The sequence below is a fragment of the Triturus cristatus genome, chromosome 4_2, assembly GCF_964204655.1.
Source record: "Triturus cristatus chromosome 4_2, aTriCri1.1, whole genome shotgun sequence".
NCBI classification, from domain to species: domain Eukaryota; kingdom Metazoa; phylum Chordata; class Amphibia; order Caudata; family Salamandridae; genus Triturus; species Triturus cristatus.
The window spans coordinates 918,553,581-918,697,759 of NC_140586.1; the positions used below are offsets into that span (position 1 = coordinate 918,553,581).

Below are 144,179 nucleotides of genomic sequence, written 5' to 3' on the forward strand. Positions count from 1 at the left end.
TTCCGACCCGCCGCGAGCAGCGTCGCAACACCCCACAAGCCTCCCAGAGACATAGGAAGCGACAGAATGCAGCAGCTCGCCCCCGATCCAACAGGATATTTTGGCAGCAGTGTTATCAGATTTTTTAAAGCCCAAAGCCAACTAAAAAGTAGCCCAAACTAGCTACTTTAGGCAAGGAGGGACAGCGTCAAACAGGCGGTGAATGCATTGGAATTGATGTTGCAGCAGTATGCCAAGTAAATATTTGTCTAATAAAGCGCTTTAACATACTACTTTACTGGAGCGTTGTATATATTTATAATCTGGCAACTAGCACAAACCAAAATTTTACCGCACAACCGGAAAATATAGCCCAATTGTGCATGATCTAGCCCAATCTGACAACACTGTTGGGCAGCCGGTGCAGAGCTTTTCGCTCACGCGTCAGCCATTGGCCCCAGGCAAGCCACGCCTCCACTCTCTGGAGGTTACGTACCTCTTTTGTGTTTGCTACAATGATAATGTAGAGTTTACCATTCTGTGATATTTGCTTAGACTCCAGCCTAGACGGATTAAGGTCTAGGTTCATCCTCTAATCCTTTGTATTGCATTGTAGCATTTATATAGTTCTTACTACCCCTATGTGTGGTGCTGAAGTGCTTGCCTACTTGAGTAGCATGTTACACCATGTAGAATGTGGCTGGAAGGATGTTTGCTTTAATCCTACGTGTAAAGGATTGCCATGTGTGATGTTCAAGGTGCGGTTATTTTGTAATTGAATACAGCACATAGCAGTGTGTTAGATGATTTGCAGTTTTATGGTTTTCAGTTTGCGGTTTGCTTTGAACAGCTCCCTTTATGGTATTTCATAGGACAGTCTTAGCTGGTTACTGCACAAGGTTGTTGTTAGACCTGGCACCTTGGCGTGGGTCTCCCTTCCACTTTTCTTCGTTGTGCCTCATGTTTTTGCTGGTGTTAGCTGCTCAGAGCACTGTGCCACTGCCATCCAGTGCCACAGTGCAAGTGCTCCCTATTGTAAATTGCTATATTGATTGGATTCCATGTTTGGCTTCTTTGGTTTACTGTCAGTCCTTAGTACAGTGCACCATGAGTGCCCAGGGCTTGCAAATACAAATGCTGCTGGTGGGCTTGCAGCACTGGTTGTACCACCCACACAAGCGGCCTGTTAAAAGGTGTCCAAGGTCTGCCATTGCAGAACCTGCGTGCAGTCTGGTACTGTCATGCTGACTGGGCAAGTGCACCCACTTGCCAGTCCCTAAACCTTCCCTTAACTTCATATTAGTCACCTCTACGGTAGGCCCAAGGGCAGGGTGCATTGTAAGCATAAGGTAGGACAAGCCCTGAAGTGTGTGGCATGTCCTAATGAACAAGTTACTTACCTTCGGTAACGCTTTTTCTGGTGGATACAGTATCTGCCTGTGGATTCCTCACCTTGTGAATATCCCCTGCGCCAGCATTCCACGGAACTTTTCTTTCCCAGCACTCCACGTCGACGTGGGCGACGTCACAATGCATCGGGTCGGCATGCGACTCCGTACGACGTCATCGGAGCCATAAGAAGCCCACGTCGGCGTGAGGACGTCCGTTCCACCCATTTTTTCCGTGCCTTCGAGGCGAACAGGTGAACCAACGACAACTCCAAGTATACACAGTATATAGAATACCAACACATATACATAGCATACAAAACAAAAGAAAGCTAACCAAACAAGCATTTCCTACAAATGTACCAGAAAGTATACAAACATTTCAAACAAGACCTATTCCATGGTATACAAAGGTGGACAACGGGGAGGCGGTGGGTCAGTGAGGAATCCACAGGCAGATACTGTATCCACTAGAAAAAGCGTTACCGAAGGTAAGTAACTTGTTCTTCTGATGTATACATCTGCCAGTGGATTCCTCACCTTGTGAATAGATTCCCACAGCAGTCCCTACTCCCGGAGGGGGGGTGTCCACCTTCCTATACCAGAAAGTCTTGCAAGACAGAGCGCGCAAAGTGGCCCTCCCTCCTCCTCTGAGTCCAAGCAATAATGCTTTGCGAAAGTATGGAGGGAGGCCCAAGTCGCGGCTTTACAAATGTCTGCCACAGGAATACCCCGGGGCAAAGCAGATGTAGATGACTTAGCTCTAGTTGAATGAGCTCTAATGCCCTCAGGAGGGGTCTTACCAGCCAGGGCGTAGCAGATCTTGATGGCAAGGATAATCCACCTCGATAAAGTGCGCTTGTGCACCGCTCTCCCCTTGAAATGTCCAACATAACCCACGAAGAGCTGATCATCCAGACGAAAGTCCTTTGTTCTGTCCAAGTAAAAGCTTACAGCTCTTTGGGTCCAGGCGATTAAGCCTTTCCTCCTCTTTGGAAGGATGAGGAGAAGGATAGAAAACAGGGAGAGTAATGGACTGCCCCAAATGAAACGGAGTGACAACTTTTGGCAAGAAAGCAGCCCTGGTCCTGAGAACCATCCCTTCAGCATGCAAGGTTAGAAAAGGGGGCTTAGAACTAAGAGCTTGAAGCTCACTCACCCTCCTTGCCGAGGTTATGGCTACAAGAAAAACCACCTTAAAGGACAACAGCCTCAAAGGAAAACTATGTAGAGGCTCAAATGGGGACCTCATCAGAAAGGTTAAAACAAGATTATGGTCCCACTGAGGCATTACAAATGGAGTGGGAGGAAACATGTTTGTAAGGCCCTTGATAATCCTCAGAACAACCGGAGATTTAAAAAGAGAAGGTTGATCTGGAAGGCATAGAAAAGCCGATAAGGCCGAAAGATAGCCCTTGACCGTGGACACAGCACAGCCCTGCTGAGCCAGGGGGGAAAGAGCAAACTGAAGCACATCAGAAAGATGGGCCTTTAAAGGGTCAATGGATCTCTCTCCACACCATTTTACAAACTTAGACCACCGGTATGAGTAAATGGACTTGGTGGAGTGTCGCCTGGCCGATAAAATAACATCCACCACATCTGTCGGGAGAGAGAATGAACTCAGGTTGCCCCGTTCAATCTCCAGGCATGAAGGTGTAAGCTCTGGAGGTGGGGGTGTAGAACCTGCCCCTCCGACTGCGAGAGGAGGTCTGCCCTCAGAGGGAGATGGAGCGGAGGGCACGAGGAGAGGTGGAGAAGATCTGTATACCACACCCTTCTTGGCCAATCCGGGGCGACCAATATAACTTGGGCCCGGTCTTGGCGAATCTTCCTCAGAACCCGAGGAATCAAGGGTATGGGAGGAAACGCGTAAAGGAGTTGAGATCCCCAATTCAACTGAAACGCGTCCCCCAACGCCCCCTGCATCGGATACTGGAGACTGCAGAATGATGGAGCCTCCACTCGTGGTCGGCGGAGAACTGCCGACAGACTGTCCGCACGCACGTTGGTTCAACACCCCGGCCAGATGATTTGCCATCAGACAAATCCGATGGACCTGAACCCAGGACCATAGTCGTAAGGCCTCTCTGCATAGACAAAGACCCCACACCTCCCTGCTTGTTGACATACCACATCGCGGTCGTGTTGTCTGTCAGGACTTGAATCGACTGACCGCGAAGGGAAGGGAGGAAGGCCTTGAGCGCCAAACGAATCACCCGCAATTCTAAAAGGTTGATGTGAAACAACCTCTCCTCTGGAGACCAAAGACCTTTGATCTCCAGATCCCCCAGATGCACACCCCACCCTAAAGTGGATGCATCCGTTATCACCGTGGCCACCGATGGAGGCAGATGGAAGGGCTTTCTTTGTGACAGATTGCCCTCCACCAAGACAGATCCGCTGCAGCTTCTCCGGAGATCTTGATCGACTCCCCGAGATCCCCTTTGTGCTGATACCACTGCTTGCGGAGACACCACTGGAGAGCCCTCATGTGCCAGCGTGCGTGGTTGACCAACAGAATGCAGGAGGCAAACAGACCGAGCAGGCAAAGGACCTTCAGAACTGGAACAACCGCTCCATTGTGGAATAAAGGGACCATCTCCTGAATGTCGAGAATCCTTTGAGGAGGAGGGAATGCTCGACACACAGTAGTGTCCAGTATTGCCCCTATGAACAGGTTGTGTTGAGAGGGCAGTAACAACAAGATAACATCGGGGGAGGTCCAAGGGAAAAAAATTTTAAAGACCTGCAGGTTGCGTATCCCTTAATTGTAAACACTATAAACACTAAATCAACCCGGGTCTAGTGCTGTATCAACAAAAAGAAGGAGAAAGTATACTTGACTATTCCGACATCTCTTGTTAATAGAGAACCCTTCTAGGAACAGAACCCATCAATCACAGAGGAGTAGTGTGTTTTTTTCATCATTTGGGTCTGTATATCTCGATACAACGTACCAAGCCCTGGTGGAACGACCTGGTAGCGTGTAAAGAGATGGCATACAAGGGTTGCTGTCAGATCTCCAATGATAACAAGAATGTGATAAGTCCTCAAATTTGTGAATGGGGTCCTAAAAGTGCAGCAATAAATCAAAAAAGTGACAATAAAAATGGCTAGTGGAACTCAAAAGTGCTTTAATTAGTAGAGTGCCTCTGCCACTGTTAAAAAGCAATATGGCAATTTAGCATAAATAATTTGTCATTATGCTCATTATCCATAGTATTCCGGTCGACATGTTTCTGCCCATGTAGATCTACACAGTATCAAGGGCATTCATCAGGACCTCAAAATGCTGCTACTATGTGAAAAAAGTGAATCAACTGAAAATGAAAAGTTCAGACAATCCTACCGCACCGGTCAACTCTATACAGATGTCGAACCCGGATACCTAGGAAAGCAAAGAGATGGACAAGAAATACGATCATCCCACATTTTGTATATAACAGCAAAAGAACAGTCTCATCGTCAGACATCAAAAAAAGCACCAATAGTGCTTGACAACATCTAATAGTGTATTAAATTGCACTTACCCAAACATTTTGGGTGACACCCTCACCTCAACCTGGTCTGTGCTCAGGGAAGGGGGCCCCGCTCTGATAAAAAGACAAAATACAAAGTTGCTGGTTTGCATGCCTAAGATTTGTCTCCCCATCAAATGGCTAAAAGAATTAGAATAGGTAACGTCCAAGTATTATAAACAGTGGAGGATGGCATCCTGGTCATAATCAGCAAAATAATAGCTTGACCTGAGACCTGCAACATTGGTCAGAGAGATCGAAGATGTAAAATGATTCTGCAACGATAATTACTCTTACTACAAAATCATTCACATGTGACACCCATATTCGAGAAAAGAAAACACTTTCTATCTAGAATAATTGGTCACTAGCCTATAGGGCCTATCTAAAACTAAAAATAAATAGGACTCCATCGAGTAAGTAAACGCTCTGTTCGTGAAATTAGAGCCTCAATACACGGACAAGAAAACTGGCGCCACACTTACCTATCAGTCGGTACCCCGAGGCGGTCTTTGAGTCAAAACCAGAGGTACCGACCGGAGAGGTTCGACATGTTTTATGGTGATAGAACCAGATTGGTTACAGCTGCGTCTACGCTTCATGGTGGCCCAAAGAGTGCCTGTTAAGTTATGTGCTAGTGCGCATGCCGGTACGAAGGACCCAAAACGAGGAAAAGGTCTCAAATCGTCTGCGCCTGTGTGAAAAAACGCTAATCTGTTCGAACCTAATGCGCATGTGTCAACTGTCTACACTGATCTTGTACAGCTCCTAAGACCCAGACGGATTCGTAATACAACCATTATCAAGGAGATATATGAAAATGGAAGTGTCAGATGTTGCGCTCATGCTGAAAAAAGGTGACCAGTGGACATGGGTCGCAAATCATAACAAAAGCCAAGGGATATCATCATTAAGCCCCACCACATCGGAATGTAATCGATAGACCCATTTCTGTTCTCTGCATAAGAGAAAGCGTTGAATATCTAATGTGTGGGGGAATGTAGGGTTGTTCAATGATAACCCAATGTAAATCAGTATCCTTATGGCCTGCTGTGATGAAATGACTGGTGAGTTTGGTGGCACTTTTCTTGCATCGTATGGTGCTCTTATGCTCTGAGATCCTCAGCTTAATTTTACGAGAGGTCATCCCCACATAATTTTTTCCGCAAGGACATTTTATCAAATAGATAACCCTGTCACTGTTGCAGTTGGTATGCTTATTCAAAATCCAAGGTCTGCTCGTACCGATGTTGACTTCCGTTGTGTGTGAAGTCTGTGGGCACACTGAGCAGTTCCCACAGGGAAAATGGCCTTTGACAGGGGGTAAACCCCAAAGGGGAATATCCGCAGAGGTTCTCAAGAGTTCTAGGACGTGTATGTATCAACTGATCTTTTATGTTGCAACTCCTCTTAAATGCAAACAAAGGGGGAGGTAACACCTTGCCTTCAATTTTAAGCATTCTCCAGTTTTTGAGAATGCTTTTCTTTAATGCATTAGAATAGCTGGAAAAAGTGTTGACACATGTGATTCTCTTGTCCTCAGTGGTGGGATTGCAGATTTTTTTCTCTAGAAGGGCTTCCCTATGATTGTTTACAGCTCTCTTCATTGATGTTTTAATAGTTCTTTTGGGATATTGTCTGTCGGTATATAGATGACATCTTAGTCATATGGAGGGGCTCTATGGATACAATTGAAAGATTTCACTCATGGTTGAACAACCTAAATGGTTTTTTGAAGTTTACGTGTGAAGTTTCCAAAGAGCGTCTCCCCTTTTTGGATTTGTTGATCGGCTCTCAGGATGGAACAATCACCACGGAACTGTATAGAAAACCGATGGCCCGAAATTCTTTGTTACACTTTCAGAGCTTTCATCCTAGAGCTCTACGGGAAAATTTGCCATTTGGGCAATTTCTTCGCATCCGTCGGAATTGTTCCAACATCGCCAAGTACCATGAACATGACTCCCAACTCTCCTCTCAACTTTTGGACAGACAATATCCCAAAAGAACGATTAAAACATCAATGAAGAGAGCTGTAAACAATCATAGGGAAGCCCTTCTAGAGAAAAAAAATCTGCAATCCCACCACTGAGGACAAGAGAATCACATGTGTCAACACTTTTTCCAGCTATTCTAATGCATTAAAGAAAAGCACTCAAAAACTGGAGAATGCTTAAAATTGAAGGCAAGGTGTTACCTCCCCCTTTGTTTGCATTTAAGAGGAGTTGCAACATAAAAGATCAGTTGATACATACACGTCCTAGAACTCTGAGAACCTCCGCGGATATTCCCCTTTGGGGTTTACCCCCTGTCAAAGGCCATTCTCCCTGTGGGAACTGCTCAGTGTGCCCACAGACTTCACACACAACGGAAGTCAACATCGGTACGAGCAGACCTTGGATTTTGAATAAGCATACCAACTGCAACAGTGACAGGGTTATCTATTTGATAAAATGTCCTTGCGGAAAAAATTATGTGGGGATGACCTCTCGTAAAATTAAGCTGAGGATCTCAGAGCATAAGAGCACCATACGATGCAAGAAAAGTGCCACCAAACTCACCAGTCATTTCATCACAGCAGGCCATAAGGATACTGATTTACATTGGGTTATCATTGAACAACCCTACATTCCCCCACACATTACAGATATTCAACGCTTTCTCTTATGCAGAGAACAGAAATGGGTCTATCGATTACATTCCGATGTGGTGGGGCTTAATGATGATATCCCTTGGCTTTTGTTATGATTTGCGACCCATGTCCACTGGTCACCTTTTTTCAGCATGAGCGCAACATCTGACACTTCCATTTTCATATATCTCCTTGATAATGGTTGTATTACGAATCCGTCTGGGTCTTAGGAGCTGTACAAGATCAGTGTAGACAGTTGACACATGCGCATTAGGTTCGAACAGATTAGCGTTTTTTCACACAGGCGCAGACGATTTGAGACCTTTTCCTTGTTTAGGGTCCTTCGTACCGTCAGGCGCACTAGCACATAACGTAACAGGCACTCTTTGGGCCACCATGAAGCGTAGACGCAGCTGTAACCAATCTGGTTCTATCACCATAAAATATGTCGAACCTCTCCGTTCGGTACCTCTGGTCTTGACTCAAAGACCGCCTCGGGGTACCGACGGATAGGTAAGTGTGGCGCCAGTTTTCTTGTCCGTGTATTGAGGCTCTAATTTCACGAACAGAGCGTTTACTTACTCGATGGAGTCCTATTTATTTTTAGTTTTAGATAGGCCCTATAGGCTAGTGACCACTTATTCTAGATAGAAACAGTGTTTTCTTTTCTCGAATATGGGTGTCACATGTGACTGATTTTGTAGTAAGAGTAATTATCGTTGCAGAATCATTTTACATCTTCGATCTCTGACCAATGTTGCAGGTCTCAGGTCAAGCTATTATTTTGCTGATTATGACCAGGATGCCATCCTCCACTGTTTATAATACTTGGACGTTACCTATTCTAATTCTTTTAGCCATTTGATGGGGAGACAAATCTTAGGCATGCAAACCAGCAACTTTGTATTTTGTCTTTTTATCAGAGCGGGGCCCCCTTCCCTGAGCACAGACCAGGTTGAGGTGAGGGTGTCACCCAAAATGTTTGGGTAAGTGCAATTTAATACACTATTAGATGTTGTCAAGCACTATTGGTGCTTTTTTTGAGGTCTGACGATGAGACTGTTCTTTTGCGGTTATATACAAAATGTGGGATGATCGTATTTCTTGTCCATCTCTTTGCTTTCCTAGGTATCCGGGTTCGACATCTGTATAGAGTTGACCGGTGCGGTAGGATTGTCTGTGAACTTTTCATTTTCAGTTGATTCACTTTTTTCACATAGTAGCAGCATTTTGAGGTCCTGATGAATGCCCTGGATACTGTGTAGATCTACATGGGCAGAAACATGTCGACCGGAATACTATGGATAATGAGCATAATGACAAATTATTTATGCTAAATTGCCATATTGCTTTTTAACAGTGGCAGAGGCACTCTACTAATTAAAGCACTTTTGAGTTCCACTAGCCATTTTTATTGTCACTTTTTTGATTTATTGCTGCACTTTTAGGACCCCATTCACAAATTTGAGGACTTATCACATTCTTGTTATCATTGGAGATCTGACAGCAACCCTTGTATGCCATCTCTCTTTACACGCTACCAGGTCGTTCCACCAGGGCTTGGTACGTTGTATCGAGATATACAGACCCAAATGATGAAAAAAAACACACTACTCCTCTGTGATTGATGGGTTCTGTTCCTAGAAGGGTTCTCTATTAACAAGAGATGTCGGAATAGTCAAGTATACTTTCTCCTTTTTGTTGATACAGCACTAGACCCGGGTTGATTTAGTGTTTATTGTGGAGAGGGCACCAGGTGAGATTTGGGCACATTGATCGAAAAACCCAAGTCGAATAACAGCTGAGATGTCACCTGCAGATGACGCTGCAATATCTTTGGAGACTCTGCCTTCAGAAGCCAGTCGTCCAGGTAAGGGAAAACCGGGATCCCTGACCTGAGATGAGCAGCCACCACTGCCATCACCTTTGTGAAGACTCGAGGTGCAGTAGTAAGACCAAACGTAAGAACTGCAAATTGCTAGTGTTGCGACCCAACCGTAAAACGGAGATACTTCCTGTGCGACTTCAGGATTGGGACATGGAAGTACGTGTCCTGTAAGTCGAGCGACACCATCCAGTCTCCTTGCTGCAACGCTTGAAGAACCTGCGCAAGGGTCAGTATCTTGAATTTCTCCTCTCTCAGGTAAAAATTCAAGATTCTGAGGTCCAGGATTGGACGCAATCTGCCGTCCTTTTTGGGGATCAGGAAATACCGGGAGTAGCATCCCTGACCCCTTTCCTGCTCCGGAACCACCTCTATCGCACCCTTCTGAAGCAAGGCCAGAACTTTTCTGCAGGAGAAGCAGATGGTCTTCCGAGCAATAACCTTGGCAAGGAGGGTAAGGGGGAGGAAACTCCCGAAAGGGAAGGGCGTACCCAGTCTCTACGAGGTTCAAAGCCCAAAGGTCTGTTGTAACAGATTTCCAACCCTGTAGAAAGTAGGACACCAGACCCCCCACAGGTCTTACATGATCCGGGATGGGGGATCTAAGGCTGCTTCCCTGAAGCTTCATTTGGAGCAGAGGAGGAGGAAGAAGAGGGGTTTTGACCAGAACCTCTCCGACCCCTTTGCTTCCCGCTATAGGACCTATAGAGGGGATTCTGCTGCGGTCGCTGCTGCTGCTGGGGTTGTTGGAAGGAGCAAAAAGGATGATCTTCCGAATCCCCTAGACTTTCGAAAAGTTGAACCCCTAGCAAGAGCCTGCAGACCCAAGGACTTCGCCGTCAATCTACTGTCCTTAAATCGCTGAAGGGCAGAATCTGCTTTCTCCCCAAACAGCTTCTGTCCGTCAAAAGGCAGATCAACCAACGTGGCCTGAACATCTGCCGAGAAACCAGAGGAACGGAGCCAAGCCTGCCTCCTTGCAGCTATGGACGACCCCATAATTCTCGCCACAGAGTCAGCCGTATCCAGCCCAGACTGGATCACCTGCCTGGCAGCCACCTGAGTGTCCGCAACAACTTCCAAGAAGGACGACTTATCCCCTCAGGCAACTTGGGGCCAAAGATTTTACAGAGTTCTTAGGGGCCAAAGATTTTACAGAGTTCTTAGGGGCCAAAGATTTTACAGAGTTCTTAGGGGCCAAAGATTTTACAGAGTCCATCAAGGCATGAACATATCGCCCCAGCAAGCAAGTGGCATTAGATGACTTCAACGCCATACTTCCTGAGGAGAAGGTCTTCTTGGCCGCCTGATCAACTTTCTTTGACTCCCTATCAGGAGGAGACTGAGGGAAAGCACCCGAAGCATGCTTAGAACATGAAGCCTGCACCACTAGGCTCTCTGGAGAAGGAAGTGTGGACAAAAAATCTGGGTCTCCTGGTGCAACTCTGTACCCCCTCGCCACCTGTCTGCAAACCGCCGGAGCTGATAGAAGCTTCCTCCACACCTCCAACACTGGTTCCAAGATGGCCTCATTTAAAGGCAACAAAGGCTCCGAAGCCGACGTCGGAGAGTGTAACACCTCCGTAAGCAGGTTTGACTTGTACTCCACAGAGGGCAGCTGCAGATCCAACAACTCTGCGGCCTTCTTAATCACCACATGGTAGGGTGCCAATTCCTGTGGAGGAGAAGACCTTGCAGAAGCATGCTCCCACTCTGAGGTGGTATCCAAACCACTTGCTTCCTCTATTCCTGCAAACCCATCCGAAGAAGAGTCGACCTCACCTTCTTCCATCTCTGCCCGATATCTTCCTTCAACACCCTTTGGGCCTCCCGCCTCGACCGGATCCGGGGAGCCGGCGTAGTCGTCGTACGCGGCGTCGGTGGAGCCAAAGGCACCGGAGTCGGAGACGCCATAGGTGGAGTCGGCGGCGCCGGAGTCGGCCTCGAAGAAGGCTCCGAAGACTGACGGTCCATCCGAGGTCGAGTCGGATCCCCAGCCAGCGCCGGAAACTGCCAAGAAGGCGCCATCGGCATAAAGGGGGCCTGAGCGTAATGCTGCGGCACCCCTAGCGTAAAAGCCATCAGACCCACGGGACCAGTTGGTGCTCCGGATGGGAAGGACGCCCTATCAAAAATACCATACATGGCATTCAGAAATCCTGAGGGATCCGTACCTGGAGCCAGGAATTGTGGATAAGGGACCGTCCCTGTATCCCCTTGTGGAGTCACCGGCGTCAGCTCCGCAGAATCATCCACCGGAGCCGCAGAGTCATCCGGCACCGGAACAGCCTCCTCCTGATCTTGCTCATCCAAAGGAACATCAGACTCCACTTGACCCGGAGTCGAAGTCTTGGACGGAGCCGGTGATGGCGTCTGGGAACGAGCTGGAGCCCGCTTCGGCGAGGGAGACTTCGGAGACTTAGCAGGAGAAGGAGACAAGTCCTTGCTCCGACGTCGACGGGGCGAAGCTGACCTCGACCTCCTGGACTTCGAGGAGCGACGCCGAGAAGAAGGTTTCCTCTTCTTGTGGTGTTTCTTCGACGACCTCTAAGTCGACGACTCCCGCCTGGACTTCTCCTTTTTTCTCCCTCTTCTCACCGATTTTCTTCATGAAGAGCTTGGTCTTCCTCTCCTTCAGCGCTTTAGGATTCATGCTCCTACAGCACCCGCATTCTTCCATGTCATGATCGGAAAAGACACCATAAGCAGTCCTGATGCGGATCCGTCATGGACATCAGGCCTCCGCATTCCCTACAGGGCTTAAAGCCCGACTTCCTCGTCGAAGACATACTGAATTTAACACAGTAACACCGCTAAACTACAAAGTAGCTAGAGAGCACTGGAAAAAAAAACGTTGCTAGTCGACGGCGCGGAAAAAAGGGAACTGACGTCATCACGCCGACGTGGGCTTCTTATGGCTCCGATGACGTCGTACGGAGTCGCGTGCGGAGCCGATGCATTGTGACGTCGCCCACGTCGACGTGGAGTGCTGGGAAAGAGAAGTTCCGTGGAATTCTGGCGCTGGGGATATTCACAAGGTGAGGAATCCACTGGCAGATGTATCCATCAGAAAGTGGATTACAGACATTTTCGTTTTTCACTATTGTAAGGCTACCTGTTCTCCATAGGCCAGAATGGGCTGCTGGAATTATTACATTAGATAATCCTAACAGACTCAAAATATGGTAGAAACTCAAGTTTAGTATGCCTGAACTCAGAATAATAAAATACATCTTTTAGTAAAGTTTATTTTGATATCCTGTGTTTGCAAATACCACTTTTAGGAAGTTAGTATTTGCTTGCCTAACCATTTCAGCCCGCCTCTGCTAGGATGTGTATCTGCTGTCTGGTTTCTGTGAGTGACAGGGCTGGGGAATTCCAGGAGACAGGCTAAGCAGCCAGGTGGGGAATAGTAAGATTACATCCAGATGGGTGGGAGAAGTACACCTGCGCTCTGAATAGGGCTGTGCCTTTCCACCACAATGCTGGCTCCACTCCCTGGGGAGCGTCTAATGTCTCTGCCCTGCACACTGAAAGGAGAAGCCAGAGTCCGGTAAACAAAGTACTTCAGAACTGGGCTGAACTGGGCAAAGGCCCCCTGGCCTGCAAGAACAAAAGAATTGCACTATAAATATTGGGGCCCTGCTCCCAAGAAATCAGATCCTGCTTGAACGAACAAGAACTTCTGCCCGATGAGAAGGAACTGGAGAAGCTGCAAGGAGGAGTACTGTCCCTGACCTGGGGGACTGGCCTGCAGTGGTTGCCTTGCTGCGAGAGGAGAGGAAAAGACTAAAGGAACTTTTATCAACTTGTGCTTTCAACAATCTCCAAGGGCTTGTGGGTGAGCTTGCCCCCCTGAACGGAGTCCCAGGAATATTTGACTCCTACTGCCTCAGACAGCCGCTGGACATTGCCAAGATTTGCACTGCCGTTGGAGCCGCGATCAGAGCGCAACTTGTATCCCCCTGTCCGCTTTAAAGTCTGTGCCCGGCTGCTCCGCACCATGTGACTCTGCTCCAAATTCGACCCGTAGCTCGCACCGTCCAAGAGGGGCCGCCTGCACCCCGCTTCACCCCCCCCCCCTTCGAGCCGCACTGACACGTCGCACTCCTGCCGCTGGACTCCGAGCGCCCTGCAAGGCTGAGTACATCCTGTACGCTCGCAGCGTACCGGCTACCTTGTGCCGTGCTGCTTCGCATCGATCAGGCATCCCCGCTCTGAGGCACGACCCGCATCCCGCCTCGCACAGTGAACGCCGGAAAACCAGCATCGTCCGCCTCGTTCCTCGGGGCCCCCACTCTACGCCTCACAAAGACGCCTACAGCCAGCCGGGGTCCGCACCACAGAGCCGCCAACGTCCCTGGTTTGCCTTCACTCCTGCCAGCGCCTCGTCTGCGTCGGACGCATTAAAAGGTACTGTACGATTCGCACCGAGACTGTGTGCGCACCGGACCGGAGAGTCCGCAACGTTTAGTTGACTCCTTGTATATGATCTTCCCCAAAAGAGCCGCAGTGTCAGCGCGAAGCGCATGGAACATAAAGACACGCATTTTAAAGAACTCTTAAGCCCTAAACAGTATTGTGGCCTATCTGTACGTTATTGGGTCTTGTGCTAAGCCTTTATATAAAGAAATACTTATTTTTATACAAACCCTGGTGTGGTGTCCATGTGTGGTGTTGTCACCGAGTTGCTGTATGTATTTACCAATGCTTAACCTATAACGCCTCTGAAAAGAAGTCTTGTCTGCTCGCGCCAAGCTACCTAGAGGGTGAGCAGGGGTTATTTTAAGAGGGTAATCCCCTTATCCTGACTAGAAGAGAGGGTCCCTGCTTGTCACAAGTACTTACCTGTGCCAACCAGAGACCACCAATTCTAACAGTTGTTCAATCTGAGATGATGTATAGTCGCCATGATCTGGCATGAATGATAGAACAAAGTGGACCGATCTGTAGTGATGCGCATGCTTATCCCATATCTGAGGGCCTACGTGACTTGTAAAGAAACAGTCGGATTGTATAGATATTTGGGACAGGCAGTGAATGGACGATTAAAGCCCTCCAAATTGTCAAGTATTGTAAGCCCTCATAGTAGATATGCATTATATGAATATAACAGGTGAAAGTTAATTTGTTGCAGACTGCTGCGCATTATGCGGTTAGCATTGTGGGCCATAACAGTGATGTATGGAAGTATATAAATATGTAATGCCACAAAACCATGGGTCAGCCCTTTTTTGCTTATCCCCAATGCTTGATGGGAGTTAGACTTTGGCAGCTTGTACTGAGAAAGCAGTGCCTCCTATGTATTTGTGGTAATGTCGTGTAAATGGCGCAAGCTTGGAATGCAGTGTTCGGTTTGGATTGTTAGAATTTAACTTGTAGCTATAGCCAACGTTTTCCTCTGAAGGTTCTGTAGAGGATGCAGAGTGCCTTGAACACGGTCCGTCTAGCTATAGGTAGCCAGTGCAGCGACTGAAGGGCTGTGTCATGTGTTCTTGCTTTGGTCACACTTCTGACTTACTGCAAACAGATGCATCTTCACCCAGCACCTCTTGGAGTAGGAGCAGGAGGCAAGTATGCAGAAAGTTCAGGCTCCTCTAGGGAGATGCCTGCATCCATGGTGCTCTGGTATTCTTCCTGGTGTCAAGGAAAGGCCATTGCTTAGCGAAAGGGAGAACATAGTAGAATGCTGGAGGTGTAAGATGGTCTTAATCTACCAGGACCTTGTGCTCACAACTTGGGTAACAGACTAGGCCTTACATCTATAGATTGGAAAGAACACTCTGCAAATGCCTGAAAGGTTAGACCTGAATGAAATGCCATTTTCCCTCCCCTCAGCTTAGCCTCAAGGTAAACCTACTTCATCGCTCAAGTCTCCTATGCAAGCACTGGACATTACACTTTAGTGGAAAAAGTCAGCAAAAGGAGAAACTTAAAGCTCATCCTATAAGCAACTAGCTACCAATGATGCACCATGACAAAATATTATAATTCAATATGCAAACATCTTTATTAAAGTTAACTACAAATAAAATAACTGTACAATTCTTTGTTAGGCCTTCACAGTTAAGCATGTCCTTCTCATGATTGTTGCCAAGAGTGCCTCATGGGAAATTCTCCTGCTCCTGATTGTAGCGCGACAAAAGCAGATGGGAGTTCACCGAATGCTTTGATGGATAATGCTGTTTTTGTTGCTGCCAACTTTCTCTTTTTCCTTCTTCTTGACTGGATCCATTTCAAAACATCTCCAGAGCCTCAGGGTTTCATCAGCAGCAGCAGAGGCGACCGTGCATCCATCTGGACTCATGGCCAAGTTCAGAATTCGAGCAGTGTGACCTACAATGATAAAATGAGTGGTGTACAACAGGCCTTGCAACAAACATTAGACATAAACTAAATTTTCTTTTGCTAGAACATACATATACACAAAACTTTTAGTGAACACATTTTTCTGTTGCTGTAGTGTGGTGGTACACCAATGTTTACAAGTCATTCAGCCCTTAAAGTTAATTCAGTAGAGAGCGAATAATGTTGGCTAAATAGAGCAGAACTCCTGTCTACTAAGCCTGGACGGAGTTCTGTGATACTCCGCGAAGTGACGCTAAAACTCCGCCACGCTCTGCGAGCAGCAGAGTATGGCATGTAGCAGTGCTCGCACTGGTTTTTAGCACAGAGCTTGTCCAACACAAAAATCAGCACAAACAGCACTACATGCAGCACAAGAGGGTGCTGCTTCATTCTGCCGCTCGAGTAGATGTTCTACTCTAGTAGCAGCATCCTAAGTGGGAGCAGTAGATTTCTCAACGTGAGCGGTCACAACCTAGCGCGAGCGGTTAAGACCTGCTGCGACCACCAGCACTGAGAATTCTCACCAGGAGGAGGTCCAGCGCATGATTTTTCCTCACGAGCACTTGCCAACGCCTGCCAACTGGACGTTGGTGAGCCGCTTGAGGAGAAGAAAAAAATTATCAAATGAGGGGGGGCGCGAAATTCAGAGCTCAGCACCACAGGTGGACACAAAATTATACCGTATGTCTAACTGAAGTGTGGTTAAACTAATAGGGGCCTAATTATCAAGGCATATTTACAGGAGTAGAATTACTTGTGTAAATCCACTCTCCCCCCCCCCCCACTTAACGTCTCCCTTGCCCCCTCCTCCGACTTATGGGGTTGAGACATTTGTGCAAATATACTACTAGTAGCTATTTAAAAAGTATGAGGAGGTATCCGACAATGGAGTAGTTTACATCTATGGTAAACTATAGGGAAAATGTTTATTATACTTAGAATATATTTTAAAATATAATTTGAATATATTAAATTTATAAGTATTGAAAACAATTACAAAATTCAACCTAAGCAATTTTGTATTTGCCGTACATTAGTGTAAATAGTTTTGTTTAATTAATGCTCCCTATGGGATCATTTTAGGTCTCGCTCCAATAATTTGTAATGGGAGTGTTGCAATGCCCGAGTAGCAGTGTATGGTGCTGAACTTACTGCAAGGCTGAGGTGGAGTGCATTTACTAGTTTTGGGATCTTTATGGTTATAGGAACATTAGAAGTATAGTTTGTGAGTAGCAACTGACTAAGACTGCACACATTAGACAGTGTACACAAGTGTTGCAGAGTTTCAATCCCTTCGGATCACAAAACATCAGAAGTTGAGCTATTCGTGATCTGAAATCAAACCATGCGTGTCAAGAGAAACATTTAAGTTTGCTGTGTTCCTGTGTGGCATTAGACAATTAAACACTTCCTGTGGGGGTTGAACGTTCAAGAAGCTCCTACTGTAGATGGTTGCTACAGAAACACTAAAACATTCCAACCCCTGCATATACCCATCATGCAAACAACCTCCCCCCCAGTCAGACACGGCCGTACCTTTAAGTTCTGATACTTTCACCAGAGAGGGGTATTTCCAAATCACAAGCTGGTTCTGTGCAAAGCCATGGCCAGAAATGAGTTCTTTGTAGTTGGTGGACCACAAGATGGAACAGACCTGAGGGAGAAAGAGCGCCGGTCAGAAACCTCAAACGAGAGAACAGATGCCAGCAACATGTACCAGACCACTGAAACCAGACATTCAAGTAAAACATACATACACTGCATTCGCCACCATCTGGCACAGTATCATGCACACCACTGAACAGCCCATACTGAACCTTTGACCCTCCAATGACCTGTACATAAGCCTTCTGCTTTTACTAGGTCAGCTCAAAAAGCAGTTTCTAGCACAAGAACCAGACTAAAATGTAATGTGGTGCAATAGGACCCTACTCCCAACACATTACACTGGTTTGGAGAGCTCATTCAAGTAGAACCGTATAAGGCTACCTTAATTTAGCAGCAGTATGGCCCTTTCTGAATGTTACAGCACCACAGAAACAGTGACTATGCAGGCCCAAACAACTAGTTCATTTGAGACATCAGGCACTGCAGACCCCCCTCCCTTATCTGCCAAAAAGTGCTTCGACCAAAAAAGTCACTCTTGCTACCTGTCCCCTCTCCAATGGGTTCCTTAGGAAAAGGAGACTCCACTGACTGCGCAGAATGAGGCCCTGCGACATCCTTGTAAAGAACACAGGATTAAGAACATTCAGGGATATCATTGGAAGCCTGCTTGGAGGTGCGAAGCAAATAGCTGCAACTGTTGCCAGAGTAGTTTCCATAAACTCCACTTCCTGTCAGCTGATAACCACTCCTGCGAGGTGTTTCAGAGCAATCTGGTGCGGATGCATGGACAGAAGTCTTGAACAAGGTGAAGGCGTTGGGCTCTGCAATATGGAGCTTTCCATAGTAATGAAGGGCTGTTGAAGAGGCAAGTGCTGATTATAAATGCAAGGGTGCAGATAGTTTGCCCATTCATTGGGCTATGGAGAACTGAAGTGCCTTAACTGGCTTGGCTCTCTTGACCGCAGCTTGATAGCAGCTCATGTTGATCAACCCCCAATGACCGAAGCTACCACAACTTAATCATTGATTAGAACTGTAGTACTTGAGCCATCAGCAACAGATTTTCAATGTAGCCTTAACATGAGTGGAATTTCAGGTCTCACTAGACAGCAAAGGCTGGTGGGCGCTGGCAAGAACTTCGTGGTTTAGAGTCTGTCCCCGGTTTCCGTTGGTCTGTCACTTGATTGCTTCCTATTTGATGGCAGTCTTTCCTCTTGTGTCTGTCCATCCTCCGAGCTGCTACCATCCTTCTGACTTGCTGACTTCTTTACTTCCACGGCTCACATTTCATGAAGCCCTCCATGGAGTGCATGGGTTTTCCACCATTCCATTGTGTGCTCCACACACCCACCTCCATGTTGCTTTGTACCTAGTGTTCGTATTGTGTGCTTCCTCTTACATTATATTTAAGACCTTGTGCACTTCTGCCTACCACCACCCCTGTTGCTCTCTCAGCCGCTCCTATGCTGGTTTATTTTCATTTTGTCCCCCAAACCACCTCCATCCGATGCGCTCCTGAACCAGGCCTTTGAGGGACACTCAGATTGCTGCCAGCTCCGTGCTTTTGCACCAGATTGGGGAAATCTTAATTTCCCCAATACATTTTAGAATGATAAAAAATCTGGCCCCCATGTCTTCTCGTGCATGCATGGTGATGAATCACTATGTGTGCGCCTACATGCACAGCTAGGTCATGCCTTCTCCTTTGGCGGATGCTGCACAGAATCAGACCACACTGGAAAAGCAAATATGCCCAAAAGGTGAGATCCATGCTAGTTTACATCATGTGGTCGATTGAGACAGGATGGGCACCTTTCACATTCCTCTCGTTAACCAAGGTCACGCCGCCATTTAAGTGCTCTGTCTAGGAAGAAGAGGCTGAAAGCAGACCTGCCCAATGGAGATACTGCAAAGTAAGATCCTGCTTTATGTTTGGAATCCACTCAAACACGGAGATACGAGACATTCTTCATAGTAAGCAAACATTGACCTCAAGCCTTACAGCTCTTGAAAAGCATTGCCTTCTAGGCCAGGTATTTGTTTTACACATCACTGCCTTTAGCAGTGCAGAGCAGTCTATGCTTATTCGGGGAATCTTGATTATTTAGAAATAAACTGTGCTGGCTGCAAGTCAACTTGTCTCAGGGAAAAAACTTATTATATGAGGTTATCTTCCATAAAACTCCTTCAAGATGAATTTATAAACTGGTTATCTTTGTTGGAGGTAGAGTGGAGAGGGTGTTTAAGGCTCCTACACCTCATCGGCTGAGGGACTGTCAGACAGGTCATGCGAAGGATAGTGCAACAAGGGATTCATAGGGACACATGTACAAAAAAGTAGGAACGGAGTTCCTAACTGAGATTCTTATTGAATCGCAATTAGGAAATTGCAATTCCTAATGTAATGTGAGCAAACTCATGAATATATTAGAATAGTGATTCCTAGTGGGTTGCAAATCGCTTTATAATGGAGGTAGGTCGCAGTTTGAGACCCATTAGGAATGCTGGCCATCACAGGCATGGTGGCTTCCTTTTGTAACTTAGAAAACTGAAATGTACCTTGAGAAGGAAGTAGTACGTACAAATATTGGTTTACTTTTTCAAAGATGAAGGGGACACCTTCCCAATTGTGAATGGATACCACTACCTATCAGTGGTCAGTAAAAATAATGTTTGATTGTCGCAAATCATCAATACTGAAGTGCTAACCCAAATTGTGATTCGTAACAAGTAACTGAAGTGCTACAAGTAACTGAAGTGCTATGTAGCATTTGTAAAGTAATAAAGCTTTGAGGTCGCACCAGGGCAGATTCTGTGAATCGCTCCGATTGAGACCACAAAACAGTTTTGTACATATGGCCCCTAGGGAGGATTTATTAGAAGGAAGGAGTAGTTTCTTTTCTGTAACTCCAGTTCTGTAGTAGGGGTATCTCTGTTATAGTCATAATATAGTGAATAGTCCCGCCCATGTGCGTGGACCCCGGAGCAATAAAAAATAATCTCTAAAGGTGACAAATCATGCAGACCTGCAGACACCTTTAAGAGAGAATTTAAAGACAGATAATGCAGCCTATACCCACAGGCTACACTGTCCAGTACTTCAACTAGAATTCCACTAACATCCACAAACAGCACTGCCTGTCCAGCTTTTCTCCATAGGAAAAACCCTGCCTCTACCAGCAAAAGCCTCTGGAATGATAGAGAGGAAGGAGTGGACAGACAAGCCCCATAGGCTGCCATTATGTGGCTTAGAACAGGATACTGTGCCTTTAAGAAAACTTTCCAGATTTCCAGAACTTTCCCCAGTATCCCACAATGCCCAGCAGGTCCCATTTACTTTCAGTTCTTTTTGAAGGCGTAGCACGCCAGACCTGTAGCATTCTACATATGAATAATTATCTCTCCACCGGGGAGGAGGGCGGGCGCTTATGACTATAACAGAGATACCCCTACTACAGAACTGGAGTTACAGAAAAGAAACTACTCCTTCTGTAGTAGGGGATCTCTGTGTATAGTCATAATCTAGTGAATAGAATGGCAAGCCCATCCCAACACAACAACCGCGGTGGAGAACAACAAGACAAACCCACTACTGTGCGAACAAATTTCGCAGTGAAGCCTGCCCAACCTGAGCATCTGCCCTGGCATCCGAGTCCAGACAGTAATGCGCAGCAAAGGTATGGACCGACTTCCAAGTGGCCGCCTTGCAGATTTCCGCAATAGGAACATTACGCAGCAAAGCCGTCGTGGCAGCTTTGCCCCTGGTGGAATGAGCCTTAGGTTTACCCCCTAAGGTCTTATTAGCCTTTTGATAACACAATTGTATGCAGGACACAATCCACCGAGAAATGGACTGCTTAGAGGTCGCAAGACCAGTCCTGACTGATCCATAATTAACAAACAATTGGTCAGACCTACGAATATCCTTGGTCTTATCCAGATAAAATTTCAACACCCTCCGAACATCCAGGGAATGGAGAGACCTTTCCGCTGGCGAAGAGGGATTCTGAAAGAACGTAGATAAAGTTATGGTCTGGTTGACATGAAAGTCAGAGATAACCTTAGGAAGAAATTTAGGGTGAGTACGCATCACAACCTTAGCAGCATGAAATACAGTATAAGGTTCTTGACAACATAATGCCTGAAGTTCACTCACCCTGCGGGCCGATGTAATGGCCACTAGGAACGGTGCTGCAATGAAGCCTTGTGAATGGGTTCAAAAGGCTCCTTCATCAGTCTGGACAGCACCACATTCAAGTCCCAGGAAGGCGAGGGAAGTCTGACGGGAGGAAACACTTTCTTCAAGCCTTCCAAAAAAATCCTTGACCACAGGGATCTGAAAGAAGGAAGTCTGAAGGGCATTTCCTGTAAGCAGTCAAAGCAGCCAGATGAACCTTAATGGAATGGAAATTAAGGCCAGACTGCGCCAGATGTAAAAGATACGGAAGGATGACATCTTCCTTACATGTCGTCGGATCAAAGTTCTTGGACTTACACCAGATACAGAACCTCTTCCACTTGTAAGCATAGGATGTCCTAGTGGAAGGTCGTTTAGACTCCTTCAGTATGTCCATACAATCGTCTGGTAGATTCAGATGGCCATATTGCACTATTTCAGGAGCCATGCCGCCAAACTCAAAGACGAGAGGTTGGGGTGCACCATCCGCCCCCGAACTTCGTGAGAAGGTCCGGCCTGCACGGCAACCGCACGTGAGGAAGGAGAGACCGGTGAAGTAGGTCCGTGAACCACCACTGCCTGGGCCACTCCGGGGCAATCAGGATCATCCGCGCCCTGGACTGGGACAGCTTGATGAGCACTGCCGGAATCAGGGGAATGGGTGGAAAAGTGTACAGAAAGCTGTTCGACTAATCGATCCATAGCGCATTCCCCAGCGTCCCCCGCTGGTAGTACCTGGATGCGAAGTCTCGGCATTTGCTGTTTTTGGCGGTGGCGAACAGATCTAAGTCTGGAGTCCCCCACCTTGCGAAGACTTCTAGTACTTAGTCGTTTATGACCCATTCGTGGTTTTCCTGAATCAGCCTGCTCAAGGCGTCCGCCTGAGCATTCTGCACCCCTGGCAGATGCGTGGCCGTAATCGTCAGTCCTCGGGCCAGCAGCCAGTGCCAGATCGCCTGCGCCTCCTGCGACAGTGCGCAATCTCGACCCCCCCCTGCTTGTTGAGGTAATACATCATGGTTGTATTGTCCGTCTGTATCAGCAGCGAGTTGGTCTGGAAGGACGGAAGGAAGGCCTTCAGTGCCAGGAAGACAGATCTGAGTTCCAGGAAATTGATGTGGTACGTTGATTCCAAAGGAGACCACTTTCCTTGAATCTGCAAGTCCCCGGAATGCGCTCCTCAGCCCTGGAGAGAAGCATCTGTCACGACACTCGTCGTGGGAAATGTCCTTGTGGAAGGGAACCCCCTTAAGGAGGTTTTCCGCCGAACACCACCACTTCAGAGAAGAGCATGCAGCGACAGTCGTATCTTGTCGTCCCAAGAGCCTGTCCTCTGATCCCACTGATCCTCCAAGCACTCCTGCAGTGGTCTCATGTGTAGCCGTGCGTGAGGCGTGAGGCAGATACAGGAGGCCATCGATCCCAGTAGAGAAGACACCTTCCTCACGGTCGTCGATGGAGCAGTACTGAGGTCCTGAGCCTTCCGAAGGAGTGATAACCGTCTCTCCTCCAAAGGAGACACGCTTGCTGACTGCGTATCGATTGAGGCTCCCAGGTACTGTATGCACTGGACCGGAGTCTGGACCGACTTGGACATGTTGATGTGTAACCCCAGCTTGTGAAAGAGAGCGCACGTCCATCGGAAGTGATCTTGCGCTTCCGAGAAGGATGAAGCCTTGATCAGCCAATCGTCCAGATACGGGTAGACAAACACCTTGTTCCTTCGCAGATGTGCCGCCACCACCGCCATGCACTTTGAGAAGGTCCTGGGCGCAGACTTTAGCCCGAATGGCAGTACTGTGTATTGATAGTGATTGGCGCCGACTTGGAATCGCAGGAACTTCCTGTGCTTCCGTGCTATGGGCACATGGAAGCACGCATCCTGTAGATCTATGGCACAGAGCCAGTCTCCCCGTAGCAGCTGAGGGTAAATCTGGTGCAACGATAGCATGCGAAACTTCTCTCTGCGAATCCATTTGTTTGCCTGTCGCAAATCCAGAATGGGCCTGAACTCGTTCTTGTCCTTCTTGCGAACGAGGAAGAACCGAGAGTACAGACCTCTTCCCCTTTGAGACAGAGGTACCTCTTCTACCGCCTTTTTTCTCAACAAGAAGTCTGCCTCCGCCTGGAGCTCTCTCAGCTGGAACTGAGAGCTGACCGGCGGAATCGCTGGAGGCGGGCTGATAACCGAAGACTGTATCCATTGCAAACAATATTCAGCACCCACTTGTCCTGAGTAATTTTTCTCCACTCTGCCGGAAAAAGTTAAATGCTTCCCCCCACTGGAGTGGGTAACGGTTGAGGGGGAAGTAAACGCTCAGGGCCGAGACCCGGCCGGGCCCTTGGTAGTGGTAGTCGCCTGCTGGCCTCCTCTACCCCTCTGGCGTTTCTGGAAAGGCTTCCGGAACTGCTGCTGTTGGTGCTGCTTCTGTCCCGAACCCTGCCCACGCCCTCTGCCCGAAGACCCGAACAGGCGCTTCTTCTCGGCCTTCTCCAACCCGACGGCCGTCAGGGTTTCCGCCTCCGCTTTCATGCGGGCCATCTCATCATCCGCATGTTTTCCGAACAGGGTTTCCCCCGAGAAGGGCAGGTTGGCCACTCTGTGCTGCGCCTCTGGTTTGAGGGACGTCAGGCGCAGCCACGAATGCCGCCTCTGGTGGACGCCATGACAGTAGGCGTGGGCGGCCAACAAGGAGACATCCGCCGCCGCGCCGATCACCTGATTAGAAACCAGCATGCCTTCGCGCACTGTTTCCAAGAAGTCCTCCTTCCTGTCCCGCAGCAGCAGGTCCGCATACTGCTGCAGGGACTCCCACAGGGCCCGGTCGTAACGGCCCAACAAAGCCCCTGCACTCGCCGCCTTCATGGCGGTGGCGGTCCCACACACCTTCCTGCCCGCAGAATACAGCCAGCGGCTTTCTTTATCAGGCGGGACCGTCGATGAAGGGGCGGTCGCATGTTTTCTCGCCGCCGTCACGATGACCGAATCCGGCTTCGGGCTCACCCTCAAAAAGGTAGGGTCCGACTCTGGGGCCCTATACTTTTTCATGAGCCTGGAGGGGGCGGCCTTCATTGCTGCGGGAGTGAGGAACAGCTCCAACGCGGGTTCCACCAGTCCTGGCACAAGACAGATGTTTCTTATGAAGTGTCTCGAATATCACTGACGTCGTGGGTGTTGGAACAGTCACCGTGATACCCAACTTCACTGCCCCTCTCAACAGCACCTCTTGGAAAGAGACCAAATCGTCCACCGGAGACACCCTAGTCCCCGGCGAGTTCGACAGCTTCGGGGAAAAGTCTCTGGTCGAGGATCGCGTGTGCGACCTGTGCCTCCTACGGCGTCGTCCTGAGTCCGACGATGACCGTCCATGGCTCCGTGATCTTCTCCTCCTGAGAGAGCGGGAGCGCAACCTCTTCGGCTTCGGTCTGCCCGCCGGTCTAGCCGGTCCCGGCGACCGCGGGCGTCGCGGCTTCGGAGTCCCCTGTGGCGGAGTCGGGTACCTCGGAAGGGAGTCGGAGGTGGTGACGTAGGCATCCGAGGAGGCGTATACACCACAGAGTACACCGATCCCGATGACTCTTCCTTGACGGCGACCTGCGCCTCGACGGCGACCTGCGCCTAGACTGCGACCTGCGCCTAGACTGCGACCTGCGCCTAGACTGCGACCTGCGCCTAGACTGCGAGCGGCGATCTCCCCTCGACGGCGAGCGCCGACGCCGAATGCTGGACGGCGCCGTCGCCGAAGATGCCGATGTAGACGGCGGCCTGTTCAGGTCCCTCGACGTCGACGCCGCTTCTCCTCAGAGCCCTGGGGAGACGGTGAACAGATGGTAGTCATCCTCCTCGATGCCGCCGACGGGGAGTGGGGACGCTTACTGGTCTTCCTGCCCCTGGGGAGCCCCCCAGAGGCCTCAGTATGGGCCAAATCAGCCCCTCCAGACCCACCTGGTGCCTTCAGCCTTCTCTCCTCCAGGACTTGAAGCCTGATCTTCATTCTGTCCCTCAGGGTCCTGGCTGAGAACGAGTGGCAGATATCACAGTCTTCAGGCACGTGGGACTGGGGAAGGCAACCTATACACACACCTCGTGTGGATCTGTTTTAGCCTTTTTTCTACCACATTCCGGGCACTTGTCGAACAAGCCAGGCATGTTGACAGTACCAGCCACTAAACACTTGAAAGTGACAAAAATTGACAAAAACTACAATGAACCCTTGAAAAGGGGAGAGCTCAATGCTCCAGGGTCCTGCTAGCAGGAGCCGGAAAAAAGAACTGAAAGTAAATGGGACCTGCTGGGCATTCTGGGATACTGGGGAAAGTTCTGGAAATCTGGAAAGTTTTCTTAAAGGCACAGTATCCTGTTCTAAGCCACATAATGGCAGCCTATGGGGCTTGTCTGTCCACTCCTTCCTCTCTATCATTCCAGAGGCTTTTGCTGGTAGAGGCAGGGTTTTTTCCTATGTGGAGAAAAGCTGGACAGGCAGTGCTGTTTGTGGATGTTGGTGGAATTCTAGTTGAAGTACTGGACAGTGTAGCCTGTGGGTATAGGCTGCATTATCTGTCTTTAAATTAAATTCTCTTAAAGGTGTATGCAGGCCTGCATGATTTGTCACCTTTAGAGATTATTTTTTATTGCATCGGGGTCAACGCAAATGGGCGGGACTATTCACTAGATTATGACTATACACAGAGATCCCCTACTACAGAACACTTTTGCAGATACTCAGAAACCAAGCACTCTTCATACATACAAACACAACACCTTAGAATAAAGCTCGACTGCATGCTAACAGGTCAGTCACACGTCTAGACGCCGGACATGTCCATAGCATTAAGTGTGTGAAATGCTCAAGGTGAGGAGGATAAGCCATATTATCCTCCCTGTTTCATAAGTCTCACCTGGGACTGGGTATCCACGGAGGACAAACATGTGCCTGAGCTCACATTCCAGACACGGATATGCCGGTCACTGGTGCCCCCTCCAGACGCCAACACATTGGACTGCCAAGGACACCAAGACACTGCCTAGAATAGGAATGGACAGTCAGTGGGACATTCAATGGCAAACAAGAAATAACTATCAGGTATTCATCCAAAAGGAATATTAACCCCACTCTAACACCAACAAATGTAGCAGCAAAAACTCCTACTAAGGAAGCTCAAGATGCAAGGAGCACAACAATGAAAGAAAAGTATAAGAACTCACTTTAACAGCTCCTTGGTGCTGCGTGAAGGAATGCAGCGGAGCGAACTCTCCTCCATCCCCCTGGACACAAGGCCAAACATTCACCACATTGTCGTTCGCCCCGCTGGCTAGGTAGCGCCCATCAGGAGACCATTTCAGCCCGCACACCTCCTGGGAGTGACCAGCGAGGGTGGCCACATGATGCTGAGGGACTCTTACGTCGTGGTGATGTATATGTCCAGTCCGTGAGCCACTGAAAAGGGAGCAAGTGTCAGAAGAGCAAGTGTGAGAAGAGATTCACTACAATGAGGAGCAAAACACTTCACATGCACCAACGTCTAAGAAAGGGCTCTCTGACCTTTTCAGTAGTAAAAGCTACTGGTGTTCAATAAAAAGCATGAGATATTATAGTGCCATAATCACCAGAAATTATATTAGTGGCCACCTATGCAAGATTACCAGCCGGCATTACCTCGAGCAGGTTTACCAGCAGTAATGTAAAAAAGGCTTTGTCAATTTTAACTGCCTTTACAAAGGTAATACATAACCGTCACATCTGCAATGCCCCCTGCACCAAGGTAATACTACGGTAATCAATCGCCCAATGCTGCCGATTATTTCAGTTTTATATATTTATTGGATATTTATGGGCTCTTGGAAATACACACATCTTGAACAGTACCTTTTCAGTTTGTTTATGTATTTATTCAACCAAGCAAAAGTTTCTAATAATGGCTACACACAGGAGAGCTACTCGCAGGTAACTGGAGAGCTACCTGTAGCTCACGAGCTACTCCGAGAAGCCTGGTCTAGGATTTTGGCATGAATTAGCACTTTGATTTCAAGAAGCAGTTAAGTAGGGTACCGCGTCACTACCACCCTCTCAACAAAACCTTGCTCATAAAAGAACCTTTATTTTCACAGCAGAAATCACTTCAGGTAGCCCCCATGGTGAAGATAGGGCCGTTTTGGCATTCCTACTAAAGCCTGGATATCCCTCTAGTAACACTGCAACGTTAAACTATGGCCCCTTGGCACTACTACCTTGTGCCACAGCTGGGGAGAAATAATCGAGGAAGAAAGCCTAAAGTGAACCCTCTTCAGCAGATGCAGTTTGATACTCACCTGGATAAGATGTGATTGTTCCAGCTCAGCGCCGCCACCCGTGCAGAGTGGCTGGTCATGTTGCGCAAGCGCTTCTGTTGCTGCACATCCCAGAGCTAGAAGAAAGTACAGGCATGAAACAAGCAGCAAGTGTAAGACTTAGGCAACGTCGCTTCGAGTGCATGCACCTTTTAGAAAGGGGTCTACTTATCAACTCCTGTACAGACAGTATTGGAAAGACCATCTCACTGCAGCAAACAGCTCTACAAGACTTCAGCATAAGGTACAAAAAGTAAGAAGTGTTGCTTAGTTGTAACCCTGGTTCAGAGTGCACATACACATTAGAAAGACCATTTACAGCCAACTCATTACCTAAACTTTGGCCAATCAGAAGAAAGTAAACCTAAGAGCCATGTTCTTTGTTGAGCTTGTGCACCTAGAGTCTGTTAGCCTGTCAATGTTGCCAGTGGTAATTTTGCATGAAATCTTTTTGCTGCATTTAACACGGTCAAAGAGAACATCTTCAAGCCAGAGAATAATTTTCAGCAAAAAAACACCAGAGGAACTTGCAGTGTCTGCATCCATTTAGATGGTTTGAGTCACATCATCCATATCCTTGTCAAAGACACTGGCCATCAAATGTCACGTCTGGCAAATTTCTGCACTGGCCTGAATGAAGCACTTTTCAATCACCCCTTCTCACCACCTTCCCAACAATTGCCTTGCCCACCTGTTTAAATCCACTTTTATATGAATCCATTGCAGCATCAAGGAGGTGTGAAATGGCATTCTTTTAGTATACGTTCACGGGAAAACCGTCTCCTTGTGACAATTGTCAATTAGCAGTAACATGGCATGCCATCGTTTGTAATCCTAGCAGGACAACTGCTGACACATCAGCACTTTTGATGACCTGTCAGTCAGCACATAATCTCCTGCTCAAGAAAGCCCATTTTCTGCTGTCTTTGGTGCAGTTTGACTCCTGAATGTCCTTTGTCCAGCTGGTTCAAGCACCATGCTGGTGAATGGAGGAGCTATTTATATTTATCAGTTTTTGAATGGCTTGCTGAAACTCACTTTAAAAACTGCTGAGATGCACTTCTCTCATTCAGAACATTCTTCTAGTAGAACTTTTACGAAATGGCGGATGCTTACACAAAAAAAAAAAAAAAAAAAAAAGAATTTGCAAAACTTCATTTTGAGGAGTATTGAACTTGCGGATATCATTGGGAAGAGAATCTTGGCTCAGATACAGGATGTCCTATACCAAAAAATCATCTCTCTTTGGATCCTTTGAACACCCAGGGTGGAACGTCATCCTAGCCCCCTCCTCGATAACTACAGCCATCCATATATGAATTGGCATCCTCATCAAATCTCAGTTCTACTGAACTGATGCTAAGTATCTGCCTTCATCATTTTCATCCCCACCCTTGACCTGAGGCAGTGTTGCATCATCAGGCTCCCCAAGGTATAGATCCCAGTGGAGTGAGAGAATACAACACAGGTACAGAAGGCGGCAGAAGAGGAATACAATCAATATGTGGAACAGTCAAGGGAAGGACTGGAAACAGAAGATAGTAACAAGTTGAACCTGCGGGGGGCACAGAGTTGGAAGAGTCTGAATCTGAGGGACTGGGATGTATGCAGCCCATCGCCTCTTGAGGCAACAACGGTGGCTTAGGTCTGCAACAGCTGTAAGCCTCCATCATAATCAGGACTCCAAAACGACATTAAATAATTAAGTCTCTGGATTTGAAGTTTGGCTCCATAGAGCTGGTTTTGTCCTTTAAAGAAAACCTGTGTGTCCGAAGGAGGCTGCACTTTTCAGACTTTTGTCCTTCATCCCAAGAGGATGAATATTGTGAAATCCTCTGAAAGATGCGATAATAGACATACTAGTAGTAAATGGCGAGGACAGTCACTGCTGCGGGAGAAGTGGAGTGCCGACATGACAAACAACTGACGAAGATGGACTGTGCTAAGGTAGATGAGGCTGTTGAAGCAACTGATGGCAAACGACAAACTTGCCAGTGACTAAAACAGCCAGACTAGTCAATGAGGCAACTGACCAGTTGGTTGGTCTAGATGCTGCATCTTCAAAACCACATCTGTTTTAACTTGAACAGATTTAATATCTCACTTTGATGTGGTAGGATATAACCAGTGTTAAACCCCCTGGCCTCTGAACTGATAAAGAGGATGTATTCGGTGCATGCTCTTGCTAGAATGACAGTAAAGGAGTGGGATTTAGTAAAAAAAAACACACAAAAAAAAAAACAAACATCCGTTTTGAATTCATTTCAGATTGCATCAATCAATGTGTATTTGATAGAGGAAAATGAAAAAAAAAATGGGAAGAATTTCTGAAAGTCTGTAAGTGGAGTAGAGCTCCTGAGAGTTCAAGACTAGCCAGAGTACAGGTCTTATGAGGTAGGCAAGTTGCCGGATTTCCTGTCCAGTTTTACATGAAGCATCATATACCCTAGGTTCCAGTGAAGCAGGTTTATCGACCGCCTGAAAAAAGATGAAATCCAGGGAGGAATACATCAAATGAACAGGCCAACTAGGGGAGAAAAAAAAAAAGCAGGAGTTGATATAGGGCTGAACATTCTAGGACACCTTTGCCTCCACCAAGTATTCTGTCTGGCTAAGAAGAATCCAAGACAGGGGTCTACCAATGGGTCAACTGCATCTGAGTAGCCAACACCAAAAAACCCGAGCAGACTCCAAGAAGTGGATGGTCTTGACAGCTGTGCCTGCTGGAAGATTGTTACATTGCAGAACGTACATGTGCCACCTAGCATAGTTGGAGAATGCATTAGGCCAAAAAGCCGCAGCTGCTTTCATCACAATCCAGGATAGAGCCTGAAGAACAAGTTACTTACCTTCGGAAACGCTTTTTCTGGTGGATACAGTATCTGCCTGTGGATTCCTCACCTTGTGAATATCCCCTGTGCCAGCATTCCACGGACCTTTTTTCCCAGCACTCCACGGCGACGTGGGCGACGTCACAATGCATCGGCTCGCGACTCCGTACGACGTCACCGGAGCCATACGAAGCCCACGTCGGCGTGATGACGTCAGTTCCACCCATTTTTGTCCGAGCCTTCGAGGCGAACAGGTGAACCAACGACAACTCCAAGTATACACAGTATACCAACACATATACATAGCATACAAAGAAAAGGAATGCTAAACAAACAAGCATTTCCTACAAATGTACAAGAAAGTATCAAAACATTCCAACAAGACCTCTTTCATGGTATACAAAGGTGGACAACGGGGAGGCGGGTGGGTCAGTGAGGAATCCACAGGCAGATACTGTATCCACCAGAAAAAGCGTTACCGAAGGTAAGTAACTTGTTCTTCTGATGGATACATCTGCCAGTGGATTCCTCACCTTGTGAATAGATTCCCACAGCAGTCCCCACTCCCGGAGGAGGGTGTCCACCTTCCTATACCAGAAAGTCTTGCAACACAGAGGGCGCGAATTGGCCCTCCCTCCTCCTCTGAGTCCAAGCAATAATGCTTTGCGAAAGTATGGAGAGGCCCATGTCGCGGCTTTACAAATATCTGCCACAGGAACACCCCGGGCCAAAGCAGATGTAGACGACTTCGCTCTAGTTGAATGAACTCTAATGCCCTCAGGAGGAGTCTTACCAGCCAGGGCGTAGCAGATCTTGATAACAAGGATGATCCATCTCGATAGCGTGCGCTTATGCACCGCTTTACCCTTCGAATGACCAACGTAGCAAATGAAGAGTTGATCATAAAGACAAAAGTCTTTAGTCCAGTCCAGATAAAAACTCACAGCCCTATTCGGGTCCAGGCGATGGAGTCTTTCCTCCTCTTTGGAAGGATGTGGAGGAGGATAAAAAAAAAAAAACCAGAGAGAGTAACAAACTGCCCCAAATGGAACGGAGTAACAACTTTTGGCAGGAAACCAGCCCTGGTCCTAAGAACCATCCTTTCAGCATGTAATGTGAGAAGGGGGTTTAGAACTAAGCTTGGAGCTCACTCACTCCTTGCCGAGGTTATGGCTACAAGAAAAACCACCTTAAAGAACAGCCTCAACGGACAGCTATGTAGAGGCTCAAATGGGGACCCCATCAGAAAGGTTAAAACAAGATTAAGGTCCCACTGAGGCATTACAAAAGGAGTGGGAGGAAACCTGTTTGTAAGGCCCTTAATAAGCCTCAGAACAACCGGAGATTTAAATAGCGACGGTTGATCAGGAAGGCATAGAAAAGCCGATAAGGCCGAAAGATAGCCCTTGACCGTAGCCACAGCACAGCCCTGCTGAGCCAAGGAAAGGGCAAACTGGAGCACCTCCGAAAGATGTGCTTTTAAAAAGGGTCAATGGATCTCTCGACACCATTTTACAAACTTGGACCACCGGTAGGAGTAAATGGACTTGGTGGAGAGTCGCCTGGGCGATAAAATAACATTCACCACATCTGGCGGGAGAGAGAAGGAACTCCAGTTGCCCCGTTCAATCTCCAGGCATGAAGGTGTAAGCTCTGGAGGTGGGGGTGTAGAACCTGCCCCTCCGACTGCGAGAGGAGATCTGCCCTTAGAGGGAGACGAAGCGGAGGGCACGAGGAGAGGTGGAGAAGATCTGTATACCACACCCTTCTTGGCCAATCCGGGGCGACCAATACAACTTGGGCCCGGTCTTGGCGAACCTTCCTCAGAAACCGAGAAATCAAGGGTATGGGAGGAAACGCGTAAAGGAGTTGTGAGCCCCAACTCAACTGAAACGCATCCCCTAACACCCCCTGCATCGGATACTGGAGACTGCAAAACGACAGGCAGTGCTCGTTCTCGCAAGTGGCGAACAGGTCCACCCAAGGGGTTCCCCACGCCCGAAAAACGTGACGAACCACCTCCGGATGGCGCCTCCACTCGTGGTCGGCGGAGAACTGTCGACTGAGACTGTCCGGACGCACATTCAGCACCCCGGCCAGATGATTTGCCACCAGACAAATCTGATGGTCCTGAGCCCAGGACCAGAGACGCAGAGCCTCTCTGCAGAGACAACGCGACCCCACTCCTCCCTGCTTGTTGACATACCACATCGCGGTAGTGTTGTCCGTCAGGACTTGAACAGACGGACCGCGAAGGGAAGGGAGGAAGGCCTTGAGTGCCAAACGAATCGCCCGCAATTCCAGAAGGTTGATGTGAAGCAACCTCTCCTCTGGAGACCAAAGACCCTTGATCTCCAGATCCCCCAGATGAGCACCCCACCCTAGGGTGGATGTATCCGTAATCACTGTGGCCACCGATGGAGGAAGATGGAAGGGCTTTCCTTGGGACAGATTGCCCTCCACGCTCCACCAAGATAGATCCGCTGCAGCTTCTCCAGAGATCCTGATCGACTCGAGATCTCCATTGTGCTGATACCACTGCCTGCGGAGGCACCACTGGAGCGCCCTCATGTGCCAGCGTGCATGGTTGACCAACAGTATGCAGGAGGTGAACAGACCGAGCAGGTGAAGGACCTTCAGAACCGGAACAACCGCTCCATTGTGGAATAAAGGGACCATTTCCTGAATGTCGAGAATCCTTTGAGGAGGAGGGAATGCCCGACACACAGTAGTGTCCAGTACCGCCCCTATGAACAGGCTGCGTTGAGGGCACCAGGTGAGATTTGGGCACCTTGATCGAGAAGCCCAAGTCGTATAACAGCTGAGATGTTACCCGCAGATGACGCTGCACCATCTCTGGGGACTCTGCCTTCAGAAGCCAGTCGTCCAGGTAGGGGAAAACCAGAATCAGACCTCCTGAGATGAGCAGCTACCACTGCCATCACCTTTGTGAAGACTCGAGGTGCGGTAGTAAGACCAAACGGGAGGACCGCAAACTGGTAGTGTTGCGACCCAACCGGAAAACTGAGATACTTCCATGTCCCAATCCTGAAGTCGCACAGGAAGTACGCGTCCTGTAAGTCGAGCGACACCATCCAGTCTCCTTGCTGCAACGCTTGAAGAACCTGCGCAAGGGTCAGCATCTTGACTTTCTCCCGTTTCAGGTAAAAGTTAAAGATTCTGAGGTCCAGAATCGGACGCAATCTTCCGGCCTTTTTGGGAATCAAGAAATACCGGGAGTAGCATCCCTGACCACTTTCCTGCTCCGGAACCACCTCTATTGCACCCTTCTGATGCAAGGCTAGAACCTCTTTCCGTAGGAGAAGCAGATGGTCTTCCGAGCAAGAACCTTGGCAAGGAGGGTAAGGGGGAGGAAACTCCCGAAAGGGAAGGGCGTACCCAGTCTCTACGAGGTTCAAAACCCAAAGGTCTATTGTGTAATAGATTTCCAAACCCGTAGAAAGTAGGACACCCGACCCCCCCACAGGACTTACATGATCCGGGATGGGGGATCTAGGGCTGCTTCCCTGAAGCCTCATTGGGAGCAGAAGAGGAGGAGGAAGAAGAGGGGTTGCGACCAGAACCTCTCCGACCCCTTTGCTTCCCTCTATAGGACCTATAGAAGGGATTCGGTTGTTGCTGCTGCTGCTGTTGGGGCTGTCGGAAGGAGCGAAAGGATGTTCTTCCGAAACCCCTAAACTTCCGAAAAACTGTACCCCTAGCAGGAGCCTGCAGACCCAAGGACTTTGCCGTCAATCTGCTGTCCTTAAATCGTTGAAGGGCAGAGTCTGCTGTCTCCCCAAACAGTTTGTCCGTCGAATGGCAGATCAACCAACGTGGCCTGAACATCCGCCGAGAATCCAGAGAAACTGAGCCAAACCTGCCTTCTTGCGGCTATAGACGACCCCATAATCCTCGCCACCGAGTCCGCCGTATCCAGCCCTGACTGGATCACCTGTCTGGCAGCTGCCAGAGTGTCCGCAACAACCTCCAAGAAGGACGACTTATCCCCCTCAGGCAACTTAGGGGCCAAAGATTTAATAGTCCATCAAGGCATGAACAACGCCCCAGCATGCATGTGGCATTAGATTATTTCAGCGCCATACTTCCAGAGAAGGACTTTTTGGCCGCCTGATCAGTTTTCTTGGACTCCCTATCAGCTGGAGACTGAGGGAAAGCACCCAAAGCATGTTTTGAACAAGCCTGCACAACTAGGCTCTCCGGAGATGGATGTGTAGACCAAAAAAAAAACCAAAAAAAAAAAAAATCAGGATCCCTTGGTGCAACCCTGTACCTTCTTGCCACCTGTCTGGAAACCGCCGGAGATGAAAGAGGTTTCTTCCACACCTCCAAGACCGGCTCCAAGATGGCCTCATTGAAAGGCAACAAAGGCTCCGAAGCTGATAACGGAGAATGCAACACCTCCGTAAGTAAGTTTGATTTGTACTCCACAGAGGGCAGCTGCAAATCTAAGATCTGCGGCCTTCTTAATCACCACATGATAGGGCGCCAATTCCTGAGGTGGAGAAGATCTAGCAGAAGTATGCTCCCACTCTGGGGTTGTATCCAAACCACTTGCTTCTTCAATTCCCTCAAACTCATCCGAAGAAGAGTCGACTTCACCTTCTTCCACCTCTGCTCTATATCTTCCTTCCTCCAAAACCCTCTGGGCCTCCCTTCTCGATCGAATCCGGTGGGCCGGCGTCTTACGCGGCGTCGGTGGAGCCATAGGTACCGGAGTCGGCGGCGCCATAGGTGGAGTCGCGGCGCCGGATGCGGTGCCGATGGAGTCAGTCGCGGCGAAGAAGGTACCGAAGTCTGATGGTCCATCCGAAGTCGTGTCGGATCCCCAGACGGCGCCAGAAACTGCCACGAAGGCGCCATCGGCATAAAGGGCAAAAAGGGAGCCTGAGCATAATGCTGCGGCACCCCTAGCGTATATGCCATCGGACCCACGGGACCAGTTGGTGCTCTGGATGGGAAGGCCGCCCTATTAAATATACCATACATGGCATTCAGAAAATGTGTTGAATCTGTACCTGGAGCCAGGAATTGAGGATAAGGAACAGACCCTGTATCCCTTTGTGGAGTCTCCGGCATCGGCTCCGCAGTGTCTTCCACCGGAGCCGCAGATTCATCAGGCACCGGAGCAGGCTCTTCCTGTTCTTGTTCATCCATAGAGACCTCCGACTCCACTCGAACCAGAGTCGACGCCTTATACGGAGCCGGTGACTGACCTGGAGCCCGCTTCGGGGGAAGGAGAACCTCGGAGACTTCGAAGGAGAAGGTGACAAGTCCTTGCTTCGACGCCGACGGGGCGAAGTCGACCTCGAGGACGGACGTCGAGAAGAATGCTTTCTCTTTTTGTGATGCTTCTTAGACTACCTCAAAGTCAACGACTCCCGCCTCGACTTCTCTTTTTTTCTCCCTCTTCTCCTCACCGATCTTCATAAAGAGCTTAGTCTTCCTCTCCTTCAGCGCCTTAGGATTCATCCTCCTACAGCACGCACAATCTTCTACATCGTGGTCCGAAGAAAGGCACCACAAGCAGTCTTGATGCGGATCAGTCATGGACATCAGACCTCCACATTCCCTACAGGGCTTAAAGCCCGACTTCCTCGAAGACATACCGAATTTTAAACAGTAACACAGCTAAACTACAAAGTAGCTAGAGAGCACTGGGAAAAAAACGCTGCGCGTAGACGGCGCGGAAAAAAGGGAACCGACGTCATCACGCCGATGTGGGCTTCTTATGGCTCGGATGACGTCGTACGGAGTCGCGAGCGGAGCCGATGCATTGTAACGTCGCCCATGTCGGCGTGGAGTGCTGGGAAAGAAAAGTTCCGTGGAATGCTGGCGCAGGGGATATTCACAATGTGAGGAATCCAGTGGCAGATGTATCCATCAGAAACATACTGATCATGGCCTGAACGTCTTGGACTCACTGCTGCAGAGGAAAAGCCATGCATTAGCCGGTCTGATTACCCCAATGAACTGAAGACTCTGCAAAGGTATCATGTGTGACTTCAGCTACTTTATAGTGACGTCTGAGGTCAAGCATTCCACCGTGGTCTGGAGATGATCCACAACACCGCTGCGAGCCTACTTTCAGCAACCAGCCTGGCTCCATTCTCTAGCTTCTTGAAAAGTCTGGCTTTAATGTAGCTGTAGTTAATTATACAAGGGGTTCTACTGAGATTAGGAATTACCATGAGTAAAAGTGTATGAAGACCATCAGGATAACAGTTTGCTCCTAAAGTGACTACATGAAAAAAATGACATGATTTAGCTGGACATTTAGGATTAGTTCTAGATTGTGGTTTTTTGATGCATTGTATTTTATCTTGGGATGCTGTTAATCTTATGGTTCTCGCAACCACAATAATTCTTTTGACTTGACTGAACTCAGACCAATGTGTTTGTATAAAATTAGCATTTAGTTGCATTTTATTTCTAGAACCAAGCCAGGCCTGGTGCAGTTAAGTGAAATACTTTGCAAGAATAATGCAGTTGAATACAGTTGAAATGCAGTCGAATTCAATTGGTTTGTTTACGGGTAAGTCAGTGAAAATTACTTTGTTACTATTGTAATTTTTTTACAATTACTATTGTAATTGTTTGTTACTTTTCCGATTACTTTTCTTTACTCAGTGCGGTATACCTAAATACCACACTGGGACATTCCCTGGATAAAAGTAATTAATGCAATTTGTTATCAAGACACTTGTATGCTTTTTCATAGAATTCCCAAGTCCACACTTCAAACTTTTTTTTTTCAGAAAAGCAGTTAATGCAATCCAATGGGTAGAAATTAAGTTATCGGTTTGAAGGGAAGTACTTTGAGAGTGCATCCTTGACCCTGGGGCAACCCTTGTTCTAAACCCAGAAACCCAACTCCCAAAGCAAAACACCCTCAACTGCACTAGGCCGGCCGCATGCAGAGTGCTGAGGTGCAATGTTAACCGATGGAGGATAGGGGCCTCCGGTTGGTGGCTGCTCACAAGCAAGCCACAAGGATGTGGGAGTAGAGCTCCTAAATTTAAGCTCAGGGCAAAGGGGGGGGGGGGGGGGGGGGGAGAAAGTCAAAGTAGCATACAAGTTGCACCCACAGCAGCACAGGGGCAGCCGGGTGCTGCTTTGGCATTGGGTGCCCGGTTTTCAATGAGGATTCACCGGTTGCAACAAATACTGCAGGCTCAGGAACTAAGATCTTCTGGTGGAGAGGTGAGTTGCGATATCATGGGATGCCGGGACAGTCTGTTGGGCCTCCCAAGGCTGTGGGGCATTGGGTGCAGGGGTGTCATGATGTCTGGTTTTTCTTACCGGCTCCGGTTGTGGCGATCCTCAAGAAAGGGGCTGGAGGCAGGTCAGGGATCACCAGATCCCAGGTCAGGACAGCCAAGGAGGCCGCCTCGTGGTGTTGAGCCATTAACTCGGGCAGTGGGCGTCCGGTGCAGACTTTGATTTGGACACAGCTAGAGTGTTGGTGAGCAAATACGGTGCTCACAGGAGACAGTCTGGCTGGGGAGGGCAGGTCTTCCGGGTTCAGTGGGGGCTGCTGGCTGCAGGACACCAGGATTTCGCTGGAGCAGGTAGAGGTCGCGACAGGCATATCGGGCTGGGGCGAAGTCAGTTGATGTGATCTTCCTTCAGCATGGCTCTTCGGTCCTTCTTGTATCTTACCTGAGACAAGGTTCAGGGTAGCCCTGAAATACTAAATTTAGAGGCGTTACCGGTAGGTACAGGTTGGTGCCAATGGGTCCCTTTCTTGGGGAGGGTACACCCTCTTATGCCACCTTCCAATGGGAGGGGGGCATAAGCCTCACTGTGGTTGGCTGCCCCCCCCCCCCCCCCCCATATCTTCAAGACGGCAGAGACAGAGTTGCGCTTCACCTTGCCTCCCCCACCTGTTCAGTGGGGGAGTCAGTCAAAAGTGGGCACACCTCTCCTCCTAACTTGGTTTTCCTGCCGATTCTCCCGCACAAAGTGGGTGTCAGAACCGGTGGCAAACTCCCATACCATATACTCTTTATGGCTTTACTGCACTTACAATGTCTAAGAATAGACAGACACTGTAGGGGTACAGGGATCATGCACCTATACCCTCACCACCGGTATAGTGCACCCTGCTAGAGGGGTGGCTCACCAATGCCATGGCAGTGGATTGTAGGCATGGCACAAAGGGATGTGCCATGTCGACTTCACTTTGCTCTGGACAAAAGCACGCAGCCTACAATGGCAGTTTGTGTGCGGAGATAAAAGGCCTAAGAGTGGCACAATAAGTGCTGCAGCCCTTAGAGGTCTTCCCTGCTCAGTGCTCTTGGTACCTTTTACAAGGGACCTAAAGGTGGCCAGAGTGGCCAATTGAGTTTTACAGTTTAGGGAAAGAACATAGGCACTGGTTGCCTGGTTGGCAGGAACCCAGGGCCCACTCAGTCAAAGCGCATCCACATTAGGCAAAATGTGGAGGGCAACCATGCACAAAGAGGCACTTTCCTACAGGAACCCAATGATCTTGAGTATCACTTTATATGGTTCTGTGGAGCCAGGGAGCTGAAGTGCAGTGAATATTTGCATCATGGCCACTTTGAAGGCTTTGGTTTGCTGCAGGTTTGGGAACGGCCCAGAAACTTTGGGGCACGTAGGGGCCAAAAGCAAAATTGGTTCTGTAGCCAGAGTTCTTGGAGCGAGACTTGAATTGCGACGCCCTCATGCATTCTCTTTTGAGTCGAAAAGGAGATGGGTTAGAGTCCTGCTTCGCTTTTATGCTTGAGTTTACACTTCCGCTTGCCAAGGGCTCAGTGAGAAGTTAGTCACAGGAGCAGCCGCAGGACAAAGTCTGGGCCCATGAATGAGCAGGACCAAGGTGGCAAAAAATGCTTGCTTCCTAATCTCAGAATGCCTTCAGGTGAATTTAGGACTTCGAACAGTGTCCAAGCTCATACACCAAAGTCACCTCACGCAAGTCTGTGACCAACATCTGCTTATTGCAGTAGCAGAATAGCATGAAACCAGTTTTTTGGGGGCATACCTTTCGTCCCACAGTGCAGAGCCATTTTGAAAGTCAACAGAAACAAAATCTAAAGTGGAGCTCCAGATCCACGTTACAAGGAATTGAAAGACAGGAATTTCAGTATGTGTGGCACTTCTACACAGCTTCCAGGGCGGTATGGAGCCAATGAGAAGCCACCTTTAAGCAAACAGGAGCACTACTGTGTATAGATCTTATGCCAGACTGGCTACTGGAGAATATCCCAATGGGAGCAGTCTGTAGCATCTACCAGAATAAAGAAATTGGACGGCGTTTTGAATACAAAATGTACATGTAGTCAGAAAAGTGTGTGTTCTTTAGAGGCAAAGGGAACTAGCCTTCAAAGCCTATTCCTAAAAGGTACTACTTGTAGTTGCGCTTAAATGATCTGTAAGCTCATGTCAATAATGTACAACTTGAAGAGTCCTTACTTACACTGCACGACATCAGTATGTTGAAACAAAGGATAGCAATACATTACCAAGACACCGGACACCGGCCACCTCACCTGAACCTCAGCGTTGCTTGTGCCGACAGCGAGGTAGTTGCCCTCCTTGATCCAGGACACGGAGGAGATGTACTCCTCTGGCCTTTCCATTTGCATGAGCAGGATGATATCTCCAGATGTGTAATTCCAGAGGTACACAGAGTCGTCTAGTGCCACAGCCAGACAGTTCAGTGCACTCCAGTCAATCAGGTTCAGATCTAGATGACAGAAGGACACCAGCACACCAAGTCAGATACACGTCCTGCACAAGGATGTACGACCACACACTGGACTGTAGACCAGACTGCCAGCAGTCAGAGTTCATGGGCTCCCAGTACGCAGAATCATACTGGTTTACAGCAGAGGGTGAAACTAGAATGATCTAGCAGAATAGATTGCAATGTGTGTACAGAATGGCAGATTCATTAAAATAGGTTTACAACAGAACCAGGTTAGGCAAGAAACTGCTTACAGTAGGGTACAAGGCAACACATTAAGGGACTAGCATTAGTGTGAGTTTATGGCAGAGCATACAACACAAGCAGAAGTAGACTTATATTAGAGGAGAAAGAAACATTAGGATGGTCTGAGAGGATTAGATTGCACTTCCAGTAAAGCAAAGGACAGACACAAAAGGCTTACAATAGTCATTCCGGATTTCTGGAGCATCAAGTATACGATCCGGCATGGAAGGGATGTACCGGCCAGGCTTCCTGCTAGATCCAGGAGTAGTGTTTTGAGAGTAAAGTACTTTCAAGTTGTTCTGATAGCCTGCAAATGTAGAAAGATGTATTGTTAATTTGCACCAATCCATAGATTCTCAAAGTACTGGCCGTGTTTTTAATTCAGTCTTCCCACTCTGGCCTAGAAGTCAGTCAAAAGCCATCCAAACCAGTCACTAGCTTACCTCTCCAACACTAATAGTAGTACACTTGAGGTACTTCCACTGCCAGCTTAATCGGTGTTCTGTTGCTTTAACCAAGAGCAAAACTAGACGTAGGGAGGGGAACTTGTCTTTCATGGTGATGACCAATGTTGGTCTGAGGACAGTTGAAAATCTCCATGTCAGCAGAGACTGATGCTGAAGCCATTGCCCTTTGAGGTACCTTTGAAGGAACCTCTTGTGCCACCTGTGATTGTAACATGTCCAATAGGAGAATTACCACGACCAGATTTAGGCCAGCATTAGAACCTTTATCTTAAATATCAGCTCTCGTGAAGACAGACGAAAAGCTGATGTGCAGGTAGTGTCTGAGATTGCACCAATTAAGTTTAACTGCTGAGCAGGGACAAGATGGGTCTCCTGCTGGTTTGTGAAGAAGCTCATGTGATAAAGCAGGGCCAGAGTGACTTCACTCACTAGTTCAAGTAATTATTAACATGCAGTTTTGCTATCTGCCAGGAGATTAAATGCACCAGAGGAGGCACATGTTCATGCTGCCTACAGCCAAAGAGTTTGAGTTGAAGATTTGACTTCGGACCATCTAGCGGTTTAACACCGAACAACAAACATTAAGTCTTGAAGTCAGTTTAAAGTGCAATTCTTCCTAAAGCATCTATTTTACTCATTGCTCCAGAGGTCAAATCTAACATTTCAAACCGGGTTGGTGACAAAAGCGTGGGGGTTTTCTAAGCTCCTGACTCAACACCAGCACAATAATTGACTGTCCAGCACAGAGCTCTTTCAATTAGTACTGTAATGCACACTAGAACTAAATACACCTCTGCCTTCCATGGTCCACGAACTCTGAATTGGAAAAAGCGGGTTCCACTTTTATACATGTAGAGGACAGGAAATGATTCACTGTCAGAAGAACCCAAATAGGTTCCAAATGTAATTTGCAGGCCGTTTAAACAACTTGTGTAGTGATGCCCCTCACAGCAGGGTAGGCTTCAGCTTGGACCACACAAAGTCAAACTTGTGAGCTTTCTGCACTTGGCTGTCAGCCACACTGAAGTGTGCTCAGGAGAAAGACATGACTGGCCTCACCAGAGGGGTTCCTTTCACCTTCAACAGAATGCAGTCTAACTCCCCACCCACCAAATTTCCTCACTACAGCAGCCCTTCTCCACAAAAAGTCTGAAATAAATTTAAGGACCTTATCCCCACTTCAATGTCTGCGAGGTTGAAATAACTCACCTTGCGGGGCATTCTGGGGTTGACCACTAAGACGAAGAATCTTTGCTTCCTCCACATCAAATCCATTTAGGTTTAGAGCCCAGGCTTTCTGCTGGTCCTGAAGCAAAGAAATATGGTTTAAGCTTCACTGTTCCAACAAATCAACACCATCTAAAGAGGATAGTACAGAGGAAAAGGCACAGAAAACCAAATACAAAGTTGTGCCCTCAGGTCTGCACACACCCCCAAACCATGGAGATTGAAAAAAGACAGTATAACAAGTCCAATAACACAGCAATTGAAACCTTAATCTCATTCATGGTCAGAAGAGCAACCAAACTGCCCTTCAGTGGCATTCAATGCTGTACAGCAAACTGAAACAGACTATCCAACCAAGTAGTAAGGATCGAGCATGGCTTGAGACACCAAGGACTACTGACGCAGATTGAGCGGGACTGCTCTGGTGTAGCACTTGCCTTCTGCGTAGGTGTGTTGTCAAGCGGTTCATTCTCTTTGGTCAAAAGGAAGCTTGCAACATCCATCTGCATGGTACTGCGGTTGGGAATATACCGATCACCCCCTGCCTTGGAAGGTGTGTTCTGGACTTTGCCACCAGATTTGCCTAAAACAAAAATAGAACATTAGCTCTTCAGGTAAAAGAAGGCATTCACTAAGCAACAAGCTCAGACTCTGCACACAAGACAGTCACCATGCAGGGTGTAAATGTGACGTAGAGGTCAGTCAAAGTGATTGCATTTATTGTGCAGTTACTTGCCTTGAGCTTGGACATTATGCAAAGTCAAACTAACCACTTATGCCTACACCAGTCTGCTCATTAATGAAAAGCATACAACCCCTGCAGTACCAGAAAGCATTGCAAAGGAACACCCAAACAATAGGTAGAGAGGATGGAGTGTTTTATAGTTGGAGGATTGGAAGGCAAAAGCATTTACTCAGTGCATACATGGGCAGAACTACTGAACAGGACAGCAGGCAAGGAGCCAATAGGCCAGTAGATCTGTAGTGAAATTTTATACATACAAATTTAGCAATAGCAGCTCTGAAGGTTCAAGTTACATACCACTTCCCATAAAAAGTTTAGGGATTTGTTAATAACTTGACCGAAGATGGAAAAGGTGTAGAAAACCTGAACAGTACATCTAGGTTTTTTTATTTTAAGTTTTTTTTTTTTTACAGTTTTCTGAAGAACCACATGGGATGGGGTTATCAAAATGTTCCCCATTTGATCAGGATTTCTCAATGCACAACTGCCAACAGAATCGTACCAAAGCTAGCATGTAACTGGAAACTTGGTGAGAAAAAGCACTATTTGGCATAAATCCATTAAATAGCTTGAGTAAATTGTTTTACAGATAGATGTCAGACTTTAAAGAGGTAAGTTGTAGCGACATCCATTTGTAGTTCACCTGGAGAACTGCTTGTACACTAGAAAGTAGGAAACCTTTTCAGCCTTCAGCCACTAAAGGAACCCGCATCCCGAGAGGATCCTTCATACTAGACATCTGAATGGCGCTTGATGCGGTGACCAATAACGGGTGCCAGATAATGTAGCATTGTATTTCATATGTTGTGACGCATGTGAGTATCAGTATCTTATTATTCTTATTGGATCTAATGAATTGAGCTGCACAGGCAGTATATGGTTTGTGCACGCTGGCCATGTTCGGAACGAGACTACACTGCACCACTATACATAGTGGCGGTCTCCATAGTCTTGTTTGGCAAAGTTGAAATACTCATGTTTGCAGTTTAATTTCAGTACAAGAAAGGTTGCTGGGTGGCCACAATCTGATGCTTAGACGTTCTAGATCTAGCTAAATGTACAGAGCAGGCAAATGCTTCTGTAAAGGTGTTGGGTGCTCAGGATTCGATCAAGAGAAGCATTTCCTGTCAGTGCTGGAGTTCAAGGATATAATCAACAATGAGCATAGGAGGACATAGAAGAACAGTTACTAATCCTCACGTGAACAGGCCACTTCAGGTTGGGAGCCAGTCAGTGACCACTTGGGCCCAGAGTGTCAGTTACCCATCAGGTCCAGCAGTCTCAGGGTCTGCTGTATTCGGTCCTGGCGCTGGGGATACTGGATTCTGAAGAGATGCAGTGAGTGTTCTTCAGGCCAGAATGGTATCCACAAGCATCAGGGGTCAGACTTGATCTCCCATGATGCACCAGTGGTGTCCAGTTGCCAGTGGCCAACTGGTCGTCCAGTCACAGCAGTTCCTTGTAGATAAGCAAGTCTTTTTTGGGGGACCAGAGTCTACTCTGACTTTGGTATTGGGCCCAATAGACTTGAGGGGGCACCCAGTGAGGGTTAAGATGGTCTCCCAGCAGGCACTACAGCAGTCAGGCATTCCTGGACAGCTGGGCTCAAACTTCGCTTTGTTGTCCTGAAGCTTAATAGGAGGCCAACTAAGCAGCCCTTGGAGTCACTTCATGTTCTGGCTCAAGCAGAGCTCTTTTCCATGAGTGGGCACTGCAGGTGCAGGCCACTTTGTGGGTCATTTGGGTCCAGCAGGTGCAGTCCAGTCTTTGGTACAGCCGCTTTGCTGGGTCCAGGGAGCAGCAGGGCTGTCTGGTCTTTTCCAAACTAGTTGTGATCTGAGGACAGAGTGCCAGGGGTACCACATTTATGCCATTTTCAGGTTTATGAAAAGTAAGGACTTACTAGCCAATGTGGAAACCTTTACCACCCAACTTCCTTGTGTTTTGGCCAAAACCAGAGTACCCTTCTCTGCATGGTGGCTCAGGTCTTCCCCTGTGAGGTGGCCTGGGAAAACCCCTCCAGCAGAATAATCCACTCCTCATGGAAAACTGTTACACAAGGGGGTTCCACCATCTGGAGGGGATACCAGCCGGTCTACACAAATGACCAGACAGTTTATGGTGTGTTCGCAATTTGCTTCACCAAGTGGGTAGCCTCTGAAGCTTGGGCCGTCTGTTGCAGCCGCCCGGCAGTCAACCCCCTGGAGGTCACACCTCCAACTGTTTTGTTTCCTTTTCACTTCACACTTATTAGCAGGGGCAGTCTGTCTTGAGGGTACAACAGCTGAGGACAGTTCAGAATGGCTACCAGAGGTTTGGGCAACAAAGCAGTGACTTTCTGAAGTCACCTTTGCCGTAAAAGTAAGTCAGACTTCAGCAAAGAGTCTGGTCTAATACAATGATTAATTTGACATCTTAAGTATCATGTTTGGTTGTCCCATATGAAAACTAGTACTCCGTGTGTGGGCTAGAGGAACTCCATGTTAGCCAACTATGTTTTTACTCTCAGGACATGTAAGGGGTAATTTCGACATGTCCCTTTTAATATCAGCACCCTGCCTTATAGGTTTATAAGGCCTACCTCATGGGTGGCTTAGATGTTAAATATGTAGGTTTGGCCATACCTGGCCAAAGGGTTATTTTGCCACAGAGGGGCAGGCTGGAAGCTACCTGGCTAGGCTGCGATGGCAGACCTAAAGCCAAGCTTCCCTTTGTAACAGTGGTTGATAAAGCTGGACCAGTGCAGGTTCGGTATTCCACTAGTGACACTGGGTACTTTTTAGACCATATACGAGGGACTTCTGGGCAAGTTCATATGCCAATCTGGTATTGGCCAATTGTACAAGTAATTTGGGGGGCAGAGCACATATACTGGGGCCTAGACAGGTAGGCCCAGTGCACTACAGAGTTGAAAAACCAGCAGTCTAAAAACTAGAGGGCGTGATCATACAAAACAGGCACTTTCCTACAAGTGGTGCAAGACAACTAGCTCATGTGAGGAGTGGATAGCCTGGTGCTCAAACAATTTACTCTGACAAATTGGTTGAACGGTTAATTGGACAGTCTTCAGACAGGAATTTCCACAAGAAGTTTAGGTGCATTGCATAGTTCTTGGCAAGATTTGCCCTGAAGGCATGAGAGGAAATTAGATGCAATTGAGTATTCAGGACACCATGGCATTTCAGCCACTGAGGCACCACCACAAGTTATATTGGTGGCTAAGAACCGATATAAAAGTCGAAAAACGTATCAATGTTTGCGAACCATCACTGCTTCATTGAGATTATCTGCCTTGCCAGAAAAATCCATAAAAAAGCAGTCAGATCTCTTTGGTCAGTCTGTAACCCTTCTAGGGCAAAGGAGGTTCTATTTTCCAAAGTGGAACTAATGATTTGGTAGAGTTTCCCTAATATTATATTGAACTTTATACCTGAAATTTGTCTATCAAGGTTGATGAGGAAAAAACAAACAAAAAACCCACAGATTTCAATGACTGAATACAATGAAAGCAGCTTTGTAGATTACTTCAAATTCATTGAAAGTACTAACAGGTTTTGGAAACAAGAGTTCAGACAATAGTAGTCTGAGCTGGAGGCAAGGAAACACTCAAGTTAGTGTGTAAACACTCCCCTCCCTCCCCTCCACACCCCCCAAAATTGGTGCCACATTTTGAATTACTGCAAGTAACAAAGGGCCAAGCAGGTTGACATAAGCATCTTTAAAGTCTATTGCACGACTGACTTGGAACAGGTTACAGGAAGTCAGAGAAACAGATAATCTGCGAAGCATAGTTTGACAAAGTTAGGACCAAAGACTTGTCCATATGTTCTGGAGAAATCGTTCTGATCAAAAAGCCATTGAAGGTTACTAAAGGCACTGAGTTCAGCAGCCTGGTCATGGTTGAGAAAATGACCGTTGTCTGGGAAATGGTGTTGGAATTAAAGCAGCGTGGTTCCCGTGAAGTAGCAACAAAGGCGGGTGCTACTGACTACATCACTAATAACACATTAAAACATCACAATTGACCACTTCAGCTGCTACACAATGACTTATTTGCATGTGTTTACCGAATGCATGTAATTGCACACAATCCATAGTTTGTACGCATTTGTCATCCAATGCCATTTACTGGCCACAATTAAAGACAAATAAGTTTCTAATTTTGAATGCAGAATTCCACTATCCCATGAAAGTCTTTCTATCCATGGGTAGACATAAGTAATTTCATTTGAGGTCACAGAAATTTGAGGGCTCCAATCGCTGCCCAACATTTGCCCGATAGTTTGTTTTACAAATATCAAAACATACAATAGCAGCAACCATGGAAAGAGTTCAACTAACCACCCTGATCAGCACACACATCTATCTGTTGATTAGATTTAACATGCAGATTATAGTGAAGTTGTGCTAAACGCTAGTGGAGCTCTGAATCACTGGAGAGTGAAAGTGAATTCGCTCAAGGACTGTTGGGATTACAGCCGTCAAGTGCTTTCATTGACAGAGGCTGCTCTGTACTAAGATTGGCAGGCAAGAGAGGTGCTGTATTAATGGAAATGGAGCAGATACCATGCTCGCAGAACACCATAGGCAAATATTTTAGCCATTAAAGTACTGGAGAAGTTAGAACACCATTACACCATCTCAATTCACAATGGCAACAATGGGTTGCAAGACCTGAATCGGTTTCCCCACCCATAGTCGAGAAGCAGGAGGAAAGAGTCTATGCACTCAGTCCACTGAAAGTGGGATTCATAGCTGTTCGCCTTCAGCGTAGGGCCTGCTCAGCTTAAAATACCGGTGCCCAGAAATGCAGTCTCTCACATCAATGTTTACTGTTCAAGCTGTCCATAGTTCCGACACAAATGTCCCCATAATGGTCAAAGACATGCACCCCGACTGCAAGTGTCCCAGCAGCATGGATATCTGGATCCCTGGTACTGATTTGTAGTCATGTGCAAACAGATCATGTATGAGTACCACGATCAGACTCAGTGATGCAGTCTTGTTACGACTGAGGGGTGCACCAAGCACTACCTTCAAGAGTGGTAGAGGGCTAGTGCCCTTACATGGAGTTAAGTGACATGAGCATAGTTGGGGCAGCATACCACTCTTGTATTTCATCAGACTAATTAGACTAAACAGACCTTTTACCCGTGTCACCTGATGTAAAGTTCCATGGTTGTGTGCTGAGCTCACCATTGGCCTGCATGCAATGTGTGTAGCAGCACAGAGCACATGATGCATGCCGGGATGTGTCCTAGAGGATGGTACAGAACATAGGCCTGTGGGCTCTACTTTGGATGCCCAAGGGCCTAGAAAGGCTAGCCGAGGGGGAGGACTGCAAGCCCCAGACAGGGGATTTATATTGGCAACATTCCAGAGGTCTGAGTTGGAAGCACAATGAAGAAAGGAAAAGCAAAGAATCCTATGTAAAAACCAAAAGGTCTGATTCCGGGAAGAGTTACTGGTTAGTGGGGTCTGGGCTCATGGTCCGGGCGATGGAGAAACAGATATGGCTGGCAAGGTGGCCCTAAGAATAAAGAACCACCGAAAGAGTGCGAGAAGTGGACCAACACTGGGTACAGCTAAGAAACAGTACCTGGGCCATGCTATGGGGTGGGACAAACTGATGGAGGGGAAGTGAAGCTAGCACTTACTGACTAAAGAAACGAGGAACACCATGACAAAGTCAATCAATGATACGGAATGGGCAACTCTTAAGTACTCTGCAAGTAAATTAAATGTATTGCAAGCAACAGCACATGAGCTGTATACAGCAAGACCTAAAAAAGGAGGATACTCCTTAATACAGAAGGATAGGATTGCTTCATTTGCAACTGCAGCCTACACAGTTCAGAGGAACCAAGCATAGCAGGCTAGACAAACTAGAAGTTATGAGTGGCACAGCATGATCTTCTGCACATTTAGCAGTACTTTTACAAAAACATTGTTACCTTCATACCCCCAACATGTTTTAGAAGACTCATGTTGATTCTCCCAGGGTAGCAGCAAGTAGCTTTAACAGGCTGTGTCCAAATGATTTCCCATGACTACATGCAAAATGCTGCACAACTCTAATAGTTGAAGTACCTTACAGCATGTGCCTCATACTACAGCACATTAACAAAAGCACTGCATATATGCGGCTACAGTACAAATTAAGTGTCTTACCTGGAGTCTTAGAAGGAGTTTTACTGGAGCTCTGCGACCTGTTGACTGTTTTCATGGGTGAAATTGTGCTTGTGTTCATTGAGGTGGAGACGATGCTGGTAGAACTGCTACTGCTGCCCTCCTTGGCCTTGCGCTGCCATCGGGCAACAGCAGTGCCAGTGACTATGGGGGTGTCCAGCTTCAAGATACTATTGAGGTCATTTTCAAACACAAACTGCGCCATGATTAGAGTATGGAGACTGAAAGGAAAGGAAAATAGTTAAGTCCAAGTGCAGATAAGGTCTCAACACAATTAAGATGGAGGAGGGAAAAGAAAATAGTGACTGGGCCTAGAAGCAATTTACAGTATTGCAAGGCCTAAACCAGGCCTCTGCTTCCCAACACAATACAAACAGGTGTGTTAAAAAATATATTATAAATCAAGCAAGGCACAGTCTACCCAGCCAAAAGAGGATTTAAGTAATCCATAACCCAGATTACATTTTCTCAAAGGCAATCTGTTTTTAGCTACTACTACATTTGTAACAGATCCCGTACATCCGTTTTGCCAGTATTAGTACAGCCCTCATTACAATATATCATGTCAGCTTCTTTTAAAGATTTACATTTCTGGTTCATATGAAAGTTGAGCGCAACAGAAGATTCACAGCCATTCACAAGGACTCTTCAGTGCATGGCATGCATGACACTTCAAACGGTCCTCCACAATCCATTGTGTTAATATACCCAGCAATGCTCCACGTGCCAAAACTAGATGCTGATCTGTAACCACTCAAGCCCTCCCTCTGCAAGATACGGATTAGATATTAAGTTACACCATCCCACCATCTATCCTCCTAGATGGTCTCTTAAAAATTGAGGCACTTTTTGGCTAGGGTATAAGCCCTGGTCAAGCAATAACCACAATGCTAATCCAGGTAAGGCAAACCCTAAATTATCCTATACTCACCCTCTGGTAACTTGGCACAGAGCAGTCAGGCTTAACTTCGAGACAATGGGTAAAGTATTTGGGCAACAATTAAACTAGTGAATCAGTGAAAACCCCACACAAATTTTCCAAACCTAGTTAGAATTGATAAAACAAGATTAAACGGACAATAAGTTGAAGGTATTCATTTTTTAAGAATAACTAAAATATGGTTTAGAAACCGAAGCACCCCAGGGGATATCAGATCACGCCAGATTGGGTCAAAGTCAAAAGTGCAGGCTGACTGATGGAGCTAGCTACAGGGACCCAGTAAGGCCCACTGACCCAAAGTACCTTAAATCCTGTTTGTGGGGTGTTTGTGTGGATCTGTTTCAGTTGCACAGCAGAGGCGATATGTCTGATGCGACTAGGTCGCAGTGCAGGTCTAGATGCATTGAGGATACTGTTGGTAGCGCTAGCGATGCAAAGACCTGTGTCAAGGACGCAGCATAGCAGAGACGATGTGTTTTGTGTGAGCACTGAAGCTGCAATGTAGAGGTTGTGTCGTCAGCAAGGCTACCGTCAACGAAGATGTGAATAGCTAGTGCTGGGAAAAGAGGAGTAGTGGCACTTACAAATATCCTGTCCCAAAATGCAGCGTCAAGTCTTGTGATGGGTCCAATCCATGAAACAATGGTGATCGGTCAGTTCTGCTCAAAGACGTGGCGCTCAGCTGAGGAGATGTGTTTGTTCTGCTGAGGGATGTGTTGCTCCGCAGAGGATTCATTGGTTCTGCTGGAGAAACACTTAGGCCCACCTGCAAGGGTCCAGGACTGGGGTGGCAACACTTGTCAGGGTAGACTCAGATGGCACAGTCTAGGTGCAGAACCACGTTGGTTGAAGTCTTACCTCCTTGAGACTTCAAATCAGGAGGCCAGCCAGCTAGCCGTTTTGAGTCCGTTCAAGTGATGCATTCTAGTCCCCTCACCCAGACAAGAGGGCAGCAGCTCAGCACAGCAAGGTCAGCAAAACAGTAAAGTGGCAGTCCATTCACCAGCACAGCACTCCGTCCTGGTAGTAGTCTTCACAGTTCTAGAAGTGTACTGAGGCGGTGGTGTCCAGTCCAGGGCCTAACATATGGATGGCTTCTGTGTGTCAAAAGGGTCGTTTGGGCCTGGCAAAAGGTTTATTTTGCCAGGTCAACTTAGCACGTTTAAAAATGCACACAGACTGCAATAGCAGGCCTAAGACATGCTTGAAGTGCTACTTAAGTGGATGGCACAATCAGTGCTGCAGGCCCACAAGACATTTAATTTACAGGCCCTGGGTGCATGCAGTACCACTTTCCAAGGGACTTAAGTAAATTAAATATGCCGACTTGGGATGTACCAATATTATCATGTTTAGGGGCGAGAGCACTAGTACTTTACCACTGGTAAAATGTGCAAAGTCCTAATACAAGCAAAAACTAGGTCAGGAAAACAGGGAGGAAGGCAAAACGTTTAGGGGCGACACTGAAAAGGGACATGACTCTACAACAGACCCATGGTACGACTTAAAACTACAGAAGAACCTATAAACTGCTACGCGGTCCCCAGCAGCTTGATATCTAGAGAAAACAGTAAAAGAAGCCTCTGTGACCTAATTTGCAACCATATTCCACAATTATTGCAATTCGCTAAAAACAAAGACCACTAATGACAAAATGAGGTCAGTAGCATAACTCCAGAAAATGCACTATAAAGTGCCCAGGGCTATGAAGGATCCGGACATTCTCGAAAGGAAACTACAGGGCCTGAAAAATCATGAAAATGTTACTGGACCTGCACTTGAATAATCTACTTAACTCATTTTACAGTCTTTCTTCCTTATCACATTTGAGAGCACATTCAAATATCAGCGTCCAGGATTTCTGCTGTACAAAAAAGCTTGTTTAATTAAATAGGATGTAACCCCACTTATGGCCTGTCCCTATACACAGAATGTGACGATATGAAAACAAGATTTAAAGGCATCATTATAGCCCCTTAACTTTGAGTGAACAGAACACCTGCTCTTTGTCAGCTCAGCAGAACAGGCGAGCAGACCCTAAATATAGCTGGCCATGATAAAATCTGACTCGTCATAGCAAGTGGGCAAGTAGATTTCTCAAGGCCTGCACTAGACTTCACTAGTTATACAGGACATGTGCCCACTTTAGTGCCCTCAACTCTTCTTTGCCAGCAAGATACAGGAGTCTGCTACAGAAGACTCAATTCGCCCAGGCTTCGACCGAGGAAATTCCCTGTGTTGACCTACACGAATTCTAGGCTAGACACTGCAGTATTATCAACCAGCCCTCAACTACACGCTATTTTCACTAAAGCCCTGCTCAGAAAAGAAGATTGTTCAGAGCACCAGCCCTAGACCATGCCATCCCTCCAAGCAACATGGCTCATCTCCATAAAGATTCAAGTAACTGTAATAAGTGCCTTTGCAACAAAAGCCGATTTCCATGTCAGACTGAGAATAACTCTACCCTATTTATGGCAATCTCAAAATCAGAGAGAAATTGGCAGGGGTCTTTTCTCTGCATCCTTACACAATACCAAAAGTGCTACACAAATCAAACTGATGCCCTGTGTTCACAGGAGCATACAGGATTCATTAGAGCAACTGCCCAGGTAAATGACGGCGTGGTCTGTGCCATGGTAGCCATGCTCAGTTCACCATGGACTGAGCCGTTCAGCACCAGAGAGTATTCCTACTTTAATCCCAAACTCTGAACACCTCGGAAGGTACTGTACCCATTAGCTCCTAGCTCTCCACCAGCCTTCCTTGCAAATTGTAAGGCCTACAGATAAAGCCTACCTTGTCTAGATGCGCTTCCCTTCACTGCTCTGAACTTGTAACGGCCAAATCTCTGCTTTACTGATTGCCTTCCCATATGAGTCTAAATGCCAGAGGATCCTTTATTAAAAAAAGGATACTAGTCAGTTCTGCTTCCAGTTAACCTTTCAATAACCTTCTCAATTTTTGAAAATGCCTCAATGAATTGCACACAGTAACCCTCCAATCTACTCAAACATCAAATGCATCACAATATAAAGCATCCTTTTCCTAGCTCACAATGGAACCTCACACTACCTTTACATGTCTGGAATAAGTGTATGCTACCCTATTCCCATTACCCAAACACACCTTCTTAGTAGAAACACAGCCAGAGTGACTGCACATCTTCCTAACACACATCGAATGGCGAAAGGCCCAGTGTAAACGGTTCACTTATTAAATATCATAAAGCTAGCTTTGAATGGACTACTGTTGCACTCACTGTAGTGGGAATAGTAGTTTTTAACCCTCTGCAATCCAGCATTTTCCCTACTGTTGCACTCACTGAACTGGGAATAGTAATTTTTACCCTTCGCTATCCAACACATTCCCAGCTTTTGCACGCACTGGAGTGGGAATAGTAATTAGTTCCCACCCTATTCCCCTATAAACCCACACCTCGCTAAGGAAATAAAAACCCAATTCAATAAAAAAACTACAACATTAACACATAATAAAAATACAAACAATTCTCATACAAAATACTAAAATACATCGATATTTGTACCTAGATATTCTAGCTCTGCACCGTCTAAACTATTCCTTAAAGGAACAGGACATTGCTTTTATCCTATTCAACCCATGCATGCCAATCTTAACAAGTGTACTGCTCCAATGCGTCAAATTGAGTGGTTTAACCCAAAGCCACCCTTTATTTGCTACATACCCAACAGCCAAGCAACACTCTGCTTCCAAATTCTCAGACATGCTCTTCCACTAATGCACCCCAAGTGACTGCCATTCAATGTGTGTGCACACAGGAGGATTTGGACCCCACCCCCACTGTAAAATCCAGTTTTCCCATTCCCTATATTTTGGAACTAGTGTCCTGATTGCCGACAGTGGAATGCGGAGAGGGAATGATATAATAGTATGTTGGTGTATGGTGACAGAGTAAGCTGGGGGATGGGGACAGCTGGAGGGAGGATGGAGCTCTAAGTGACCTACTTCATGTTGCTGTAATCTAAGGGCCTAATGTGAAATAAAGAAGTTACTTCAATGGTTCTATATCCCTGATGATATCATTGCCTTCAGTTCACCCCGACAACACAAATTAACACTGAAGACCACTGAATGATGCACCCCAAGCCCTAGGACTAAGTGGTGAGTGGACACCTCATTTCATCTGCATCTTTAATCCAAGACCATATGCAAGCCAACCAATTACACTACTTCACCCATTTAAAACTGCACCATGACCCTTAGAACTTAACTACACGCCCTTCCCAACTATCACCAAACCCTGAAAGACAATAACCATACAAGAGCTCATACAGACAGTTGGCAGTGGCAACTTTGGAAAGTGAGGTTAAGCTCTCATTGCAACATATTCTCTGGTGGAATTTTGCAAATAAGTTCTTGATCTGTGACATTCTCACAGGAGTCATTTCACAGGGTCAGTACTATAAATTGCACAACCAATCCAACATGCCTCCTTTGGATATCATTCAAGTCTGTTGGAGGTATTTTGACTCTACGGAGGGTGAAGAGGAGCCTAAAGGCCAGACACTTGTATGATGAGAGAAGAGAACTCTACTTTCTCTTTGCAGGAAGCTTAGCATGGGTGGAGAAACTGCACATAAATAAACACATTACGCACATGCCAACAGAACATGTATGTTCAGGAACAAGTGCAGATATGGGTTACCTAGGACATTTTTGGAGTTGGGTTTTAGTCTAAAACCGCCCCCCCCCCCTCAACTAAAGAAAGTCAACTTTAAAGAGAACTTAGTCAGATATTGACCAGACCAAGCATTAGTATTCAAATTATTTGTATACCTCATTACAAACTTAGAGTGAGCATAGACTTCTACCAGATTATACAAGTCCGCTATCAAAAAGGCAAAGAAAAGGCACTATTCAGGTAGAATTCAAAAAGCTAAATATGCAAATAAAGAATGAAAATACTAAATGAATTTTGTAAACCAAATTGCCTAGAAGGAACTCAAGATTTCACAGACAAACTGGCAAATCATTACACGGACAAAGCAGACACGTTTGACTCATACTTAAAACAGAGACAAAGCAACTGCACTAACCCTTTTACAAAACAATCCAAGAATACTCCAACTCATCTTCTCCATTTCTTCGAACACATTTCACACAATTAATTTTTGTGCCTGGTCAAAGCAAGCAGGCCTGCTGGCAGCCCTTCAGACCCCTGTCCATGGCAAACGTTCAAGACAATTCTTCTAACAACCTCTGCTGCCACTCCAATAAGAAGAATCATAAACGATTCCTTGACTAACGGAATATTTCCAGAAAAACTCAAAACGTCATACACGCCCTTTACTGAACAAAACAAATATGGACTCGCTGAACCCCGCCAACTACAAACTGAAAAGTTGGCCTGATATACGCTGTCCACTAGTTAAAGTGGGCACCCTATATCAGTCCAAACAACCCCTTATGGTGATAGGTTAAAGACAACCTTTATTGAAAGCTATCCTAGTGGTAGTTATGGAGAGCAGCCATCAGGCTAAGTCTTGAAGGAATGTAAAGCAGCTTGTTTTACCAGTCTATAATCTTTTGAATGATCAAATGAAAGGACAACCACACCAGGTATATATTTAAAATATATGTATTAAAATAAAACACACCCCTCTAGTCTCTTTAGGAGGCTGGAGTTCGAAGTACTTAAGTTAAAAGTCAGTATTCAACAGTAAAAGCACAATAACACGTTTGGGCCCTAGGGGCGTACCAAACCATATACCAATAAAGTGGTATAAGAAACACGACTGAACTAGACACAAGGCCTAGAGCCTGTAGAAGTGCTTGGACCACAAGCAACCACCCAAGGCAGTGACACAGGGAACACATGCAGTGTGAGAACACAGCAGCGAATCGTCGTTCACTTCTATGGGGAAATTCGCGGTTGGAAATTAAGATTTTATGGACACTTAGACGACAACAACAACAAGCAAACCATTTTGGACTTAGAGGTGTCTAGGGTCAACACCCACAGGAGCACCGGAGTACTCTAATGACCACACCCAAGGAAGCCGGGTGCATAGGTGTCAAATGGTGTTGGTCGCGGCGTTGTTTTCAATGGAAGCTGGCAAAGAAGTGCTGCTGCCGTGAAGAGGAGAAGTGTCCTAAGAGATCCGAGCCTGGATCGAGGATGGAAGGAACCTGAAAGCAGAGGGGACAGAGTCTGGATCACTTACCAGTGACACGATGGACCAATGCCCACAGATGTCGGGTGCTTCATGTGAGTTGACGGGTGTCTTGACTCTGCAGCCACGAGGTCCAGGAGGCGTCGACGACGACCAGGAGCTGGATTCAAGCTGTCCCACGAAGTCTGTCGAGTGCTGTGGTGTCAGTGACCAGAATGGACCCAACAAGCCTTGGCAACGGCAAGTCAAGAGGAAATAGAAGACGTCGGTGCAGACTACCAAGGCCTGGGGGACTCACCCAGAGAGGTAAGTCAAGGCACACCTGGAGCAACCAGGAAAGCCCAATCAGAAGAGATATTGCCTTTGTGGGGACCCACTAGCCAACCGGCTAGCGATCGCGAAGGAGCCTCGAGCAGTCGCACTGGAAACTGGCCCACGGGTCACTCGTGGAGTGGAGGCCAGAGATAGTCGGTACTGTAGATGCCCATGGCTGGGCTTACACTGAGCCCAAAGCACAACATCGAGGAAGACCAGGAAGATGATGGAACTGCTAAAGTTCATGATGTCCAGGGGTCACAGTTACAAGTCACCCACGATAGCCATGGGCCTCAGCTTTGCTGTGGACTCAGGGTAGCCTTGGGGAAGTCTGAAAATCCACCTCTGGTGATGCAAAGACTTGGCGTCCAGCGGGAGCTTCAGAGTTGCAGACCAGACAGTTGCTTCATGGGTGCCTGCCAAGCAGGGGAGTCACTCCTTGACCCCAAGGGAGATTTCTTCAGTCTTCTAGCGAAATTAGAAAGTCGAAGGTCCAGGATATATGTTGCAGAGTTTCATCCAGGGCAATCTAAAGTCCCAAGGACTGGGTTCCCATACTTCTACTAAGTTTGAGGATTGAACATACTCTAGGGACCCATCTATGGGAGGGTTTGGAAAGAGGGGTGGTTACACCCATTTCCATTGTCCAGTTTCACGCCAGAGATGGGGCAGGTAGCCCCTGCAATCGGTTTGAACTGGACTATGCACAGGGACATCAAGTGTGCCCCTAGTGCAGGACTTCAAAGCACTAGAGAGTGCTCCCGCCCAGCCCCAATACACATCTGCCTGTCTGGGGAGGTGGTTACACCTCCCTGGGACCAGAAACCTATTGCCCAGGCCTCCCCTGCCGGAGTTTCGGTCAGCAGCAGGAGGCCAGACCAGTGTCTGTAGCAGTGGCATCCATTTTGTGATTCAATCACAAGAGAACTCCACACGATGTGTGGAGGGGGGGAACTAGAGGCGTGGGGTTCTAGGATCAGCAGCCTCCAATATTAAATGTTCATCACAAAAGAGCTGCTCCCAGTGTGATAACCCAAAGCGAGCTACAAGAACGTCGTGAGTGTGGGCATCTCACAAAAAGATACGGACTGGTCTCACACACCACCTGGTGTCATGCTTCATCATTGACCAGTCCTCGCCCTCCAAAACCTTCGTTTGATGGAGGACGGGCATACACTTGACAACAAGGATGCACTTCTAAGTGATGGAGTGGGGGCCCGTGACTATGAGTGAAATTAAAATTAAAAATCATTATAGTAGTCAGTAGCAATTCTTTAATGTGAAGTGAAAACTATACGATATTAAAATAAGAGTGACGGTAATTGGGATATTTATTGGTCCCAACCGTCTAGTGAATGATCTCGTGGGTGGTCGACATGTTTCTGCCTGGGTGGCCCCGAAGGGTCCGCGGCATTCATCAGGACCTAAATAGAATAATAATGGGCTCCGTTCTTACCACAATTGGTAATGTGTCACCACTGCGGGAGTGTGGTATGGGTCACACTTCACCGTCTAAGGGATGCTTCCAATAGTGAAGCCTGAAACAAAGTTTTAATAAGAGACAATGTAACTCGCTGGGTCAGTTGTACCTGTAAAAAGGAAAAAAGACAAAACAATGCATGCATTGGGTGTCGTGCGTGACACAGGTGTGTGCGTGACTCAGTGGCACTCTATTTGTGGACACTAGTACGAAAAATTGTGGTGGTAGAAAATGCTGCCACCAGGCTTACCCTAATAATATGGACAAGTAGCCTCATGGGAGAAGAGGTGGAGAAGAGAACCACAACTGTGTTTCCTCTGTAAGAGAAAACATTTCAGACAAAAGCGTTTTTCAATTCGGTCACGCCCCCTGGCCTCAGCTCCTCCAATCAGAGCGGGCCTTTGATTTCCCTTCACAGCATAACCTATCAGAGCACCTCACCAACGGCGCATCATCGCCTGCACGATCATTAAGATCCCAACCATTGGCCGGCAGGACCCAACCCTCTCCTCGTATCTCGAGCGTCTATTGAGGCCTTTACACGCCCCATTCCGACATTCACGTTCCAGGCAGCGGCGGCCGGGGACACCGGGAATTACCCACGTGAAATCGATTCTGGCTAACTGCTTCAATTAGACACGGGGTTGACAGCCGTTATAAACCCCGCCCGCTCCCTGGCATTTGCACATCCGGGAGAACGATGAGCGGACGCATAGGTGGCAGGACGCGATGATCGCGAGTAACAGTAAGAGTATGCCTGAAGTGTGTGGTGGTAGCGCGAGTAAGACAGCATGAGTATGTGGTATGTGGAAGTAACTTCACTCGTCTTTTGAGGCTGGCTATACATGAGGATTAATCGCCTTTTCACATAACGCTTTTGTCTGAAATGTTCTCTTACAGAGGAAACACAGTTGTGGTTCTCTTCTCCGCCTCTTCTCCCATGAGGCTACTTGTCCCTATTATTAGGGTAAGCCTGGTGGCAGCATTGTCTACCACCACAATTTTTCGTACTAGTGTCCACAAATAGAGTGCCACTGAGTCACGCACACACCTGTGTCACGCACGACACCCAATGCATGCATTGTTTTGTCTTTTTTCCTTTTTACAGGTACAACTGACCCAGCGAGTTACATTGTCTCTTATTAAAACTTTGTTTCAGGCTTCACTATTGGAAGCATCCCTTAGACGGTGAAGTGTGACCCATACCACACTCCCGCAGTGGTGACACATTACCAATTGTGGTAAGAACGGAGCCCATTATTATTCTATTTAGGTCCTGATGAATGCCGCGGACCCTTCGGGGCCACCCAGGCAGAAACATGTCGACCACCCACGAGATCATTCACTAGACGGTTGGGACCAATAAATATCCCAATTACCGTCACTCTTATTTTAATATCATATAGTTTTCACTTCACATTAAAGAATTGCTACTGACTACTAGAATGATTTTTAATTTTAATTTCACTCACATAGTCACGGGCCCCCACTCCATCACTTAGAAGTGCATCCTTGTCGTCAAGTGTATGCCCGTCCTCCATCAAACGAAGGTTTTGGAGGGCGAGGACTGGTCAATGATGAAGCATGACACCAGGTGGTGTGTGAGACCAGTCCGTGTCTTTTTGTGAGATGCCCACACTCACGACGTTCTTGTAGCTCGCTTTGGGTTATCACACTGGGAGCAGCTCTTTTGTGATGAACATCCATTTTGTGATGCCAGGGCTTTAGAAAGGCTTTACTGGGTAGACCAGTGTGAACATGTCTCTTCCTCAAGAAAGGTGGAATGCTACCCCCGCCGCCAGAACTAGCTGGGTGAGGGGGGCGGGTGTAGTATTCCAAAGCATTTGACACCAAACACAACATGTTTCCGTGCAGCCATCCCAAAGTCAGCATTTACCGCGAGGTTATAATGCACTTTAGAGTATATGGTCAGGCTGCACCACAAACCGCATCAGAGGAGGTACTCCTAACGTTGCAGTGGGGCTCTGCTCATGCAGGGGCACCCTCTCACATAAAAATCAAGCACTCTGCCGTCAGGATTGTTAAGGCCTGCCATAGGAGTGACTTCTAGGTTTTATATGTGTGCAATGGTAGTGATAGAGGTAGCCTATACCATAGTAAGGGGTGCAGGCACCAGCTTACACAGGCTGCAGTAGCAGACCTGTGGTATCATTTTGGAGTGCTTCCCAGGGGTAGCATAATACATGCTTCAGCCCCTGGTAGGCCTCAGGTACCTATGCCCTAGGTACATAGTATGCCATATACTAGGGGCTTATAAGGCACTCCAGAATCCAATTAGAGATGTACCTAATGTACATGGAAACCATTTTAGAGAAGAAGCAGCTAGGCTGGGGTCCTGATTAGCAGGGCCACAGCCAGACTAAGGTCGAAAAACAGTGAAACATCAGCAAAAAGTGGGGGTACCCATGTGATGCAGATCCTACTCTCCTACACAAACGAAATACAAATGGACCTTTCCTGGGTAAACTGATAAAGAGCAGCGTTCGCCCAGATGTCACAATCCATAGAAGAGAATGCCATACTATCAGACTTCCAAACAGGATTCTGCCCGCTTTTATTTAATGCAATTTTATAAAGCATGAACATTCCCCGAAGGTGTCAGAGCGCTTTACAAAAGAACCAGTTGCATTACATAAGGCCTTTGGATTACATGAGTTACATACAAGATACAAACAGAAAAAATTGCAAATGTACAAGTTGTAAAGTCACTGAAGGAGGAGATACAAACGGAAAGCTCTAAAAATCACACAGGAATGGTAGTAAGTACAAAGGTCTACTACATATACTAGTGGTTAGAGTTCTCTTTGCCATCTGGAATGACCTGAACACAACAGACTGCAACGGGGTTGCTGTGCTACTTCTCTTGGACCTCTCGGCTGCCTTTGACAAGGTTCACCATGACACTGATACAAAGACTCTACGAAGCCTGCATAGAAGGGAATGCTCTAGACTGGATCACATACTACCTACAAAAACAGAATCTTATGTCATCAATACTTCACCTTTCTCGTCCAAACCGTACTCCACAAAAGCAGGGGTCCCTCAAGGATCTATCATCTCACTCATGCTTTTCAACATCTACATGAAATTATCAGTACTGATCAATCAATTTCACCTTACGTGCTATAAATATGCATATGACCCACAAATACTCCTTTAACTGGAATGTCCCAAAGAAATTGGAAACTCGCCAATTTCCAGTTGTCTCAGCTGTGAATCAATGGATGACTTGGAGCCACCTCAAATTGAATGCTTCCAAAATGGAAATACTCACATGTTGGGATTGGAAACATTATGACCCACTTGACGCCTGGCCTGATGAACTGGGATCACCTCCTAAAGTATCGAAGGAAGTAAAAAACATCGTAATGACCATGGACTCTACGCTATTGATGAATGCCCAAGTGGACAAACTAGCAAGATCAAGTTTTGTTACTATAAAAACTCTGCAGCTAATCTTTCCCCATTTGGGAACTCCACAGAGTCCAAGCTACCATCTCCTTTGTTCTATCCAAACTCAATTGCGCCAATAGCCTCTACCGGAGATCACCTTTAACAACCATAAGACTACAACTGATGATTCATTACTCTGCTGCCAGACTACTCTTGCATATCTAACCGCAAAACCACATCTCCCCTGCCTTGAAAGCCCTGCATTGGTTAATCCACGTTAAAGCCGCTTTGCATCACCCACAAAATGATACATGGAATGGGACTGCTCTTCTTCAGGAATAAAATCAAACACATTTAACAAAGGAACCCCTGCTCTAGAGTGGCACCTTGCCTCAAAATCCCAAGATGCAAGAAAAAACAAGCATTGGCAAAGACAATAGGTCTCGCCTTTGGGACCTTATAAGTGTTTCGCCATGCAACAGTTGATGTTGTACCAAGGATATTGTGCTGCATAACTATACTTATTAGTTCCCAAAAGCGAGACCTATTGGCTATGCCAATGCTTGTTTATTTGCTAATCAATCTCGGATCAGTAAGTAAAAAAAAATGTGGTCTTTTGAAGGTGGTGTATGCTTGTTGAACACATGCACATGCCTACAGAATGATGTAGCAGCTACATCATGGCATATTTATTGATTTTGCCATGCTGATATACATCATGGCTAATAAAGAATTGACAGTGCCAATAAGTCTTCTACACGAGACTTATTGGCTTTGCCAGTGCTCGTTTCCTGGGGCACTGTGCATGAGGTAGACCATGACTGCTCAGCCATGTCACCCAATCTGCCTCACTCCACCCCGCTCAGCCATGTCACATGGAGTGGGAGGGGTCAAGGATGCCCAACGCTCCATCTCATACCTAGTAACCATAATCCTGGTCGATAGGAAGCATGTGCAGTCGCAGCTATGACCAAGGCCATTGGAATAATGTGATACTGTGGCTTCTGCTTTTTTCACATAGTTATGGATTTGTTGCATTTGCCCCATCATCTAAAAATCTTTGCCCAGACAGTATTACCATGGGTAAAAAACACAATGAAACTAAGTAAAACTTTGTTGCTGCATTCTGCCGGAGAAGTTGCCTTTTCTTGGCGCATAATTTAGTCAACCTTGCCACAAAATGTAATGCTACCCTGCCCCATAATTCCAGAGGCCCTGGCTAGGATACTGGTGGGTGTGCCCTGCAAATTCCGGGATCTGGGCCTAGGTTCGACAACCCTCTGCCACCCAGTGATACTGGGACAGGTGTGTATTTGGGCACTTGTATGTGCAGCGAATGTAGCCTGTTAAAGAGCTAGTCTATCCTATAGCCACCCCCCCTCCTCCGCCCCCTTCTATACAACTAGTCGCCTGCTCTCTGCCCCTCTCGCTCGCCTCTTACAAACACTTACTGCGGATGTCCAGTGTTAAAACAACAAACACCGCCTGAAGGCTCGAAGAAACAGGCCTGCTTTGAAGAATACGCTGCCAGTTTGGCGTGCCTCTTCTGTGCCGCTGCAGGAATTACTTGCTGCTCTGCATTTTATCCAGGCGGACCGCAAGCCATTTAAAATATCAAAAACAAAATGTGGGTGGATGAGGAAAAGGTGGGGGTCTGGCTGATCAGCTTACGGGAACCTGAAGAACCAGCCTTCCCCCCTGTGCAACCCCCTTTCCCTCGACACACAGCCACTTAAGTAAGGGGGGCTCCCAGCTGCGGTGGGAAAACAGGGTAAAACACCCAGCAGAGGATGTTATCTGGGAGGTGTGGCATGAGGTGTCGAAAAGGTCACATTTCCTTTCACTGGAGCGAGTGGCTCACCCGGGGTCACTCCTTCTCGGGGACAGCAAATGGGCTTTTAATGGCACCAGCATGTGCTGAAGTAGAGCTCTGCCCTTATCTCCAATCAGCCCCCAGAGGGCCCTTGAAGCCGACTGAACACGCAGAGCCGCAGATTAGAGCTCCTCTCGCGCGCTGTCCAAACAGGCGCGACACGGGAGCCCCGGGGGCTTTAATGCTCATTAATGCCCAGCGTGTTTATAGTGGTGGTGATTAACACAGCAACAGTGGCACGTCTGCATGGGAGCCACAATAAAAAGCTTCCTCGAATCCCAGCAAAGCAACCACCAGTGTTTACGGCGAACCAAAACTGCAGCTGTCTGATTAAAAAGGGGCATTAAATATTATGTCGGAAAAGCGAACACAAAACCACAAAAACTTTATCCGCAAAAAGTTTCAAGTGGCACTTTGTTTTTTTAGAGATATGCGAAAAGACATCGCTGCAGGGCCAAATTGTTAGTACAGCATCTGCAATATTACATCTACACATTGATAAGTTTGTTTTTTGAGATTTCTTTTTGAGGCTAGATTTACTTTGTTAAATATGCCCGCAATTTTGTTGCATCACAGGCTCTGAAGTAGCAGAAAGGAACAAAGGTAGGCGCTACATGGAATACATATTGAATAAATGAAAGATATTTGCACATAATTTGAAGCAATCTCACTTTATTTGTTCCGAGCAACAACAAATTATTTTTTTTCTTTTAAATATTGATGTAGGAATGTTTATGCCTAGTTTTAAGCAGTTATTTGTAAGTTAAGAAAACGCAACCAAACACAAACTACAATAAAATCAACAAAAAAAACTCAGATCGTTTCTCGCCCTCGACTGTTTGGATTATAAATCAATGACTTCACAATGGGATTGTGACAAGCGCAGCACATTCTGCCAGCAACTTTATTGAATAAATGCTAGCATTATAACATTGAAACCCTTCCTGGAAGAAAGATTTGACTTTAAAGTTCACAAAATCACTTAAGAATTAAACTGATACCTCAACCTTTTCTTGAGTCTGCGCATCGGCAAAAAGCTTACCCGCTAAAAAGAAAACTAAGACATTGATCTAATTTCCGGTGGAAAGCTATAAAATTAGGTCACACACAAAGAAAATCAGAATAGTAAACTTTAATATGGTACAAAAATAAGCGCAAAGTCTGCAGAACAGAAGCTGACTTTCACAAAAAAATAAAGATGATTACATCTGTACCGCCCTCTCCCGTCCCTCTTCGTGACCCCTTCGCTTCTGTTTTCACATACATAGGTGGTATTGCTCAATTCTTAGAAAGAATCCTTAGCGGGTGAACTTAGTAAGAGGGAATTGCCCTTAGAGAAGTTAAAAGAAACCTTTTTTATTCAGATCTTATTTGGTTTGCTGTACTTTGTGTTCCCTTAATAAATTGACTGTGTACGGAATGATAGTTACCGTGGAAGTCCTGGGCCCAAGACAAGGGATGTTCATGCCTTGTCTCCGATGCATTGAACAGTGTAATAATTAAAGTTGTGGCCGAGGTATGATGATTAAGTAGGTTTATTAGATCTTTAGTACAGGATTACAGAAGAATCAGGTCTTAAGTACAGGAATATAGAAAGCCCCACCAGGAGCTCCCTTCCTGCTCAGCCGAATCTCTCAACTGACATCCATCCACCAGGTATCCTCCACATTCTATCATTACGTCAAGATACCACAAACAGGGTGGCCAGCACCCCTCATCGGCAGAGCTCGGACGGATCTATAAGGGGAGTGGGCGATAATTGGGGTCCGCACCCCCTGTATGGCTGCAGAGGCTGCGAATTAATTTACGGGTCGGGGAGCGGCGTTGCTGATGGGCCGTGCATGGCACTGATACCAGGAGTGCGCGTGCTGGGTTTTAAAGGTTGTAATATGCAGGTTATTGGAAGCGTCTTTGGGGCCTGTTTCTTGGGAGTGATCGGCCAGACTGGAAATTCTGCGGGTTACAGCAGCGGCGGACCCAGGTGCGGGGTCACTCTCCATGGCTTCCGCGCGGGGCTAGACAGGGGTCCCTGGCAGATTTACCGGTCTGGGAGGGGCTGTGTGTCTCTACCCCGCTCCTCCCAGAGGGGCAGATCGGTGAGGTCCTCAAAGGGGAAGCAAGGGGGCATTAACCAGGAGGCTGTGTGTCTTTTGCAGGGATGCGTGTGTGCATGTCGGTCAGTGTGATGTCTGTGTCTGTTCACAAGACAGCGTGATAACGTATGCATGCCCGTGGCCTTGAGTCCGTTTGCCTCTTATAAATTATACGGGTGCATGTGTATGCCCTTAAAATATGAGAGTATATGGTTATAGGTGCCAGTGTGTGTTCTTATATGTGTTAGTTAGTGACCCTGTTTTTAAGAACCTGCAGATCTGTGCATGTTTAGACGTGCATCTGCACCAGGGTAGTTGCGTTTTCATTCAGTGTGCCGCCTGTGTATGATTATTTTTGTATTATTTTACAGAGATTTTTTATAGCGCGAACTTGACCCGCATCTGGTCAGATGGCTTTACATAGCACCAGTTGCATTACATGAGGACACGTTCATTTTTGTTAGGAACGTGGAGATTAAGTGATTTGCCCAGAATCACAGGATGTTCAGAGTCATTGCGGAGACTCTAGCCCAGTTTTTCAGGTTCGAGGTCGACCGCCCAAACCGTTAGGCCAACTCCTCTTCCGGATGTACTTGCGGTGTACGCAAGACAGTCTGGTGAGTATACTTTAATATGTAGAAAGTGTGTGGGCGAGCTCTGAAGCGTCCCTTTGTCATTCCTGGCTGCGTGTGTCTGTACCCGATGTATGCTCGTGTTTAGATCCGGTGAGGTGTGCGCCAAAATTAGTTTGTATGAGGTGTGCTAGTGAGTGCGGCTGTGCGTGTGATTCAAATGTGTGCCTGATACCAGACAGGTTCTGAATCGAAACTTCTGTCTCCAAAACGTGTATGAATCGCCTGCCCAGTGAGTGCCACCGAGCGACGTACACTCATGCCAGACAGCTCGGGCCCCCCAAACTCCACTTAACACAACTGTTTACTCGCAGATCCCAACAGCCCAAGGGGTGGGTGCTATGGGTGAAAATAAATCCCCAGGTCGTTGACCCCTGTCCTCCCCTTTGAAACACATGGCCCCATAAACATAAAGCTTTCATAACGCACGGAAGGCAGATGAGCCTGTCCAAATGGGACGGCTCAAAAAGCCAAACAAAAACGTCACAAACAGCTCATTTCCAATGGCTGGCCACCGTTTAGCATAAACGGTGACACCAGCCAATGGAAAACAGGGACAGGGCTTAATGCCCTTTACAGAAAATACCCAAAAACATTAAATCTCGCCAGCGAGCCTGCACATGTGCGCAGCCCACGCCAGGCGAGACCTAAAACCTATGGGTGGCACATCCTTCTCTGTTCAAAGAGCCACAAACTATGGAACTATTTACCCCCCACCCCAACATAATTTCCCATAGACAACTTATCTTCAGAAAACGAAAGAATTGGCTCTTCCCCACATAAGCACCACAAGCAAACAAAAGTACAGCATATTCGGTATATAAGCATTTATTTGTATTATAGATATGTAGCTATATGTGTGTTGCTTTATATAAACATGTAGATTTTGGTTTAAAAAATGTATACATTTTTAAGAACACTAGAAAACCAGAGTTTATCTAATACATCTTTAATCTACATATACTTACCTACTTTATGCATCTATATACCTTACATGTACTTGGATCTACATATTTATTGTTTTCCTCCCAAAAAAACGTATACAATGCAATATCCTATTTCTCACCCTATCGCTCTCAATTTATCTGTCCCCAACTCTGGCTCATCTCAAACCTCTAGTACTCCTTCCTATGCACTACCCCATTTCTAACCCTATACCTCAATCAACCTCTTTAATCTGCATATACTTCATTTATGCATCTACATACTTTCCATGTACTTATGGATCTATATATTTATTACTTTCTTCTAATTCGGCATATCCAATGCACTACCCTATACTCACCCTATACCTCTCAATATATCTTCTACCTCAACTGACTCATCTCAAGCCCCTACTACTCTTTACAATGCACTATTCTATTTCGCACCCTATACCGCTATCAATATATCCTCTACATCCACTCATTCATCATAAACACCATACCGCAACATAATCCCCAAAACAACCCTTTCTAGACTGTCCCCTACTCGACCCCTCCTTGCATCATCTGACACCTTTTCTATTATACCGATCCCCAAATCAAGCCTTTCTAAACTCTTCCCCTCCACATTCCTTTTTACTTATCACAAGCCTCCTCCTACTGCTATGACCTCCAAAACCCCCAAAAAACTAAATCCTTCACTCTTCTATCTCTCCACTATCCTGTCAATGAAAATAACAGACTAACATGTCCATTTCTCAAATTTCATATTTCACTATACTAATTCCCCACTAATACTCTATGCGTTCCGGAGAAGCGTGCTACTTGCAGAAAAAGCACTTTGTCGCCTCATCAGGGGTAGTAAGAGCAATATAAATGCAATTACAATAACTATTGCAAGGTTTGAGTGACAAGTTTATTAAATTAATATATTTGATGGCTAAATAGAATTAAATGGTCCAGTGTGTACGTTTTAGCAGTGGAACTAGAATACTTGACAGCTAATCTGTGTTTTACCACTTCATCTGAAGAATACTTTAATCCAAAACTGGGCAGGTAACAAAAGTGACATGCAGGGTAAGGTCATTACCTTGGGCTTGCCACCCCAGTGGAGGTCTACTGGACTATTAGACACGTTGGAAATATAGAAAGAACCTAGAGATGCAGGTTTGTAATCCCAGCTTCCCGTTTGGTCAAATTGCAAGCTCTCGTTAATCACTTTAACTCATTTATGCTCGGTTTTGCCAGGATTGAGAGTTTTGGGAGCATTGTAAAAGCTGGTAGCACACGTGTAATTAAAAAAAAAAAAAAAAAAAAAAAAAAAAAAAAGAGGACGGGATCAGTACCCGGACTCATAACTCATCCACCCAAAGCTGCTAAACATATACCCTCGGATGCAAGTCGCAGTATGCTACAGTCTCTGGACTGCTTACCTGCTCGATCCTGGGACAACCACTCACTAGGTCAAGGGGCTGAAAGAGTTAAAGTGGCGTGGGTGGGAGAGTTTAAAGCGGTCAAGAAACAAAACGCTTCCGACGGGGGCCCTGCAGGGCCTTTGTGCGGGCAGGGGGACAGGAGACATGACCGCAGGACCAACCCGCAAAATGTGGGACGGTTGGACCCCTTGCGGAGTGGCATGTCCCCCCCGCTCCCTCAGCCAGTACGGCCATGCAGAGCTTCACACCACCTGAGCCCAGAGCCTGCACGAAGGGGTCCGGTCACACACGAACAACGCCGCCTCCCGCAACACACAATAGAAGGGATCAGAGGCCGGCTGGCGGTCGGGATCCCCATAGGCCCTCCCGCGGGCTCATCGCATTGGGCCCCCCCCCCTGCTGGTGCCCCCGGTGAGAGGGGGGCACCGTCCACCTCCCGCACCCCTTCTCACCTCCCGGTTCCAGTCAGACCTACCCTCACTCGCGGTCGGTTTTCAAACGGGCCACCTCGCGCATGTGCAAACTTAAAAGCCAGCCTCCGGCCGCTCCCATTGGTGCACTTGAAAAGAAACCGAGGCGCACCCGTTACCATGGTGAGAGGAGGACGCCAGTGGGGAGCGTGACATGGAAGAAGGACTGAAGTACGCTGGCTTCCGCACGTGCACGTCCGGGGTAAGGGAGAGAAAAGAAAGACTAACAGACCCAACGTTGACACTTTAGTAACAAATCTAAACATTCAAGTACTAACGAAGCGTGGCTGTTGAAAGCGTTGTGTTTGTTCGTGAGCTATAATGAATTCAGTAAAAAAGTCCGTCAATTATATAAAGGATTTTTAGGTCGAGCCTAGAGCCAGCGCGCATGCGCTGCGAGTCTTGAGGCGAATATCAAATAGCAGCCCCGCCCAGTCTCCGTCCATATTTGCCATTGGCTTGTGTCAATTGTCTGCCCTAAATGCTAGCTTCTGATTTCCTAATATGCTTGTTTGTCTCTCCTTAGTACCACCTCCTCTTCATTTGTCACCTCCCAAAGCAACTGTCAACTTTACTTCCATGGTGTTAAGAACTCAAGGGAGGCAGTAATGTAGAACGAGTTCATTATTTCTAACATCCACAACACAGGCTCCGGGAGCGGAGCTCAGGGATGTGCCGCGCGGCGGGTCATCAGCTGTCAACTGTCACAACAGGTGACGTGGACAACTGATGAGGGAGCGGGCGGTACGGTGTCCTCGCAGGGACACAGTTGACAACAGATAAGGTGCCCTCGCAGGGACGCAACTAGTAGACACAACACATCTTCCCCCGAAGGAACAGAAAGGAGAGGGGAGAAGGGAAAGAGAAGAGGGAAGAAAAGAAGAAGAGGAGGAAAGAGGTGAGAGGAAGGAGAGGGAAGGTTGGCAAAAACGGGAAAACCAAACATACAAATAGTTAATCACAGACGTAGTCAGAAAGATTCACTGGAGGTAGCACCCTTCTTCCCACTCTGCTGGTGAAGACCGGGGAAGCCTCGCCCAGCTCTGGAATGGGAGGTAGTTGTCTGCTGACTCTTCCCGTGATAGAGTTCCGGGGGGAAATCTGTTCACAGACCGCAGGAATGAGAGGAGCTCGGCTGTAAGTGGCAGGCTCATTAGCGATAGGCTCTGCTTCAGATTCACAGTCAGATGAATCGGACAAAGATCTGCTTTTTTTACTCTCTAAGGTTAGTTCTCTACGGATAGCTCCTTCCGTGGGAGTGGCAGTTATATCAGATATGTGTCTGCACACTGAGAGAGCAGAAAAATGCCATACTCTTCCGTTGCTTAACAAGGCTGAGTTGCAGTACAACTTGCGTACAATCAAGGGTTTAGGAAATCTGTCCTGCCCTTTGCTTACATGCCCGCTCCGCTTTACCTTAACAGTGTCCCCAATTTTGAGTTGCACAGGTTTACACCCATGCTTTTGATCAAAATTTAATTTGTACTTGCTCTGTGCCAATTCTACTTTTTTCCTTTTTCGGCAGACCAGTTGACTCTTCTAGCGGATCTGCACCAACCTATACTGTCTTTTGTTGGTGGCGTTCTGCCCCGCATGCGTACGAACAGGCTGTGTCCTGTGGTTTCACTTGGGGGTGATGCGGTAAGCCCACACGGTTTTTAGTACTTCTTGCTTCCAACGTAGCCTGTTGGCTACTTGGATGATTCCCTTTAAGACTCTGTTAAACCTCTCTACAGCCCCATTCCCAGCAGGGTGGTAGACGGAGGTTGTTTTGTGTACAATGCGATTTCTTTCTGTGCACGCTTTGAAAGCGTCTGACGTGAATTGTGGTCCGTTGTCGCTGACAATCTGTTCAGGTAGCCCTTCTTTTATGAATACGCCATCCATGAACTCTACAATGTTTTTTGAATCAGGTGTTGTCATAAACTCGATTTCGGGTCATTTAGTAAAATAGTCAATGATGACAACGATGTGCCTTGGTTCATCATGTTCCATTACTGGTCCCATAATGTCCACTGCTACTCTTTCCCATGGCATGGCCGTGGAAGAGATAGGTTGGAGGGGGGGTCTAAGCGTGACCTGCGTCTTCGTCAGAGTTACTGCACTTGTTGCATTCTCTGACCACCCTCTCTACTGCAGTGCTTATCCCTGGCCACCAGTAGCTTTCTTTTATTCTGCTTTTAGTCTTTACTATTCCCAAATGAACCTCATGACATAAGTCTATTATTTTCTTTCTTAGCATACAAGGGGGAACTGCTCTTCCACTCCTCATTAGCAACCCATTTTCATATGATAGTTCATCCTTTACTTCAAAAAATTGTCTCAAGGTATCACTAAGTGTGTTTTTGCACGCCCACCCTTTCTGTACCATTACTATTATTTTGCACAGTTCCGCTTCTTTCTCAAGCTCTGCAAGCCACTCTTCTTTCGAGATCCCCTGGAAGTTCTCACTTACGCTTGCAACACAAGCATCTTCACTTTCTGTGTGGTCATCTTGCCTTGAATCACTGACTGGCATCCTGCTTAGGAAGTCTGCTACTACATTTCTAACACCTGGTACGTAATGGATAGTGTAGTTGTAATCAAACAAACGCATTGACAAGCATGATAGCCTGGGAGACACAGAATGCATGCCTGCCGTAGTGAACACTTTAGTAAGGGGCTTGTGGTCGGTGCACAGTGTGACGTTGTTTCCCCACACAAATTGACGGAATTGTTCTAAAGCCCATACACATGCCAATGCCTCTCGTTCTATAACAGAAAATCTTTCTTCAGTTGGCGTTAGTGATCGTGACGCAAATGCGATGGTGTTTTCTAACCCCTTACAGTCTTTCTGGCTCAGCACGGCACCCAGACCCTTAGCACTAGCGTCTGTTGTGATTGTGCTCTTTAGTGAAGGGTCAAACCCCTGTAATGGCATGCTATCACACAACTCTTTCTTGAGAGAGCTGAACGTGTTGTCACACACATCGCCCCATTCGAATTTGTTCTTCATTTTAAGTAACTGTCTCATTTCATAGGTTTTGCTAGAAAAGTTTTTTATGAACTTTGCGTAAAACTCCACGAGGCCTAGGAAGGACCTTAGTTCATCTTTGTTACTGGGCACAGGGGAGTCTCTGATGGCATGTAGTAGCTCCTTTTTGGGGCTGATTTCCTCCCGTTAATTTCATGCCCTAGATAGTTTACTGAGTTACATGCAAATTTGCACTTTTTGTGTTCTGCCGTCAGCCCCTTGGAGTCTAAAACTTTTAGTACCTGTTCAACCGTTGCATCATGTTCCCCTCTTGACTTACCCATTACGAGGATGTCGTCTTGGAACATTAGTATTCCGGTTACCCCCTTGAACATGTTGTTCATCAGCCGTTGGAACATTGCGGCCGCAGATGCCAGACCAAAAGGGACCCTCGTGAATTGGTAACACCCAAATGGCGTAATGAAGGCAGTGAGTTTCTTGCTGTCTCAGTGAAGCGGAACCTGGTGATATGCGGCCTTTAAGTCGATCGTGGAAAACCACTTAACCCCCTTGGTGGTTGCTAACATTTTGTCTATCTTTGGGAGTGGAAACTGCTCGACCACTATATTCTTGTTTAGGTCACGTAAGTCAATACATAGTCTCAAACTCCCATTCGGACGTTTGGCTACAACCAAAGGCGCAATCCACTCTTGACGCCTCCACCTGTTCTATTATTCCATCTTCGAGTAATTTTTCTAATTGCACTCTTACTTCATCCCTTATTGAAAATGGGAGATTCCTGACCTTATGTACTACGGGGTTGGCATTGGCTTTAACTTGGATCTTATGCTCGTATCCTTTCAATGCCCCAATCTTGCCATTGAACACATTGCTGTATTTGCTCATTAGTGCCTTTCCATAATCTTCTTCTTCTTGAACAACTAGAACTGGTTCATCCTTGCTTGGGTCGAGAATTACCCCTAAATGTCCTTGATCCATCCATCCCAGCACGGAAGGACCAACAGCAGACACATTAAGTTTGCAAACTGATTCTCTTCCTTTGTATTCGAATTTCAGTCTTCTGAAACCACACACTTCAATCGGTTCTCCTGTAAAGGATTTAATTTTTATGTCTGCATTATCGAGATCCTTCCCAATGTTAGGAGAGAATTTCTCTTCCCAAATCTTCTTGTTTACAATTGTATATGGTGAACCTGAATCTGCAACAATGCTGATACCAACTTCCCCTATAGTCATGTCACATATTGTTTTTTTCTTTTTGTTTATAGGGCTGTCACTGATCTCATTTACCTGTTGGTCTTCTATGCTGAGTACACATATGTCCGCGTCATCCTCATCATGTGACTCTATATTAAAAGCTTCGTCATCATATACAACTCGAATAGAGCGCGTATTCCTTCTGTGGCCCACTACTCCGCAGAATGTGCATTTTACGCCCCTTGCTGGGCAGTTTTTGTCATTTGCCCAGTGAGAGTTGTTTCCGCATCTGTAACAACACTTCTTTTCATTGCTTTGTTGTCTAATGTACGTTGACTTTTGGGAGGTGTAGCACCCTTTTTGTCTAGGTTTATGTTTTGCTTGGATCACCCTGCTCACGGTTCCTTCTTCTTTCTTTTCTTTTGATTCTGAAATAACTGCTTTGGCACAGCGCCCAGTCAACTCAGCCTTTCTAGCAATATCTATTATATTTTGCAGGGGATATTCTCCTTTTGCCCAAAGATTATCTTGTATGTCAGCGTTAGACCCGTGCATGACTATTTGGTCCCTTATAAATTCGTCATGTAGGGTTCCAAAACGACAATTAAGGGCTAATTCCTTGAGCGCGGACACATAGTCGTGAACAGATTCTTCCTTGCCCTGCTTTCTATGGAAGAACTTGTACCTGTCCACCCCCACACATACTGTGGGCTTGTAGTATGTGTTAAGGTCATCAATTGCATTTGCATAGACATTATCCTCACTTTCTCCCCTTGTTTTTTTGTTGATTTTGTTGTAGACCTTAATTCCCCCAGCCCCTAAACAATGCAGCAAGAGTTTGAGTTTCTTTTTGGGGGAGAACTCATCATCATCTTCAAACTGCGAAATATAATTCTCAAAATACTCTCTCCATTCTTCCCACTTGATCACTGGGTCACTCACACCAGGTAGGAATGCTTGAGGTGGAGAGAGGTTCCATAAGTATCCTGAAGCCATACTTATTTTTTTTTGCTGTTTATTGTCTTCAAACAAGTGCTCACTGTGGCACAAAAATCACTATTTCTTCTTTAGTGTGAACACTGTTTGCTAATATTGTTCTACATCAATGTTTAATGTCAATCCCTTATATGTTGTATGCCTGCAGAAGTACAATGTCTTTATAATTTTTGCTTTGGGTACTTTTTTCATTAATTTTGCTTGTTTTGAACCAAACGCGCACAGCACTTTACCTTTTATACTCTGCTTGAACGCTGTACACGCGCTTATATCGCTGCCCGTAATTTCCTTGTTCCCTGTACAGCGCTGGTTCTCTTCGCGACGATACTTTTCTTCCGTGTGTGTGGAATCCAAGATGATGCCCTAGAGCGTGCGCATTGCGTCACCAATAGACTAGACTGCAACCTTTGTTTATTTTCTTTGTTGTACTCCTTATGTACGTCCCTCGTAATCCTCACGCGTATGTGACGTACGCATCAGCTGGCGGTTTACTTCGTTTTGTCCGTTATTTTCATACAACTGTGACTCTTTGTGAAATCTATATTGCCTCATATACATTTAATTTTTATTTTGTCAAAGAGTTTGTTTTCACAATTTTTCTTGTCACCAGGTACTTGCTGTAATTTCTACTCCTTCATACACTGTTGTTAACTCCTTTTGAGTATAAGATTTACGCATCACGTACATTAAAGTTCTCTACTTCATTTCCTTTTTCTCACTAACCTTTAGTCAGTAACTGCGTTTCAAATTTTTCCCACACAGCTTTTGAATTTTCCTTAGAAGGTTTCCTTTCTTCTTTTTTTTATTCGCTGCACAAGAATTTTCCTTACTTTAAAATATCGTGTGTTCTGGTGTTGGTGGCTCGTCGCCACTTTGTTAAGAACTCAACCGAGGCAGTAATGTAGAACGAGTTCTTTATTTCTAACATCTATCAACACAGGCTCCGGGAGTGGAGCTCAGGGATGTGCCGTGCGTCGGGACATCAGCTGTCAACTGTCACAACAGGTGACGTGGACAGCTGATGAGGGAGCGGGCGGTACGGTGTCCTCGCAGGGACACAGTTGACAACAGATAAGGTGTCCTCGCAGGGAAGCAACTAGTAGACACAACACATGGTATAGTTCTTTAGTCTTACAAGCACTATTTTCTTTATTGTGTTTGCCCTACTTCAGACACAATGGCGACATTCAGCGCGGAACAGTGGCCGCCGCTTGTTTACAATGCCATATGTCTCGCATTTAAATGCAAGACCTATGGCATTGCAAGTATTTTTGTAATTGGTGCAGAGGGGCACGTGATGGAGCGGGTAGTACAACGTTTTGAATACCTCCCCCATTTCTGCATGTTCATACTAATTAGAATAATTTATTAATTGTAATAATATTAATATCTTTTGAGTGGTACCTAACCAACCTTACTAATGTATGAATTACACGTGGGATTTGCATTTTGCATGGCTAAAATAATTTGTAAACTAATATACGAACGCATACTAATACTAGAAAAATAGAATATTGCATGATATATGTTGCTTTTGTGACGTAAATGTAAATTGCACCATGTTAGACCTGTCAGCCCTTTGGGTGGTCCCTCCTCATCATTATTTATTTTGTCCCACTTTTGCCTCAAGCCCGGTTAGTATTTTTCCTTTTTGGGAACCACCAGACTTTTTGTAGTGTTGATGCAGATTCAGGGAGCCATTTTATCTACCCCTGAAACTTCTGTCTGAGGGCCTGGAGCACAAAATGGTGGCCACCTGTGACATCACCAGCATCCACTAGAACCTACTAGCACCTTCCAGAACATTCCAGAACCCTGTGACCGTTGGAGGCGGTTTAGAATGTTGGGAAGCTAAGACAGAGAGTTGGCAGTTGGAGCTGGCAGTTGGCACCTGACTGGTGAAGGGAGAGCAGCAGAAACCTGAAGGAGGAAGGAGTGAAGCAGCAGGGGTGGAAACTTGTGCCTGGAGTGGGGTCCATAAACCCACCCTTGATACTAGTCCCTACTGACTGAGCCCAGCCTGGAGCCCTGTGTGGGAAGAAGTAAGAAAAACCATCTTAAGGACCTGGACAGCAGGAACAGGCCTTAGAAACCCAGAACAGCAAGATCCTGACCTGGATACTGGTTTCCCTGGAGCCGGACGTCGAGTAGCCTGGATACCTGGAGCCTGAGGTGGAGAAGCGGCGCTGACTGGAAAAGCAGACGTCGTGCCCAGAGCCGCCAGAGATCGTGAGGGGGCGCCGACGGAGGACGTGAGGTGTACCAGAGGTCGAGGAGGAAGTTAACCAAGGTCGAGAGAGCGGCGTCAACGGGGGAGTGAAGTCCGCCCTCCGGAGACGTCGGAGACCGAGGTGAAGTGTGCCGGAGGTCGGGAGTGGAGATCGCACTCCGGAGTCGCCGGAACCTGAGAGAATCGTGCCGGAGGTCGGGAGTGGAGGTCGCACTCCGGAGTCGCCGGAAACCTGAGGAGAGGAGCACCGGAGGTCGGGAGTGGAGATCGCACTCCGGAGCCGCCGGAAGTCGACATCGAGGCAAGGCCGGCCGACGTCATCGAAGCCGAGGTCGCCATCGGACCGGAGCCGCCCGAAGTCGACATCGAGTAAAGACTGCCCGACGCCATCGAATCGGAGGTCGAGATCGAGCCGAGACCGCCGACATCGAACCGGAGCCGCCTATCGGCGTCGTCAGGAACTGACATTGTGCCGAGGCCGCCGACATCGTACCGGATCCGCCTCACGGCGTCGACACGACTCCAGCGGCGTCGGAACTTCAGAAAAAGGGCAGTAAGTGGAATAGAGGGCGCCAAAGGCCCTGTGGAATCCTAAGAGACTACTCTAGGGGTTAGAGAGGTGCTGGAACCAGCTGGACTGTGCCAGGGGTGAGCTGAGACTACTTTAGAGGGGTTGTGTAGAGTGAGAGAGCCAGGTCTCTGGTATTTCCCCCCTTGATCTACCTCAGTTTAGGCCTCAGCCTTGTCCAAGCCAGGGATTAGACACCCTCAAGCCTTCCACATCCCCACAAGCTGTGCCTGGGCCAAATTAGCCCATAGTAATCTCAAATGTGATCTGATTATATGAGTGTCACTGTCAGCTTTTAATTATTTATTGGGGGCACTGTATTTATTGTATTTAACCTATTTATTGCTTCACTGTATTTATTGGTCTACAGTATATATTGATGCACAATATTTATTGGTTTACAGTATTTATTGCCTCAGAATATTTAATTGCCTGTATTAACTGCACTATTTATGTCTTTAATATTTATGATCACCCCTATTTATTGAATCATTAAGCCAGTATTTATTTGACCTGCACTATTTAATAAGCCTTGTATATTGTGATTGTCTTATTTATTTTTCTAATCAGCAACTAAGAGAAAAAGAAGATAAAGAAAGATATTTTCATAATTTTTACGGTGTAGAGTCGTTTTTGGAACGGATGCACGCATGGTTATTGTATGGGTATAACGTATGCTTAGCACGGTGCCTGTTTCCTGACCACTCGAGCCAAGCTACCACAGTGTGTTCGGGAAGTCCACCACCACCCTTCCGGTGTGGGAGTGGGTATTTCCAACATAATTGGTGTTCAGTGGTGGGATAGAGCTGTGCCTACGTATACTCGTCAATAACTGTGGGTAGTCCATAGGCCTACACCGGGAGTTTTCTCAAAGCGGCCTTCCTAATTGTGGGTTTTTGTTTTTTCCAAATTTACTCTGGTGGTGGGAGGAGGTATTAACAAAGGTACCCCCCTGCATAGTTACTGCAAATAACTGTCCTCTGACCTGAGTGGGCAAGATGGAGTTTGTACTAGAAAATTTAGAAACGTACACTGTGGCCCAACTCAGGGAGTTTTGTCAGCGGGAGGGGGTGTATTGTCCCCCAGGAGCAAAGAAGGGTGCACTCCAAACCAGCTTAAGGGCTTGGGGGGAGGCACGAAGGGAAAGCAAGGCTGAGGAGGAGGACAGGGATAGAGAGCCAGACAGTGAGGGAGCTGGTTTGTACCAACCTGAGGTGGGGAACCTGTCAGCAGGGCCCAGGACACTTTCTAGGAAGGGCAGCACTGTCTCTAGCGGTGGCTTATCTGAAGTGGAGTTAACAGACCGGAGGGAGAAAAGACAGCTCACATGGGACTTAGCAAGGCTGGAGAAGGAGAAGGAGGAACAGAGGATGGATCATGAGATAAGGCTGAAAGAGATAGATCTTCAGATCCTGAGAATTGGGGCACACCCTGTACCTAACGGTGGCAGCAAAGACCAAGAAATCACCAGGGAATCCAAACCCTACCTGCCAAAGGACATAGTAGCTAGCTATGGGGTGGGTGACGATATCGCCAAGTGGCTAGCGGCCTATGAGGTCTCGTTAAGGGCCCATGGGGTTCCAGAGAAGTACTGGGGAGGGGGATTGTACAAGTACATGCCTCCAGCTGGTAGGGATGCTTTATTGGCCCTCGAGGAGGATGAGCAGACCCACTACCCCACCATGAAACTGGCGCTCATAAGAAAGTTTGGACTAACACCCGAAAAGTACAGACAGAAGTTCAGGGGTAGTCACAAACTGGGCACACAGAATTGGGTGGACTTCCTGGACTATGCAAAGAAGGCACTGGAGGGTTGGATTCAGGGCAGTGAAGTGAGGAACTACGAGGGGTTGTTCGACTTAGTACTGAAGGAACACCTGCTTGAAAAATGTTTCCCTGAACTGCGTCAACACCTGGTGGATAGCAAGCTGACCAGTCCCCGGAAGCTTGCTGAGGAGGCGGACATTTGGGCTAGTACCCGGGTGTCCACAAGGGGGACTGGAGGGGATACTCAAAAGGCCGGACAGGGCGCCCCCCAGAAGAAAGAGGGAGGGGAAAAGAAAAAGGAGTTCTCCAAAGGCCCCCAAAATAATTTCCAAGGAAAGGGAACAGGATTCACCCCTAGGGCCAACCCACCCAGAAACCCTAATCCTGGCCAGAGTCAGCAGCCAAGGGTTGTCCATTGCTACGAGTGCGGTGGCGTTGGACACTATAAAGGAGATCCGAAGTGCCAGAAACGACCACCCCCTCCCACTGGAGGAAAGACCCCCGGAGTAGCTAGTGCAGTGCTCGGGGAGGAGATGCCCTTAACTAAGGGAAGGGAGTGGGCGGGTGTCACTTTAGTGTCCCTGGGAGAACGGGAGATGGTTCCTAAGATCCAGGTGCCCGCAAATACCGCAAAGTATGGGCAGTGGGTCACCATCAACGGCCAAAGAGGGGAGGCTCTGAGAGACACAGGAGCCAGTATGACTATGGTACGTAGTCAACTGGTGTCTCCAGAGCAGGTAATTCCCGATGTACTCCACCCAGCCGCAATGGCTGACGGCAGAACAGGCCACTATCCAGTGGCCGAGGTTCCCTTTGAATGGGGGGGGGTTGCAGGTTCACTTCGAGTTGCCGTAAGCCCTGCCGTGCCAGTCGATTGTCTACTGGGGAATGACATGGAGCACAACGCTTGGAAGGAGGTGGAATACCGGACTCATACTGAGATGCTGGGTACACCTGACTGGGCCTGTGTTAGCACAAGGTCCGCGACTACCCGGAGGGGGAGTTCGTTTCGGCTGGAGCCTGGAACAAAGGCCCAGCCAGCTGCCAGACAAGGGAAGAACCGAGGACAGGAGGAGCCTGCCTCGGCGTCCACACCCCGTAGGACGGATAGGCCACCGGAGGTGGTGGACCAGGAGTCTGCGGAGGGGGACGTTACCAAACTGGAGGACCTACCCATCCCGGCCGAGTGGCACGTGGAGGGAGGCCCGTCCAGGGAGGAATTCTGCCAGGGCCAGAGGGAGTGCCCTACCCTTGAGGGGCTAAGGCGTCAGGCCCAAGCCCAGGCAGCAGGGAACGTTGAAGGGAACTACAGTGTTTACTGGGAGGATGGCCTCCTCTACAGTGAACCCAAGGCACCCCTACATGGATCGTCACGAGCCTTGGTAGTCCCTCAACGTTATCGAGCCTTCCTTCTAGAGTTGGCTCACGAGATCCCCTTGGCAGGACACCTGGGGCAAGACAAGACCTTCGCCCGTCTTGTCCCACACTTTTATTGGCCTCAGATGAAAGTGTCGTCCGATACCTACTGCCGGACATGTGTGTCTTGCCAAGCCAGTGGGAAAACAGGGGTGAAGCTGAAAGCTCCCCTGGAACCACTTCCTGTCGTTAGCACCCCCTTTGAAAGGGTGGGCATCGACATTGTGGGTCCGTTAGATCCGCCAACGTCAGCTGGTCACAGGTTTATCCTGGTCCTGGTGGATCATGCCACACGGTACCCAGAGGCAATACCTCTGAGGACCATAACAGCACCTGTTGTGGCTAGGGCCTTGATGGGAATCTTTACCCGAGTGGGTTTTCCCAAGGAAGTTGTGTCCGACAGGGGGACCAACTTCATGTCAGCGTACATGCGGGCGATGTGGAAGGAGTGTGGAGTGACCTACCGGTTCACAACTCCTTACCACCCCCAGACCAATGGTCTGGTGGAGAGGTTTAACAAAACCTTGAAAGGCATGATCAGAAGTCTGCCTGAAAGCCTGCGGAGGAAATGGGACGTCCTCCTACCCTGTTTACTCTTTTCTTACAGGGAAGTGCCACAGAAGGGAGTGGGCTTTAGCCCCTTCGAGCTTCTGTATGGGCACCCTGTACGTGGACCTCTCAACCTGGTGAGAGACGGATGGGAAAGAACTCCCAGAAAACTTCCCCAGGATGTGGTGAGCTACATGCTGGCCTTCCGGAGCCAAATGGCTAAGTTGTGGAAGCAAGCTTCTGACAACTTGGAAGCCAGCCAAGCAGTAATGAAGGCGTGGTATGACCACAACGCTCACCCGGTGGAGTTGGAGCCTGGCCAGAAGGTGTGGGTGATCGAACCAGGAGAGCTTAGCGCCCTCCAGGATCGCTGGTCAGGACCCTTTGAGGTATTGGAGAAGAAGGGTAAGGCTACCTACTTGGTGGACCTGAAGGCCCCTCGTCAGCCCCTACGGGTGCTGCACGCCAACCGCCTCAAACCCCACCACGAGAGGCCCGAAGTCATCTTGATGATGGTGACTGACGGAGGAGAGGACGTGGAAAGCGAGCCTCTCCCCGATTTGTTTGCGTCTCAAGAAAAGGATGGGTCGGTGGAGGGAGTGATTCTCTCCCCATCTCTAACTCCTGAACAGCAGGAGGACTGTCGCCAGGTCCTGGGACAGTACTCTTCGTTGTTCTCCCTTGTCCCGGGTAGGACTCACCTGTGCGTCCATGACGTGGACACAGGAGACAGCCCACCTGTGAAGTCCAAGATCTACCGGATGTCAGACAAGGTGAAGGCCAGCATTCATAGTGAAGTCACTAAGATGCTGGAGCTAGGAGTGATTGAACCTTCTAGCAGCCCCTGGTCCAGTCCGGTGGTGTTAGTACCAAAAGCTGCACCACCAGGTGCCCAACCGGAACTGAGGTTCTGTGTGGACTACCGGGGACTGAACTCAGTGACCAAAACTGATGCTCATCCGATCCCTAGGGCGGATGAATTGATTGACCGGCTGGGAGCTGCCCAATATCTAAGTACCTTTGACCTTACTTCTGGGTACTGGCAGATCTCTTTGACTGATGGAGCAAGGGAAAGGTCAGCCTTCTCCACGCCCAATGGCCACTACCAGTTCTGTGTGATGCCCTTTGGGCTCAAGAACGCACCTGCCACGTTTCAGCGCCTGGTAAACCAGATCCTCACCGGAATGGAGAGTTTCTCTGCTGCTTATCTGGATGACATAGCCGTCTTCAGTAACAGCTGGGAGGATCACTTGCGTCACCTGCAAGCTGTTCTCCAGGCCCTGAGACAAGCTGGATTGACGATCAAGGCCAGCAAGTGCCAGATCGGGCAGGGGTCGGTAGTGTACCTTGGACACTTGGTGGGTAGGGGAGCGGTGCAACCCCTCCAGGCGAAGATCGAGGCCATCATGGCCTGGGAACCCCCCAAGACACAGACTGAGGTCCGAGCTTTTCTGGGCCTCACGGGATATTACCGCCGCTTCGTGAAGGGGTACGGTACCATCGTAGCCCCCCTCACGGAGCTCACGTCCAAGAAACAACCTCGACGGGTAGTCTGGACGGAGGCTTGTCAGCAGGCCTTTGTGAGATTGAAGAAAGCCATGTGCGAGGCCCCGGTCTTAAGGGCCCCAGACTTTTCCAAGAAGTTCATTGTCCAGACAGATGCATCAGAACATGGCATTGGGGCAGTGTTATCGCAACTCAACGAAGAGGGTCTGGATCAACCCGTGGTCTTCCTATCCCGGAGACTACTTCCCAGGGAACAGAAGTGGAGTGCAATAGAGCGTGAAGCCTTTGCAGTGGTATGGGCTCTGAAGAAGTTGCGGCCATACCTGTTTGGCTCGCACTTCCTGGTTCAGACCGACCACAGACCCCTTCGCTGGCTGATGCAGATGAAGGGGGAGAATCCCAAGTTGTTGAGGTGGTCTATTTCCCTACAGGGAATGGACTTTCAGGTGGAACATCGGCCTGGAGTGGACCACGCCAATGCAGACGGTCTCTCAAGGTATTTCCGCCTTAGTGATGAGAACTCCCAAGGGGTTGGGTAGCTCACCCCACTTTCAGCTGGGGGGGACGCGTGTTAGACCTGTCAGCCCTTTGGGTGGTCCCTCCTCATCATTATTTATTTTGTCCCACTTTTGCCTCAAGCCCGGTTAGTATTTTTCCTTTTTGGGAACCACCAGACTTTTTGTAGTGTTGATGCAGATTCAGGGAGCCATTTTATCTACCCCTGAAACTTCTGTCTGAGGGCCTGGAGCACAAAATGGTGGCCACCTGTGACATCACCAGCATCCACTGGAACCTACTAGCACCTTCCAGAACATTCCAGAACCCTGTGACCGTTGGAGGCGGTTTAGAATGTTGGGAAGCTAAGACAGAGAGTTGGCAGTTGGAGCTGGCAGTTGGCACCTGACTGGTGAAGGGAGAGCAGCAGAAACCTGAAGGAGGAAGGAGTGAAGCAGCAGGGGTGGAAACTTGTGCCTGGAGTGGGGTCCATAAACCCACCCTTGATACTAGTCCCTACTGACTGAGCCCAGCCTGGAGCCCTGTGTGGGAAGAAGTAAGAAAAACCATCTTAAGGACCTGGACAGCAGGAACAGGCCTTAGAAACCCAGAACAGCAAGATCCTGACCTGGATACTGGTTTCCCTGGAGCCAGACGTCGAGTAGCCTGGATACCTGGAGCCTGAGGTGGAGAAGCGGCGCTGACTGGAAAAGCAGACGTCGTGCCCAGAGCCGCCAGAGATCGTGAGGGGGCGGCGACGGAGGACGTGAGGTGTACCAGAGGTCGAGGAGGAAGTTAACCAAGGTCGAGAGAGCGGCGTCAACGGGGGAGTGAAGTCCGCCCTCCGGAGACGTCGGAGACCGAGGTGAAGTGTGCCGGAGGTCGGGAGTGGAGATCGCACTCCGGAGTCGCCGGAACCTGAGAGAATCGTGCCGGAGGTCGGGAGTGGAGGTCGCACTCCGGAGTCGCCGGAAACCTGAGGAGAGGAGCACCGGAGGTCGGGAGTGGAGATCGCACTCCGGAGCCGCCGGAAGTCGACATCGAGGCAAGGCCGGCCGACGTCATCGAAGCCGAGGTCGCCATCGGACCGGAGCCGCCCGAAGTCGACATCGAGTAAAGACTGCCCGACGCCATCGAATCGGAGGTCGAGATCGAGCCGAGGCCGCCGACATCGAACCGGAGCCGCCTATCGGCGTCGTCAGGAACTGACATTGTGCCGAGGCCGCCGACATCGTACCGGATCCGCCTCACGGCGTCGACACGACTCCAGCGGCGTCGGAACTTCAGAAAAAGGGCAGTAAGTGGAATAGAGGGCGCCAAAGGCCCTGTGGAATCCTAAGAGACTACTCTAGGGGTTAGAGAGGTGCTGGAACCAGCTGGACTGTGCCAGGGGTGAGCTGAGACTACTTTAGAGGGGTTGTGTAGAGTGAGAGAGCCAGGTCTCTGGTATTTCCCCCCTTGATCTACCTCAGTTTAGGCCTCAGCCTTGTCCAAGCCAGGGATTAGACACCCTCAAGCCTTCCACATCCCCACAAGCTGTGCCTGGGCCAAATTAGCCCATAGTAATCTCAAATGTGATCTGATTATATGAGTGTCACTGTCAGCTTTTAATTATTTATTGGGGGCACTGTATTTAACCTATTTATTGCTTCACTGTATTTATTGGTCTACAGTATATATTGATGCACAATATTTATTGGTTTACAGTATTTATTGCTTCAGAATATTTAATTGCCTGTATTAACTGCACTTATATTTATGTCTTTAATATTTATGATCACCCCTATTTATTGAATCATTAAGCCAGTATTTATTTGACCTGCACTATTTAATAAGCCTTGTATATTGTGATTGTCTTATTTATTTTTCTAATCAGCAACTAAGAGAAAAAGAAGATAAAGAAAGATATTTTCATAATTTTTACGGTGTAGAGTCGTTTTTGGAACGGATGCACGCATGGTTATTGTATGGGTATAACGTATGCTTAGCACGGTGCCTGTTTCCTGACCACTCGAGCCAAGCTACCACAGTGTGTTCGGGAAGTCCACCACCACCCTTCCGGTGTGGGAGTGGGTATTTCCAACACACCAGATGACATCATTGGGTGAAAATAAACTCTTTAAATGTCGCCATTATGCTAGATAATTACACACACATAGGGGAATTAGTGAGAGTTAAACATTTTATTTGTTATTTCCATGTTTTAATTACTTTTTTGTGTTTGTTACGCTTAAGTTGACCGAATGGGCCTATGACAAAATGGCCGACCAACGTACACAACGAGACAGCTACCATTCCACGAGGTCTCAGACCAAGTGCGCATGCTCCAGGCCCCTGAACAAGTGGCCTCAAGATGACCTACACAGCCTGTACCCGAACAAGGTCGTGACTGGACTACGGCCAAGAGCTTTTACAATGGACCATTTTGACAAACCGGATGGATCATGTCTGACAGTGTGACATCATAGACTTTGGGAAAACGAAACGGACGATCTTAACCAACCAATCAGAAATGCCTAAAACTTACTTTCGTTACATTTTGACATTAATTTCATTATAAAAAGATGGTAGAATAGTGAGTTGTGGTAGCGGACGTTTTCCTTTTCCTGACGTTATGCTGACGGAGAGGAAGGTGACACTGCAGGACAGCTGTTTCCCTAAATCTTTGACAGACTAAATTGCTGCCCATTTTCCTGATGAACTGAGGACTCTTAAACTGATGGGCATTGATTGATGCGTACACGCTTATGGTCCAGACCCAATCGTTGGTACTGTAGCGTGCTGCATGACGACTTGATTGACTTAGAGGACGACTAATAGCCAGATTAGGTAAATATGGTGTCCTGTGTTTTGATTAACATTTTATTAAAACTTGCATCAATTAGATAAACAATATTATTGGCTAACAAGCAAATGTGTTGGGTTATTTATTGAGAAGAAATAGATTAAGATTTGAATATAAACGAAGGCGGATTAGAATCACTTTTTCCAACTCCGCTAATTTGATCCTTCGGCTAATTGGAAGGAATATCTCGAAGTTCAGGATTAAGATGTGCTGGATTAAGGATATTTAGTGTATGTTTATGTAAATAAATTTCCTTTAGGTTATAAGGTATTCTTTCGATGTCAGCGTTTGGAACACTTATCTCTCCCGTAAGAGCAGACCAATGAAGTGTGAGTGTTGGTGTTATGGGCCCCACCAATGAATGTATTGAGTGAATGTGTTAGTGTGATATTTGGTCTGTGACGAAGGGAGGATTTGAAATTCCACGCTGCATCAGTTTTTCTGGTAGCAAGATGATGGTTTTTACTGTTTTTTGGTGTGGTGATTATTGCTTGTACATAGCTTATTGATATTGATTATTGATTGGTATTGGTTTATGTATTAACACTCTATGTTGAGTCACGTCAAGTTTTATGTTGTCTGCACGGCTTCTGGAATGTAGGAAGTCGGAAGTTTGTAACAGTTCCGTAGTAGAGCAGAGTTAAGCGCTTCTCTCGGGAAATACGGAATTGTTGTTGCCCGTAGGTACACGGGGAAAACGTGTAACAATTGAAGTTGCACAACGCATTGTCTGGGTTCGATTCGGTGACATCGTCGTGTGTTGCCATTAGAAATATCTCCTGTATGAAAGAAGTGTATGGTAGCGAAGGTCACCTGTGAAATTTTGGTCTTGGGTATCAGGAGTCCAGAAGGTACTCTGATAACGCTTATCACTGGAAAGGTAATAGGTGTTCCCTAAGCTTGCTAGAAGGATAAAGTAGAGGGAAGTGCTACTTTGTTAACGAATGTCATAATTCTGTATTAGGACAGATTGTTCGCTGTTCTCGGGAAAGACAGAATTCTGTGAATGTACTACATTTTTCCGTATGAAAGTGTGTGAATGAAATAGCATTCCGGTTAATTGTGAAACTCTGGTTTTATTTCTCAGGAGCATTGGGTCTCCAACAAGGTGTCTTAACCCTGGAGAAACGGTTAGATGATGCTTGTTAGAAGGGTAAAGTAGAGGGATGTGCTACTTTATCAACGGAAGTAACGATTCTGTAGTAGGGCAGAGGTAAGCTCTGCTCTCGGGAAAGACGGAATCCTTGTGAAAAAGGTCTTTTGCTATTCTTTGGTTAGCTAACAGATTTGTAGATTTGAAAAACGTAAAAAACTTACAGAGAGAATTTTGTAAAGGAGGGGCCAACAGGAGCAGGAGCTGCGGCAGCGGCTGCTGACGTCAGAAAGACCGCGCTGAGATTGGCCAGTCAGCTAGAGACGTAGATGCTCCTATTTGGTGTGTTAGTGTACGCCGCGCTAGGAGAGGAGGATTACAGGGTGACGTAGACGCTCCGGATTGGTGCGTTAGTGTGAGTCGCGCTGGGATTGGAGAATTGCAGAAGTGACGTAGACGCTCCGGATTGGTGCGTTAGTATGAGTCGCGCTACGATTGGACAGAATAGTGGTACAGTTGTAGGGAGATACACGGAAGACAGAAAAGATGTATTACAATCCACCAGAAAAAGAGAAAAAGTCCTGGTTTGGGAAAATTAAGAAGTGGTTCAAAAAGGACAAACCGATTGTGACTAGGGAAGGACAGTTACTTCCTCCACCGAAAACCCCTGCATCCTTCATGGTTGTGAAATACGGATATCATACTTGTATTTGGTTGGACAATTGGGTAAAATATACCAAGAAAGACGGAGTCTTGGCATTTCCAGAGCATGGTTCGTTTAATTTAGCGGTTTTGAGAAATTTAAGAGAAAGAATGATGAATCTAGAAACTGAGACCAAGACCGACACAGTTTGAAGCATTGACCGAATGGGAAGATGAAATGCATGACAGAGAGAGATAGAGGTGTGGCGGAAGATATAGGTACATGTTTGGTAGATCATATGGACATGAGAATCATGATGAGAGAATGAGAAGGTGGCGGAATGCAAGTATGACTGAAGGTCTGTTTCCCGTAAGAACTGCTGAAGAAATTGGAGGTAGAAAATGCACAGAAAAAAGACATAATGTTGATCCAAGAGGGTATGGAGTGAATGAGTCGGAGGATGATGTTCTTGATGACATGTTTTATAAAAATCCACCTCCGTATCAACTGGAAGCAGAAATGTTAACACCAAGTGCCCCAATGAGAGAAACTTTACGAATCATTAAGTCAGAACCAGTGTCCCAAGATTTAGAGAAAAGTAATTCCAATAGAGAAGTAGAGAGAAAATCAGAGAGTAGGGTAAATGGTGAAAGTTCGGCAGAATTAGCAAAAACAACCTTAGAATTAACTGAAAAGATACGAGAATTGACTAAAAATCTAGAAGCTGTGACTGTTCCAGTGACGATGGGCTCTGTGATGCCTATTTTTGATAAACAGAAAGATAGCGAACACTCTTTGACAGTTCCTTATAATAACAATAAACAGGCTGAGAAGCCAAAGCAGAGCCAGAATGAAAATCCATGGAGACAGACAATGAGTATGATCGAACCAAATGTTTCAAGTAACCCTTTTATAGGCCAAAATTTAGCGTCAAAACATGCAATGACAGTGGAATCAATATTAGAAACGCAAAAGGATTCAGAATGAGGTAATGTAGAAAAACCAGTAGGTCCATCTACGGAAGAATTAGGTGCATGGTTGAGAAGCTTACAGAGAAAAGACAAAGAATCCCAATCAATAGATGTGGCCAAACTACGAATGGTACTGGTTTGAGTAAAAGTAGGAACTATCCCCACAGAGAAATTAAAAACTTATCAAGATGAGGAATTACTATTTTTGTGCAAAAGTGTAACATGGAGAGCGAAAAATCTGCACGAGAGATTAGAAGAAGTAGCAAATGAAATGGGTATAGATATTGAAAAGGTAAAGGCCTTACAAAAACCATATCGAATAGATTTCACTGAAAAAGATATTGAAAATTTGAACACCACAGGACGGATAAGTCAGATTAAGGAAATAATTATCTTGCTGAGAAAATGGGGAGATGTGGATAAATGGAGAAGCAGGTGGTACCGAAAACGAGATGATGCCCCAGATAAAACGTTTGCAGCATTCCCTGTAAGAGAAAAAGAAAGGGTAGTAACAGAATGCCCCATGACAGAAATTCCAGGAAGAGGATATGTACATGTTCCATGGACAAGACAGGATATTTTGTCTTTTACAAATGATTTTTCTCGACTACGCGAAAAGCCTGTCGAGTGGTATAGGCAAGTTGACAGATTTGTAAAGTTGTTCAAAGTACTATGGATTGATCTGAATAGTCTATTTGACATAATAGTACCAGCAGATTTATGGACAGAGTGCAAATTAATGATAAATTGGCCTACACAAGAGTACCCTAGGGATCCAAAGACGAGAGCCCCAGACCCAGAGGTAATGAAGAAATATGAACAGGTTATTGCCTTTCTGAAAAACAAAGTACCTCCTAAAGAGACAGATTGGGTGAAAATTGACAGAACACATCAGGAAAGCAAAGAGTCAGTACATGCATATTACGAAAGGCTGATTTTGGCCTTCAAACAGTTTAGTGGTGATGAAAATTTTAGTGAAAAGGATTTAAGTCATTTTGTATACAGATTTGTATATGGTCTACGTCCAGAGATTAGTGAAATGATAAAACATACTGTAGACTGGCAAAATAAGAAGATAGATGAAGTATTGAGGCATGCAAAATATTTCAGTGATGAGATTGAAGCAAAACAGCGAAAATTTAAAGAAAAGGCTAAGTGGGCACAAGTAAAGGTAGGAGAGAGACAGGAAGCTCAATTAGCGGAAAAAGTGAATAATACAGGCCCGAGACAAAAGTTAATTCCTGGGAAAGGTAAGGGAAATTTTAAAATAGAAGAAGCTAAAAAGAAATTCCCATGTCATAATTGCGTTAGAATAGGGCACTGGAAATCCGAGTGTAAATTTCCCCCTTTTACTAACAATGAAAATACATCATTGAATCCACAGGTGCAGAATGAGGTTAGTGGTCAACTGCAGCGACAGCAGCAGGTTGTAACCCAACAGAATCGGGTGCCAAAACTGCCTTTTCCACAGAGCAAAAACTCCCAGAAATATAGTAACGAAACAGGATTCTACAACGAAGAACAGGTAAATAAGATGCCGCGCGCTAGCGCTGTTTCGCAGTATTGGCTACAACGCGATGAGAGTGATTCAGAAGAGGGTTATTGACGGTGCCGAAGGGAGGAAGAAGAGTGCATACTTGGCGCAACTCTAGAAGTAGACCAGACAGGCCCATTTGTAGATGGGAAGATAAATAATGAAAGTATTACTTTCCTAGTTGATACTGGTGCTACTTGATCAACTGTCAGGTCAGCTGATGTTAAGAACCTTCCTCTCTCGGACGAAACGATCCAAGTAGTTGGTGTATCCAACAGACAGATTAAAACTTATCTTACAGAGCCAGTGAAAGTTAGCATAGGGAAAGTTTCCAAAATGCACCGCTTTGTTGTGTGTGATACCAGTCCTGTGAATTTATTAGGTAGGGATTTGTTGTGTAAGATGGATTGCACTATATTCTGTACCCCTGATGGGATAGCCTTTGAGACCCCGGATGAAGATGTGTTGTATAAAATGACAATGGCAAACAGGGAAAATGAGGTCACTGAAACCTATGTTGTATTTAACCCTGATGAATTACCTAAAGAATTGAAACAGTCTGTAAAAGCAGAAGTTTGGGATTTCACAGGAGAAGATGTGGGATTAAGGAGAAATGTAGATCCAGTAAAAATAGCAGTGAAGGAAGGAGTAAGCTATCCAAATGTCCCTCAATATAAATTGACACCTGAAATAATTGAAGGAGTTACTCCTGTGATTGAAAAAATGATAAAACAAGGCATTCTGAGAGAAATAATGAGTAGTCCATGTAATTCACCAATTATGGGACTGAAAAAGCCTAATGGGAAATTCAGGATAGTACAAGATCTGAGAAAAATAAACAAAATTGTTGTGTCTTGCTGTCCTATTGTACCAAATCCATCTGTGATTTTGTATCAGATTCCCCATGATTCAGAATGTTATACTGTGATTGATTCATGCCATGCTTTCTTCTCCATCCCATTGCACCATGACAGCCAGCACATTTTTGCATTTCGTTACGGCGAGCGTATTTTGGTTTGGTGCCGAATTCCACAGGGGTATACAAAAAACCCTCAATATTTAATCAGCTATTGAAGAAGTCTCTGAAAAGTCAAGAAATGCCCAAAAATTCAGTGTTAGTTCAATATATCGACGACCTTCTTGTGGCGTCGAAAACCCGTGAAGCTTGTGAGATAGACACAATAGCATTGCTGAATCATCTGGCAGATGGAGGACTTAAAGTGTCACCATCAAAATTACAATTTTGCAAGAAAGAAGTACAGTATTTAGGCCACAACATCAAAAAGGGACTGAGAAAGATAACAATAGACAGAATCAGGATCATAAAAGGAATGAGAGCACCCATGACCCAAAGAGAGGCGAGAATGTTTTTTGGAATGGTTGGATGCTGTCGTCAATGGATCAGCAATATTTTGTTGATTGCAAAACCTTTGGTACGATTGACAAGAAGTGATGTGAGGGATCACATTGATTTGAACAAAGAAGAATTGGCAGCTTTTAAACGATTGAGAGATGGGTTGTATGAAGCACCTGCATTAGGTATGCCTGATTATGAGAAAGAGTTTGAGTTGTATTGCAGTGAGAGGAATGGATGTGCACACTCTGTTCTAATACAGAAGCATGGAAAGCTGAGGAGACCAATTGCATATTTCTCATCAATGCTGGACCCAGTAGCAGTAGCCCTACCCGGGTGTTTGAAAGTAGTGGCTGCTACCTGCCGGAGTTTGGAACAGAGTGAAGGAATTGTAATGGGATATCCTGTGAAAGTGTTTGTACCTCATGATGTGGCAATCCTTTTGACAAGGGAGTCGCACTCAGTATAGAGACATAGTCGGCTGACTAAGTATGAGAAAGTCATATTAGGTGCAACGGACGTAAGTCTAGTGAGATGCTTGAATGTGAATCCTTCAACATTGCTGCCTGATGCTGAGAATGTAGAAGTCAGAGATGAAGCAGATCACGACTGTCTGAATGTACTAGATTTCTGTACAAAACCACGACCTGACCTAAAAGATGAACATTTATCAGAAAGTGATTTCGTCATGTTTGTGGATGGGTATTGTTTGAGAATAGACGATAGAGGGTTGAGTGCAGCATATGCGGTATGCACAGTTGCAGCAGTAATGGAAGCGTCCTACTTGAAAGCAGTTAAATCGGCCCAAGTAGCTGAACTTGTTGCTTTGACTAGAGCATGCAAGATTGGGAAAAGTGTGAGAGTGACTGTGATAACTGACAGCCAGTATGGCTTCGGAGTCGTACATGACTTCGGTCAAATATGGCTGCAGAGAGGGTTTTTGACATCAAGTGGAACTCCCATTAAGAATGCTGAAGTGGTTGGAAAATTGCTTGAGGCGATACAGCTGCCTAGGCAATTGGCTGTTGTGAAGTGTGCTACCCACAGTCAAAGTGGTGATTACATCGCCACTGGCAATAAATATGCCAATGACATGGCACAATACTGTGCACGAAATCAGAATTCCATTAACAGGGCCAAGGAGAAAGAGGTGATTTCTTGTTCTTTGAAGTTTACTAACATTGTGGGTACCTGGGAAGAAGTGAGAAAATTACAGAAAGAAGCAGGAGATGAGGAAATGAAGCAGTGGGTAAAAGCAGGATGTGCACCAAGAGAGAAGGATCATGTGTGGGTCTATCGGGATGGAAGACCAGTTATGCCTGATAGCATGATGTCTGCCATGGCACAAATGTATTATTGTCAGGGACACATAGGGAGAGATGCTATGATCAGGTCATTTAAGCAGACCTGGTACAATGTAAAATTTAGACCTGTAGCAGAAAGTCTTTGTCAGAGATGCCTAATATGTCAGCAATACAATCCTGGAAGAAAGACAGTAGTGAGCCTAGGAACAATAGGTCGAGAAGGAGGGCCTTTTGCAGAATGCAAGTGGATTTCATTGAGATGCCTCCCTGTAACAGGTTGAGGTATGTTCTAGTTATGGTCTGTCTGTTTTCTAGATGGGTAGAAGCATTCCCAACAAGAAGAAATGATGGAATGACAGTGGCAAAATTACTTTTGAGGGAATTTATCCCTAGATTTGGATTCCCAGTAACAATTGAATGAGACCGAGGAGGACATTTCCATAATGAGATCTTAAAATTGATTTGTGAAGCATTGAATGTACAGCAAAAACTACATTGTGCCTATCGCCCAGAGGCTTCTGGTGTGGTGGAAAAGATGAATGGTACTATCAAAAACAGAATAGGGAAAATGTGTTTAGCCACTGGTATGAAATGGCCTGTTGTCTTGCCTCTGGTACTCATGACTATTAGATCAATTCCAGACAGAATCACAGGATTGAGCCCCCATAAAATCATCATGGGTAGAGCGATGCGGCATGTGTTCATACCAGTCAACAAGCTGTTGCCTATAACTGATGACATGGTGTTGGATTACTGTGAAAGCCTGGCTGACGCAGTTCATTCTGTGTTTCATCAGGTTGGAGCGGATGCCACCACCCTTGAAAAGAAGCAAGCCCATGATCTGAGCCTGAGGAACTTCGATTTTCGATCACGATCGAATCGACCCGCCATTTTGTGGCCCGCCGCCATTTTGTGTTGCCATCACTCAGGCAGCATGGCGAACAAAGTCTATTCTGCTTTTTCTGTAGCCTGGTGTCGAAATATGCCCTCGGCCTCTATTTGCAAAGCTGGTGTTAGAACTAGCCGAGTACACTAATCCCTGTCTGGCTTTTCTAATCCGCGTCTCAACTATCTGTTGGCTCACACTATTCTTTCCTGACCTTATCTTATCGACTGTTCTTCACTGTCTCCTGCTAGCATTCTCTCGTTTCACAACTGTCCTCCAACACACACAAACGTATCTCGCCACCTGCAAGTTAGTTATGAATCTGTTAATGAATTAGCTTGAAGGATGGGTGACAAACACAGTTGGAGGAGAGGTCTCTTCGAGTCATCTGACACTTCTGTTTTCCAACTTTTCTCATTGGTTCCATCCTGTTTTCTAACTTTCCTTATTGGTTCTTTCTTGTATGTTCTGGGAGGGTTTTAAGTCAATATGTCCGAACATTGTATGGTATTTAACCCGATGCGCCACAGAGTGAAGTGGCAGTCTCCTGAGAACCTTCTTTGTGTACTTCTAGGATAACTGTACTAGCTGCAGCTAAATAAATCTGATCTTCTAACGCCGACAGAGTGTCCCGTGTCTCTGTGTAGCGAAGCAGGAGAACTCCGAGGACTTTCGGCGTACCCTGCGCCGCCAGGCCCAAAAGGTTCTGGTTCTTCAACTGGCGCCCAAAGTGGGGCGGCTTCAGTGGTACCGGTTCTGCTCGAAGGTCGTGAGGAACCCCGCAAGAAAATTCCGGAGGGTTCGCGAGCCACACTAAGCGACCCCTGTATGTCGAAAGTGGTCCGAAGGTCTTTTGCAGCGCGGTTACTCCTTCCTGACGGCTACTGACGACCGCTGCCCTGACTGCCGCCCTGCTTTGGCCCTTCCTTTGATGATGTATGGTAAGGCGAGACGATAGACGGGCCTCTGTTGGTGGAAGAAGACGTCCTTAGTTAAGTATTTTCGTGGGTCGCGCCCACAAGTTTTGGTTCTTTGATTGATTTCTTTGGGTTCTTAGATTTATCTTTTGCAAAAGATAAAGCCGAGGGTAAGTGCATTTGTGCTGCGTAAACTGAGTTTTACTCCCTTGAAGTTTGTGAATAGACAGGAGACATCTCGAGATGCCTGGTCTGACTAAGTTTGGAAGAATTTGTTGTCTTGGTTGTAATAGGGATTCCCGACTTAAAGACTCTTGTCCGATTCCTTCGGTTGGAACTCCCACATATGAGCTCTATTCAAAACATGGTATCGGCCCCATTGCCTTTAACGAGACATGGACCCGATACACGAAGAAAGATGGTGTTCTCAAATGGCCAGAAAATGGTAGTTTTGATCCTAATGTGCTAGATAATTTGGAAGCAGTTTTATTCAAAAGAAAAGCCCGGCCAGCAATGTTTGACTCTTTCCGCCTTTGGCGTAAGGAAGCCAAACAGAAAGAAATTAAACAAGCAAAACGAGATAGGAAAGCACAGGGTATGACAATTATACAGGCTGCCCAACAGTTCAAAAATGATGAAATTGATAATACAGCTAAAATTTCAGAAAGACAACATCGTATGGCGATAGATAAATGCTATCCGGTGTTGCCTGTTTCTCCTTCTGATAATAAGAAAGATATAGAAGAAGATCCCCTAATGTCCCATTTATTAAGGTTGCCTCCGCCCTATGCGCAAAGTGCCAATGTACCTCAGCCGTTACAGCCTATTCAGCCGCCAGTGGCACTTCCGCCTGTTCCGGCTCTTCCGCATTTGCCTCCTCCAGTATTACCGCCCTTGCCGGTTTTACCGTTAGTCTCAACTTCTTTACCCTTATCTCCTGATCTAAGATCTCCTTTGCCTTCTGCTCCTCCTGCAGTTATCCATTCTTCTCCTGTCAGTTCCCCTAATACTCTGTCTCCAATTCTTATGTCTAATTCTCTGTCTGTGCGTAAGCGTCTCACAGACTCTGTGTTAGAAAAACCCACTCCCACGCCGGAAGGGTGGTGGTGGTGTTCTCCCAGACACGCTGTGGTAGCTTGGCTCGAGCGGTAAGGAAGGCACCGTGTTAAGCATACGACATACCCACACAATAACCATGCGTGCATCTGTTCCAAAAACGACACTACACCTTAAAAATTATGAAAATATCTCTGTGTTTATCTTCTTTTCTCTTAGTTGCTGATTAAATAAATAATAATACAATCACAGTACACAAGCTTCTCCTTAAAAAGTGCAGGTCAAATAAATAGTAACACTTTACAGGTGCAATAAATAGGATCAGGTCAAATAAATACTGTGAGGGAATAAATACTGTACAGGAATAAGTTAGCTCAGGACAATAAATACATTACAGGAATAACTTAGATAAATACAATAAATACAGTACCCTCAATAAATAATATCAGCCAACAATGACCTTTGTAAAATCAGATCACATTTAAAATACTATGGGCTGATTTGGCCCAGTCACAGCTTGTGGTTAGGTGGATGGCCTGAGGGTGTCTCACCTAGCTTGGGTAAGGCTGAGGCTAAAACTGAGGTAGATCAAGGGTAATCTAGGAATCTGGCTCTCCCAAACTACACAACCCCTCACACAGGTCACTGTATCAGTCTCAGTCCACCCCTGGCCCTCCCAGGCTGGTTCTAACACCTCTTTATCCCTTGGGATGGTCTCTTAGAGCTCCACAGGGCCTTAGGCGCCCTCTATTCCACTTACTGCCCTTTTTATGAAGCTCCGACGCCGCTGGAGTCGTGTCGACGCCGTGAGGCGGTTCCGGTTCGATGTCGGCGGCCTCGGCTCGATGACAGTTCTCGACGACGCCGGTAGGCGGTTCCGGTTCGATGTCGGCGGCCTCGGCTCGATGACAGTTCTCGACGACGCCGGTAGGCGGTTCCGGTTCGATGTCGGCGGCCTCGGCTCGATGACAGTTCTTGACGACGCCGGTAGGCGGTTCCGGTTCGATGTCGGCGGCCTCGGCTCGATGTCGACCTCCGGTTCGATGACGTCGGGCAGTCTTGGCTCGATGTCGACTTCGGGCGGCTCCGGTTCGGTGACGTCGGCCGGCCTTGGCTCGATGTCGACTTCTGTCGGCTCCGGAGTGCGATCTCCACTCCCGACCTCCGGTGCTCCTCTCCTCGGGTTCATGCGACTCCGGAGTGCGACCTCCACTCCCGACCTCCGGCACGATTCTCTTCAGGTTCCGGCGACTCCGGAGTGCGATCTCCACTCCCGACCTCCGGCACGCTTCACCTCGGTCTCCGGCGACTCCGGAGGGCGGACTTCACTTCCCCGTCGACGCCGCACACTCGACCTCAGGTGACTTCCTCCTCGACCTCTGGTACTCTCTACGACCTCCGTCGGCGCCCTCTCTCGACCTCTGGCGGCTCCGGGTACGACGTCTGCTTTCCAGTCAGCGCCGCTTCTCCACCTCGGGCTCCAGGTCTCCAGGCTTCTCGACGTCGGACTTCAGGTAGTTACCAGTAACCAGGTCAGGTACTTGCTGTTCTTTACTTTTAAGGCCTGTTCCTGCTGTCCAGGTCCTTAAGATGGTTTTTCTTGCTTGCTCCCAAACAGGTCTCCAGGCTGGGCTCAGTCAGTAGGGACTAGTATCAAGGGTGGGTTTATGGACCCCACTCCAGGCACAAGTTTCCACCCCTGCTGCCTCACTCCTTCCTCCTTCAGGTTTCTGCTCCTCTCTCTTCACCAGTCAGGTGCCAACTGCCAACTCCAACTGTCAACTCTGGCTTAGCTTCCCAACATTCCAAACCGCCTCCAACTGTCACAGGGTTCCAGAATGTTGCAGAAGGTTCTAGTAGGTTCTGATGATGTCACAGGTGGCCACCATTTTGTGCTCCAGGGCCTCAGACAGAAGTTCCAGGGGTAGATAAAATGGCTCCCTGAATCTGCATCAATACTAAAAAGTCTGGTAGTTCCCAAAAAGGAAAAATACTAACAGGGTTTGAGGCAAAAGTGGGACAAAATAAATAATGATGAGGAGGGACCACCCAAAGGGCTGACAGGTCTAACACGCGTCCCCCCCAGCTGAAAGTGGGGAGAGCTACCCAACCCCTTGGGAGTTCTCATCACTAAGGCGGAAATACCTTGAGAGACCGTCTGCATTGGCGTGGTCCACTCCAGGCCGATGTTCCTCCTGAAAGTCCATTCCCTGTAGGGAAATAGACCACCTCAACAACTTGGGATTCTCCCCCTTCATCTGCATCAGCCAACGAAGGGGTCTGTGGTCGGTCTGAACTAGGAAGTGCGAGCCAAACAGGTATGGCCGCAACTTCTTCAGAGCCCATACCACTGCAAAGGCTTCACGCTCTATTGCACTCCACTTCTGTTCCCTGGGAAGTAGTCTCCGGGATAGGAAGACCACGGGTTGATCCAGACCCTCTTCATTGAGTTGCGATAACACTGCCCCAATGCCATGTTCTGATGCATCCGTCTGGACAATGAACTCCTTGGAAAAGTCTGGGGCCCTTAAGACCGGGGCCTCGCACATGGCTTTCTTCAGTCTCACAAAGGCCTGCTGACAAGCCTCCGTCCAGACTACCCGTCGAGGTTGTTTCTTGGACGTGAGCTCCGTGAGGGGGGCTACAATGGTACCGTACCCCTTCACGAAGCGACGGTAATATCCCGTGAGGCCCAGAAAAGCTCGGACCTCAGTCTGTGTCTTGGGGGATTCCCAGGCCATGATGGCCTCGATCTTCGCCTGGAGGGTTTGCACCGCTCCCCTACCCACCAAGTGTCCAAGGTACACTACCGACCCCTGCCCGATCTGGCACTTACTAGCCTTGATCGTCAATCCAGCTTGTCTCAGGGCCTGGAGAACAGCTTGCAGGTGACGCAAGTGATCCTCCCAGCTGTTACTGAAGACGGCTATGTCATCCAGATAAGCAGCAGAGAAACTCTCCATCCCGGTGAGGATCTGGTTTACCAGGCGCTGAAACGTGGCAGGTGCGTTCTTGAGCCCAAAGGGCATCACACAGAACTGGTAGTGGCCATTGGGCGTGGAGAAGGCTGACCTTTCCCTTGCTCCATCAGTCAAAGAGATCTGCCAGTACCCAGAAGTAAGGTCAAAGGTACTTAGATATTGGGCAGCTCCCAGCCGGTCAATCAATTCATCCGCCCTAGGGATCGGATGAGCATCAGTTTTGGTTACTGAATTCAGTCCCCGGTAGTCCACACAGAACCTCACTTCCGGTTGGGCACCCGGTGGTGCAGCTTTTGGTACTAACACCACCGGACTGGACCAGGGGCTGCTAGAAGGTTCGATCACTCCTAGCTCCAGCATCTTAGTGACTTCACTGTGAATGCTGGCCTTCACCTTGTCTGACATCCGGTAGATCTTGGACTTCACAGGTGGGCTGTCTCTTGTGTCCACGTCATGGACGCACAGGTGAGTCCTACCCGGGACAAGGGAGAACAACGAAGAGTACTACCCCAGGACCTGGCGGCAGTCCTCCTGCTGTTCAGGAGTTAGAGATGGGGAGAGAATCACTCCCTCCACGACCCATCCTTCTCTTGAGACGCAAACAAATCGGGGAGAGGCTCGCTTTCCACGTCCTCTGCTCCGTCAGTCACCATCATCAAGATGACTTCGGGCCTCTCGTGGTGGGGTTTGAGGCGGTTGGCGTGCAGCACCCGTAGGGGCTGACGAGGGGCTTCAGGTCCACCAAGTAGGTAGCCTTACCCTTCTTCTCCAACACCTCAAAGGGTCCTGACCAGCGATCCTGGAGGGCGCTAAGCTCTCCTGGTTCGATCACCCACACCTTCTGGCCAGGCTCCAACTCCACCGGGTGAGCATTGTGGTCATACCACGCCTTCATCACTGCTTGGCTGGCTTCCAAGTTGTCAGAAGCTTGCTTCCACAACTTAGCCATTTGGCTCCGGAAGGCCAGCATGTAGCTCACCACATCCTGGGGAAGCTTTCTGGGAGTTCTTTCCCATCCGTCTCTCACCAGGTTGAGAGGTCCACGTACAGGGTGCCCATACAGAAGCTCGAAGGGGCTGAAGCCCACTCCCTTCTGTGGCACTTCCCTGTAAGAAAAGAGTAGACACGGTAGGAGGACGTCCCATTTCCTCCGCAGGCTTTCAGGCAGACTTCTGATCATGCCTTTCAAGGTTTTGTTAAACCTCTCCACCAGACCATTGGTCTGGGGGTGGTAAGGAGTTGTGAACCGGTAGGTCACTCCACACTCCTTCCACATCGCCCGCATGTACGCTGACATGAAGTTGGTCCCCCTGTCGGACACAACTTCCTTGGGAAAACCCACTCGGGTAAAGATTCCCATCAGGGCCCTAGCCACAACAGGTGCTGTTATGGTCCTCAGAGGTATTGCCTCTGGGTACCGTGTGGCATGATCCACCAGAACCAGGATAAACCTGTGACCAGCTGACGTTGGCGGATCTAACGGACCCACAATGTCGATGCCCACCCTTTCAAAGGGGGTGCTAACGACAGGAAGTGGTTCCAGGGGAGCTTTCAGCTTCACCCCTGTTTTCCCACTGGCTTGGCAAGACACACATGTCCGGCAGTAGGTATCGGACGACACTTTCATCTGAGGCCAATAAAAGTGTGGGACAAGACGGGCGAAGGTCTTGTCTTGCCCCAGGTGTCCTGCCAATGGGATCTCGTGAGCCAACTCCAGAAGGAAGGCTCGATAACGTTGAGGGACTACCAAGGCTCATGACAATCCATGTAGGGGTGCCTTGGGTTCACTGTAGAGGAGGCTATCCTCCCAGTAAACACTGTAGTTCCCTTCAACGTTCCCTGCTGCCTGGGCTTTGGCCTGACGCCTCAGCCCCTCAAGGGTAGGGCACTCCCTCTGGCCCTGGCAGAATTCCTCCCTGGATGGGCCTCCCTCCACGTGCCACTCGGCACGGGATGGGTAGGTCCTCCAGTTTGGTAACATCCCCCACCGCAGACTCCTGGTCCACCACCTCCGGTGGCCTATCCGTCCTACGGGGTGTGGACGCCGAGGCAGGCTCCTCCTGTCCTCGGTTCTTCCCTTGACTGGCAGCTGGCTGGGCCTTTGTTCCAGGCTCCAGCCGAAACGAACTCCCTCTCCGGGTAGTCGCGGACCTTGTGCTGACACAGGCCCAGTCAGGTGTACCCAGCATCTCAGTATGAGTCCGGTATTCCACCTCCTTCCAAGCATTGTGCTCCATGTCATTCCCCAGCAGACAATCAACTGGCACGGCAGGGCTTACGGCAACTCGAAGTGAACCTGCAACCCCCTCCCATTCAAAGGGAACCTCGGCCACCGGATAGTGGCCTGTTCTGCCGTCAGCCATCGCGGCTGGGTGGAGTACATCGGGAATTACCTGCTCTGGAGACACCAGTTGGCTACGTACCATAGTCATACTGGCTCCTGTGTCTCTCAGAGCCTCCCCTCTTTGGCCGTTGATGGTGACCCACTGCCCATACTTTACGGTATTTGCGGGCACCTGGATCTTAGGAACCATCTCCCGTTCTCCCAGGGACACTAAAGTGACACCCGCCCACTCCCTTCCCTTAGTTAAGGGCATCTCCTCCCCGAGCACTACACTAGCTACTCCGGGGGTCTTTCCTCCAATGGGAGGGGGTGGTCGTTTCGGACACTTCGTATCTCCCTTATAGTGTCCTACGCCACCGCACTCGTAGCAATGGACAACCCTTGGCTGCTGACTCTGGCCAGGATTAGGGTTTCTGGGTGGGTTAGCCCTAGGGGTGAATCCTGTTCCCTTTCCTTGGAAATTATTTTGGGGGCCTTTGGAGAACTCCTTTTTCTTTTTCCCCTCCCTCTTTCTTCTGGGGGGCGCCCTGTCCGGCCTTTTGAGTATCCCCTCCAGTCCCCCTTGTGGACACCCGGGTACTAGCCCAAATGTCCGCCTCCTCAGCAAGCTTCCGGGGATTGGTCAGCTTGCTATCCACCAGGTGTTGACGCAGTTCAGGGAAACATTTTTCAAGCAGGTGTTCCTTCAGTACCAAGTCAAACAACCCCTCGTAGTTCCTCACTTCACTGCCCTGAATCCAACCCTCTAGTGCCTTCTTTGCATAGTCCAGGAAGTCCACCCAATTCTGTGTGCCCAGTTTGTGACTACCCCGGAACTTCTGTCTGTACTTTTCGGGTGTTAGTCCAAACTTTCTTATGAGCGCCAGTTTCATGGTGGGGTAGTGGGTCTGCTCATCCTCCTCGAGGGCCAATAATGCATCCCTACCAGCTGGAGGCATGTACTTGTACAATCCCCCTCCCCAGTACTTCTCTGGAACCCCATGGGCCCTCAGCGAGACCTCATAGGCTGCTAGCCACTTGGCGATATCGTCACCCGCCCCATAGCTAGCTACTATGTCCTTCGGCAAGTAGGGTTTGGGTTCCCTAGTGAACTCTTGGTCTTTGCTGCCACCATTAGGAACAGTTTGTGCCCCGATTCTTAGGATCTGAAGATCTATCTCTTTCAGCCTTAACTCGTGAGCCATCCTCTGTTCCTCCTTCTCTTTCTCCAGCCTTGCTAAGTCCCATGTGAGCTGTCTTTTCTCCCTCCGGTCTGTTAACTCCACTTCAGATAAGCCACCGCTAGAGACAGTGCTGCCCTTCCTGGAAATGGTTCTGGGCCCCGCTACTAGGTTCCCCACCTCAGGTTGGTACAACCCAGCCCCCTCGCTGTCAGGCTCTCCATCCCTGTCTTCCTCCTCAGCCTTGCTTTCTCGTCGTGCCTCCCCTCAAGCCCTTAAGCTGGTTTGGAGTGCACCCTTCTTTGCTCCTGGGGGACAATACACCCCCTCCCGCTGGCAAAACTCCCTGAGTTGGGCCACAGTGTACGTTTTTTAAATTCACCAGTACAAACTCCATTTTGCCCACTCAGAACAGAAGACAGGTTTTTTTTTTTTACAGAAGCAATGCAGGGGGGTACCTTATATAATACCTCCTCCCACCACCAGAGTAAATTTGGAAAAAACAAAAACTCACAATTAGGAAGGCCGCTTTGAGAAAACTCCAGGTGTAGGCCTATGGACTACCCACAGTTATTGTCGAGTATACGTAGGCACAGCTCAATCCCGCCGCTGAACACCAATCATGTTAGAAAAACCCACTCCCACGCCGGAAGGGTGGTGGTGGTGTTCTCCCAGACACGCTGTGGTAGCTTGGCTCGAGCGGTAAGGAAGGCACCGTGTTAAGCATACGACATACCCACACAATAACCATGCGTGCATCCGTTCCAAAAACGACACTACACCTTAAAAATTATGAAAATATCTCTGTGTTTATCTTCTTTTCTCTTAGTTGCTGATTAAATAAATAATAATACAATCACAGTACACAAGCTTCTCCTTAAAAAGTGCAGGTCAAATAATTAGTAACACTTTACAGGTGCAATAAATAGGATCAGGTCAAATAAATACTGTGAGGGAATAAATACTGTACAGGAATAAGTTAGCTCAGGACAATAAATACATTACAGGAATAACTTAGATAAATACAATAAATACTGTACCCTCAATAAATAATATCAGCCAACAATGACATTTGTAAAATCAGATCACATTTAAAATACTATGGGCTGATTTGGCCCAGTCACAGCTTGTGGTTAGGTGGATGGCCTGAGGGTGTCTCACCTAGCTTGGGTAAGGCTGAGGCTAAAACTGAGGTAGATCAAGGGTAATCTAGGAATCTGGCTCTCCCAAACTACACAACCCCTCACACAGGTCACTGTATCAGTCTCAGTCCACCCCTGGCACTCCCAGGCTGGTTCTAACACCTCTTTATCCCTTGGGATGGTCTCTTAGAGCTCCACAGGGCCTTAGGCGCCCTCTATTCCACTTACTGCCCTTTTTATGAAGCTCCGACGCCGCTGGAGTCGTGTCGACACCGTGAGGCGGTTCCGGTTCGATGTCGGTGGCCTCGGCTCGATGACAGTTCTCGACGACGCCGGTAGGCGGTTCCGGTTCGATGTCGGCGGCCTCGGCTCGATGACAGTTCTCGACGACGCCGGTAGGCGGTTCCGGTTCGATGTCGGCGGCCTCGGCTCGATGACAGTTCTTGACGACGCCGGTAGGCGGTTCCGGTTCGATGTCAGCGGCCTCGGCTCGATGTCGACCTCCGGTTCGATGACGTCGGGCAGTCTTGGCTCGATGTCGACTTCGGGCGGCTCCGGTTCGATGACGTCGGCCGGCCTTGGCTCGATGTCGACTTCCGTCGGCTCCGGAGTGCGATCTCCACTCCCGACCTCCGGTGCTCCTCTCCTCGGGTTCCGGCGACTCCGGAGTGCGACCTCCACTCCCGACCTCCGGCACGATTCTCTTCAGGTTCCGGCGACTCCGGAGTGCGATCTCCACTCCCGACCTCCGGCACGCTTCACCTCGGTCTCCGGCGACTCCGGAGGGCGGACTTCACTCCCCCGTCGACACCGCACACTCGACCTCAGGTGACTTCCTCCTCGACCTCTGGTACTCTCTACGACCTCCGTCGGCGCCCTCTCTCGACCTCTGGCGGCTCCGGGTACGACGTCTGCTTTCCAGTCAGCGCCGCTTCTCCACCTCGGGCTCCAGGTCTCCAGGCTTCTCGACGTCGGACTTCAGGTAGTTACCAGTAACCAGGTCAGGTACTTGCTGTTCTTTACTTTTAAGGCCTGTTCCTGCTGTCCAGGTCCTTAAGATGGTTTTTCTTGCTTGCTCCCAAACAGGTCTCCAGGCTGGGCTCAGTCAGTAGGGACTAGTATCAAGGGTGGGTTTATGGACCCCACTCCAGGCACAAGTTTCCACCCCTGCTGCCTCACTCCTTCCTCCTTCAGGTTTCTGCTCCTCTCTCTTCACCAGTCAGGTGCCAACTGCCAACTTCAACTGTCAACTCTGGCTTAGCTTCCCAACATTCCAAACCGCCTCCAACTGTCACAGGGTTCCAGAATGTTGCAGAAGGTTCTAGTAGGTTCTGATGTCACAGGTGGCCACCATTTTGTGCTCCAGGCCCTCAGACAGAAGTTCCAGGGGTAGATAAAATGGCTCCCTGAATCTGCATCAATACTAAAAAGTCTGGTGGTTCCCAAAAAGGAAAAATACTAACAGGGTTTGAGGCAAAAGTGGGACAAAATAAATAATGATGAGGAGGGACCACCCAAAGGGCTGACAGGTCTAACACTCTGTCACTAGTATTCTTTCTCCTTTCTTTGGAGCTTTAAATGTGTCTCCGGCTTTTGTTCGAAGACAATCTCGTAGTCAGTTCCCAGATTTTGAGGAACGAGAGAAGTTGGACTCTCTGGCACGAAAATGGATGAAGAAGGGTCCACAATACAGTGTGCTTTATATTATGCCTACCTTTTTGCAATGGAATGCGCCTACGCAAAGATATGCTTTTAATGTAATGTGCGACACTCTCGTTAAAGAATGGGAAGATGTGAGTTCGAGTCCGATCTCACAAGACCTGTTAAATGTTCAGACTGATTTTGAAAAAGGACTTATTGTGGGTTCTAAAGTTGAGGAAGCTGTAAGGACGCTTATCTCTTATAGATCCTTATTGTTTTCTCAGATTTTCCTTGACTCCGATCCGTCGGTTAGACTGACGTCGAAAAATTATCCTATGAGAGAGGTTCCTCCAGTATGGAAAGAAGAGGTTGCGGGAGTAGGTGGTAATCCTCCTATCCCTGCTCATTTCCAACGTATATGGGTACATTTCCCTTGGAAGAGATCTGAAGTTTTGGCCCTCAAGCAGACTCTACCAGATCCTCGTAAGAACCCTGCAGGTTACTACAAAGAGCTATCACAGACAGTTGATGCTTGTATTATGAACCTAGCAGATATTGACATGCTAATGGGAAATGTAGTCCCACAGACAATATGGGCTAAGATTCGTAGAGAGGATCACGCACAGGAACTAGGTGCTACTTGGGATGCTATAACTAATACAGATAGAGACCAAGTGGGTGGCGCAAAGCCGGACGCTCTGATCTCGGAACTCCCTGGTAGAATCATTACGTTAATTAAAACTATGATGCCTGCACTGAGAGTTAATTGGGATAAACTAGCAGCATGCAAACAAAAGAAAGATGAAAGTGTATCTGACTTCTTCACTCGTTTCGAGGAGACATTTATCAACCACAGTGGTCAAGATATGGCTACAGAGGGTGGACAGCGATTATTCGTGGACAAATTTGTATTCAATTTGCTTCCCGAGCTGTCACACAAATTAAAAGATTCAGAAAGTTCATGGGCTGTTTCTTCTTCTGCTCAGATATTGGCTACTGCGCAATATTATGAGAATAGGGATAAGGAGGAAAAAGAAAAGCAAGAGAAAAAGACGAAAGATTTAAAAACGAAGGTTCTCTTGCAACAAGCCTATCCGCCACGTTATGCTCAGCCTCAAATTCAGCAGCCCCCGCAGTTTCAGAGGTTGTATCAAAAACCTGAGCCATACAATCCGCGACCTTTGTTAGGTCCTAATCAATGTGCCTATTGTAGAGAGGAAGGTCATTTTAAGAATAGTTGTCCGGTTTTATTGCAGCGCAATGGAGCGTTACCTGCTCCACGAGGTCGTACTGGCCTCCAGTCAGCAAACGGAGGTAGAGGTCAGGGTGTGTTGATTCAAGAACAGCGTGCCCTTCCTTCTCCCAATTTCACGAACTAATTTGATCAGCCAACTGTGAGGTCTGCACAGTATTACAATGAAGACCATTATGTTGAAGGTGAGAATTAGAGTCTTCATGCTAACTAGGACAGCCATGGACAAAGTAAGGGAGTTGTGCCAATCCCAGTAGATCAAAATGGACCTTTTGTTAACGTCACTACAATGGGTGTTTCAGAGCCATTTCTTCTGGATACTGGAGCAATGAGTAGTTCTATCATTCATTCTAAACTCCCTGGGGCACCTTTGTCTGGCTTAACGAATGTTTCCGTAGGATTTTCTGGCGCCCCTGTTCGCAATCCAGTTTCTTGCCCTTTGCCTATTTCATTTGGTCCTTATGATTTGGAAGCTCCACTACTGTTAACGAATGGTTGCGGTGAGAATCTGTTGGGTCTAGACCTATTGAAAAGAATGCATGCTACAATATACTGTTCTCCTTCTGGCGTACATCTTACTCTAGGACAGAAATTGGTCTCCCCAATGTATTTGTCCAAAGATCAGTTTCCACCTGAATTACTTTCTTCCAGCAGCACATTGGGCCACGGGTCCGAACGATGTGGGTTGTCTTGAGATTCCGCCTTATGTTGTCACTCTCAAGCCCAATGTTGAATTACCGCGCATCCCACAATATAGAATTTCTGCAGAAGGTGAGAAAGCGCTTTTGGGAATCATTCATGACTTGATTCGGAAGGGTGTGGTTGAAGAAACAAGAGGTAATACATGCAATAGTCCTATTCTTCCTGTTCTTAAACACACTGATCCTTCTCAGCCTCCTGTGTACCGTTTTGTAATTGATCTGCGAGAAGTAAACAAAATTGTGATTGTTGGAAGGTGGACCCCGAGGAGTCGACGAGACCACCAAGGGGGGCCCTCACACTGTACGAAGTAGCCGAGCGCTGCCGAGAAGTCTCCTGAGAGATCCTTCTCCTATCACGTACTAGCACAGTAACACCACCACACAGGACTCAAGGAGGTTGTCTCAAGACAAGCAATTCTTTATCAGCAATAAAAAGGTTACGAGGTCAATATTTACACGAAGGGATCGAGGGATCCACCAAAAGTCTCAGTGTCTCTTTGGAAGGGTAGGGGTAGCGGGACAGTCTTTGGCAGGAGTGCGGTACGAGGGTACCTGGGGCCCAGTTCTTATCCTCAAGCTGGAGGACCTCCGGATCGCGGAGGGGTCGAGCCGCGACGGCGTCAGCAGGGCTCCGGCGTACAGTTCGTGGAGAGCCGCGATCCAATCAGCAGGGCTCTCAAGATGGTTTCTGCTCAGCTCGAGCCGCGACGTCGTCAGCAGGGCTCCGAGGGAGGTTTCAGCGAGGCTGGGCCGCGTCAGCGTCAGCAGGGCTCCGATGTTCCAGGTGGCTTCAAAGTGTTCACAAGAAGGAGCCGCGACGCAGTCAGCAGGGCTCGTGATGGTTCCGACAAGAGTTCTTCTCCGTAGGGTCAGCCGCGATTCAATCAGCAGGGCTCTCGACTCCGGGATACAACTGCCGATCTGTGGCGGGGTCGCCCCAGATATAGGTCTGGAGCCCTTTGATGTCCGGACCCAGGCGCCCGGGGGGGGCGGAGAGGCCGGGTGGAGGTGGCCAGACGCCCAGCAGGAGAGGCGCCAGGCCCAAGGGAGTTGCAGGGCGATCACACCTCGAGAGGGGAGGACAGTTGGGGGTCCCATCGATACTGTCCTCCGCCGGGGGCGATGAATGGTTCCTGCGGCACCCCCTGGCCAGTTCGTGGTGCCTCGATGTCGGGCTTCGCTGGGGTCGAGGCCGGGTTGAGCGGGGTCGCGCTGGCTGGTGCTCAGTCACGTGGATGCCAACAAGATGGCGGAGCCACGAGGGGTATGCGACCTCGTGCGGCTCAGGATGAAGGGCCTCGGTGCAGTTCAGAAGGGTGGCCCGTGAAGGCCGGGGCGGGGAATGGGCACAATCCACGGGGTTAAGGACCACGCCACGAGGCCGGGTCCAACAGTGATTCCACAATTTCCTGTTGTTCCAGATATCACTGCTTTGTTGACCATGATACCTTCCATAGCGACTTTGTTTTCTGTTATCGATTGAAAGAATGCCTTCTTTAGTATTCCCATTGCAGTAGAGAGTAGGGACATTTTTGGTTTCTCTCTTGGAGGCCGAAGCTTCCGGTTTAAGCGCGCACCTCAGGGTTATTGTGAAAGTCCCTCTATTTACAGCCAAGCTTTAAAATGTCATCTTGATACTTTTCACTTGCCGTCTGGTGCTGCTCTTATCCAATATATGGATGAATTATTAGTCGCCGCTGATTCAGAAGATATCTGCAAAGATGTCACTGTTGCACTGTTACGCCACTTGTTTAAACTGAATCACAAGGTTTCACATTCTAAACTACAATATGTTTGTCGAGAGGTTACCTACTTGGGTCATCTCCTATCAAAGGAGGGACGACGATTGACACCAGAACGAGTTCAGGCGATTACGCGAATGTCTGTACCATCCACACAAAGGGAAGTACGTGCCTTTCTGGGTATTACTTCTTATTGTAGACCGCGGATCCATAACTTCTCTCTAATTGCCAAACCTTTGTTGGCACTCACTTTAAAAGATATGCCTCAGCCCCTTCCATGGACTGATCAGTGCCAAAAGAGTTTCACTGACTTACGTACCGCTCTGTGTTCTGCTCCTGTACTAGGCACTCCAGATTACACTAAGCCTTTTACGCTTTATGTGCATGAGAGAGAAGGTTGTGCATTGTCAGTTTTAGCGCAGCAATTTGGAGACAAACAGCGGCCATGTGCCTATTTTTCGGCTACGTTAGATCCCATAGCTAAAGCATTGCCCAGTTGTCTCAAAGCGACAGCAGCAAATTCTATCCGACAGTCTGCTGGAGTGGTGTTGGATAACACTCATATTGTCATGGTGCCACATGCAGTGGATACTTTGCTAAACAGAACGAAAACGCAGCATCTTTCGAGCGCTTGTTTAACTTGATACGAGCTGACGCTGTTGGCTAGTCACATACACATCAAACGATGTAATACCCTAAACCCAGCTACTTTGTTGCCCCTTCCAAATGAGGAATGTGTTGAGGACCAGCATGATTGTTTCTTCCGTACTGAGGAAGAGACAAAAGGAAGAATTGACCTGAGAGACACGCCGCTAGAGAATCCGGATGGAACTCTATGGGGAGATGGTTCTTGTTTTAAAATGCCTAATGGAGATACAGTCTCAGCCTATGCTGTAACTACTTTACATACGATTGTGGAAACTGCACGTATTAGACACAATTCAGCGCAAGCAGCAGAATTGGTAGCATTAACGAGAGCTTAGGTATTATCAAAAGGGAAAAGAGTGAACGTATACACTGACAGCCAATATGCTTTTGGTGTAGCGTTCAATCTTGGGCGTCTCTGGAAGGAAAGAGGTTTTCTCACTTCACATGGCACCAAAATACAACATGGTCAGTTGGTGACTGATCTCCTCGAATCACTTGCCTTACCCACCCAAATAGCGATAGTGAAATGTAGTGCACACAAAAAGATTACGGATGATGTTGGACGAGGAAATGCGTATGCAGACGAAATAGCAAAGAAGACAGCGAGAGATTCAACGAGTCGAATGTATGTGGCAGGTCCTGCGAATTGGGTCAGAGAGAGAGGAATGTGTGAGAATACAGTGGAAAGTGTAAAAGCGATTCAGAAAGAGGCTTCAGAGAGGGAGATGAGCAAGTGGAAAGAAAGTACGGCAATGTTAGATGAGATGGGTTGTTGGGTGGAATTATCTGAACATCAACGTTGGCTGTTACCAGATGCCTATGTTCTCCCAGTGGTTACTATGGCACATGGTCCAGCCCACTTAAGTGCAAAAGGCATTTGTAAACTTCTGGCTCCAGTGTGGCAGAATGAAAGTATCCCAAAATGTGCAGACAATGTAGTGAAGCACTGTATTGTTTGTTTAATATACAACCCGGGAAAGGGAACCCCAACTCCAGCAGGTCACTTTGCTCCTCCGACATATCCATTTGAGGTGTTGCAAATCGATTACATTCATATGGATTGGTGTAACAACCTCAAATATGTTCTGGTGGTAGTATGCGCCTTTTCGAGATGGATAGAAGCATACCCTCTAAAAGATAACACAGCCCTATCTACAGGTAAAATCCTTCTAAAAGAATTCTTCCCCAGGTTTGGTTTGCCGCGCATTGTCTGGTGCGAATTTGTTGGTCAAGCCATGCAAAAAGTTTGCGCAGGTCTTGGTATCAAGCAAAAGTTCCACGCGGCAAATCATCCACAGTCAGCGGGTTTAGTAGAATGTTACAACGGAACCTTGAAGTTAAAGTTAGCAAAGGTTCAAGCAAGTACAGGACTCAATTGGCCCGATGTTTTGCCGTTAGCTCTGCTATCTACCAGAACTGCAGTACACTCTCGTTTGGGAGTTAGCCCATACGAAGTGGTGTTTGGCTGTCCGGCTAACGTATGGGGAATCCCTCGCCCTAAGAAATTCTCAGACTTGCCATATCCAATGTTGATTGACTATCTGCATGACCTTACGACTAAATTGCGTGTTCTTCATCAACAGGTTCAGAGTGCTCTGCCAGAGGCTTTCACAGACGCAGGTCACTCCATCCGACCAGGTGACTGGGTATGCGTAAAGAATTTTCAGAGGTCCAGCAATTTGGAACCCAGATGGCGGCAGCCTCGAATGGTCCTTCTTACAATGAGGACAGCAGTTAAAGTCGAAGGAAAGAAAAATTGGATTCACGGTGTGCATTGTAAGAAAGTGCCTTTGCCATACGATCAATGGGTACGCAGAGGTGTTGGTGACTGTGAAAGTGAAAGAGTTCTACGATTCGTAGCCTTCAGCGATGCACACCTCAGTGGCACACTGTCTGAGTCGCTTGGATACGACTGAACCACGAACATTGTTCCAAGATCAGAATGTTCTGGGGAAGGAACGATATAATTTAAGACCTAGACCAAAGAACATTTAAGACTCTTTTTCTCCCTTGTGTAGTATTCTGTCCCGGTTGCAGGGTCACGGTAGGAGTCTAGGTCACGACCTGAGTAGTGGCAATAGGCCTGCAGGATCTTCAGTGTCATAGGACGGTGGAACATCGTGACTTGAGTGATTGAGGAAGATTGCCGTGAGCATCCATTAGTAAGATGGAAACTACACTAGGTAATAAAGAAAGAAAAGATGAAATGAAGAAAGCATCCTGTAAAATAATGTACAGTCGTTTCAGCATAACTTTATGTGTTATTATATCATTATGTATTTTTTTGACGGGTATTAGTTGGATAATTTATGCTTTGCAGCCAAAAGATGCCTCCCCTTCTTCCTCTTTGCCTTCTTCTACTATCTCTCCACACCTCTTTCATACTCTTCCTTCACATGAACTCGTCAGAAGAACCGAGTATTATAACAATTCCTTTATCCAGCTATTACATCAGCACCAATTAGTGGTTAATACAACTGATTGTTGGGTGTGTGGTCTTATGCCACTTACCACAGAGAAAGGAATGCCATATCTAGTTCTCCCTTTTTCTTATGAGGGTTCTGCTTGGGCTTACTTCGTCATCTTCTCCAATGCTCATCAAAGCAAATTTAGACGATCTGTTAGTTCACATATTAATTATCCGGATTTTAGTCATAGTTCTTTGATTAAAGGTATGGCTAAAATCATGGAAAATAGTAAAATCTCCATTGACGAAAGAAAAGCATACACTAATTGGAACGTCATCCAATATATGTCTAGTGTTAGTAGTAAGGTTGGAAAAGGAAAGTCCTCGCCGATTTGGACTATACCACATCTGCTTACAGATAAATGATCGCCCTTCTGACACTACACAAAGGAATAACTGCTCCTACACGTACGTTTATTCCTCTCAGAACTCGCCTCCTCTAGTGCCGTCTCAAGGCACCTATTTCATCTGCTATAATAGAGCTTATACTTGGTTACCAACGGGTTTCTCTGGTACTTGTTATATAGCCTTTCTTCTTCCCCCTACTTACACTGCATCCGCAAATCATCACCGAACCCAGAGGGATTATTGATTCAAAGGACACAGCAGGACAAGAGGGAGGAGATTTCCTTAAAGGTATTCTTCCCTTCTGGGGTCCAATGGCTTACAGCAGAAATATAAGGCAATTGGTCCGTGTCGTAGAGACTACAATAGACATCACTGTAGGAGCCTTAAGTAACATCACGGCAGAACTACAGGTGGATCGTCTTATGACATTACAAAATCGAGTTGCCTTAGACTTTGTTCTTGCCGATCGTGGTGGAGTATGCAAATTGATCGGGTCAAGTTGCAGTATTTTCATACCTAATGACGCTCCAACAGTATACCAAGCTATCTCCAAGTTGCACATAATCTCTGAGTCTATTCATCAGGACGAAGGAGATTGGTCTTTAACGGAATGGATTTGGGGACTACTGTCCAAATGGGGTTGGGAAGCATTGACGTTTCTTGGAATAATCTTGACCATTATATTTTCCTGTTGCCTTTGTATGCACTGTGGTCCCGCTATCTGTGATCTTTGTGCTACTATGTGCATCCCAAAACCCAAACCACAAGTAACAGAAAACATAAGAATGATGTTACAGCAACAGCTCGATGACCTCATGGCTATTGACGTGGACTCAGATTAACATGGGTCTATCTTGCCTGAGTTCTGGCAAAAGGAGGGTCTGAGGAACTTCGATTTTCGATCACGATCGAATCGACCCGCCATTTTGTGGCCCGCCGCCATTTTGTGTTGCCATCACTCAGGCAGCACGGCGAACAAAGTCTATTCTGCTTTTTCTGTAGCCTGGTGTCAAAATACGCCCTCGGCCTCTATTTGCAAAGCTGGTGTTAGAACTAGCCGAGTACACTAATCCCTGTCTGGCTTTTCTAATCCGCGTTTCAACTGATCTGTTGGCTCACACTATTCTTTCCTGACCTTATCTTATCGACTGGCCTTCACTGTCTCCTGCTAGCATTCTCTCGTTTCACAACTGTCCTCCAACACACACAAACGTATCTCGCCACCTGCAAGTTATTTATGAATCTGTTAATGAATTAGCTTGAGGGAGGGGTGACAAACACAGTTGGAGGAGAGGTCTCTTCGAGTCATCTGACACTTCTGTTTTCCAACTTTTCTCATTGGTTCCATCCTGTTTTCTAACTTTCCTTATTGGTTCTTTCTTGTATGTTCTGGGAGGGTTTTAAGTCAATATGTCCGAACATTGTATGGTATTTAACCCGATGCGCCACAGAGTGAAGTGGCAGTCTCCTGAGAACCTACTTTGTGTACTTCTAGGATAACTGTACTAGCTGCAGCTAAATAAATCTGATCTTCTAACGCCGACAGAGTGTCCCGTGTCTCTGTGTAGCGAAGCAGGAGAACTCCGGAGACTTTGGGCGCACCCTGCGCCGCCAGGCCCAAAAGGTTCTGGTTCTTCAAGCCCAGGAGACTGGGTAAGAAGAACAGTACACAGAAGAAGAAACTGTTTGGTTCCAAGGTGGGGAAAACCACGACAAGTCATCTTGACCACAACAACAGCTGTGAAGTGTGCTGGACTGAAAAACTAGATTCATGCAAGTCATACATTGAGAATTCCAAATCCAGTGGATAGCACAGTAAAGGAGTATTTTGACGAATCAGAATCCAGTACTGAATCAGATGACGGAGAGACAAAAACAAAAGAAAACCCTGAAAGGGGGAATCAGAACCAAGTCTAACATTTGTCCCCAGAAGTATTTCATTGAGAAGAAGGTTACAGATTTCTGATACCAGCTCAGTCTCAGAGACTGAACAAGGAACTCCATGTTCTAAGAAAAGACAAGAAAATGACAAAGAAAAAGACTGTGAAGAAACAATAAAAGAAATTTCTGAAAGAGAAGTTCCAGATGAAAGCTTGAGAGAGATTCCACCTGAAATAACACATTTAGATGGACAGGTGCTAGATACAGAGAGAGAGGGAAAGATTACTGCGGAAGAACCCCGAGGAGGTGTAGGGAACTCCAACATTCAGTCAGAAGTAGGGACAAGTAGTCAGCAAGAAGATTGCGTGCTGGAGATACGAGGAGGGACAGAAGTAGGAAAAACAAAAGAAGTGGTGGAAAAAGAAACTGTTGAGAGTAAAAAGCAAGTTGAAACAGAGTCAGAGGAAAGCGAAGATGAAGTACCTGAAGGTCGAGTTCTAAGAAAGAGAGCTTGGAGAACTGAAAGGAATGATAAAGGAAGAAAATTGAAAAGAGCAGTAAAAGACGACGTTTGGCCGAATAAAATAAAAAGACTGGGATATCGACTGACACGAGTAAATTCACCAAGGGCTGAACAGGTGAATGAAGTGACGAGTCAGGAGAAATTAAAAGATGAAGAAACCATTGTAATCAAAGAAAGCAAAAGAATAAGAAAACCCAACCAGAAGTATAAGTCACCAGAATGGACGTATGTGGCCCTGCCTGAAGTGAAAGAAGAGGCAGATAGCCAAGGAAATTCAGAGGTGATTGTGCCAGAAGTGGTTGAGGAGGACGAAGAATCAGAAATCCTGAGAGTTATCTTTTCCGATATTGAAGAAGAAGCGGATGTTCAGGACATTCTGTATTCAGATCACGAGGAAAAGGCGAAAGATGATGAGATGCCAAACTGAATGAAACCAGAAAGCTGCTAATGTGAGGGTTCAGGTGCCGAAGCGCCTACCCAGCGTCTCGGGACTACGTATCCCAGCAGCCCTGAAACCAGGAAGTGGGAGGCTTCTTAAGGCAGTCACGCGCGTCTCCCGACGTGCGTTATTTTGAATTCATATCACGTCCTGCTCGCTGCCCGGAGCTCGGCGTCCCAGCGATCAGGAAGTATCCGGCTTATCCCGTTTGCAACCATCACGGACCTGCTTTCCCCGCCCCTCGGAGCTTGGCGACCAGGCGGGGAGAGACACTACCGGAGATACAGACGACGGGGGAAGAAGACCGAGAGGTAGGAGTATCGAGGCTCGGCTGAGCCGGTGGAGGAGGCATTCTCCGTAGAGAGTGCTGTGCCTGCTTTCCCGGGGACTCGGACCTGTCAACCCCCCCCCCCCCCCCCCTCCAGGGGGTTAGCACCGAATGTACTGGTGAGTACAGCTTGACGATAAGGCAGGCAGCTCGGAGGAGCTGACATGGATATCGACTCACGGAGCCTACCCGTGATTTAAATATAGTAGTGTACTTGGAATACTGCTTCAGGGGTGATTAGTACTGTCGTTTGTTGCGCTCGGCTGAGCGAACTCTTCAGAGCCCCCTGTGTTCTTGTTCGTCCCTGCGCCTCAGTGCGCCCACGCATCTTGAAGTACGAGACTTGGTTAACCCGGCCTTGGGCGCTGCCTAGTGTGAGCCTAGAGACAACTTCAAGCGTGTTGATATCCCCGGTGAAGGAGCGCTGCTACGTAGGGAACCTCGGCGGCGGTGTAGCACCGTGGAAGCCAATTTACATTTGGAAAGAGGCCGTGACATTATCCTTTTAGGAGGCAGGGAGTCACCTAGTAGTTTCTGGGAGTGTTTTAGGATGTCATATATTGTTGTTACACTGTTAGGATCTCTTCACACTAGCGAGACCAACCGAGAGTAGTTTGTTGTGAGCTTTGTGTAGTGCTGTGTAAATTAGAGAGATCACCTGAGTGTAGACGGTTGTTTCATGCTTATGTGTTGGATGTTTTGAAGTGTTGTTTTTCTTTTGCAGATCCTATTCCCTGCTGACCCTACCCCCTATCCTTTCCCTCGCCTGATCCCCTCTGGGCTCTGTAACCTTTTGGTTGGAGTCCGGGGAGATCTGGAGGTGGAACTCTATTTCACCACCCGGATCCTGAGGAGCTCTCATAGATGTGACAGCTAATGGAAAAATAACAAAATACGGAAAAAGACAAAAACTGGTAGAACCAAGTAGGTGCTTAGAGCCTTGGGTTAGACAAACTAGTTGTGAAGTAGAAGAGGCTAAGTCAAAAGACACTGTCCATTTTAACAAAAATGGCAAACACAGATAGTAGAAAAGATAGATGTATATTTTTGCAAAGATGGTGTAAAATGTGTTGTTGTACAGGATTACTTATGCTTCTGTAGAGCATACTTGCTCTCTTGATCTCATTTAAGGTTACTATAGATACAATAGAAGGATATAGTGAACACAAAACTAATATAGAAAAGATTCAAAAGGTAGTTCCGACTAGAATAGATAAAAACTATTTACACAAAGACAGGTCTATAACCGATTTTTCTAATAATGTGTTTTCGAAATTATTGTATGAATATGTAAAGACAATGAACGTAAAGGACTGCTACGTTTGTATGCAGTTACCTGCCTCTGTATCGGAGGGAGTGACTTATCACCACCTTCCAGTAACTTATGGAATAACATGTAGTGTAATAGCTAGTTTGTTTTATCAAACAGGGTAATTAGAGTATTATTTCTCAAATGTAGATAATCTATTTTCACAAGTACCATCAAATAACAAGCTAAACAAGGTAAAACCCGCAAAGGTATTAGGTGAATTTTTCTTAGAGACTAAAGAACTAACATTAGAATATATAATTAAAAACAATTTGACTTGCAGTTTAGAGAAAGAGGAAAATACATTTTAGATACGGTTGAAGAAAGGAGACTGAAAATGCAAAGAAAGGCATCTGAAGGAAAGATGGAGAAGACAGTCTGGGATGTAGAAATGGAAAAACACTTGAAAGGTGAAGATAGTCCAACTATGGCTTTAGATTGGCCTCAGAAAGGGAAATTGTGTATTAGAAGGAATCAAACTGCTTATGATAATTATTTTGTAGGTAATAGTGAGTGCCATGATACATACCGAGTCATGGGTGGATGGGGATTTAAAGGTGAAAAAGATCCAGTTTTTCCTGGATTATATTTAATTTGCGGAAGCAAGGCATATTATGTTTGCCAGACCATTGGTATGGCACATGTTATGTAGGCCTGGTTTTCCTGAAGATTTTTCATATGGATAGAGGAGAAGATGGTGTACATAGTTTAAGTAGTTATTTAGCATGTAGTAAGAGGGAATCTTGGTCAGAAACTGTGGTTGACATCTTTGGAGCATTGATACCAGCAGTGGGAATATCTCTGAATGCAAACAAAATTAGAAGACTTTCAACAGTAGTCGATTGCTTGTCAACAAGCACCGCTGGAGGATTTTTATTGGTGAACACTGAAATTGTTGCCATGCGTTATATTATTGGCAAAAGAGGGTGGAGTCTGTGGAATGCTGAAAGTTCAACATTGTTGTACTTACATTCCAGACGAAAGTAAAGATTTGAAAATTTATGTTAAAAATATAACTGAACTGCATGACTAAATTGCACCACTGGAGGTTGAAGGTGTTTGGGAAAAGATTGAAAAGAAAATATTAGCTATTAAAGATTTCTTAGTGGACTTAGGTAGTACTTTTGTAGGTAAAATCTTAGTTCCATTAACCTGTGTGATTTTCATAGTATTAATAATAAGATTAGGGTGTATCTGTCGTAAAGGGAATAAAAGTCGGAAAAAGATAGGAGAAAAGGTAAGAAACAAGAGAGAGAATTTGAAGAAATAGAATTAGAGGAAGTTAAGGAGAGTATGTATAAGTCAGCGAAAAGAGAAGAGACAGGGGAAACTGAATTATGAATAAAAATAAGAAAGCCCTTTGAAACTCCATAAATGAAATACAAATTTTTTATGGTGTGGTGATATAATCACCAAAGGGGGGATTGATGGAGCGGGTAGTACAACATTTTGTATACCTCCCCCATTTCTGCATGTTCATACTAATTAGAATAATTTATTAATTGTAATAATATTAATGTGTTTTGTGTGGTACCTAACCAACCTTACTAATGTATGAATTACACGGGGGATTTGCTTTTTGCATGGCTAAAATAATTTGTAAACTAATATACGAACGCGTACTAATACTAGAAAAATAGAATATTGCATGATATATGTTGCTTTTGTGACGAAAAATGTAAGTTGCACCAGATGACGTCATTAGGTGAATATAAACGCTTTAAATGTCTTCATTATGCTAGATAATTACACACACATAGGGGAATTAGTGAGGGTTAAACATTTTATTCGTTATTTCTATGTTTTAATGACTTTTTTGCGTTTGTTTCGCTTAAGTTGACTGATTGGGCCTATGACAAAATGGCCGACCAACGTACACGATGAGACAGCTACCATTCTACGAGGTCTCAGACCAAGTGCGCATGCACCAGGCTCCTGAACAAGTGGCCTCAAGATGACCTACATAGCCTGTACCCGAACAAGGTCGTGACTGGACTACGGCCAAGAGCTTTTACAATGGAAAATTTTGACAAACCGGATGGATCATGTCTGACAGTGGGACATCATAGACTTTGGGAAACCAAAACGGACGATCTTAACCAACCAATAAGAAATGCCTAAAACAGATTTTCGTTACATTTTGACATTAATTTCATTATAAAAAGATGGTAGAATAGTGAGTTGTGGTAGCGGACCTTTTCCTTTTCCTGACGTTATGCTGACGGAGAGGACGGTGACACTGCAGGACAGCTGTTTCCCTGAATCTTTGACAGATTGCTGCCCATTTTCCTGATGAACTGAGGACTCTTACACTGATGGGCATTGATGGATGCGTACACGCTTATGGTCCAGACGCAATCTTTGGGACTGTAGCGTGCTGCATGACGACTTGATTGATTTAGAGGACGACTAATAGCCAGATTAGGTAAATATGGTGTTCTGTGTTTTGATTAACGTTTTATTAAAACTTGCATCAATTAGATAAACAATATTATTGATTAACAAGCAAATGTGTTGGGTTATTTATTGAGAAGAAATAGATTAAGATTTGAATATAAATGAAGGAGGATTAAAATCACTTTTTCCAACTCAGCTAATTTGATCAATCGGCTAAGTGGAAGGAATATCTCGAGGTTCAGGATTAAGATGTGTTGGATTAAGGATATTTAGTGTATGTTTATGTAAATAAATTTCCTTTAGGTTATAAGGTATTCTTTCAGCTGAGTGCCCATACCACCCAGAGGAGCGGAGTCCATGGGCAGAGGGAGTTCTGTGTTTTTACAATAACATGCAGCAGGATGAGCAGCTGAGCATTCATGGGGACCTCACCTGGCAAAATTATTGATTCTGGACTCAGCTTGTTTATCTCTGCATGGATCTGCCCGGAAACTGGCTTGCCGAACCTTTGCCAATACCCTGGGGTTGTGTAAAATTACATGCTGGTAATCAAACCGTGGCAGAGATCTTCACAATCACAAGTATGCCTCTTTCAGTAAATACACATACAACGCTTAATATAAATATAACTTAGACATTTTATTTCTCGTGAATGTCAGGCAGTAATTTATGCTCATTCCCGTGAAACAGTGGTTTGAAACAATTGTCGGTGATCAACAGCCAAATGTAAATGCACTCTAAGAATGAAGTGTGGCCATCCATATCCCAGTGGACATTCCAGTTTATGGGTTACATAACGTTTCTGCTGGATTTACTGATTGTTACATAGATGTTAAATATTGGACATTAAAATACAGGTCCAGCTTACAAAAACCATACTTTCCACGGATTTAGTAAAAATATCCATCTGAAACTAACAGGCACCAATTACCGGGAACAGGAATTTTGTTTACAGCGGTTCAGAACTTTATAAAATGCAGCAAAATCCGACTTGAAATGTGCAGTTTTTCTGTTTTAAAAGATATCTGCGGGTCGAATGTTCTGGTTTGCACAAAACTGCGTCTATGTATTGAGCTAATCCTTGTCAAAGACTCTGCATGTGCTACAAAATATTGTCACCAAGTCAATGCATAACAGAAGGAAACCTCTTCTTAAGATGCCTATAACAAAAAAAAACAAGCATTTGCAATGCAATCAGTCTCGCCTTTGGGACCTTATATGCATTTAGCTATGCAGTACATTAACCTGGGTGCTGAAACATTTAGGGGTGAAGCATGGATTTGTATGAACCCCTTAAGCCCAATCAAGCCAGCCCTTGGAAAGAGATGAATAGAAAATGACGCCCCCAGCCCAAGTCAACGCCGGTGCTGTGGCACCGATCGCACCGCCCTAGAGCCGGCCCGGGGTACAATGCTAAGAGTGAAATGGATCTTGACACCTTGTTAGACAGCCCAAAACGTTGGACTTTTTACTGTGCAGAGAGGATATATTTCCTCACTTTTGGTGTATCCCAATATAGCGCAGGGACAGGTTTTGACAGCTGTAATGTCCTTAGTTATTGCACTTTGTAATATGATGATGGAGTAGGTAACGCAAAATTTTGTATACCTTCTCTATTTTGCATGAAAATACCAACTACGTAACCGATTTATATTTTAACTTGAATTAACTATTTGCTCTGTTATACTAACCAACAACATGCATTTTTGGTAAACACAAATTACATGCGGGACATTGCTATTTGCATGACAGAATAACTCTAATAACTAATTGTGGTATACTTATTAACAGTAGTATGTGTGGTGATAGAATATTGCATGATTTATGTTGCTTTGGTGACGTCTGCGTTCCTGTTAGGTGGTATTAGGTGAGTGTTATTGCTTTAAATGTCGCTATAAGCTAGGAAAATACTAATACATAAAGGGATTAGTGTGTGTTTAACATTAGAATCTTCATTTCCGCATATTAATTATTCTTTTGTGTTTGTTTTGCTTAAGTTGGCATTCAGGCCTACCAAGCCATGACGTTCAAAATAGAGTTCGGAAGTGGCCACCGTCTCGTGAGCGCGATGTCTACTACGCAGACTCGGATGGCTCAGTAGATCTCCAGACATCCTCAATTCAGAGCACAGTGTTCCTGGTCAAGGATAGGAACATGGAGGACTGCCAAACTTCAGTCAGTAAAGCTTGTCTGGAGGAAACAATAGTCACATACAACCAGGAAACAACAATGTTGCATGAGTATGACATAGACCAAGGAAGTGACCCAGCTACTTCTGTGAGAATCCAAGTCAGTGGGAAAACTGGACGATATTACAAATTTCACCAAATTGACCAATCAAATTTCCTCGTAGCCCAAGAAATGTTTCATGTTACCCAGAATTTTATTATAAAAAGGGTAGTAGAATAGGGAGGAGTTACCACACACCCCCACAGGCGACGACAGACGAGCTACACATTGACATGCTTGCACGATTATTTGGTCCTTTGGAGATCTTTGGGACTGTGTCGTGCTGAGCAAAGAACTTTCCCAGACTTTGAGTCTTGGCCTGCTTTCTATTGGGACAATTGAGCAAAGAATTTGGTTTATGCAGAGCCAATTGAATTAGAAAAGACTCTGATAGCAAGAATAGGTAAATATAAAATGTCATGCGATTTGTGTTGATTGAAATTCAAGCTTGATTGACCGAAATGCTAATTATATAATTGCAAACAAGATGTTATATAAACAAAAATTTGATTAACAGAAATAATGAGTTTGTGGTTTGTCCATTAGGTTACTAGAGGATTCTGAAGCTTTAATGTGTTTTGGCTGGTTCTAAATCACCATCAACCAGTCCAACTAATTGGTCCATTGACCAAGTGGTGGAGTGCCTTGATGTTAAGGTTAGGATCCTATAGTTGTTGATGTAAATATGTATATTCTGTAATACATTTTCTTTCCCTATAGGTAATAAGGTACCCCTCCACATGTCCAGTGGGATACATCGAATCCTCCTGTGCGCAGACTCGTGAGAGAAAACGTATGAGTGTTGGTGTTGTGGGCCCCACCAATGAATGCGTGTGTGAATGAGATTGCGTGACGACGGGTCTGTGACGCAGGGAGGATATGTAAAATTGCTCCTTTTCCGCGCTGGATCAGTTTTTCTGGTAGCAGATTGATGGTTTTATTGCATTGGTTTGGTGATTATTGCTTATTGATTTTTGATTTCTGATTATTGGTTGTTGACTGCGGATGTTTGGATGATTATTGATTTATGTTCTAACATTCTATGTTGAGTCGCGTCGCGTTCTATGTTGTTTTTGAACATTTCTGGGATGTAGGAAGTCGGATGCCCTGTAGGTACACGGGGAAAACGCGTGGCAAATGAAGTCGCACGGTGTATTGTCTTGTTGCCCTGTAGGTACACGGGGAAAACGTGTGACGATTGGAGTCGCACAACGCATTGTCTGGGTTCGAGTTGATAACATTGTCGTGTGTTATCGTGAGGGACATTTCTGTGTGAAAGTGGTGTATGGGTAGCGAAGACCACCTGTGAAATTTCGGTCTTAAGTAACAGGAGTCAATTGTGAGCTCTGATTACGCTTATCACTGGAAAGGTAATAGGTCTCCCCTAAGCTTGATAGAAGGGTAAAGTAGAGGGCAGTGCTACTTTATCAACAAATGAAATAATTCTGTGGAAGGGCAGAGGTAAGCGCTGCTCTCGAGAAATACAGGATTCTTGTGTAAATGAACTACATTTTCCGTATGAATGTGTGTAAGTGAAATAGCATTCGGCTTTATTGTGAAACTCTGGCCTTAATTCTCAGGAGCAGTGTAGTCACCACATGTGTTCTATCTCCAGAGAAACGGTTAGCTAATGCTTGTTAGAAGGGTAAGGTAGAGGGAAGTGCTACTTCATCGGCGAATTAAATAATTCCGTTGTAGGCTGTTCTCGAGAAATACGTAATTCTTGTGTAAAAGGTCAAAACTATCTCTTTGATTTAACGAAGCGGACAATGGTGGTGTTTTTATGTTGTTACTAACAGATTTTGAGTAAAAGAGAACATAAGAAAAATGTTGCCAATAAATTTTGTAAGGGAGGGGTCAGCAAAAGCAGGTGTAGCGAGAAAATCTGACGTCAGAAAGACCGCACTGGGATTGGCCAGCTGTAGAGAGACGTAGACGCTCCGGATTGGTGCGTTAGTGTACGCCGTGCTAGGAGTGGAGAATTGACAAGGTGACGAAGACGCTCCGGATCAGTGCGTTAGTGTAAGTCGCGCTGGGATTGGAGAGTTGCAGAAGTGACATAGATGCTCCTGATTGATGCGTTATTGTGAGTCGTGCTACGATTGGATAAGACCACAGAATAGTCATAAAGGAAATCTAGTGATACCAAATAAAGAAAACGATGTATTACGATCCACCAGAAAAAGAGAAAAAGTCCTAGTTTGGAAAGATTAAGAACTTATTCAAAAAGGATAAACCGATTGTGACTAGAGAGGGACAGTTGCTTCCTCCGCCGAAATCGCCCGCATCCTTCAAGGTTGCGAAATATGGGTATCATACATGTATTTGGCCAGATAATTGAGTAAAGTATACAAAAGAGGATGGAGTTTTAGCGTTTCCAGAGCATGGTTCATTTAATTTAGCTGTACTAAGAAACTTAAGAGAAAGGATGATGAGACTAGATCTGAGACCTAGACCTACTCAGTTTGAAGCATTGACAGAATGGGAAGATGAGATGTATGAAAGAGAGCGACAGCGGAGTGGCGGAAGGTATAAATACATGTTTGGTAGACCGTGTGGACAGGAGAATCATGATGACAGAATGAGGAGATGGCGAAGTGCGAATATGGCTGATGGGATTTTCCCTATGAGAAATGCTGAAGAGACTAGTAGTAGAAAATGTACAGAGAAGAGAAACAATACAGGGTCAGAAGGCTATAAGTATGGTGTGAATGAGTCTAAGGATAATGTACTCGAGGACATGTTTTATAAAAAATCCTCCCCCGTACCAACCAAATTCTACGTTGTTGACACCTAGTGCGCCAGTAAAAGAGGCACCACAAAATATAAAATTTGGGTCAACGCCACCTGAGGCAGGGAAAAATAATCCCTTTAGAGAATCAGAAAATACACAACATGGTAAAATGACAAATGAAAACTTAGCTGAATTAGCCAGAACTACTTTGGAGTTAACTGAAAAGATTAGGAAATTGACTAAAAATATGGAAGCTGTAACTGTTCCTGTAACAATAGGACCAGTTATGCCTATTTTTGATAAGCAAAAGGATAGTGATCCCTTACAACAGTAATAAGCAAGCAGAAATAGAAAAAAGACATTCAGGAGAAAATCCATGGGGACAAGTGGTAGGAACTTCTGGATTAAGTACTCCTAAAACTTTGACAGTGAATAAGAGCCTAACGAATAAAATACTAATGACGACAGAATCAGTACCACGGACACCAAAGAGTTTAGAGCAAGTAAGAAATTAAATAAGTCCTGTAGGTCCCATTTCTGATGAATTAAGGGAATGGTTAAGGAGTTTACAGCAAAAAGATGGTGAAACTCGACCTTTAGATGTGGCAAAATTAAAAATAGTTTTAGAAGAATTAATAGTAGGAACTATTTCCACAGAAAAGTTAAAAGCATATCAGGATGAAGATCTAATGTTTCTATGTAAAAGTATAACATGGAGAGCGAGAAAATTACATGAAAAATTGGAAGAAGTGGCGAGTGAATTGGGTATCGTTTTTGAGAAAATAAAGTAATTACAGAAACCATATAGAGTAGACTTTGCTGAAAAAGACACTGAGAATCTGAATACTGCAGGAAGAATAACTCAAATTTAAGAGCTAATCGTTTTACTAAGAAAATGGGGCAATGTAGATAAATGGAAGAGCAGGTGGTTTCGGAAACGAGACGATGAAACAGATAAAACGTTTGCAGCTTTCTCAGTAAGAGAAAAAGAAAAAGTGGTAACTGAATGTCTCATGAGAGAGATTCCAGGAGTAGGTTATGTGCATGTGCCCTGGATTAGACAGGACATTTTATCATTTACAAATGAGTTTCCCCGTTTGCGCGAGAAGCCAGTGGAGTGGTATAGGCAGGTAGACAGGTTTGTCAAATTATCAAAAGTACTGTGGATTGACTTGAATAGTCTATTTGACATAATTGTGCCAGCAGATCTATGGGCAGAATGTAAAATTACAACAGGTTGGCCTACTCAAGAATACCCTAGAGATCCTAAAAAAGGTGCTCCTGATCCGGAAGTAATGAGAAAATAAAGTAACTCCAAAAGAAACTGATTGGGAAAAGAATCTATACATGCCTATTATGAGAGGTTGTAATTGGCTTTTAAACAATACAGTGGTGATGAAAATTTGAGTGAGAAAGATTTAAGTCATTTTGTATATCGACTTGTGTACGGGTTGCGACCTGAAGTAAGTGAAATGATTAAACAGCATACTGTGGATTGGCAAAATAAAAAAATAGACGAAGTATTAAGGCATGCAAAATATTTTAGCGATGAGATTGAAGCCAAGCAACATAAGTTAAAAGAAAAAGCTATGTGGGCTCAAGTAAAAGTGGCAGAAAGACAGGAAGCCCAACTGATTGAACAGGCAAATGGCATGAGCCATATGAAACAAAAACCCAATATTGGAAAGGGAAAAGGACAGATTAGTATAGAAGAAGCCAAAAAGAAGTGGCCATGTCATAACTGCGGAAAGATAGGGCATTGGAAATCCGAGTGTAAATTACCCCCAAGTGCTAATGGCAATAATGCATTATTGAACCCACCGGTGCAGAATGAGGTGAGTTGTCAACCACAGCGACAGCAGCAGGTTGTTGCCCAACAGCGTCAGGTGCCAAAACCGCCTTTGCCACAGAGCGTAAACCCTCAGAGATACAGTAATGAGACAGATTCTACACCGAAGAACAGGTAACTAAGCTGCCGCGCGCTAGTGCTGTTTTGCAGTATTGGCTGCAACGCGTTGAGAGTGAGTCAGAAGAGAGTTATTGACGGTGCCGAGGAGAGGAAGAAGAGTGCGTACTTGGCGCAACTCAGGCCCTTTTGTGGATGGAAAGATAAATGACAAAAACATTATTTACCTAGTAGATACTGATGCTATTCGTTCAACTGTTAGATCAGCTGATATTAAAAATCTTCCTCTCTCGGATAAGACAATCCAAGCAGTTAGAGTATCCAACAGACAGATAAAAACGTATCTTACTGAACCTGTTAAGGTTAAAATAGGGAAATTTTCCGAGATGCACCGTTTTGTCGTGTGCGATACCAGCCCTGTAAATTTGTTAGGACGGGACCTGTTGTGTAAAATGAATTGCACAATTTTCTGTACTCCTGATGGCATAGCCTTTGAGACTCCTGATGAGGATGTACTGTACAAAATGACTATAGCTAATATGGAACCTAAAGTTACTGAGGCATTTTCTGTATTCGACCCAGAGGAATTGCCTCAGGAACTGAAGAAAACAGTGAAAACGGAGGCATGGGATTTCACAGGAGAAGATGTGGGATTAATGAGAAATGTAGATCCCGTAAAAATTACTGTAAAGGAAGGAGTATGTCTCCTATACACTCTGCAGTGAATTGTATTTGTTTTGTTGTGAAAATGCAAATAAAAAGAATAAAAAAAAAAAAAAAGGAAGGAGTAAGTTACCCAAATATTCCACAGTATAAATTGACACCCAAGATAATAGCAGGAGTTACTCCTATAATAGAATGATTGAACAAGGTATTCTGAGAGAAATAATGAGCAGTCCATGCAATTCGCCAATTATGGGTCTGAAAAAGCCTAACGAAACTTTCAGGATAGTGCAAGACCTGAGAAAAGTGAATAAAATTGTTGTATCATGTTGTCCCATTGTACCAAATCCTTCTGTGATTCTATATCAGATTCCTCATGATGCAGAATGGTACAAAGTCATTGACTTGTGTCATGCTTTCTTTTCCATTCCATTGCACCCTGATAGCCAACAGATTTTTGTGTTCCGGTTTGGCGAACGTACTTTGGCATGGTGCCGAATCCCACAGGGGTATACAGAAAGTCCATCAAGATTTGATCAGATTTTGAAGAAGTCCCTAGAAGATTTAAAAATGCCTGAAAGTTTGGTACTAGTCCAGTATATCGATGAACTGTTGGTGGCATCGAGAACTCGAGAAGCTTGCGTAGTGGATACTGTTGCATTGCTACATCATTTAGCAGATGGAGGACTTAAAGTATCCCCTTCGAAGTTACAATTTTGTCAAAAGGAAGTACAGCATTTAGGCCATAAAATCGAAAAAGGACTAAGAAAAGTGACTGCAGATAGAATCAGGATAATAAAAGGAATAAGAGCCCCAATGACTCAAAGAGAGGTGAGAATATTTCTTGGAATGGTTGGTCATTGCCGTCAGTGGATTAGTAACTTTTCATTGATTGCAAAACCTCTGGTACGTTTGACAAAGAGTGATGTAAAAGACCCCATTCAGTTGAATAAAGAGGAGTTGAAGGCTTTTAAACAATTGAGAGATGGTTTGTGTGAAGCCCCAGTTATTGGCATGCCTGACTATGAAAAAGAGTTTGAGCTCTATTGCAGCGAAAGAAACGGATATGCGCTTTCCGTACTAGTACAGAAACATGGAAAATTGAGAAGACCAATTGCTTATTTTTCGGCTATAATAGATCCTGTAGCTGTGGCATTACCTGGTTGTTTGAAAGCTGTAGCAGCTACTTGTAAGAGCCTGGAACAGAGTGAAGGAATTGTGATGGGATATCCTGTGATAGTGTTTGTGCCTCATGACGTGGCGATCCTTTTAACTAGGAGTCACACTCAGTTTATGACGCATAGTCGTCTAAGTATGAGAAGGTCATTTTAGGTGCAACGAATGTCAGCCTTCAACATTGTTACCTGATGCTGAGAATGTGGAAGTCAGGGATGATGTGGATCATGACTGTTTGGAAGTGCTTGATTTTTGTACTAAGCCACGCCCTGATATAAAAGATGTACCTCTGAAAGAAAGTGACTATGTGATGTTTGTAGATGGGTCATGCTTGAGAACAGATGAGGGGATTTTGAGTGCAGCATACACAGTGTGTACTGTAGCAGCTGTATTGGAAGCATCTTGTCTGAAAGGAGTGAAATCAGCCCAGGTTGCTGAACTATTTGCATTAACAAGAGCGTGCAAGTTGGGAAAGAATCTGAGAGTCACTGTGATTACCAATAGTCAGTATGACTTTGGTGTGGTGCATGACTTTGGGCAAATTTGGTCCCAAAGAGGATTTTTGACATCGAGTGGAACTCCTATAAGGAATGTTGAAGTGGTTGGAAAGTTGCCTGAGGCGATACAGCTGCCTAAGCAATTGGCAGTAGTAAAATGTGCTGACCACTCGAAAACCGCTGATTATATATTGGCGGGGAACGAGTTTGCCAATGACATGGCACTATTTTGTGCATGAAACCAGAATTCAGTAAATCATGGTAGGGAATGAGAAATGAATTCATGTCCCTTGCTTTTTACTAACACTGTGAATACATGGGAGGAGGTAAGGCAATTACAAGAAGAAGCAGGAGATGAGGAAAGGAAACAGTGGATAAAAGCAGGATGTGCACCCTGAGAGACAGATCATGTTTGGGTTTATCGGGATGGAAGACCAGTCATGCCTGAAAGCATGGTTTATACCATGGCACGGATGTATCATGGACAAGCACATGTAGGAAGGGATGCCAAGTTTAGACTTGTAGCTGAGAGCCTATGTCAGAGATGCTTTATATGTCAGCAATATAATCCTGGAAGGAAAACAGTGGTGAGCCTAGGAACGATAGGACGAGAAGGAGGGCCTTTCACCAGAATGCAGATTGACTTCATTGAAATGCCCCCCTGCAATAGACTGGGATATGTTCTAGTGGTAGTTTGTCTATTTTCACGATGGGTGGAAGCATACCCGACAAGAAGGAGTGATGGAATTACTGTAGCAAAACTACTATTGAGAAAGTTCATTCCCAGATTTGGTTTTCCAGGTCACGATCAAATCAGATAGAGGAAAACATTTTCATAATGAAATCATGAAACTGATTTGTGAAGCATTGAATGTACAACAGAAACTGCATTGTGCTAATCGCCCAGAGGCTTCTGGTGTGGTGGAACAAGTAAATGGTACCATTAAAAACAGATTGGGAAAAATGTCTTTAGCCACAGGTTTGAAATGGCCTGATGTCTTGCCTCTAGTGCTCATGGCTATTAGATCTATCCCTGATAGGAATACTGGATTGAGTCCCCATGAAATAGTAATGGGCAGGGCAATGAGACATGTTTTCATTTCTGTCAACAAACTATTGCCTATATCTGATGACTTGGTGTTGGATTATTGCAAGGGGTTGGCTGATTCCGTTCCTTCTGTGTTTCATCAGGTTGGATCGGATGCAACCACTCTTGAAAAGAAGCCAGCTCATGATCTAAGCCCAGGTGACTGGGTGAGAATTAAAGTGCGTAGAAGAAGAAATTGTCTGGTCCCACGGTGGGGTAAACCACGTCAGGTAATCTTGACCTCGACGACAGCTGTGAAATGTGCAGGAGTAAAGCATTGGATTCATGCTAGTCATACCTTGTGAATTCCTAATCCAGTGGATAACAGTGAAGAAGAATACTTTGAAGAATCTGATACCAGTTCCGAGTCAGATTCAGACTAAACAAGAACAAGACCAACTCCTGAAAGGGGGGAGTTAGAATCAAGTCCAGTAATACCACCAGAGAATCTACCATTAAGAAGGAGACTGCAAATTTCTGACACTAGCTCAGAGTCAGATACTGAATCAGTATAAGTACATGAAAGAGAAATCGAAAACAGTGAAGAGACTGTCAAAGAAATTCTTGATAAAGAAGCTCCACATGTAAAAACGAGAAATTCCACTTGAAATCGCAGAGGTTAATGGTGAGGTACCAGATACAGAGAGAGAGGGAAAGATTGTTGTGGAAGACCCCCGAGGAGGTGTAGGCAAACCACACATCCAGGTAGAAAAAGAGACAGTTAGTCAGCAGGAAGATTGTGTGGAAGAAACACGAGGAGGGACAGAATTAGATAAGAAAAAGGAAGTTGTGGAAAGAAAAACTACTGAAAGTAAGAATCAAGGTGGAACTGAATCTGAGGACAGTGACGAAGAAGTACAGGAAGGTCGAGTTCTGAGTAAAAGCATGGAGAACTGAGAGAAATGAATAGGGAAATAAGTTGAAAAGGCCAGCAAAAGAGGAAGTTTGGCCAAACAAGATTAAGAGATTGAGATACCGATTGACACGAGTAAAGTCATCTAGAGCTGAACAAGTGAATGAGGTGTCTAGCCAAGAGAAATCAAAAGACATTGAACAGACACCGTCAGAGAAAGGAAAACGGATTAAGAAACCCAACCAGAAGTCTAAGTCACCAGAATGGTCATATGTGGTACTTCCTGAAATACAAGAGGAAACAGACAGCCAATGGGATCTAGGGGTGACTATACCAGAAGTGGTTTAGGAAGACAAAGAATCGGAAATCCTGAGAGTTATCTTGTCCGGCATCGGGGAAGAGACGGATGTTCAGGAAATTCTGAATCAAGACTGTGAGAGTAAAGTGCAAGACGATCAAATGCCAAACTGAGCAAACCAATCAGTTCTCAAAGGAGACATTTTAAAAATACCAAATAAGAGACATATCTGAAAAGAACCAAGTAGGCGCCTAGAGCCTTGGGTTTAGACAAAACTAGTTGTGTGTAGAGGAGGCTAAGTCAAAAGACACTGATCATTTTTTGAAAATGGCAAACACAGAAAGTAGAAAATCTACATGTGTATTCCTTCAAAGATGGCGCAAGGTGTGTTGCTGTTGTACAGGATTACTAATGCTTCTGTGGAGTGCATTAGCTTTAATAATTTCATTTAAAGTAACGTTTGAGACGATAGAAGGTCATAGCGAAAATAAAACTGATGTAGAGAAGATTCATGATATTCATCCGACTAAAGAAATAGATAGAACTTACTTACATAAAGATAGGTCCATAACCGATTTTTCTAACAATGTTTTCTCAAAATTGTTGTATGAATATGTAAAAACAATGGATGTGAGAGATTGCTATGTCTGCATGCAGTTACCTGCATCAGTGTCTGAGGGAGTCACTTACCATCACCTTCCACAGTAACATATGGAATAACATGTAGTGTATTAGCAAGTTTGTTTTACAAAACAGGGAAACTAGAATATTATTTTTCTAACGTAGATAAAAAAATTTCACAAGTACCCATAGTTCCTGAACTAAATAGAGTAAAACCTGGTAAAGTTTTAGGTGAATTGTTTCTAGAAACTAGAGAATTAACTTTAGAATCAGTATTTAGGAATAATTGCACTTGTAGTTTGAAGAGAGAAGAAAAGACTTTTCTAAATATGATAGAAGAAAGGAGAATCAAAATGCAAAAGAAGATACCTGAAGGAAGGGAAGAAAAGACAGTTTGGGATGTTGAAAGAGAAAAACATTTGAAAGGAGTAACTAGTCCAGCTATGGCTTTTGATTGGCCTCAGAAAGGGAAATTGTGTATTAGAAGAAATCAAACTGTGTATGGTAATTACTTCATAGGTGTGAGTGACTGCCATGATACTTATAGAATCATGGGTGGATGGGGATTTAAAGGAGGAAATGATCCGGTATTCCCTGGATTATATTTTATCTGTGGGAACAAAGCTTATTATCAATTACCGGACCATTGGTATGGCACATGTTATCTAGGCCTGGTCTTCCCAAAGATATTTCATGTGGGAAGGGGAAAAGATGGTGCACATGCGATAGGTAGACAACTAACACTTAGAAGGAGGGAGAGTTGGTCAGAAATTGTAGGGGATATTTTTGGAGCATTGATACCAGCCGTTGGAATATCTCTGAATGCACACAAAATTAGAAAATTGTCTACAGTAGTGGATCGCTTATCGACAAGCACTGCTGGAGGATTTTTATTGGTAAATACAGAAATGGTTGCCATGCGAGCCATGGTGATGCAAAATCGACTTGCCCTTGATATTATTTTGGCCAAAGAGGGAGGAGTCTGTGGAATGCTGAAGGTTCAACATTGTTGTACTTATATTCCTGACGAATAACTGATTTGCACGAGGAGATTGTTCCATTGGAGGTCGAAGGTGTTTGGGAAAAGATTGAAAAGGGTTTTCTACTATTAACAACTTTTTACTAAAATTAGGTAGTACATTTATTGGTAAGATTTTAATTCTAGTAACACGTGTGATATTTTTAGTATTAATTCTGAGACTAGGATGTTTATGTGGCAAAAGAAGAAAATTACAAAATCACATAAAAAGAGAAGCTGCTAAGAAAAGAGAGAAAGAAATAAAGGAAAGAGAAATGGAAGATATAGAATGAGAAGAATGGAAAGAGAATGTGTATAAAAAGACATGAGAGGATGAAACAGGGGAAACAATCATGTGACCTAACAAAACTTAAGAGAACTGAATTCATTTCTATTATACATTTTATCAAAATGTAAGGGATTTTATGGTGATATTAAAAATCACCAAAGGGGGGATTGATGGAGCAGGTAAAGCAAAATGTTGTATACCTTCGCTATTTTGCATGAAAATACTAACTACGTAACCGATTTATATTTTAACTTGAATTAACTGTTTGCTGTGTTATACTAACCAACAACATGCATTTTTGGTAAACACAAATTACATGCGGGACTCATTGCTATTTGCATGATAGAATAACTCTAATAACTAATTGTGGTATACTTATTAACAGTAGTATGTGTGGTGATAGAATATTGCATGATTTATGTTGCTTTGGTGACGTTTGCGTTCCTGTTAGGACTGAATGGTGAGTATTATTGCTTTAAATGTCGCTATAAGCTAAGAAAATACTAATACATAAAGGGATTAGTGTGTGTTTAACATTAGAAATTTCATTTCCGCATATTAATTATTCTTTTGTGTTTGTTTTGCTTAAGTTGGCATTCGGGCCTACCAAGCCATGACATTCAAAATGGAGTTCGGAAGTGGCCACCGTCTCGTGAGTGCGATGTCTACTGCGCAGACTCGGATGGCTCTGTAGATCTCCAGGCATCCTCAATTCAGAGCACAATGTTCCTGGTCAAGGATAGGAACATGGAGGACTGCCAAACTTCAGTCAGTAAAACTTGTCTGGAGGAAACAATAGTCACATACAACCAGGAAACAACAATGTTGCATGAGTATGACATAGATCGAGGAAGTGACCCAGTGACTTCTCTGAGAACCCGAGTCAGTGGGAAAACGGGACGATATTACAAATTTCGCCAAATGGACCAATCGAATTTCCTCGTAGCCCAAGAAATGTTTCATGTTACCCAGAATTTTATTATAAAAAGGGTAGTAGAATAGGGAGGACTTACCACACCCGCCCACAGGCGACGACAGACGAGCTACACATTGACATGCTTGCACGATTATTTGGTCTTTTGGAGATCTTTGGGACTGTGTCGTGCTGAGCAAAGAACTTTCCCGGACTTTTGAGTCTTGGCCTGCTTTCTATTGGGACAATTGAGCAAAGAATTTGGTTTATGCAGAGCCAATTGAATTAGAAAAGACCCCGATAGCAAGAATTGGTAAATATAAAATGTCACGCGATTTGTGTTGATTGACTGAAATTCTAGCTTGATTGACCGAAATGCTAATTATATAATTGCAAACAAGATTTTAGATAAACAAAAATTTGATTAACAGAAATATTGAGTTTGTGGTTTGTCCATTAGGTTACTAGAGGATTCTGAAACTTTAATGTGTTTTAGCTGGTTCTAAATCACCATCAACCAGTCCAACTAATTGGTCCATCGACCAAGTGGTGGAGTGCCTTGATGTTAAGGTTAGGATCCTATGGGTGTTGATGTAAATATGTATATTCTGTAATAAATGTTCTTTCCCTATAGGTAATAAGGTACCCCCTCCACATGTCCATCGGGATACATCGAATCCTCCTGTGCGCAGACTCGTGAGAGAAAACGTATGAGTGTTGGTGTTATGGGCCCCACCAATGAATGCGTGTGTGAAGGAGATAGCGTGACGATGGGTCTGTGACGCAGGGAGGATATGTAAAATTTGCCCCTTTTCTGTGCTGGATCAGGAAGTTGAAGATTAAATTCCTAGGCAGAGCTAATGAACAGAGATATTATGTTAATTTTAATTTAAAATAACCTCTTGGCAGCCAAAATAAGTTGCAGCATACAGGGTAGTAAATGCCAGAACCTTTTTCTTTATATATTACAGACACTTTTGAATTGTCTGGGTGCGATATAGCTGCCCTATGTGAAGGTTAACCCCACCTCCAGTGATAACTCCCTAATATATGTGGCTCCCCAACATGTTTTTTTTCATTTTAAAATCTAAATCTGCATATCTGGGGCAGGCAAGTCTAAAAGGAAGGGTAGATTTGTCAAAGAACTGAATGTGGAAGTTCCAGTTACCCGGTATAAGAACAGAATGACATAAAAAGAGGAATTTATAGGTACCAAAACACTTATATTTAGTGTTTCTCTACATTAATTGCCACACTTACGTTTTATTCTTTAGAAAAAAATTGTTTATACCAGAGGTGCAACTGGAGCTAAATTTCAGGAGGGGCTAATAAAACATTGTGGATGGGGGGCTAAGTCTTCCAGCAGTAGGCAGAGTGGGGCTGCAGGGGCTCAATGAAGGGCTAAAAACACATCAAAGCCTGTTTAATAAGTAAATGGTCTTTTAAAGACCTGTGAAGTACTCGGGTGCAGCTGCAATAAGACGATTGCCAGCTTGGGAAGCTGTAAACTCTATAGAAATGTGCAATACAGTACACCGATACATTTCCGATAAGCCCACAGCTGGTGCGGCTCTCATTACCTACAGAACAGGCTCGCACTCCTGACTTTTCTTTGAAGCTCAAATTCGAGCTACTAGCACAAAAGAAACTAGCAGCGGGAGGGACAGAAAGCATTTGGTTAACATTTAAAGTTATTCTAACGTCATTAATGACACCTTGCAGAGGGAATATATTGAATGTACCAGCGCCCGAGAACGAACCAGCGCCATAAACTTTATTATAGAAGTTGTAGCTTTATTTCCTTTCTACTTCTCCAACTGGACTCGCGCTCAAGAATAGATTTGTAGAAGAAAAGCCCAGGACTGGAAGCAGGCAGCCCTGGTGACATGGCGTCTTGAAGAACCTTAAGTATGGCTCTGCTTTTTTTATGCTAAATGTTGAAAGTGTGTGAGTAGAATTAGTCTAAATGATGAACGCAAAAAAGTGGTAATTAAAAGACCAAAATAACGGTATAGGAGAAGGAGGCGGTTGGTAGAGCTGGGCACCTGGAAGTAGGGACACACCACCCCCACAAACGTGCACGGGCGGTAGGCATGAAATTCTTCTGTGCACAGCTATAAAAGAAAATACCCAAGATTACGCTTCGCACTCCTCGCCCATTCATTTTTCCAAGTTACATCTGAATACAATTAACCAACACTTTCAGAACGATTCACCGCCCCCTTCGTAGGAGCCTAACTGCTGCTGATATCCAGCGGGTGCCTTTGAGCGGGCAGACGTCCAAAAACTGCAAATGTGCACTATGTACGTCCATCAACCCCAACCTCTTTGTATGGCCTAGCCAAGTGGAGCTCAAGGCCGACACCCCCTTTATCGCCTTGGCAGCAAGGGGTAAAGTAATACTAAGGATCAAAGTCACACACAACCCTTGCTCAAAGGAGGCCGCAGACAGCAGCGCCCGGCACTCACCCACGTTCACAACTGAGTAGAGTCTGCTAATGCCTGCGCGCGCATGCGACAGAAACAAGCAGCGCATGCGCTGCAACGTAAACTGAGTGCTAATTCACCCACCAATCCCACATCAAACAAGCACTTAAAATGCATTAGGACTCGTATTTAAGTGTCAAGGGTTCAAGAGTATTCTTTCAGATGTCTTGCACGGGAACAGAGACGCTGATTCCCAACTCCCCTTCAAGGATATCTCTGCGGTCCAGCTAAATATCTAGACCCTCAAATCTACCCCTAAGGGGGAAGGGGGAGTGGATAAAATAATAAAACAAGAAGAGACTGGTCCTGAAACTTGTCTTCTCTCCTTCGTCTGCTTCTTCATTCAATCTGCAGACTGCGTGTCAACTGAGAGAATCTAAAAATCAAGCATTAAATTATAATCTTTTACACTTAACTGTATTCCAATATTCTATTCTGCTCCTATGTTCTTTACCTACCCATAGTTCCAAGTACTGTGCCTCTCCTCTATTATTCTTGTTACTGTCTCTCTTTCTTTTTTTCTTTTGAAAGCACCCCTGGAATTCACCTGTCAACAAGATATCACCTAATGAAATTATTTCCTGATTTACCCCTAAGCTTTCTTGTTCTTGGGGTAAGCCTATCTTACTTACTTGAGTGTGTGTGCTTTTACTTCTGAAGGAACTCTTCTTATATTGTATCTAATTTCCTAACATGTAGTAGTCTATGTCTTTTCTTAGCTGTTCTGTAATATCGTCTCTTGAGTGTTTTAACGTTCTTTTCCTTCCTTGCAGGAATATTGCTGTATATCTTATTTTCAGATAGGTACTGTTTTAAGTCTCTAACTATATACAATGATTTACAATTAGTTCAGACATATACTAATCATTTCTTTTGGTCACTTAGCTTATATCTTCTTTCTTCCTTCTGGTTCTGTCAGCGTTGGATATTCATCGGCGAGTTGCTTTCACCAGCTGAAGTTGATTACTAGGGAAGAGGCGCCACCAACTGATACTTCAGCCAACTTCTCTTTTTGTCAAAAACTTGGTGCGAACCTTAACTGTTTACTCCGTTTCTGTCTACTTCCGACGGAGGTAGCGAACGAATACCGGACGAAACCCGACGAGGTAATACTCTGCACTATTCTGAGGAGCCAAAGACTAAACCTGCGTACTTCGTAAATTCTTCGGTGAAGTGCGCGTTTGTTCCAGTGCGCGCGCCTCAAACTGCCTCTGAACACCTGTGGGGAAAAAAATAAACTAGACCGCCACGATGATTAGAAAGCGGCGGCCATCTTTAGATTCCATTTCTGATTCGGCCTGGTCAAGCCATTGCCTCTGGCCCGTATTCTTCCTCCTGGCCCATGACTTCCGCCCAACACTGTGCCCACTATTGTCGAGGCACCCCTTGGAGCCCTGACAGTACCCCCCAACAAAGGAGGTCCTCTCAATCGTGGCTTTGTAGGAAATCTTTGATGTAAAGATTTTACTAATCTCGGAGCATGATCATCTGACTCCAAGATCGCTCCTCAGGCCCATAGCCTTTCACTTGATCCAATAGGACGGAAATGAGTGGAAGCGGGTACCGATTTTTCTTGGTGATCCTGTTAATCGCGCGATAATCGATACAAGTTTTAAAATCACCTTCCTTCTTCGGCACGAAAAATAGAGGCGAAGACACTGGAGATTGCGATGGCCTGATGAAACCATTTGCCAGATATTTATCTAAGTATTCTTTTAAGTGACGATGTTCTTTTTCTGTTAAAGCATAAACTCGACTGCAAGGCAGATTAGAGCCCGGTTCCAGGTCTATCTTACAATCATACACCCGATGAGGTGGCAATTGTTCTGCTTCCGTTTCATTGAACACATCCTCAAAATCTCGATACTCTTGTGGAATTTCTTGGGAATTGATGACGCAAACAGATACTGCAGTCGTACACAATGAATGAGCTGGATTACACCCATTCGTTTTTTCTTTCGTTTCAAAACAATTCTTCTTGCAATACTCCGAATCCATTACTATTGTCCTGGAGCTCCAATTGATGGTTGGGTTGTGTTCTGTAAGCCAGGGTAGGCCTAAGATGAGTTGAAACTGGGGTGCGTCAATTAAATTGAATTGAATCACTTCTTGGTGTCCGTCGCTGGAAACTAGTTGCACTTGCTCCGTATGGCTCACTATGGGTCCGGAGGAAAGATTTGTTCCGTCCACCGCCCGAACGCGTTCACTCCTAGATTTTAATATTGCTTGCAACCCTACATTGGCTGCAAATTTTAAGTCACAAAAGTTTCCGGTGGCTCCAGAATCTATCATTACCGAAACCTCGGTCAATGTTACTTGCCGAAACTTAATTACCATAGATAAGATCAAGTGTGGGGCAGACGATTGCAAAGTATTCGCTACTTGATATTCTGTTGGAGTTGATTTTTGATTAGCATCCACCGGTCCAACTCCCACTACAGGTGGTGCTGCAAGTTTTCCTTCGGCTTGAAGGAAGTCTTTGGTTTCTTTGGACAACCCCTAACGAAGTGTCCACTGGAGCCGCAGTACATGCATAAATTGCCTGTCCTTCTCTTTTCCTTTTCCTCTTTGGTCAAAGGACCCCTTATTGTTCCTATTTGCATCGGTTCCGAAACCATTTGTCCGTCCGCAATCTTGACACCTTCTGACCGAGCCCTGTCAAACCTTGGGGCTATTGGTTTAAAATCTCTTCTCTTTTCTCCTTTTCTCTCTCCTTGACGGAAGTCTATTTCTAAGACCAGGTCTACCAGCTCTGAAATTTCGGTGGGTCGATTTGGAATTTGCGCCAACACATCTTTGAGTTCGTCTTTTAGCCCTCTATAAAAGACTGCAGCTCTTTTACTCTCAGGCCAGTCAGTCTCCACTACTAGCTTGTTAAACTGTGCTAAGTATGCCACGAGATCTCGGTTTCCTTGTCTTAAGTCAAGTAATTTGTTATCAACCGCTTGAGAGATTCTTCGTCTGTCAAAGATCCGTAGAAATTCTTGTTTGAATGCTTCGTAATTATTCAGTAGGGGGTCATCACGGGAAACCAGGGGCATTGACCAAGACGCCGCATCACCGCTTAAGTATGACAACACGAAGGCCACTCTTGACTGCGCATCTGGGAAAATCGAAGGGCGACACATGAAGTGTAGTGAGCACTGAGTGATGAATATCTGCGCCTTTTGTGGGTCTCCGCTAAATCGCTCTGGTGGGGCTAACGGTATAACTGAGGACAGAGAATGAATCACTTGTGTTGCTATTCTACTTGGACCTTCAATGGGAGGGTCTAAAGTTTCTCGTCCTGTACTAAATGGTTGTCTTAATCTCTAAGCTAATTCTGCTGTTTCCTTCCTAGAGTTGACCACCTCCTGTCTAATACTCTGATTTTCCTCTCTTACTGCCACCAACTCCTTCTGTATTGTCTCTAAAACTCTTCCTAAGGTTTGCAAATTTATTCCTTCAGCCATCTCTGTTCAGGTGCAAGTTTAAAAACGTGGGCACTTCACTCTGTCAAGGGTTCAAGAGTATTCTTTCAGATGTCTTGCACGGGAACAGAGACGCTGATTCCCAACTCCCCTTCAAGGATATCTCTGCGGTCCAGCTAAATATCTAGACCCTCAAATCTACCCCTAAGGGGGAAGGGGGAGTGGATAAAATAATAAAACAAGAAGAGACTGGTCCTGAAACTTGTCTTCTCTCCTTCGTCTGCTTCTTCATTCAATCTGCAGACTGCGTGTCAACTGAGAGAATCTAAAAATCAAGCATTAAATTATAATCTTTTACACTTAACTGTATTCCAATATTCTATTCTGCTCCTATGTTCTTTACCTACCCATAGTTCCAAGTACTGTACCTCTCCTCTATTATTCTTGTTACTGTCTCTCTTTCTTTTTTTCTTTTGAAAGCACCCCTGGAATTCACCTGTCAACAAGATATCACTTGATGAAATTATTTCCTGATTTACCCCTAAGCTTTCTTGTTCTTGGGGTAAGCCTATCTTACTTACTTGAGTGTGTGTGCTTTTACTTCTGAAGGAACTCTTCTTATATTGTATCTAATTTCCTAACATGTAGTAGTCTATGTCTTTTCTTAGCTGTTCTGTAATATCGTCTCTTGAGTGTTTTAACGTTCTTTTCCTTCCTTGCAGGAATATTGCTATATTTCTTATTTTCAGATAGGTACTGTTTTAAGTCTCTAACTATATACAATGATTTACAGTTAGTTCAGACATATACTAATCATTTCTTTTGGTCACTTAGCTTATATCTTCTTTCTTCGTTCTGGTTCTGTCAGCGTTGGATATTCATCGGCGAGTTGCTTTCACCAGCTGAAGTTGATTACTAGGGAAGAGGCGCCACCAACTGATACTTCAGCCAACTTCTCTTTTTGTCAAAAACTTGGTGCGAACCTTAACTGTTTACTTCGTTTCTGTCTACTTCCGACGGAGGTAGCGAACGAATACCGGATGAAACCCGACGAGGTAATACTCTGCACTAATCTGAGGAGCCAAAGACTAAACCTGCTTACTTCGTAAATTCTTTGGTGAAGTGCGCGTTTGTTCCAGCGCGCGCGCCTCAAACTGCCTCTGAACACCTGTGGGGAAAAAAATAAACTAGACCGCCGCGATGATTAGAAAGCGGCGGCCATCTTTAGATTCCATTTCTGCTTCAGCCTGGTCCAGCCATTGCCTCTGGCCCGTATTCTTCCTCCTGGCCCATGACTTCCGCCCAACACTGTGCCCACTATTGTCGAGGCACCCCTTGGAGCCCTGACATTAAGCGAGCCCTATTGCATTCTAAACGGAAGTGCGTGCGTTTAAAAAGGCACAAACGAAAGGGGTTGGGGAGGTGCTGCTGGCCTGAGAAGTCAGGGACTGCGGGAGGGAACAGGCGGAGGCAGGGAAACGAAACGGTTTTAAAAGTAAACGGGCCGATAGCTGTGGAAGGACAATAATGACGACATGGCTGTCAGGAGGCGGGATTCAGTTAAAAAAACCCAATCAGAATGCAGCATTTACGATTGCAGCCAATCACAAAGATAGGCGGAAAGTGGGCGGAGCTTCCCCCACTATACTGTATACACCATCTCTCAACGAGACAGTGCATGCGCTGCCTATCCGAGACCTAAAAACAGCCCATCTGGGGACTATGCATAGTACATTGATTAAAAGCTGTGTTTGCCCATGGAGGGAGGAGGGAGTAATTTCATTTGCACTCCCTTCTTCAGGTCTGAGAGGAAATCCATTTAGAGGAAAGCTGAATTTGAAAATGATGCCTTAAATGAGATGATTTAGCATTGCCCCCTTCTACTTCCCCTCCAATGGCACCCCTGCTAAATAGGGCCTGCTAGTCTCTTCAGCCTCGCCTGACAGTTGTGTGATTTAAGTGCCACAGTCTGCAGTAGGGCTAGGCCCATTAGCAGAGGCAGAGGAAGTGCTTATGTTATCTGGCACATCAAAGGCATGCTGGAGTTTGGTGCTGCCGAGGGGGCGGGGCAGCAGGGCAATACCCCCTTTGTCCCATTGAAACAAATTCTATAGGGGGACCGCTTATGGTAGGGACCTGTTGGCAAGGCAATGAGCGTACATAAAGCAGGAGACTAGAAGGGGCGGTGTCTACTGACCACCTACTACTGAAAAGGAATAATGTTCTCTGGGCAGCTAACAGGGTTCTTTGCTTTGCCCTGAGGGCCACCCTGGACTTCTGTTAGTTCTCACTTCACTAGAGGGGACACCTCGCATTAGCAAATTGACACATTCAAGATTTTCTTCCTTATTGAGATTGATGTTTTGTTAATCGATTTTCTTTTCTTTTTGCTATCACTCCCGCGGCATGGCGCTTTTACAAACAAGCATTTGCAATGTAATTGGTGTCACATTTACGAGAGTTTCGTAAATGCAAGACCTAATGCATTGCCTTGTGACAGCCTGTGGTACTGCAACCTCACAACACTGCTTGTTCAGCATCTCTTCTTGCACCTGCCCCCTTCTGGCTCCACCGTGTTCAGTTTCTCTTCTCCCTCACCTGGTATTGCATGGTATAAGTAACCCTCAGCTTTTCACTGCCTGTCAGCTTGAGACTTTGTATTGTGTCTCTTGAAGCTCTTTAAATTAAATAAAAGATTATGGGGTTCTGATGGTTGAGTGTCTTGGTTTAGGTTTGCCTAATAATACCTTTGATGTACAGTTTAATACTGCAGCTGTCTTTCCTAATGGCTGGAAATAACAGGTATCACCGAGGAAATGACACTTAATTTATTGGCATTTGAAAGATAAAAGAGCTGAGCAACTTTTCACACTTGTGACCTGCAAATGCCTGTATTTCCTAAGCAGAGTTAATCACACGCCAGGAGCTACTTGATACTTATCTCACTCGCGGGGTTTCAGCAAAATGCGCGCACGGCATGCTTTCGCTTTCCCTCTCTCCCTCCGCCAGCTGTATCTTCTATTATGGGGCGCGCATAGCAAAGCGGCAAGGATTGCGCTTGTGGCCTTTGTGTGTTCCACTACGGCACTCACAGCAGTCTTGTTTTAAGGTATGTTGCATTATGTTATGATTTGTTATTTTGAGATGCATCATGTGAAGTTACAGTGCTCATGTCACTGAAGTTTTTGCAGATTTTATCACAATCAGACATTGAAGTTGATGCAGTTGTGTGGCTTAAAATTTTGATCCTGTCAACATGGAAATGTCCACAAATTCAGTACAGTGGTTCCACTTAAAGGCCCTAATAAACTCCAACTAGATACAGCAGCACCAACAAAAAATCAGAGAAAAGGAAGATTTCCCAGAATTGTATTTTTGTGGTGTGGTGCAAGTCTCCCTACCTTTTCAGATGAATGGTGATGACAATGTCTTAATTTGTGTTTGGCAGCGCTTTTGCCCTTTTTTTTTGTTTCTCTTATTTTTCACAAAGTTGCCTCCTCTGTTGCATCTGTGTGATTCCAAACCCAGCACCACACTCTCTGATTGCTTGGCACACCCACAGAGACAAGCCTTTTCTGGCACGTGTGTGCCCCCAGTGCCACTCACTTATCAGTCTCAGCTGAGGAAGTTACTTTTTACCTGTTGTGGGCCTCAGATTCGAGGCAAGGTAGACGGGCTCATTAGCGTGGCATCTCGGAATCATTTAAGTTGTTAATTTCAGTTGTTTGGAAGTTCTTCCTAATCAGTTTTCTGCACATAGCGCCTCAGTGGTATGGGCGGAGGCAGCCACAGCAAATTCACTGCGGGCTTTTGGGAGCTGAAGCTGTTTTCTCAGATTTGTAGACGTTTGCGGTTGTTTTGTGTAGACTTACAAAGACTTGTAGGGCTTGCAGTATTCAGTGTGACCTGCAGGCCGTATATAGAGTGATCCACTCTCAGTTCAATCCAAAGGCATCTGAAAGTAATGTTCTGAAAAGCATAACTTTCCACGCTTGTGCTCCAAAGCATCTTATCACTTTCAGTACAGCTGGAAACAGTTTTTCAGAACTAAAAATGCTTAGAGAAGTTCTCCAGTCTGCCTTCAGAAGTATACATTTTTTTCATTACCATGCCTCGAGTGACAAGGTCTTTAGATATAACGAAGTACCGCGTGGATACATTAAATGCCTATACTTATTTTGTGCCTAATGGATTTGCACCGACTGACGTAAATTGGGATTTTATTATAGTCCTTGTTACACGTCTCATGTTATTTGAAGTATGTTTCTTTGTGTAGGGAGGCAATGTGCTCGGGTGTGAGGGCCTTTTGGAAATAATACTGTTTCCAAAGCGGATTCCAAAGCTAGATGTGCACGCGTACGGACGGACAGGAGATGTGCACACATATGGAGGGACAGGAGATGTGCACACGTACGGAGGGACAGGAGATGTGCACTCGTACGGGTCATGGCGTTTCAGCACAATGCGTGCATGGCACGCTTTCGCTTTCCCTCCCCCGTCAGCTGTATCTTCTATTATGGGGCGCTCATTTCTTTTGTTCTGCGCTGCATTAAAAATAGCAACTGGCGCCGTGCCCTCTCCCAGGTGCTCCCTTTCCCCAGCAATGTTTTCAGCGCGATGTCTGCTCCACATACTTCAAGCAGCACTGCTGGCGTCGCTGCCTTCCCCCGTACTTTAGACTTGTTATTATTATTTTAACGTCCCCCCCCGAAACCCTGTGTCACAATATTACACCTCCCTCCCGCAAGTATATTGCGAGCCGCGACTCAACGGGATATTGTATTCTGCGTCCTTACATTTAACTCAGTGCTATGATGAAACACAACACTGCATGTTGTATGTTTTCATCACCCAGCCTTGCTGGCTGGCATTATGTTTACTTTGCAGATGTTTATTCTGTGTTGTGTTTTCGCATTTTGCGTGATTAAATCACACTCGGTTTGCCCGGTTTGTTGTTTATAGAAAGATGTTGTCTACGATGGTGTGAGGAATTATAATTTAACCTGTGCAATTTTAAAATAGGTGTTATTGAGCACGGTCACTCATTTACATCTCAAAAGGCTTACACGAAAAACACACTGCCTTTTCCTGTGAAACTAGAAATTTCAGGCTCGCTATCATTTCTTTGGACTGAATAGGAATTGAGCAGTAATCCCAACAACCATTAAAAAAGCAATAGATCTTGCCTTTCATTAAGTTTAAGTTATTTGCTTTGCTATACAATACCTTTAGCAAAGCAAATAGCTTTAACTTCATCAAAGGCGAGACCTATTGCATTTTCAATGCTTGTTTTAGAGAGGATTGAAGGGCCCCAAACACCCCACAATACCAACACTCACAATCCTCAGGTCATTTT

General features: G+C 46.0%; 1 protein-coding gene across 3 annotated transcripts; it reads right to left on the bottom strand.

The window, feature by feature from the left end:
• Positions 1-15,390: 15,390 nt before the first annotated feature.
• CDC20 (cell division cycle 20) lies at positions 15,391-69,172 on the bottom strand. Of its 3 annotated transcripts, none has more exons than XM_085602973.1 (11): positions 69,044-69,172; positions 49,290-49,528; positions 42,811-42,956; positions 42,356-42,452; positions 40,858-40,986; positions 40,237-40,433; positions 27,849-27,943; positions 26,745-26,976; positions 26,438-26,563; positions 17,290-17,407; positions 15,391-15,741 (listed from the first exon to the last, which is right to left on the bottom strand). In XM_085602973.1, exons 2-11 carry the CDS (start codon positions 49,510-49,512, stop codon positions 15,563-15,565), a joined length of 1,542 nt encoding a protein of 513 aa, XP_085459099.1. In that variant the 5' UTR covers positions 49,513-49,528; positions 69,044-69,172; the 3' UTR covers positions 15,391-15,562. The 3 variants fall into 3 exon arrangements, with proteins under 3 accessions (XP_085459099.1, XP_085459100.1, XP_085459101.1); XM_085602974.1 differs by having other exon boundaries at positions 69,021-69,046; XM_085602975.1 differs by lacking the exon at positions 69,044-69,172 and adding an exon at positions 68,566-68,586.
• Positions 69,173-144,179: the final 75,007 nt, after the last annotated feature.

Bases quoted from the DNA above. Each gene is read 5' to 3' on its own strand.
- CDC20 (XM_085602973.1), bottom strand. From the start codon at position 49,512: ATGGCGCAGTTTGTGTTTGAAAATGACCTCAATAGTATCTTGAAGCTG. The intron at 40,987-42,355 runs GTGAGTTATTTC...CTACATTTGCAG, and splicing joins ACCCCAGAATGCCCCGCAAG to GCTATCAGAACAACTTGAAA. The intron at 26,564-26,744 runs GTGAGTTCTTAT...TTCCTATTCTAG, and splicing joins AGCACCAAGGAGCTGTTAAA to GCAGTGTCTTGGTGTCCTTG.